We start from the raw sequence: 112,668 nt of genomic DNA, 5'->3' as shown, positions 1-112,668 counted from the left end.
TTGGGGAAGTGCCGGAGGAGGGATTTCCGGTTGGTGGTTCCTGGAGGAGCCGCCTGGTGTTCAGGAGAGTTCCCGGGAGCGTGTGTGGAATGTGCTGGTGGAGTTCAGAAATAAAGTTGGTTCCTGCTTTAGTAGCTCGTGATTTATGCCCAGACAGACTGCGGCATCCCTGGTCCTCCCTATAAATACATACATACATACATACAAGAAGGCATTTCAAAATAATGTCTCTTTGCCCAGCACAGTGGCATATGCCTGTAATCCCAGGGGCTTGGCAGGCTGAGGCAGGAGGATTACAAGTTCAAAGCCAGCTTCAGAAATTTAGTAAGGCTCTAAGCAATTTAGCAAGATCCTATTTCTGAATAAAATATTTTAAAAGGGCTGGGGATATGGCTCAATGGTTAAGTGCCATTGGGTTCAATTCATAGTACCAAAAAAAAAGTCTCTTTATGAGCTCTCTGATATGAGGGCCTAAGGAAGACACAATTTCAACTTTGTATATTCCTGACAGAGAGATAAAATTGAATAGAACCATGAGGAAATATCAGAAAACCTAAATCCAGAAACATTCTATATATAACTGACCTAAACTTTTTTTTTTTCAGTACCAAAAATTGAACCCAAGGGTCCTTAACCATTGAGTCATATCCCTGTCCTTTTTAGTTTACTTTATTTATTTATTTATTTTAAGACAGGGTCTCATTAAGTTGCTTAGAGCCTTGCTAAGTTGTTTAGGATCTTGCTAAGTTGCTGAGGCTGACTTTGAATTTGGGATCCTCCTGCCTCAGCCTCTCAAGTTGCTGGGATTACAGATGTACACCCCTGTGCCTAGCAATGGCCTAAACTCTTAAAACCCATCTGAAACATAAAACAAAGTCTAAGGAACTATTTCAGATTAAACTAGGTTAAAGACACATGGTAATTGAATTCATGTTGGGTTTTCTTTAGTGGCTGTTGAGACATTGGCAAAAATTGAATAAGAAAAATTAGATGATGGTATTGTATCGGTGTTAATTTTTTAAATGTTTTTCATCAATTGTTTTATAATTTTATTTTACTTATTTAATTTTTTATGCGGTGCTAAAGACTGAACCCAGTGCTTCACACATGCTAGGCAAGCAGTCTACCACTGAGCCACAATCCCAGCCACTCGGTGTAATTTTGATTTTAATAGACTTTCCTTGTTTTTAGAAAAAACAAATTGCAGTAATTACAGGCAGTAGTGAAGTGGTAAAGAATGTATGAGATGGGGCTGGGGATGTGGCTCAAGCAGTAGCACGCTTGCCTGGCATGTGTGCGGCCCTGGTTCGATCCTCAGCACCACATACAAACAAAGATGTTGTGTCCGCTGAGAACTGAAAAATAAATATTAAAAAATTCTCTCTCTCTCTCTCTCCTCTCTCTCTCTCTCTTTAAAAAGAAAAAAAGAAAAAGAAAGAATGTATGAGAATCTTGTGTACCATTCTTGCAGTTTTCTATGGGGCCAAAATTATGTCAAAATAAACTATTAAGTAAAAAAAAAAATACAATGAACGTGTTGGAATAAGAATAAAAGAGTTTATTAGGCACTGAAGCTGGGGCTCAGCAGTAGAGCACTAGCCTAGCACGTGAGAGGCACTGGATTCAATCCTCAACACCACATAAAAATAAATAAATAAAATAAAGATATTGTGTCCAAATACAACTAAAAAAATTTAAAAAAAGAATAAAAGAGTTTATTAAAGATATTAATCAAAAGAAAATCATTTGAAGCTAACAGAATCACATGTATCTTATCATTTGGTCAACTAGTAGGAAGTATGTAAGACTGAATTATGAGCTAAAAATTTTTGCATAAAATATAATGGTAATACAATAATGGAACCACTGACATACTTTATTTCTTTTTTCTAGTTTAGGTATGTTTTTTTTTTCGTGATTTTCTCTTCTTTATTAATATTTTAGAGCCATACATAATATTAGAATATAATTTGCTCCATTTCAGTCTCCAGTACTTCCTCTTTCTTTCCCCACCTCCCTCCCACTGTTCCCCTTCCTCTACTCTATTGGTCTTCCTTCTAGTTGTTCAGTTTTTTAAAATTAGTGCTTTATTGATATAAATAAAGATGAGGGCCTGGGGTTGTGGCTCAGCAGTAGAGTACTTGCCTAGCACATGCGAGACGCTGTATTTGATCCTCAGCACCACATAAAAATAAATAAAATACAGGTATTGTGTCCAACTACAACTAAAAGAATAAGATAAAAGTGAACTGCACTGTGGTAGATTCATATATTTACATAGCATTATTTGGTCAATATCATGCCCCTGTTCTTGACATATTTTATTTTTTTAAGTCCCTTTTTAAGAAAGGTAGATAACATTTTATTTCAAATTTATCATTAAATAATTAATTTTTCTACATTTCACATAGTATATGGTTTACTTTATATAATATTTTTATATTCATTATATCTACAAATGATTTGTCATAGTATTTTTTAAAAATATTTTAGGTGTAGATGAACATAATATCTTTATTTTTTTTTTTTTATGTGGTGCTGAGAATTGAACCCAGTGCCTCACAAACGCTAAGCAAGTGCTCTACCAATGAACCACAACCCCAGACCTCTTAAAGTATATTTTTAATATTTATATATTTATAAATGTCACATTTGATGTTTGAATATGACTGTACATTTTCATATTTGAAATGTAAGATATTTAATTCCAACTGGTTTTCATTTGTTTTAGTTTTGGGGATTGAACCCAGAGCCTCATGTGTGCTAGGCAAGTGCTCTACTGCTGATCTACATTCTAACCCTCCACACTGTAATTTTTATTGCTCACATTTTTTAACAGTTTTAATTTAGAAAGTCTTAGTATGATTTTGGCATTTAGCAAAATAATATAAAATTTGTGAAACTGCCATTTTTCTCTGGTACCGTAATCACTGTTCATGTCACTAGCTTATGACTTTAAGTCTGGGCTGATACATCTGCTGGGCCAAGGTCAGACATATGCTGTTGACCTAGATGCAACAGAGGTTGGGTAACAAAGTATCTGAGGTAGCTCTGGTACCATCTTTTAAAAAACTGTGGTAAGAAAACCTTACATGAGATTAACCCTCTTAAATTTTTAAGTGTGCAATACAGATTACTTCTATAATAATACAGTATTATTAACTATAATATATCTATAATACAGTATTATTATTAACTATAGGTCAATGTTATATTGCAGATCTCTAGAACTTATTTTTCATTATTGAAATATTGTACCCATTGAATAGCAGCTTCCCATTTCCCCTGCTGGTAGGCCCTGACAACCACCATTCCATTGTTTGTATGTGTTTTGACTATTTTAGATACCTGATATGTGGAATCACTTAGTTTTTGTCTTTGATTGGCTTATTTCACATGTCATAATGTCTTCAAGGTCCATTCATGTTGTTGCATATGGTGGATTTCCTTCCTTTTTAAGGCTAATATTTCATTGTATATCTGCACTAAATTTTCTTTATTCATTATTCATTGATGGACATTTTTGTTGTCTCTGCATCTTGGCTACTGTGAATAATGCTGCAGTGAATAGGGAAATGCAATTATATTTTTAACATTTTGACTATTTTAGATAAATACTCATAAGTAGGATTGTTGAATCATATTTTATTTCTACTTTGAATATTTAAAAGAACCTTCCTACTGTTATCCATAGTAAGTACATGATTTTACATCCCCACCAACATTAGATAAGGATTCCAATTTTCCCACATCTTCACCAGTACTTTTTATCTATTTTTTTAATATTTATTTTTTAGTTGTAGTTGGACACAATACTTTTATTTTATTTATTTATTTTTATGTGGTGCTGAGGATCAAACCCAGGGCCTCGCATGTGCTAGGCAAGCACTCTACTGCTGAGCCACAACCCCAGCCCTTGTTATCTATTTTTAAAAAATATTTCCATGATTTGGATCTGGAATGTCCTCCAAGGGTTCATGTGTTGACAGTCTGATCTCCAATGCATCCAGGTTCAAAGGAAGGGTTTGAGTAAATGAATTTGAAGGCTCTGACCTTGTCAGTGATTAATCCACTGATGTAGTAATAATTTGATGGCATTATTGGAAGGTGGTGACACTCTAGGCAGTGGGACCCAGTTTGGGGAAGTAGGTCTCTGGAGGTATGCCCTGAAAGTATGTCCTGGAGGTGTGTCCTCTGCCTCTTTCCTTGCATGTTCTCTTTCTCTCTACTTTCTGGTTGCCATGAGCTGAGAGTTTTCCTTTTCCAAATCCCTCCACCATGATAGATTGTCTCACTGCAGGCCCAGAAATAATGGATCTGGCCAATCATTGTCTGAAGCCTCTGAAATCAATCTTGTCTGCCCAGCCCAGCAGCACACACCTGTAATCGCAGCGGCTCTCGAGGCTGAGACAGGAGGATCATGAGTTCAAAGCCAATCTCAGCAACTGTGAGGCACTAAGCAACTCAGTGAGACCCTGTCTCTAAATAAAATACAAAATTCAGCTGGGGATGTGCTCAGGCTGAATGCTCCTGAGTTCAGTCCCTAGTACCTACCTCCCCCCCAAAAAAAATAATAAATTAGTTAATTTGTAAATAAACAAATCTTTCCTCCTGTAAGTTGATTTTTTCAGGTATTTCATCCCAGTGACAAAATCTAACACACCACACTAACATGGGAGAAGTGTTATCTCATTGTGGTTCTTATTTGAATTTCCTAATGATTAATTACATTAAGTATCTTTCATATACTTGTTGACTACTAGTATGTCTTCTTTGGAGAAATGTTATACTGATACCAAGACCCTCAAATAACTCTCAGACCACGAATTGCCATTCCAATTAAGCCTTTATTGCTGGTCAGCAGCAGACATTCTACTCTCTAAAAGCGAGATGGTAAGAGTGGCACACCACCTTCAGTTTGCCCTCATACTTAAGTCAAAAAACACACAAAAGGGACATTAGGGGGTTTAGCCAATGCAAGCAAGCCAAGTCACAGAAGTGGGAGATTGCTGTCAGGCAGCGGTAGGCTCAGCCAATCAGAATAAGCCCAATTACCCCAGTTACAGAAACTGGAGCCCAGTTACCCCAGTTACAGAAACTGGAGCCCAGTTACCCCAGTTACAGAAACTGGAGCCCAGTTACCTCAGTTACAGAAACAGAGCCCAGTTAGATAGTTCCGTGTTCTTGAGGGTTTCCACAACAAAAGGAAAAACCACTTGCCTCAGTCATGACTTTTCTAGATGGCATGGCTGTTTCACAAAATGGAGTCACTAGACAAAATGGAGTCATTATAGTCAAAACTTCTATCTCATCACAGAAATGTCTAGTCAAGTTCTCTGCCCATTTTTAAAAAGTTATTTGTTGTTTTGCCCTTGAGTTGAGTGAGTTCTTTGTATATTTTGGATATTAACCCCTTATCAGAGGTTTAGTTTGCAAAATTTTTTTTCTATCCCAGTGTTGTCATTTTGTTTTCTAATTGTCTTCCTCTGAAGTTCAGTTGGATTTTGACATAGACTTTTATGTACTCTTAAAGATTATTTTTGGGGGCTGGAGTTCTGACTCAGTGGTAGAGCGCTTGCCTAGCACAAGCAAAGCACTGGGTTCAATCCTCAGCATCATATAAAAATAAATAAGATAAAAGGTTTTTTTCCATCTATAACTTGAAAAAAAATTTTTTTAAAGGTTATTTTTGGCCAGGTATGGTGGCACATGCCTAGCAACTATAGAGACTGAGGCAGTAGGATGGTAAGTTCAAGGACAGTCTGGACAACACAGCAAGACCCTGTCTCAGAATAAAATATAGAAAGGGCTGGGGAAGTACTTCAGTGGTAGAGCACTTAGGTTCAAATCCCTAGTACCAAAACAAGAAAAAGGAAAATATATATGTATATGGACTTTTACTTAGATTATATTATTTTTAAAGTTTGTTTTTTAAAATTTATATTTAATATATGCAAATTATAAATTCAAAATCTTCTATCTTTAACTTTCAAAATCAGTTTAAAAATTAAATTACATTTATGTCAGTCACTTCTAAGAAGATTTCATAATTTTTGGTTCTTTTTCAAACTTTAGTACCTTCAAAGACTTAAAAATTTTATAAAATTAATTTTTCTAGTTTCATTTTTCAATACTTCATTTTTTTAATCTGAATCAATAAACAAAGTCTTTCCTGTACCTAAATAACTCCTATGCATTTAACAGACTAAGTAGGGTACCTAAAATATTCTTAATTATTCTAGTACCACACATAAATTGAGCAAGCTGTCACCTTAAACTCTCAAGTCTGAAGCAGTTACTCAATTATGTATCCTGGATTGGAGTTAGAAGTCTGAACAAATTACCTTATAAAATTACATTGAATATTAAATATATACATATTCCTTTTGACACAAAATTATCAGTATGATGGTTCTAATTCTCTTAAATATTTGTATGCTCACTTCAAAATCTTCTGGAATGGAAAAAATGTGTTTCCATTTGGAAAAGATGGTTACTATCTCAGCTTACTGTGGTTGCCAACTTAATGTGGAAAACAATTACTGTTCCAATTAATTAGAGATTTTTGGCCTGGACACTGTTTGAGTTGTCAGCAGCCATACTGGATTAAATGAACCCTATTTTATTAGGTGCTATTTTAAAGTGTTGAGTCATGAAGTTTAAGACTTAGAAATGAGCTGTTATAGTAAGTCATAGATCTCAAATTTATGCACTCAAGTACAAGACACAGTAATTTCTCCATATGCTCAAAGAAGTCTCTAGCTCCTTCTGAGGTTTATCATGTGAATATATTTTATGTTTCTTTGGATGTTGAGAAATATAAATATCTTTTATAAACATACCTTAATAGATAACAGCTCTGTTCCTAAAATCAGACTGTCTGGATAGGCATCCAACTATGACCATGGGCATACTGTATAGTATTTTTTCATCTAGGTTTTCACATGTGTAAATAATAAAGATGATAGCAGTACCTACCTTATAGGACTATTATATGGATAAAATCAGTGAATATTTGTAAAGCACTTAGGACAGCGCCTGTGTGTGTTAGTCAGCTGAACAATTTAGAGAAGGAAAGTTTGTTTTAGTTTTTTGGTTTAAGCTTCAGAGGATTCGGTTCATGGTTGGTTGGCTCCATTGCTCTGGGTCTGAAGTGAGGCAAAACCTCATGGAGGAAGAACATAGCAGAGGAAAACTGCTCAACTCATGGCATCCAGAAAACAGAGAGGAAAGGACCCATGGAGAAAATAAAAATAAACTCTCCCAGGGCGCGCCCTGATGTTTTGTTTCTTCTACCTGTGTTCTACCTTGCAGTAGTCCATTCAGCTTTCTTTAGATTAATCCATTTGAGGATTGAGGTTAGAGTTCTCCTGATCTGATCATTGCCTAAAAGCTCCACCTCTTAACCTTGCTGTACTGGGGACCTGCTTTTAATACATGAGCTTTGGGAGAACATTCTAGATACAACCCATAGCATTGTTACACAATGAATACTAAATAAATACCGCAGGTAGGCAGAAGAGCCTCTGGTGATTTATACTCACTGTTCAAAAGCCATGACACGGCATCTTAGATACTAGAGTGCATGGTCAGTTTTGTTCAGTATTCGTTTCTTTTGGGTTATATGGTAGTACAGAGGAATCACCAAGCAAATAATTGATGAATGATTAAATATTTATACTAGAAATCAAGTTTTCCCCCCATAGTGGTGATGTTTTCAGCTAGAGATGAAAAACATCCCTTTCTCAATTCTCCAAACTAAGCAAATTCTATAGTGTGTGAAGAGAGTCCGTATACTGGCAGAAGAAAGTAAACAGGGTCTGCTTTTTTTGGCTTCCCCATTTACCCTAGAATTCCTTTGGAAATCCCTACAAGCCAGCATGTTAATTTCTGTCTGAATTGCTCAGACCTGCTGTCTGCATCATCATGGCTTAGAATCTGAAAGCTCCTTACCTCTGCGGTTATTATTGTCTGGGTAGTAACAGTTCTTTAATGGTACAATAAATAATAGCCCTTGTTTACAGAAGTGTGAAAAACTAAGACCTGAAATGCTTTTCTTTTTAACAAATGTTCTTCATATGCTGAAATAATAACCAGTGAAAGATTTAATAGCTTCTTTCTCCTAGGGCTCTTGTAATTCAAAAGAAAATAAATCTTGTTCGAGTTAATCGAGATATGCAATCTATTATACTCAGTATCTCTGCATGCTGTGAAATGGTGGTTAAATCAGAAGTTACAATGTCTCCCTTAACAAACACAGGACCTAGGAGCTGGGGGTATTATTCAGTGGTAGAATACTTGCCTAGCACACGTGAGGCCATGGATTCAATCCCCAGTACCACAAAAAACAACAGAAATATAGGCCCCAGTAAAATCACAACGCTCATTTGAGAAATTCACATGAAATGCTAAATTTTCATTATATAATGGCACACATAAACTGGCATCTTTTTTAAATTTGAAAACTTCTAATCCTTAAATTCTGCAGCTTTTTGTAAGAAAAATATATAGGTTAAGTTTATGTTAGCATCATTAATTTATTACAATCAATGAAATAATCAGGATAATTAGGCAATTATAAGAAGCTATGTAGCAAGGTACAATAATAACAGCAGAGGTAGAGAGGGACTTCCAAATTTTTTAGGTAAGTTTCATTGTCCCCATGCAGAAGAGAGTTGACACAGTGGTCCTGACTGCTTATCCTTAAAAATGCCTGCTTACAAGGTTGGCCCTTGGCTCATTTCTGGAAATTTTTATTTCTAAAGGGTACCAAACATTGACAGATATGAGTGGCTCACTGTGCCTAAACTGTTTGCAGAAATGATATAATTTAAGTACACATCTGCTTTCCTTCACAGAGCCTGAAATTTGGGTACATGCCAGGTAGAATGTGCTTATGTGACAGGTCCCCATTAAAAACCCTGGGTTTTGAGTTTCTAACAAACATGGTCAGCATTTTCCACACATTTTGGCACCACTTATTATTTGAGGAATTAAGCACTATGTGTCCTTTGTGACTCCACTAGGAGACAACTAATTAGATCTCTTCTGAATTTCCCCAAGAGCCTTTCCCCTTTGATGGCTAAAATTTGTATCCTCTCACTGTAATAAATCATACTCAAGGCCATGAACAGAGTAAACACTGAGTTCTGTGAGTTCTCCTAATGAGTTAGAAAAACAGGATGGTAATGAAGACCACCAACACAATCACTTGATTAGTTTGCATTCCAACATAAGAAATGGTATATAAAGACATTACTAATAAAATTTAAGTATTTCCTAAGCACTAAAATTCGAGAATCTATAACAATTGGTTATAACTACAATTTAGGATTTTGATTAAAACTTTTTTTAAGTTCTTGCTAAATTGTTAAACGCCTATCTAAATTGTGAAGGTGGTCCTCAAATTTGCATCCTCTTGCCTCTGCCCCCCAAGTTGCTGGAATTACAGAAAAGTACCACTACACCCAGCTTGGTTACAATATTGTCACTAATGTTAGGATCCATTGATAAAAAACTCTCTTTTACCTTGTGTCAGGATATTGTCCTTAATCAGAGTACTCTCTGTATTAGCTAAGGCCATAGCCAAAATTCATTACTCTTTCTTTTAATAAAATGGACTTATCTTGAACTATATCTTTGTTTTTACATTATAGTGACTCCATTGAGTGGTTGGGAGATATATATCTGTATCTTACTTTTTAACTTTAGAAAACCCAAGTTTGCCACCTAATAGGATCCATTCTATAGGACGTACCCTATACATACATCTCTGCACTGAACTCATCTTGGATTTACTATTTTCCTACTAATATTTTTAATGTGTCCTGATGTCTTCACTGTTTTTCTAACTCTTCTTAATGTATGTATTATTTCCAAACACTTCAAAATTTTTCAGATGATCCATATTGGAAGACAAGGAGGAAGAAAAACTGAGTATTGAATCCATAACACGTCTAAAAAAGAGAGCAAGCAGATAATATTAGAAAATGGGAACAACAACAACAAAAAACCCTGAGAATTAGTCAATGTATTACTAAGCACCAGAGGAAAGGTTAGATTGACCGCTTGATAGATGTACTTTGGCCCTGCTGGGTAAAGACATTGTTTTTGGTGCTGATGTCTGCATCAAGCTTGCACAATTTCCAACTCTTTGATTTCATGTTTATTGAGCATCCTTCAGATGTGTGCTCCTAAAGGAGAGTTAACATGTTTTCACTGGTTAGAACATAGCTGGCCATTTCTGCCAAGGATTGCTCCTCTGGTATCCAAATATGGCAGTACTCCTACCACATGTGAAAATAAACATGACCAAAGTGCAGGATCTCCATTTGACACTCAATTGTCTTTATCATATTCAAATGTAGATCCAAGTAGTACAGCAACTAAGGAACTAAAAGTCAATGTATCTTCCCACACTTCTATCCTTGTGTACACTGGAGGAATGGGGACCCAAACATAATTGAGACTCCCATTTGGAAAGAGATAACTGAGAAACTCAGCAGTCATTGGTCCACAGAAATGACAGAAAGCTATAAGCAGATATGGTAAAGACCCACTGCCCAGGACACATTCATAGTTAACTCAATATGTTCAGTCTTCAAAACTTTTCTACTAAACCCCATTGTATAAAAGAAGTTAACAAGCTAATATGCTGGTTTTCATAATTATGAGTTATTATATATTTGTCTTTCTCAATAGATGATAAGCTCAGTGCAAATTGTCACCACCATATCCCAAGTGATTACCAAACTATCTGGTATATAGGAGATGTTCAGTAAGTATTTGGTAAGTGAACAAATAACATAACCATTATAGTCTACTTGGCCATTGTATTTTTCAGTATAAATTAAGACAAATAGGTATTTTTAGTTATATACCAAATTCACTAAGTTTGATCAGGATCAATTAATTATCAATTATTCATCCTGAGGCAAGATCACTAGCTGAACTGAGTTTCTTTCTTTCTCTCTTTCTTTTTCTTTTTTTTTTTTTTTTTTTTTTTTGTACCAGGGTATTGAACCCAGGGGCACTGAGGTGCTTAACCACTAAACCACATCCCAGCCCTTTCTATTTTTTATAGAAAACTAAGTTGCTTCAGGCCTCACTAAGTTGCTGAGGTTAGTTTTGAACTTTCAATCCTCCTGCCTCAGTTCCCAAACCGCTGGGATTACAGGCATGCACCATGGCACACGGCTTAGATTGAGTTTCTAAACTTAAAAAGTTATGCTACAGATATTGGACTAGTAGACTCACTTGAGTCTTCCTAAATCCAGTAATAACTATATATTGTAGGTTTTGTTGCTTGTTTTAACTTCAGAAGCACAAAATTGGATGTGGTAATATTTTTGAGATCATTAGTTTGTGGCATATTTTGAGCATTGGTCTAAACACACTCCTCTTTATTTTATTTTGTGTATTCATATTTATTTAATGATAAATCACCCACACAGAAGATTTGAACATTACCAGCAAGTACTAGCAATTCCAATCTACTTCTGGCTCTTTTCCCATCTTGTGTTTTTTCCCCAGCTTATAAACTGGTAGTGACCACCATCTTCAATATTTGTTTTTGTTCTCCATTTTTTACACAGGTTTTTACATACACACTTATCTATTATATATTGCATTATTAAGATTCACTCATAAATATTATATGTTTTCAGTTCACTGACTCTCTATGATATGATATTCTATTATAAAAACATAAAACTATTTCTCTATGATTTTTCCGGTCAATGTTCATTTGGGCTTTCATGGATTTTTGCTACTATAAGTAGGAAACTATGAACATTCTGAAAGATAAATAGTAAGAGTTCTACCAGTGGAACTACTTCGTCATAAGACATACATAATTAAACTTTATAAGATAATCTAAATCATTTTTGAAAGTGGTTGAACCAATTTCTACTCCCCTCAGCAATATGTAAATTTCCATTGGTATTAAGTAACTTTTTGTTTTTCTCGAAACTGTGTTTTGATTTGCCTGAAAATTCCAATACTCTATGGAAATGTCAAAATTGTTGTATTGAAGTATATGTATCACATAACTTTAAAGCAATCAATAAAAAAATGAAAGAAGGCAATACGAAACAATTAAGTTTGGATTTACAATAATGAATTTTAAATTTATACTTGAATGTGTAAAATATTTTTTGGTAGATTCAAGATATGGATTAGAGAAAGGCTGCAATTTCAGTTGCAATGTGGCTTAGGATTCAAGCAGCAGGATACTTCCTTATAGCAATGTGGGTAAAAAAGGGAATTCATTGAAATTTAATACTGGACAGTCAGAGACTTAGATCCAGATTACACAGGAGCATTAAACAAAGGACAAGGGAGAGTACCTTGGAGCCAAGCTGGTGGTAGAAGTGGCATCAATGCCTGTTAACCAAAGAGGGAAAGGATAACTAACAGAGAAACATAATAGCATGGAAAAACCTGTGGAACAGAAAAGCAGTCTGACCATAGCTGAATCAGAGGGTGCACAGCAAGCTGGTGTTTAAAAAATGCTTCATGTTTCTCAACTGGCAAGTGGAGAACTGAGGAGAGAAACCATCTTGAGGAGGCTATATTATAGATAGATTGCTGCTGTGGAAGCCTGAGAGATCACAATAAATACTGCCACGCTATCCTGACAAGGCCTACAATGTGGCCTAGGGTATATCTTGGTAGCATAAGGTGATTAAAACAGGCACAAAGAAGAATGTACCCAAGGGATTCCAAGTCAGAGACACGGAGGGGAGTGCAACTCACTTTCCCTTTGAGCCTGGCATTTGTGTGATCAATTGTAGAAGGTCAGGGAATTGAACAAGCAGGCATGATTACATTCGGGGACTAAGCCTAGTAAGACTACACTTATGGATGCCAGGGTTGCAAGACCTCTGGTGGGTTGGCTCCTCCACCTTATGAGAAATCTTGGGAGGCCCTTGAGGTGCAGATACCCAGCAGAGATCAGCATTTGCCTGACCCTAGAGGTGTGTTGATTTAATCTCTCCAGAGCGGATACCACCTGAAAAAGTCCAAAAGATCTCATTAAAGCTAAACTCCAGCTGCCAGAACTTCCCATTTATAGCTCTGCAGCAGCCTCAACCTGAGAGTGCAATAAGGTCTGTCCAGACAAAACTCCAGTTGACAATGCTTCCTATTCCATCCTACCTAATACTGGTGAGAAAGGATGCTAAGAGCTATTTTGACCAGCTTCAGCTCTATCCCACTCTAGCTGTCAGCTCAGAAAGCAGCACAAAAAAAGGAAGGGTTACCAAGCCCAACCCTTGCTCTATCTTAGGGATACTTGGCCAAGAATAAACAAAAAGAAGGGTGGTCTGCCACAAGCAGTGACCATCCATCCTTACCAACAGGTTTGATAACCTCAGTGGAGAAAATCCTTTCATTTTTCATTAAAATTAGCCAGGTTAAGTGGTGCATGCCTGTAATTGCAGTGGCTTGTGGGGCTGAGATAGGAAAATCATAAAGTCAAAGCCAGTCTCAGCAATGGCAAGGCGCTAAGCAACTTAGTAAGACCTGTCTCTAAATAAAATACAAAATACGGGTGGGAATGTGGCTCAGTGGTTGAGTGCCCCTGAGTTCAATTCATGGTACAAAAAGAAAAAAAAGAATTATTTTCTTTTCCCCCCATAAGTTCTTACTGTACTGTGTTGATTGGTTCATGGGATATATATGTGTGTATAATGTGTACATATGTACATATGCACATGTGGAGAGCAGAGACAGTGAATGGGAGAGCAGTGTCAGAAATTGGGGTGCCTGATGACTTCATGGCTGTGGAATGCTTGATGCCTGGGAAAGTTTCTGTACAAAGGTGCAGGATGCCTAGTTGCTATGGTAATGTCCTCCATAAGGACACTCCATGCTAGAGTCTTATCAGACTAGACCTTGATCTCAGGCACACAGCTCCTGGGAATAAAGGAACTCTTTTACTAGACAACCACAATGTTTCACCAGCTCTGCTGCTCCTGAACCTGCCTACATAACAGTAACTTTAAACAATGAACTTTTTTGAGAGCTACACAAATCTCCTAACATTGCACATTGCGTCTGTAGTATGTAACTGAGGAATAAGCTACATAATGTTGCTAATTCTGTAACTTTCATGAATACAAAGAATAATGCTTGCATAATCTTTAATCTGATTAATGAGACATACAAAATAAAGATTGCTGGCATAATTCTTTAGACCTGCTTCGCCATCAGAGAGCGGCGCTCCACCAGATCCCAGCTGTTCATCTTCAAGATCTGCGTATGAGTCTTTATTCTTCCAATCTCCCATCACTCCTCTCCATAATCTGCTAGTTTGGCTGTGCAGGTTGCGGCATACACACAAACACATATACATATACACACACATAATTAATTCTCTTGTTCTTTGTTTATTTTGCTTCATCTTTTTATGTTGTTCTCTGCCTACTTTATAGACATCACTGACTCCATCTCTCATGTTTTCTCTCTGTTAACATTTTGAACATTCTAAACTTATATATATATATATATATATATATATATATATATATATATATATATATATATATATATAATTTTTTAGTTGTAGTTGGGCATAACACCTTTATTTCACTTATTTATTTTGATGTGGTGCTGAGGATCGAACCCAGGGTCTCGCACATGGGAGGCGAGCGCTTTACCACTGAGCCACAACCCCAGCCCCTCTAAACTTCCTTTTACCTTTCTACCACATTCTCTTTTCTCCTAATGAACTGTACTTTTACCATCTTTTAGAAATATTTGGTACATATAATTACTGCCCCATCATTCATGTTGCAGTTATCAATACTGTAGATGGTGTAGCTGACAGCTGCTATTTACCTTAATGCCGGGTATTACCTTAATACTCAGTACCAAAAAAAAAAAAAAATGACCATGTATTATTGTTGCTATTATCAATTGCTGCTCCTGCCATTCCTGTTTCCAGGGTAATGTTGTAGTTGTCGTTGTAGGCACTGGATATTTACTTTAATGTTGTATATTGTTCACTGTTGTTGCTGCTGCTGTGGTTTGATTCTTTTTCTGAGAGATTCTGGGATCTACTGGGGCACTATGAGTTCACAGGGTAGAGACTACTGCTGAGCTTTATCCAACACCCAGCCAAGAGACTCTGCCTTGTTCCACATATAAACTACCCATGCTCAAACTTCAGTAACATTTTAATACAAAGAATAGGGGAGACAAAAACCTTAAACCAATGACCAGGACCCAAGTATGAATGGCTAGGTTGGCCCTCAGGTCACACTCATGGCATAACAGAGAAGTAAAAAACACTATGGACTTACAATGGTGTTGGGGGTCTCAATCCAGAATGCTCCCTAACCCTTTAGAATATGCAGAGTTGTTAAATGTAGAAGAGCAATCAAAGAGGTTGTACCCTACATACTCTATTGGATACAACTACCTAATCTACAAAAGATCCACACTAGTGAAACCTACAGGGTAAGAATGATTATCAAGCTCTGAAACAAAACACACTGTATCAAAATATAGTAATCAGGCTGGGAGCAGTTGTGCCTGCCTGTAATCCAAGTGGCTCAGGAGGCTGAGACAGAAGGATCCTGAGTTCAAAGCCAGCCTCAGCAATGGCAAGACACTGAGAAATTCAGTGAGACCCTGTCTCTAAATAAAATACAAAATAGGGCTGGGATGTTGCTGGGAGCCACAGCCAATTAATATGATGCATGGCATTTTTGATTGAAAGGTGATGCCAGCTAGCCATTGAGATGATATGATTATGTTAAAAATTACATTCATATGGATACCGGACTCCTGCTGCGGGACTCCTGGAGAGTTCCCATTGGTTGGGAAAGTGCAGTAGGAGGGAATTCCGGGGAGGCGCTTGCTCTGGAGTGCCGGGAAGGAACCGGCAGAACGCCGCGTGGGTGGATCGGGAAGCTTCCCGGGCACGGACGTGCTATTGGCGGTTCTTTCAAATAAAGTTTGTTCCTGTTTGAGTGGCTCGTGATCTTGTGCCCAGCCAGAGACTGCGGCAACTGGTGGCCCTGTACGGGGAGCGCCTGAAGCTTGGAGGTGAGTAAAATTGCTCGCCCCTGAGGGAAGGCGACAGAATGGGTGACCATTTCAAAAAACAATGTGTTCTTCTTTTGATTTATTTTGTTTTTGTTTCAAGCTGCCTATCCCTAGAATTTTCTCAGGCAAACTGGGAAAAATGGTTGGCTCAAGGCTTGAAGTTGTTTGGCCCGGAGAAAGAGAAAATTGATACAACTATTCTTTGCTCCGTTTTTGTTTCATTCTGTTTCGGCTTTGTTTTATGCTACCTTACTGGGTTGCGTTACCTTTATAGTAGATTAGAAACTAGTAAAAAACAAACCGAAAAACTGTTAAGTAAATTGTTAGAGGTCCAAACTGTGGTAGAAAACATGTCAGGTCAAGCAAAAGAGAAGGTCTCTCCAGCTAGTCAGACAGAGGAAAATTTGAAGAAAGAAAGCTTAGAGGAAAAACGACCATCAGTTGGGGAGTTACAACAGGAGGCTGCTACTAACTCCGTTCTATCACCAGAGGGCGTAACAGCTGAGCGGCCCTCAACTCCCGTAGTTGATGCACAAAATCCTAAGGCAAGATCCCAAAGACTAGCATGCCCTGTACTTGAGCAGGCAGGAGGGCAACGAATTCACCGTGCTCTAGATTTCAAAACAGTGAAGCAATTAAAGGAGGCTGTAACAACCTATGGCCCGCAAGCACCCTTCACCATAAGCATGGTCGAATCTATTACCAACTTAGACATGACACCAGCAGATTGGGCTAACATGTGTCGATCTGTGCTAAATGGAGGACAATATTTGTTATGGAAGGTTGCCAATGAGGAATTCTGCATGGAGACAGCTAGGCGAAATACAGCAGCCGGTTACCCTCAAAGAAATCTGGAGATGTTGTTAGGAAAGGGACCTTATGAGGGTCAACGGCAACAAATTGAATATGATCCTGGTGTATACGCACAAATTGCTGCAGATGCAGTTAGGGCATGGAAAACTTTACAGGGGCATGGAGATTTATAAGGACAGTTATCTAAGGTAATACAAGGAACTAACGAACCTTACGCTGAATTTGTAGATAGGCTTATTCAGACAGCTTCTAGAATATTTGGAGATGTAGAACAAGCAATGCCATTTATAAAACAACTGGCTTATGACCAAGCAAATCGTTGCTGCAGAGAGATCATTAGACCATGGAAACATGAAGATTTAAACACATATATTAAATTATGTAGAGACATTAATGAACAAGGACAAGTCTTAGCAGCAGTACAACAGGCTTTAGATGCCAGGCCAAAAACATGCTACAATTGTGATCAGACAGGACATTTTAAAAGGAATTGCCCCATAGGAGGAGGGTTTAACAAAGCTAGGTATCAAAGGAATAGAATACCAGGTATTTGCCCACGATGCCGTAGAGGGAGACATTGGGCTAATGAATGCCGTTCTCAAACTACCATAGAGGGCACTCCGTTATCAAAAAACGGACAAGGATCAAGTGTTTACCCACGATATCGTGGAGAAAGGCATCAGGCTCCATTGCCAAAAAACGGACTGGAGGGCCCAATGCTCCGGGGCCCAAAACCACAAATATACGGGGCAATGGAGGAACCCAGCAGCACCATCAAGGTAGTGCCCAGGACACATTATCCATTAAATCCCTCATCAGACAAACTAGAGGGAGCGCAGGGCTGGACATCTGCGCCTCCGCAAGAGCAATACTAACTCCAGAGATGGGAATTCAAATCATTCCCACAGGAGTAAAAGGACCTCTTCCCCAAGGAACGGTAGGCTTATTATTGGGACGCAGTTCTTCCACACTAAAAGGACTTATGATAAGTCCCGGGGTAATTGATCCCGATTATGAAGGTGAAATAAAAATTATAGCTAGTTCTCCAAGAGGCATATCAGTTATCTCACCAGGGGATAGAATAGCACAGTTACTAATAATACCCAGCCTACATGATAAATTTTCCAGTCGTACTGTAGAAAGAGGTTCCAGGGGATTGGGCTCCACAGGTGTAGATTGGGCTATGCTGTCTTTAAATTTAGATTCTCGCCCCATGCTAAAACTAAATATTCAAGGACACGACTTTAATGGGCTACTGGACACAGGTGCAGACCTTAGCATCATATCTAGTCAGGAATGGCCAAAACATTGGCCATTACAACAAGCCACTCAAACGCTTCGAGGCCTAGGAGTGGCTACTAATCCCCATAGAAGTGCCATGGTATTAGATTGGAAGGATCCTGAAGGATGTGAGGGAACTATACAGCCATATGTATTGGATCATCTTCCTGTAAATTTATGGGGACGAGATGTCCTAGATCAATTAGGTTTGACGTTAACAAATAACATCAATCCTAATGCGCCCACTACTAGGGCTAGACAAGGTTTTAAAAAAGAAAAAAGATTAGGAAAACAAGGACAAAATATAGCAGCACCAATTCAAATAGATCAAGGAACAGACAGACATGGGTTGGATTTTCAGAAAGGGCCACTGAGACAATAAAAATTACTTGGAAATCAGAAAGACCAGTGTGGGTTCCTCAGTGGCCCCTGACTAAAGAAAAGATACAAGTAGCCCATGATCTGGTTAAACAACAATTAGCGAAAGGACATATACAACCTTCCATATCTCCCCATAATACTCCCATTTTTGTTATTAAAAAGAAATCTGGTAAATGGAGATTATTACAAGATTTAAGAGCCATTAATAATGAGATGGTTATTATGGGACCTGCTCAATCAGGGATTCCCCAATTGTCTGCTTTACCAAAAACCTGGTATGTTTTAGCTATAGATATTAAAGATTGTTTTTTTTCAATTCCAATTCATCCTGAGGATAGTCCACATTTTGCATTTACTATCCCTGCACTAAATCATGAAGGTCCTGATCAGAGATATGAGTGGAAAGTACTCCCTCAGGGGATGGCTAATAGTCCAACTATGTGTCAAATTTATGTTAACAAAGCAATCCAACCACTTAGAAATCAAAATCCTGAACTACAAATATTTCACTATATGGATGATATGTTATTGGCACATAAAGATAAAAACACACTGCTAGAATGTTATGCCACACTTACAAATTTATTAAAAGGTTATAATCTAGAGATAGCAATAGATAAAGTACAATTAAATCTTCCAATTAATTATCTAGGAGTCCTATTATCCTCAACCATGGTCCGTCCACCAAAAATTCAAATACGAGTAGATCAACTCAAATCACTTAATGACTTTCAAAAGTTATTGGGAGACATAAATTGGATAAGGCCTTATCTAGGCATACCAACAGGAGAGCTAGGACCTTTATTTGATATCCTAAAAGGTCCATCAGATCCAAATTCACCCCGCATGTTAACGCCTGAAGCAAGAAAGGCATTAAAAATCATTGAAACATATATGGAAAATATGCACTTGGATAGAATTGATATAAGTTTGCCTTTATTATTTATTGTACTACCAACAAAAAATATTCCTACAGGAGTATTTTGGCAAGAAGGTCCATTATTGTGGATACATTTATCTTATTCTCCTAATACTATTCTTACTAGATATCCTGAGGCTGTAGGACAATTAATACTCAAAGGAATAAAAGCAGCAAAAGGGAGTGATTGGGATTTCTCCCAATAAAATTATTACTCCATATACTATGGATCAAATTGATGAGTTAGCCAATGAGTTAAATACTTGGGCAATAATCATGTGTAAATCTAATGTTTCATTTGATAATCACTTGCCATCTAATCCTTTGTTGTCTTTTTGGTCTAAGCATCCTGTAGTTTTTCCAAAAATGACAAGAAAGACCCCTATCATGAATGCTCCAAATATATTCACTGATGGGTCAAATAATGGTACAGCAGCAGTAGTTGCCCCTGATCAAACTTTTACATTTTTAGTACCCAAACAATCAGCTCAAAAGGTAGAGCTTAATGCAGTATTACAAGCTTTTATGATGTTTAAAGATTCTGTATTTAATTTATTTTCTGATAGTCAATATGTAGTTAATGCTATAGTATCCCTTGAAGATGCAGGTAGGATTTCCCCTTCTTCTACTGTTTTCTCTTTGTTTTCCACTATACAAAGTCTAATCTGGGACAGAAAAGATCCATTCTTTATAGGACATATCAGGGCACATACAGGATTGCCTGGAGCCCTTAGTTTGGGCAATGAATTAGCAGATAAATCTACACATGACATACATATTTTCTCCACAATAGAAGAAGCTATAAATTTTCATAAAAGGTTTCATGTCAATGCTAATACTTTACAAAAACGTTTTAAAATAACTAAAGAACAAGCCAGACATATAATAAAACAATGTCAAAATTGTGTGACATTTTTACCACAAGTTAATCTTGGAGTCAATCCTAGAGGACTGATACCTAACCATATTTGGCAGATGGACGTCACACACTTGCCAGAATTTGGAAAATTAAAATATTTGCATGTTACAGTTGATACTTCTTCTGGATTTTTGATGGGCTCTCTTCATGCCGGAGAAAAAACTAAAGATGTTATAGCTCATTGCTTACAAAATTTTGCCACTGTGGGCGTTCCAAAACAGTTAAAAACAGATAACGGTCCCGGTTATGCTTCTACCTCTTTTAAACAATTCTGCTCATCATTTGGCATTACTCACATAACAGGAATTCCATACAATCCACAGGGACAAGGCATAGTTGAAAGAGCTCATCAAACTATTAAAATGTACTTATTAAAACAAAAGGAGGGAATTGGAAAGGGGTATATATCCCCCAAAGATAAACTTAAAATAACCCTCTTTACTCTAAACTTTTTAAATTTGGATTCATCAGGACTTAGTGCTGTGGAAAGGCATATGTATCCAAAAAATGTGCATAAGCCTAAAGTTCTTTGGAAAGATATTCTAACAGGACAATGGAAAGGTCCTGACCCAGTAATTGTCTGGAGTCGGGGCTCTGTTTGCGTGTTTCCACAGGGAGAACAGCAGCCGATTTGGATTCCAGAAAGACTAACTAAAACGATTTCTACAGATCAAAAAGAAGATGATTTGACTCAAATCCATAACAGCTGATATCCAGAACTCCAGCTTGGCCATTCTTACATCTGCGACTGATTAACCAGGATGCTTTTTTCAATATCTATTTTATTATTGCATTTTTCCATATCATAAGGTTCTATTTTATTTTTGAGCTCATACAGACCTAGGTTGATGTTTTTCTGATCAGTTTTATTTTTTGACTGTGGAGTTTTTAACATTGCAATGGAGATTTCACCTAGGTGAAACTACAAGGCCTTTACTATTGTCTTATGTGTTGTATGTTATATGTGCACACTTCTGTTTTGTGTTATATGTCTATATGTGCGTATGTCCATAGATCATATATGAGGAGTGCTCATAAAAAAATGGATCCAAGTACTTTTTATTATTCACGTAATTTTAATGGTTTAATTTAAATTGGGTAAACAGCTGTTAAAAATTATTTTAATATGTGTACAAATAAGCAGGTTAACAAATCTGTTTGTTTATTTTCATCTTTCCTTTTCATTATATTTAATAATTCTGTTCAAGATAATGTAAATTGTTCTAAAAAAAAAAATGTTTTCTTAGTACCTGTTAAAATGTTACATTTTTTTTCTTTCTCTCTTTAACATCATTGTCAGAATTCCTATTTTTCATCCCAGTGCCAGTGAAGACAAAGATGAAACCAAACTACAACTTCTTCGATAATTATCACAACAAACTGTATAAACTGATACATCAATGATCTTGGGAGGAAATGGACATATTGATAGATTCCTCCACTTTGAACTGCTTACAAAACTTGCCTGGACTATGTATCACTTGTATGCACTGTGATCTATCTGTTGATACAACAAATTATGGTAATGCTGGCGTATCTTTGCTGATGTGTCACCAGTGATGCAATTTTCCCTAGGAGTCGTCAATTGATGTGGTGTTGTGGCATTTCTGTATCCTCCTCCCTTCTACTAGTGATGGTCTAATTTTGGGGGCCAACAGAGGTGAGGCAAAGAACCTCACCCCCCCACTGGCACCAAGGCCAAATCTGGGGGCCAACAGAGGTGAGGCAAAGAACCTCACCCCCCCACTGGTGCATAGGCCTATCCACAAGTATGGCTATATGCTGGACCGGTAGTCAGTGACGGGTATGATCCAATTGCAGTGGTATCAACCTAAGACAGGAGGCTGACGCCTAAAGGTCAGTTTTCCAATGACGGGTAAGAACCATATGTTGAATTGGACAAACCTAACAGGCACAGTCCCTAGCCACATTACTTGTTGCTTAATTAAACAGAAGGGGGGAGATGCTGGGAGCCACAGCCAATTAATATGATGCATGGCATTTTTGATTGAAAGGTGATGCCAGCTAGCCATTGAGATGATATGATTATGTTAAAAATTACATTCATATGGATACCGGACTCCTGCTGCGGGACTCCTGGAGAGTTCCCATTGGTTGGGAAAGTGCAGTAGGAGGGAATTCCGGGGAGGCGCTTGCGCTGGAGTGCCGGGAAGGAACCGGCAGAACGCCGCGTGGGTGGATCGGGAAGCTTCCCGGGCACGGACGTGCTATTGGCGGTTCTTTCAAATAAAGTTTGTTCCTGTTTGAGTGGCTCGTGATCTTGTGCCCAGCCAGAGACTGCGGCAGGATGTGGCTCAGTGGTTGAGGGCCCCTGAGTTCAATCCTCAGTACCAAAAAAAAAAAAAATACATTAATCATCACCAATAAACTAGGATGGAAATTGTTGTAGTCAGTCTTTTTGCTGCTCTGACCAAAAGATCTGACAAGAACAATTTTAAAGGAAGGAAGTTTATTTTGTGCTCATGGTTTCAGAGATCTAAGTCTATAGATGACCAACTCCATTCCTCAAAGCCTGAGGTAAGGCAAAACATTATGGCAGAAGAGTGAGGCACAGGAAAGCAGCTCAGGACATGGTCACCAAGAAGCATTGAGAAAGAGAGAGAGAGATGCTCATCAAGAACAAAATATATACTCCAAAGGCATACCCCCAATAACCCACCTCCTCCAACCACACCCTACCTGCTTATAGTTAGCACCCAGTTAATCCCTCTTAGGGGATTAATGCACTGATTATGTTAAAACTCTCATAACTAAATTATTTGACCTCTCAATTTTCTTGCATGTGTCACAAATGAGCTTTTGGGGGATACCTCAAACCTAAACCATAACAGAAATTATGCTATAAACCACTTGGAAATATATTGAAAATATCACAACAACATGATATCCCAGAACACTTTGGCTAGAGAAGACTGTGACCTAAAATGACCCACATGAAAGAGTTGAAGAAAAATACAGATGCATAAAATTCAACACAGGAATACAAGAAAGATATATATATATATATATATCTTGTTTATGTATGTAAACAAGATAACATGACACTTCCTAAAGGTCATAATTCACCAGCAACTGACTCCAAAGATATTGAAATGAGTGAAATGTCAGTTAAACTATTCAAAGAATGATTACTAAAATGATCAACAAATTCCAAGAGAACACAGAAAAATGAAGCAATTAAAGAATTCAGTACAGGACATGAATGAGAAATTCAAGGAGATAAAGATATTGAAAAAATAATCAAACAGAAATCTAGGAAATGAAAGGCACAATAAGTCAAATAATATGTTCAGTTGAAAGTCTAATAATAGACCAGGCAGAAGACAGAATCCCAGAGCTTGAAGACAAAATGGCTAGCCTTGAACATTAAACAATCATTGGAATTGAAGAGGATTGTGAGATGCAGGATAAAGGTAGAGATAACCTCTTCAAGGAAGTAATAAGACAATTTCCAAACCTTGGAAATTATAAGAGCATCTAGATACAGGATGCCTTTAGAACCTCAAATACACAATATTTAAAAAGAATCTTCCCACAATTACAATTAAAATACTAACCATATGGAACAAGGACAGAATTTTTAAAAGTCTCAAGAGAAAAATGTCAGGTCATATTTAGAGGTAGACCAATCAGAATTACTTCTGATTTCTCAATACAAACTCTAAAATCCAGGAATGATGTTTTCTAAGCCTTGAAAGAAAATAACTGTCAACCCAGATTTCAATACCCAACAAAGCTATCATTCATAATCAAAGAAGAAATAAGAACATTCTAAGACAAATAAAAATAAAAGAATTAACTACTAAGCTGCCACTTGAGAATATACTTAGATATTACAGCAGAAAAAACTAAAAGAAAAACAGATGCAAGAGCTCATAAACGGACAAATTTCATTTGAAGAGTAGCTAAGCAAATGAGAAACAGGACCAAATTAAACATTAGAAATAAATCAAAATTGCACTAATTAATAAACATCTTAGACCTAACTATATGTTGTTTGCAAGAGACTCACATTACAGGCAAAGACAGTCATAGACTGAAAGTAAAAGCATAGACATTGATATGCCATGTAACTGGAGCCCTAAATCAAGCAGGAGTAGCTATTATCATGTCTGAAAAAGCAGACTTCTGCCAAAATTAATCAGAAGAGACAAAGAAAATTTCTCTATAGGAATAAAGGGAATAATCCATCCAGAAGTCATGATAGTAAATATTTATATTCCAAATGTTGGTACACCTAATTACATGAATGAAACACACACTAGTTGACTTAAAGAATCAGATAGATACCAGGTATAGTGGCCCATGCCTGTAATCCCAGCAATTCAGAAGGCTGAAACAGGAGGATCACAAGTTCAAGACCAGCATCAGTATCTTATCAAGGCCCTGAGCAACTTAGCAAGACCCTATCTAAAAATAAAAAATGAAAAGGGCTAGGGATGTGGCTCAGTGGTGAAGTACCTTGATTCAATCCTCAGTAACAACAACAACAACAAATCAGATAGACCCCATGACAAAAATATTGGGATACTTCAACACACTTCTATCACCAACAGACGTCATCCAGGCATAAACTCAACCAAGATCCAACAGATCTAAAAAAAAATTTGAAATCAAGCTGGGTACAGTGATGCATGCCTGTAATCCTAGCAAACTGAAAGGCTAAACAGGAGGATTACAAGTTTAAGATCAGCCTTGGCAACTTAGCAAGACCCTGTCTCAAAATAAAAATTTAAAAACATCAGGAGTGAATGTAGCTCAGTGGTAGAGTGCCCCTAGTCCAATCCTGAGTCAACCCCACACACACACATTCACATGCACATACACACACACACACACACACACACACACACACACACATCAAATGGATTTAGCAAACATCTATATAATATTGCTCCAAAACAGCCAAATTCACTTTCTTCTCAGCTGCTCATGGAACCTTCTCTGAAACAGATCATATTTTAGAACACAAAACAACTCTTACCAAATATAGAAAAATCAAAATATTCCTTGTCTCTTTCTGACCATAATGGAATGAGATTAGAAACATGAAAAAATTAAAAACTACAGAAACTATATAATCATATGAAAACTAAACAATATACTTTTGAATGATGAATAAATGATAAAATAAATCAGGAAAGAAATTGTAAAATTCTTTAACAAGAATAGTGATACAACATAACAGAACCTCTGGGAAATTACAAAGGCAGTTCTAACAGGCAACTTTATAGCTATGAATGCCTACACAAGAATATCAGAAAGATTCCAAATAAACAACTTAATGATGCATATCAAATCCCTAGTAAAACGACAACAAGGGGGCTGGGCTTGTGGCTCAGTGGTAGAGCACTCACTTTGCATGTGTGAAGCACTGGGTTTGATCCTTAGGACCACATAAAAATAAATTAATTAAATAAAGCTATCATGTCCTTCTACAACTAAAATGATATTAAAACAACAACAAATCCCTAAATATGTAGAAAGAATGAACTAATTAAGATCAAAGTTGAAGTCAATGAAATAGAGATTTTAAAAAAAAATATGTAGGATCAATGAAACAATGAGTTGATTCTTCAAAAAGATAAAGATTGATAAGATCTTAGCCAAACTAGCCAAAAAAAAAAACAAAAAAGAAGGGCTGGGATATAGCTCAGTTGTAATGTGCTTGCATTGTATGTTCTCATTCAGTCCACAGCATGCATGCACACACACATACACAAAGGAAAAGAAATATAAGAAAATGACAGAAGACCCATATTAATAAAATTAGAAATGCAAATCACAGAAATCCAAAGGATCATTAAAAACAATTTTGCAAATTTTACTTCAACAAATCGGAAAGTATAAAAGAAATGGATATTTTTACCTGCCAAAATTGAACTGAAAGGATATACAAAATCTAAACAGATCAATAACAAGCAATGAGATAAAAGCATTTAAAAAAAACCCAAAACATCAACAAAGAAAAGTCCAGGGGTTGGGGTTATGGCTCAGTGGTAGAGTGCTCACCTAGCATGTGTGGGGCACTGGGTTTGATCATCAGTACCACATAAAAATAAAATATTGTGTCCAACTACAACTAAAACAAAATACTTTTAAAAAAGAAAGAAAAAGGAAAAGTCCAGCACCAGATGGATTCTCAGCTGAATTCTACTTGATCTTTAAAGAAGAACTAATACCAATGGTCCTCAAATTATTCCATAAAATAGCAATGGGTGGAAGCCAGTATCACCATCAGACTAAATCCAGCTAATGACATACCAAGGAAAGAAAACTACAGATCAATATCCCTGATGATATTAGATGTAAAAATCCTTAAATAAATAGTAGCAAGTCATATTCAACAACATATTAAGAATGTTATTCATTATGACCAAGTTGGTTTCATTTCAGGGATTCAAGGATGGTTTAACCTACTCAAATCAATAAATGTAAATTCATCATATAAATAAAATTAAGGACAAAAATCATACAGTCATCTCAATAGATGCTGAGAAAACATTCAACAAAGCTCAGCACCAATTCATGATTTAAAAAATAAAATTGAAGAAACTAGGAATAGAAGGAACTTACCTCAACATCTTAAGGACTATATATGACAAATCCAAAGCCAACATCACAATGAATGGGAAAAAACTGAAAGCATTTCCCTTAAAATCTAGAACAAGACAGGGATGTCCACTTTTACCATTCCTGTTTAATATAGTATTAGAAATTGTAGCCAAAGCAATTATGCAAGAAAGGGATATAAAGGAAATTTTTTAATGTAGAGAAAGAAGTCTAATTATCACTGTTCACAGATGATATGATTCTATACTTAGAAGATCCAAAACACTCCACCAGAAGACTACTAGGGGTAATAAACAAATGCAACAAAGTAGGTGGATACAAAATCAGCAAGCAAAAATCAATACCTTAACTATGCACCAATAATGAATCTGCTGAAAAAGAAATCAGGAAGAAAATTCCATTTACAAAAGCCTAAAATAACACCTAGGAATAAATCCAACCAAGGAGGTTAAAAAAACTCTAAAATGGCCAGCTGTGGTGCGTGCCTGCCCAGTACCCAAAAGACAGAACAAAACAAAAAACAAACTACAACAACAACAAAAACAAAAACAAACAAACAAACAAAAAAAAAAAAACTCTACACTGAAAACTATAGAACACTGAGGAAAGGAATTGAGGAAGCCATTACAAGATGGAAAGACCTTCCATGTTCCGGGAAAGGGAGATTTAATGCTGTTAAATTAGGCACATTACCAAAAACAATCTACAAGTTCCATGCAATTCTCATTAAAATACTAATGACATGCACAGGACTAAAAAAACAATGAGTCCTAATATGCACTTGGAAGAATAAAAGACCTAGAATACCAAAGCAATTCTAAGCCAAAAAACAATACTGGAGACCTCACAATACCCAACTTCAAATTATATTACAGCATTATAGTAATTAAAAATGGCATGATACTGGCATACAGCAAACACAGAGACTAATGGAAAAGAACAGAAGACACAAACCCACACAGGTACAATCATCTGATCCTTGACAGTTGTGCCAAACACATACACTGAAGAAAAGATAGTATGTTTATCAACTGGTGCTGGAATGACTGGTTATCCCTGTGGAAAAGAATAAGCATCTCAGAAGGCTAAGGCAAGAGGATCACAAGTTCAAAGCCAGCCTCAGCAAAAGCAAGGAACTAAGCAACTCAGTGAAACCCTGTCTCTAAATAAAATACAAAATATGGTTAGGGCTGTGGCTCAGTGGTTGAGTGCTCCTGAGTTCAATTCCCATACAAAAAAAAAAGAAAGAAAAAAAAAGAAAAGATAAGAAAAGAAAAAGAAAGAAAGAATATGAAATGAGAACCTACAGAATGGAATAAAATCTTGGTAGCTACTCTTCTGGCAGAGGATTAAAATTCAGAATATACACAATAGTTCTAAGAAACCAGCCTAGATGCCCTTCAATAGATGAATGGATAAAGAAAATGTGGTACATATACACAATGGAATATTACTCAACCATAAAGAAGAATGAAATTATGGTTTGACAGTAAACGGATGAAACTGGAGGCTATCATGCTAAGTGAAATAAGCCAATCCCCAAAAACCTAAGGCTAGATATTCTCTCTGATATGCAGATTCTGATTCACAATAGGTGGGGAGGAGAGAAGGCGCTTTACCAAATTGGACAGGGTGGACTGGGAGGAAGGAGGGGGAATTAGAATGGAAAAGACAAAAGAATTCATTGGACATTACTTTCCTATGTTCATATATGAGTACATGACCAATGTAACTCCACATATAAAAAAACAACAAGAATTGGAATTTATACTCCATGTATTTATGATATGTCAAAATACAATCTAGTGTTGTGTATAACTAAAAAGAACAAATAAAAATAGTAAAAAAAATCAGAATATATGAAGATCTCAAAAAGCTCAAACTCCCCCCAAGAAGTACAACCAAGTCAATAAGTGGCCAAATGAACTAAAAAAACACTTCTAGTCTGGGGCTGCAGTTCAGTCACAGAGTGCTTGCCTAGTATATGTGAGGCACTGGACTCAATCCTTATCACCACATAAAAATAAACAAATAAAATAAAGCCAAAATAAAGACACTTCTCAAAAGAAGAAATACAAATGGCAAAAAAAAAAATTTTTAAAGTTCCACATAACTAGCAATAAGGGAAATGTAAATCAAAACTACACTGATATTTCATCTCACTTCAGTCAGAATTGCAGCCATTAGGAATACAAACAATAATAAATTCTGGAGAGGATATGGGGGAAAAGAATACTTTTATACTATTGATGGGATTGTAAATTAGTACAACCACCATGAAAATCAGTATGAGGTTTCCTCAAAAGACTAGGCATGGAACCACCTTATGACCCAGCTGTACCAGGCAGTTAGGCATCAAGTCACATACATGTTGCATTTATCCTAACGAATTAATGTCATCATACGATAGTGATGCATGCATGGCCATGCTTATAGCAGCTCAATTCACAATAGCAAAGTTCTGGAACTAACCTAGGTTTTTGCCAACAGACAATGGATATAGAAAATGTGGTGTATACATACAAAATGGCACTTTATTCAAATACAAAAATAATGAAATTATGTCATTTGCAGCAAAATGGGTGATCTGGAGATGATTTTGTTAAGAAAAATAAGCAAAACTCTCCAAGTCAAGGGTCATATGTTTTCTCTTATACGTTGAAGATAGAGAAGAAAAAGAAAGGAAAGAAAGGGGTGGATCTCATGAAAATGCAAGAAAGAACAGTTGAGTAGAATAAAGGGACAAGGGAGAGGGAGCAGAAGAGGGAAAGTGGAAATACTGGAACAATATTGGCCAAATTATATTGCTATATTGAGTGCATGTATGGCTATGTAACAAAGAATCCAACTATTATGCATAATTATAAACACCAATAAAATATGAAAACAAAATATTGTTTAAAATGGTTATCATTGATGTATTTTGAAGTATCTTATTAATACATAATTTTTTCTTTTCCTATTTATTTATTTATTTTTGTTTCTTAGGGTTCTTGAGAGCCTCTAGGAAGCCTTTAGCAACCCCTTGGATCTATTCTACACTCGTGTAATACTTGGACATAACTTGGTTTTAAAACTTTCATCAGAAACTATTTGCTATTTGTCCTTCAATACCTCTTCATTCTGTCTTGCAGTAATGGAGCATTTATTTAGGCACAGAGTTGCTCAGTTAAAGAGTATAACTCCTAGCTTTCCTTGCACGTAATTTTGGCTATATAACTGAGTTAGACCAATGGGGTATAAGCAGAACCGATAAAGGAAACTTCTGGATTAAAATCTAAAGCATCCTTTCTAGTGCAATTTGAAGGTAAGAGTTGGAGCAACCCTCTTGAAATCACTAAGTAGTCTGCACTTTGAGAACAATAGTTAAAAGATAGATAGAAGCCTAGGCCCCTTTCCTCTTCAAGTAGAACTGCCAGTTTAGACATGAGGAATAAATTAGTATTATTTAAACCACTTTGGGATTACTACTATGGCAGCTGAACTGATGTGCTAATATATAATTTGTACCTAAAAGTCAGGTGCTACTATTATAAAACCAATAGCAGGAGGCATTAGCAGGCATCAAGTCATGAACATACTGTAGACTTTAAGACTGGTAACTCTTAAGTTATGAAACAACATTTGGTAAAATTGTCAACATATGGCAGCACATAGAGCCTATACCTCTAAGAGGATGAGTGTTTCTCAAAAGCTGTCCTATTGAAATTTTGGGTAGAACATTTTTTTGTGGTTCAAGAATGCCCTAAGCATTGTATGATGTCTAGTGTCTCTGCCCCCATCCATGAAATGCTAGTAATAAGCTTCAGCTAAGGGCTGCGGATATAGCTTAGTTGGTAAAGTGCTTGCCCCACATGCACAAGGCCCTGGGTTCAATCCCCAGCACCACACACACATACACACACACACACTATATATATATATATATATATATATATATATATATATATACCAAAAACTTCTCCATATTCTCCCCAGCATCCCTTATAGAAAATGAACTGTCCCCTAGATAAAAATCACTGCACTTGAAAAAGTAGCTAGAAAAAGTGTCAGAACATTGGTTTTTTGGCTGTTTCTTGCCACTTTTGATGAAGTCCTTAAGAGAGAGAAAAGCTCAAGCTAAGTTACAAGTACAGATGGAGGGAACAAAGTTTTGGAAGACAAGATTCTGTCCAAATGGATTCAAAAACTTTCCATGCTCTTTGGAAAGAGAGCACATCCTGCAGAAGGAAAGAAGGATGCTTATAGTTTGTGGACAAAGAGTGTGACAAAGGTTGCTAGTTTTCTGTAGAATCTATTTTTCCCCTCTAGCATAAGAATAAAACTTCAAACTGAGTGCAGAGCTTCCAAGCTGTAGGATTTTCAGTCTCTTTGTATTTATGTTGTGACTCATGAATAAGTTATGGTCAATGAAATGAGAACAGAATTTGGTGTGAGACATACAGAGTGTGAGTTTAAATGGACTATTATGTCCTCTCCCTTTCCTTTGTCCCTTGTGATTGCTGGTGTGATGACAGAAACTGGAACCCTCATATTTCCTACAAGATGGAAGCCACATGTTGAGAATGACAGGTCAACTACATAAAAGAGTTGAAATCCTCAATAATTTACAAGGGAGAACCACTACACCAGCTCAGATTTTTAAGTGAAAGAGAAATAAACATCTACTGTGTAAGTCATATCAACATCTATCATTTATCTATACAAAGCACCCATCAAGGAATGCATAAACATTATTGAACTGTATAAGCCATATTAGGTCTCTATTATGAATTAAATCCATATTCTAAATAAAACAGTACCTACCACCCTTAGCTATAATTTTTTACTAGATTTTACATGTTTTGAGGCCTAGGAGACAATCTTTTTTTTTCTCCTTCTAATCTTCAATATATAGGACCAGTATTGAGTATTTAATGAAACATTCTTCAGTGGTAAAAATAAATTAACTATCAATTCATGAAAATACATAGAAAAAACTTAAATATGTATTACTAACTGAAAAAAGCCAATCTCCAAAGGGTTCATACTGTGTGATTCTAACCATATGACAACTTAGGAAAGGAAAACTATTGGGTCAATAAAAAGACAGTGGTTGCCAGAGACTTGTGGAGAGGGAGGGATGAACAGGCAGAGCACAGAGGATTTTGGGGGCAGCAAAACTATTCTGCATTATACTATGCATCATTATGCATTTGTCCAAACTCATAGAATTTACACCACCCAGAATGTATTTTAACATTAATTATGGACATTGGGTGATGATGATGTGTTGATGTAAGTTCATCAATTATAACAAATGTACCACTTTAGTGAGAGATATTGATAATGGAAAAGAATATGTATGTGGTATTGGGATAGTGGAAATATATGGGAACTTTGTATACTTCCCACTTAATTTTGTGGCAAACCTAAAACTGCTCTAAAAAATAAAGTCTATTACAATTTTTTTTTTGTAAATGATCGGCTCAATATTCTGATCTGGACACAAATTATTGATTAAGTGATGCTATGACATTCAATGATGAATAGTTCATATAGACAGATCATAGATATGGATAGATATAGATGCATGGATAGATTTTGATATCTTCAAATTATCAGCATATTTTTAAAGATATTAACTAGCAAACACACTAGCATGAGTTGAAATTGGCCAAGAGTAGACCTACTGCTAGGACTACAATGTTGCATCCTTGAATAGGCCTGATGATGCAAGGAGAAATAAAAGTATGGGTGTGTGTTCAAGTAAGAATATCTTTGCATGATCAGAATAGGGTGACCATATGTCCTTGTTTGCTCAGGGATTTCCCAATTTACTTCTGTATTGTGACATAACTGTTAATTATGTTTCTTTTATTCTGAAAATTGTTCTTGTAAGAGTGTCCTTGAGTACTAACATGTCATGTTCCTGGCGACAAAAACACTCACGTCACTCCAGGGTTACTGGGCTGCGTGAAATAACCACACTAGAGACAGAAATGCCTTTTTCTTTGGAGTTCCTGTGACAGTTCCTTTGACCTTAAGGGTCTGCAGAAAGAGAGAGAGAGAGAGAGAGAGAGAGAGAGAGAGAGAGAGAGAGAGAGAGCACGTGCTGACCCCTTTTATTGAGGAGAAGCCATTCAAATGAGGCAAGGGGTCAGGTTTCAAGGGGCTGAGTCTAGCTTCATGATGTCTCACTGACATCTAGGAAGTCCACACCCAAGGGCAGAGTAAGAAAAGGGGACATACAAAGGGGTTTCCATGGAACATTCTATCCCAAACAGGGCAAGGGGTTAATATCACAAAGGAACAGGTGAGCGTAGCTCTACCCATGGGGCTATAGGAAGGCATGCCTATGCATGAAGACACATTTGGTTGCATTTTTACTACTCTCAAGATTGGGGCTACCGTCTTCAGCAACTTAAAGAGTAGCCAGACCAATGGGGGTGGGGGTATGGCTGACAGTGCCTCAACCGATTAGGAGAGGAAAAATGCTGGTCACTCAGAGCGAAGGCCTCCCACCCTAACATACTCTTCCTCACCTTCCTTCTCATCCATTCCATTCACCCCAAACAGTATAAAAGATAGCAAGTCCCAAATCCTGGGATCCTCTGACTTGGATGATCTCTCCTAATGAGCTACTAAAGCCAACAACCTGGTCCACCTCCCCTTTCTTGCATTCTTGATCTCATACATATTATTTTGACCTGTTTTCTAGGTGGTTACATTGTAAGCTGAAGTGATAATATTTACAAAGTCTGGGGCATCATCCCCACTGATCCTAAAACAAAGGATAGGCTTTGTGGCCTGACATATCTTAAGAGCAGAACTTTTTTCCTTTTGACTACTACATTTTGAATGTTCTCAAAATCTAAAATACAGAGCAGATGTAGTAGCCAGATCTTGCTTTCTAATACCATTATCCGATAAAAAGAGTCAGAGTTCCTAGAAGAAATGGATAATTCTAGGACTGGGGCAAAAAATGCACAAGATGAGCCTAGAGTATGTTGTAGGGTTAGAAAGTAAGGAAATTCTAAAAGAGAAGGGAGTGTAGGAACAGAGGAACCAACTGATAGAATTAATGAACAAAGCTGGAATAATTTGAGCAACAAAAAATATTCAATTATAAAAATAAATATCCATGAGGCCATACTGATACAAGAAAATTATTAGATAAATTAATTGGAGAAGAGACAAACTTCCCTTAGAAAATTCCAAATCAAATACGTGGATGCTTTATCATAAAGTGGGGAAGGAGTCCTAACTCTCCACTCCTTAAATATGAGCTGTAGACAGTGACTTCCTTCTAAAGAGTAAAGTACAGAAAAGAAGGGTTAAAAAATAAACTTGATATGGAGAGACATGACAAACACAACTACTTCAGGCAGGTTATCAAGGTCAGCATAAATTTATAAATCATCTTGCTAGTGTGGACCCTGAGAGAATGTAAAGAAAAGGACACTTTATGTCTGTGATCTTCCTTCCCAAGGCCCAACTGAGGGGTATCCAACAAATATACCTGCCCAGCAGTCATTAGAACTGTCAAGGTCATCAAAACAAGGAAACTCTGAGAAACTACCACAGACATGAGGAACTTAAGGAGGAGACAAGATAATTAATTAAAAGTAATGTGGGTGTCTTGGATAGATAACCTAGGATAGAAAAAGAGTATCAGGTAAAAACTAACAAGCCTAACTTATCAATATTGGTTCATTAATTATAACTAAAATACCACACATGTAAGATGTTAATAATTGGAGAAACTGGGTATATGGCATATGGGAATTATTGTCCTATCTCCACAACTTTTTATTCATCTAAAACTTCTAAAAGATAGTTTATTTTTTAAAATATGAAGTACAAAATATTTTTAAAAATTTGTTTGAGGGTTTGGGGCCGTGGCTCAGTGGTAGCACACTCGCTTGGCATGTGTGAGGCACTGGGTTCAATTCTCAGTACTGCATATAAATAAATAAAATAAAGATTTATGAACAACTTAAAAAATTAGTCTGAAAAGATGATTTTGCAGAAGCACTTTACAAAAGTAAGGTACCAACTTGCATGTTAGTTTCAATCACTTTAAACATGTGACCATTTTGCCTTCTTCCCAAATGTTTATGTCAACCTATGATTGTAGAATATATGTAAAATTTTGATTTTTCTCGATAAGCTCAAGGTCACTTACCCTCATTTGAAAACTAAAAGTTCATTAATACATTTCCCAACTTCAGAACAAGTTGATTTCCCAAAATTTAATCAAGTGTTTGAAAACTGAAACACATTTTTTCCCACAGAAATGTTGTTATTATTGATAATGGTCAACTCCCAGTCCAGCCAGTGAAGCTGATTAAGTTCATAAGAAGCAAAAACAGACATCTACAATCAAAGTAGTGTAAAACTATATTTTGAAAAAGGAAAAAAACCTTATTTTTTTAAAACTCAAAAGATTAAGCATGCAATTTAAATTTATTTCAAGTCTATCACCCACAATGTTTGAGCCAGGGGCTAATTTTGGGCCTTTGCATAAAACCTTAAACTTGGAAATGCTACACTACAGATGCAAAGGGGACTGAGAAAGGTGTTAAACCGGGGTGGGTAAGAGATAGGAGGATCTTAAGTGCAGTTACAGAGAACCATACCATTTTAACTTCTAGGAGTACAAGGAAGCTGGTATCCCATAGGATGGAGGAAGAGAGATGGGGACTTTGATTTCTCCTAATTCTAGAAACCTAAATGTGCTACTACTACCCAGAAGGTGGGATCAAGTGTATGTGTGGCAGCTGCTCATCAAATTGTGGGATCCTGAGTATGCAAGTGGGCAGCAGCAGGGGCTGGTCAGTGCTCCTTATAGTAGTCTCTGTCTAGCTGACAACAACAACAAAATAAAGTGGATTCACCCAGCAGACCAGCAGAAATGCTGACAGGGATGATGAAGACATAAATTTCCAACATGGAGAATCAGAAGAAGAAATAGAGGTAAGATGTTAGTCCCAGCTGGAGTCGTCATTCTTACAGCACAGCTAGGGTTAATGTTTGATGTAGAACAAATTTGTGTACACAGGTTGAAGAAGTATTTCACAAGAAATTTATTAAGCACTTTCCATTTGTTATATTATAAGAAGAAAATTTTATACTGGAAAAAGAACTACAAGAACTTTTCAAAACTTAGAAACAAGTATTTTCTAAAGGGGAATCAGCAGAGAGGAAAGGGACCAAAGGGTGGAAGATGAGGAGGGAGGGGGAATGTACTGGGGAGTGATATTAGCCAAATTATATTGTTATGTTGTATGCATATATGAATATATAGCAACAATCTCATCAATATGTACAACCATGATGCACCAATGAAAATGTGGTCGAAAAAACAAAGTGTTTTAAAAAATTGTGTATTTTCAAACAATTTTTTTTTTTTTTTGGGTGTGGCATTTGGAGATCAAACCCAGGGCTTCATGTATGTTAGGCAAGCACTCTACGTCTGAGCTACATACCCAGCCCTTTACAAATTTTAAAACAGGATCTTACATTGCCCAGGCTGGCCTTGAACTTGGGATTTTCCTGCCTCAGGCTCAAAAATAACTGAAACTAGGAGCCAGGTGCAGTGCGGCAGGCCTGTAATCCCAGCGGCTCTGGAGGCTGAGGCAGGAGGATCACGAGTTCAAAGTCATCCTCAGCAACTCAGTGAGGGACTAAGCAACTCAGTGAGGCACTAAGCAACTCAGTGAGATCCTGTCTCTAAATAAAATACAGTAGGGCTGGGGATGTGGCTAAGTGGTTGAGTCCCCCTGAGTTTAATCCCGTGCCAAAAAACAAAACAAAAAACTGACTAAAATGGGGAGACACTACTTTTTCTGCAACTGGAAATACCACAGTAAAAATCTCCATTTTGTAGGTTATTGTTTATGCTTACTTGCTGTTGTAAACTTCCAAAATCTCTCCAGCTCACCCCAATAGAAGTTTGTTTCTAGTTTACACTGCTGGATGAATGCAAGTCAGGCTAATCTTGTGGGGAATCCACCTCCAGCAGTGATTTAGGGAACCATCTTTTAGTTTGATTTAGAGGGTTTTTGTTGTTTTGATACTATAAGTTGAACCCAGGGGTGCTCTACCACTGAACTACATCCTCGGTCTTTTTTTTTTTTTTTTTTGAAGGTTTTGAAGTTCTTAATTGCAACATTTAAGATTTAAGTATAGGAGAAAACTTGGAAGATGTGAAGGAACAATTTATGACTAAGACTGGAAAAGGCTTAGGATATTTCTATCCAGATCTTACTGGCTTCAACCTCATTATGTGGTTCCAGTCTAATTGCAAGGGAAGCTGGGAAATAGTCTTCCTGTATGCTCAAAGAAATTGGATGAACATTAGGCATTTTTTAAAAAATATTACATTTCAAAGGATATATTCCTATGTACAAGTGTTTTGCAGAAGAACTTTAATATTCCCTATTTCTACCAACAGAGCAAAACTACTCAGCAAAAATTCTTGCTTTTCTGAAGCTCAACTGACCAGATTCCTGTGTCAAATGGTTCTCATTTTCTCCAAATGCTTGTGTGAGATTAGGAAAGACCAGGAAAGCGAGCAGCCTTTATATGCTGCATACACTTGAAAGATGACTGAAGGTAGACATGGCATGTACAGGGGTTTCCAGATGACATCCTGCTTTGTGCTACAAAAACCAGAATATCTGCAGTGGACTTTCTAAAAATACAGAATCAACTCAATGTAGGCTAATATAAAAGAAAAATGGTCAATCTTAAACCAATTACAAATATTAGAGAAAATAAACCATGTTCTTCTGATTGCCTAAGTGAATGCTATAAAATCGTATTTGTAATTTTTTACCTTAATGAACTCCTACTTTTCTGCTTTATACCTATTGATAGGACTCCATATAAGATTTTATTTAGAAAGTGAATTCCATTACCAATGTTTCAAAACAGTGTTCTAATACATAAAATTTGTACCGTCTTCAATTATGGTTTTGACTTTGGCTTGGGAGGCTGAGGCAGGAGGATTGCCAAATTCAAAGCCAGCCTCATCAATTTCGAAAGGCCCTAAGCAACTTAGACCCTGTCTCAAAATAAAAAATAAGGGGCTGGGACTATAGCTCAGTGGTAGAGCTTTTGCCTTGCACACGTAAAACACTGGGTTTGATCCTCAGCACCACAGAATAATAAATATATTGTGTTCATTTATAACTAAAAATTATTTTTAAAATAACAATTATTTATTATTTTTTAAAAATAAAATGGGCTGGGGATGTGGCTTAATGGTTAAGTGCCCTTAGGTTCATCCTTGGTACCATAAAATAAATCATGAAGTGTGCAATTCAATAGCTTCTAGTACACTGACAAACTTATACATCAATTACCACTAATTCCTATTTATCTCACTTTTTATTTAGAAAAATGAAAGTATAATTTTCATTCAATAAATATTTGATCTTTATGTAGTTTTTTTTTTGCAGAAGATGAAATCCATTATTTTAAATGATGATAGCAATTTATTAGCCAAATAACCAGTTTTCACACAGTTTCAATAATGGCAGCAATGTCCTTGAACTGTCTGTAGAAATTCTGGAAAGAAAGGGAAAAATATTAATTTTGTTTTTAGAGAATATTTAAGTAGTTCCTTTAATTACATCTGACTACTAGGGGCTGTCTAACATTGTTTGCATTTTAATGTTACATACTCAACTAATAAAGACTGCTGTGAAACAAACAAGTGCAACTAGTTACTACACACAAAAATATTGTAGAATCAGATTAGTTTACTACTAAACTTTTTTAGAAAGCAGGAGAAAGTTTATGAAGATCACACCAGAAAGATTTATTAAATACCCAATACTATCCTAGACACTTTAAGATAAAAACAAAATTGACAGATTCATTATGGGTCCCTAACCATTTTCAACCATTTCAGGGTCACAGGGGCTATTTTAAGATTGAGTTTAATTTCAATAACAGAGACCTAACACTGACAATATCTTATATGGCAGAAGTTTATTTCTCTATCATTTAAAAAAGTGATTGTGGTTTGGTTGATCTTCTGTAGAATTCTCTTTTAAAAAATCGCAGATAGGATCAAATTCTGTTTTCCTTTTTCTTGTGTACCTGCTGGGAAGCTGGGAGGCAAATGTGAAATATAACTGCAGCATTGGATACCCTCTGATTTACACATTTGCATTTTCATTATTATCTTGGCCTTAATTTTCTATTTTATTACTTGAGTATTTATTTGAACTTATATGAAAATGTCATAAAACATAATAAATTGTGACTATTCTTTAAAAATACATATTGATGGTCAAAATCGCTGCTAACAAAAGCCCAAAGATGGGGCTGGGGATGTAGCTTAATGGTAGAACTATCATATGCCAAGGCTCTGGGTTCAATTCCCAGCACCAACAGGGAATGGGGGGTGGAGGGGAGAAGCTGAAAGACTGTTCCTCAGCTCTGTTATGTATTGGCCTGGTTACCTTTAGACCATATAAAAATGTCTTAAAAACAGCTGTCCCCTCCTGGCAGCATGGGAGGCTGAGGCAGGAGAATCACAAATTCAAAGATAGCCTCCGCAACTTAGTGAGGACCTAAGCAACTTAGTGAGACTCTGTCTCAAAAAAATAAATAACAAGAAGGGATGGGGGATGTGGCTCAATGGTTAACATTCCTGGGTATAATACTCAGTACCAAAATAAATAAATTTGTCCCTTAAATAAAATGTTATATATACCCACAAGCCAGTGGTCCCACAGTATTCATGGGGGATTGGTTCCAGGAAGGATTGCCTATAGACTCCAAAATCTGGATGCTTAAATCCCTTATATAAAATTTACTATTTGAATTATAATGTTTATACCACCAATATATGTATGTACTATGTATCATATTATACACACACACTCAATGGAATATTATTTTGCCATAAAAAAATCCTCCCATTTGTAAAAATTTGCATGAATTGGGAGGACATTATGCTAAGTAATATAAGATAGACACAGAAAGACAAATACTACATAATTTCACTTATATAGAATCTAAAAGAGTTGAAGTCAAATCAGAGTAGAATGGCAGTTGTGAGAGGTTATGGGGAACAAAGAGATGTTGGTCAAAAAGTATATACTTTCAGTTATAAAAGTTCTAGGAATCTAATGTACAATTATGGTGGGTATAGTTAATAACAGTATTTTATCTAGTTGAGGTTGGTAAGAGTAGATTTTAAGTGTCTTCACCAACACACACACACACACACACACACACACACACGAGTTAACTATTTGTGGTAATGGATATGTTCATTAGCTTGACTATAATAATCCTTATACCATGTATATTTTTATTAAATCACTACATTGTTCTTGAAATTTCCTAATTATACTAACAGAGGATACCTGTCAAAAGTAATTAAAGGGCACAACACATAAATTTAGCAATTTTATTGAAAGTAATTTATTAAATTTTCAAAGGACAAAAATCTAGATCTTTAGTATCTGCTAAAACATGTAAAATACATCAATTCCCAAATTGAAAACTTCCCTTAAGAAAGATTTTATACACTTCGTAAGCAATAATTATACTAAAATTCAATGAGTTAAACTACAAACCTGAAACTGTGGAATTGTCATTTCAAAGGACTTGTTCTTTACTTGGCCAGAATGATCTGCCACTTTTAGCATCACTGCAACATAAGGATACTTAAGAGATCTGCAACTGTCGGAGCTCACAGCCATACCCAGTTTCCACTGAAAATCGACAAGCTTTAACAAAACAGTATAAAACAATAAATTAGTAACATCATTGCCTTGAATGCAAATATTATTCAATTTTACTGCTCTCAACTCAACTTTTAGTTTCAATGCAGGTCATAAAATACAGTATCTTCATTTAATATCATTTCAGAAACAATTAAAAGGGACATAAATAGAGTTATAAAACAATATTGTCATATTTACAAAAGAAAAAAGCAAAAAGTGAAAAAAAAAAAAAAAGCTCTACAGAATGGATAATATAAGTAGATGACATTGAAGTATTGGTTTTCCTTAAAAGGTTTAAATTTTGTTCTGGCAAATTAAAACACTTTGAAGCATCTTTTACCTCACTTTCCTGTTCCAGATGCTTCCTCATTCCACAAAAAAAAAAAATCCTCAAATGCAAGATGGGTTATGTGATCTTCATAATTAGTTGAGGCACACGTGAGAATCATTCCAGTTTCTTTCCTCACCATAGTCCTCAAGCTCAAACCATACATTAGCATAAATAAGATGTAGTTTTAAGATTTCATCAGTGTTCATGATGGGCAGGTGATGTGCTCTGTAATTTACATGTATTAAATGCCTCAGTGAGTCAGCATAACATTATGGATTATTTCCATTTTTCAAATGACAAATCCCAATTTCAGAGAGCTAAGGTAATGTGTGCCAGGTCACAGTTCTGGAATCAGAAGAGAAACCAAGTCTGCATGACTCCAAAGACTACATGCTTATAAACTACTAGCTGCTTCAATACTTTATCTAGTTCCTGTCAATGATTGTTCAGTGTTGTTATAGCATAAATCAGGACTGGACAAATGCAGCTCTTGATATTGACTTTAAAACATAAGGCTTTGGGTGGAAGAATCCTGTCTGTCTTATTTTGAAAGATCAGACAGGCGCGTGACACGTAGCAGGCATTCTAAAAACTCACTTCTGCTACCAAACTAACGTTTGCCCTGTGTTCTTATTTCTCTGACAGATCAGAGAATTGTTGATTTTTCAGTAAGCTCAGCTTTTAGTTTCTACTAAAAGTTAATACTGTGTCCTAAAAGGGTAAATTTCTTACATACTGGTCCAGAAACTAGAAGCTCTGATTTCTTTTTATAGATCTATTGCAAGGTACTTTATAATTTATTTCTCGTTTAAAATTATATTTCCAACTTTGTTTCTGAACTTTAAAAAAAAAAAACAGTGGTGGGCTGAGGATGTGGCTCAAGCAGCAGCGTGCTCGCCTGGCATGCACGGGGTGCTGGGTTCAATCCTCAGCACCACATAAAATAAATAAGTAAATAAAGATGTTGTGTCCACCGAAAACTAAAAAATAAATATTAAAAAATACTCTCTCTCTTAAAAAAAAGAATATCTTGATAAACTCATTATAAATCAAATGATGTTTATAAATTATCTTGGCTTTTCCTGCATAGAAAAAAAATCAGACTTAATGGTCATGCAAACATGTTCATGTCCTCATTCCTGAACACTGAGTTACCCTATGTGATAAAACAAATATTAAAGACTTAGCAAAATCAAGGATCTTGAGATGGGAAGGCTTTTCTGGATTATCCAGGGAAGCTCAATGTAATCACAGTGTCTTTGTAAAAAGGGAATAAAGAAGGTCAGAGTCAGAGAAGAAAGCAGGGGTTGAAATGAGGTGTTTTGAAGCTAAAAGTAGAGTCCATAAGCCGAGAAAAGGAGGCAGTTTCTAAGAGCAGGAAAAGACAAGAGATTCCCATATAACCTTGAAAAAAGAGCCATGCCAACATCTTAATTTTAGTTCTAGAAGACTAGTTTTATACTTCTGACCTCCTGAACTCTAAGATGATAGATTTGCTGTTTTAAGCCAAAATAAACAAATAAATTTAAAAGTTCAATTAGGAAATCCTATAATCTAATATAACTCAGTTTCAAGATATCTTTATTCAAGCACGCCACTTAATGTAAGTGAACAAAGTGATTTATGAGAGATTGAATAAAAATGCACTAACCTATGTAACTGAGCAAAGCCAGGTAGAAGACTGATTACTATCTCCCTGAGTTCTCCTCTCTCTCAGGTATCCTCAAAAGCAACCGCAAGGGGCTGGGGATGTGGCTCAAGCGGTAGCGCGCTCACCTGGCATACGCGCGGCCTGGGTTCTATCCTCAGCACCACATACAAACAAAGGTGTTGTGTCCGCCAAAAACTAAAAAAAAAATATTAAATTCTCTTTCTCTCTCTCTCTCTTAAAAAAAAAAAAAAAAGCAACCGCAAGATCAGAGGGAGACAAAAGACAGAGCAGTCAATGGACACCTCTCCTGGCTCCTGTATTTGCATTATTTCTTATCTCAGCCCTTTTTTACATTTTATATGAATCTGGATAACTCTTGACCCCAAACCTTCTAGTTTTAGGACTCTTCTTCAAGGAGCATTATAAGTAATTTGTCCAAAAATAGTTTATTAGCTGCAAACATTTGAAACAGAAACGGAACTAAGATGTTCTTGGAAAAAACTATTGTTTTTCAACATACATCACACACACACACACACACACACACACACTCTGAAAGTTTAAAAAGTTATACTCCATCTTCAAAATAACCTTTCTCAAGTGCAAGAAAAGTCATCGGTGCTACCTTTGTAAATTTTAGTAATTTCTTATGTGCCCATCACATTCTAAAATAGTGTATTCCTACCTTCGAATACAGGTCGCCTAATTAAGGAAGAACAAGACTTTGTACACTTTGCACTAGCGCTGGAGCAGCTTAAATTACAATGGCAGCGGCATCACCTCGCGCGCACGGGGGAAAGAGCAATGCAGGGATGCGGGCTGGAGAACACCGGCTTGAGGACGCAGGTTATGAAATGCAAGAATAGGGCACCGCACACTGCAACGCCGTTCTCCAGCTGCAGGCCGGCCGGGAGCGGCCGCCCCAGCCCTTGACCAGCAGAGGCCGGCTGAGGACAAGGCAGGAGGGCCACTCACTCACCTGGTTGGTGACCTGAAACGGAAGCAGAAAACACAATTTATGAGACGATCTTGCTTGCTCAGGGCTCCTCTGCCCCTTCCCCTTCCGGGCCGAGTCTCACCTGCGATTTAGCATCCAGGATCGGCTCCTGAGACCCAGACGCCTCCATGGCAAAAGCGAAGAGTCGGTCCTGCAGCCCCAGGCGGAGGCTCCCTCGGGCCAACACTTCCGCTTCCTGCCCTTCGCGGACCAGCGCACGCAGCGGACGGTGGGTAGGGAGTGGAAAGAAACTTCTTTGCGGAACTCAACTTTTGTCTCAAGTAAGCATCAGTTTTAAGTAAAGATTTAGTACCAAGGAGGTTGATATGGATAAAAAGGCCGAAGACTTAGGAGACATCTAGCGAGGGGAAGGAATAATTACATTCAGGACGCTCTTCCCCCGATCCTAGGCTGCAGTTATGGGCTCTTCCAGCCGGGGGCGGGGCACAGAGTAGTCTCTGTGCCAGCGCGAACTCGAGACCGCCTGTTCTAGCCTAACCTAACTTGAAATCTCCTGCACAACCACGCCCACTATTTTCGATTTTTGTCCCGCGAAGAAGATGGTTGTGGGAACACAGAGGTGCTTTCAACCCAGGGATTTACTTCACTGGAGGGAGGGACTCGAGGATGCGATTCTTCAGCTTTCCTGTCATTAAACTCCAGTGCACAACATAACTACAGCAGTACCTTCTCATCCGGTCTTGCCTCTTTCTCTTACTGAATTTGAATGAATTCTACACAAAATATACAGAGGGGTTTCTTTCCCCTGCCAATTTATTTTTAAAAACTTGAAACATATTTTTTAAAATGTTTCGAAAATAGTTCTATGAACATCCCTATATCCTTCATCCACATTCACTAACAGTCAAGGATTTATACTTTTGTTTTATCACTGCCTATGCACACAGTAATGAGGCTGCTTCATTCCCCAATACTTGAGTGCATATCTCCTAAAACAAATTTAGCATTGATAAAATAGGATTATCTAATAAATAGGCTAAGTTAAAATTCCCAATCATTTCAACACTATTCTTGAAAGTTATTTCTTCCCCCAACCAGAATCTAATCAAGTGCTGTGGTTGATGTTAGTAATCAGGATTCTTTAGTTTCTAATCTCGAAATGTACTGGTGAGGTGATGGATGAAATTCCTCTTTGGAGGCTAGAGGGGAGAATCTGCTTTCAAATTGTTATTTAAAAAGAAAGAAAGAAAAGAACCAGGTCTGGTGGCACACTCCTGTTAATCTCACTAAGGCAGGAGGATCTCGAGTTTCAGGCATGTTAAGGCAATTTAGTAAGACCCTGTCTTAAAAAAAAAAAAAAAAAAATGCTAGGGAAGTAGCTTAGTAGTAGAGTACCCCTGGGCTCAATCTCTAGTACCAAAAAATAAAACATTAAATTGTTAGAAAAATTCAGTTTTGTTTAGACTGGGATTCTCAGCTTTCTTAACATGTGCTCCCTGCCTCTATCTTCAAAGCCAACAAAACCTCCCCGTGTTTTCTGATCTCTCCCTCTGCAGCATTTCTCCTCTGCCTTCTTTTACCACATCTGATTTCAGCCAGAGAAAGTTCTCTATGTTTAAGGGTTGAAATGTTTAGATCAGAAATACACAAATAATCTAGAATAACCTTCCTAAAGTACATGACTTTAATTACATCTGAAAAAGTTCCTTCAGAGAAGTACCTAAATTAGTGTTCAATGAAAAATTCAGGGGAGGGCTGGGGTCATGGCTCAGTGGTAGGATGCTTGCTTGCCTAGCATGTGTGAGGCACTGGGTTCGATTCTCAGTACCACATATAAATAAAATAAAGGTCCATCAACAACTAAAAAAAAGAAAGACTCAGAGGATGAGAATCATTGAGAGTTGAGCATTTCTGGAATCCTGCCTATTACAAACACCACTTGTTGTGATGTTGGAGAATTATGTTGGCTAATGCATGTAAAACAACTAAAATTATACCTGGAATGTAGCTCTCATTAAACATACTAATTAGCTTGAGAACATAGTCCTCGAAATAATCAAAAGATTTCCTTCCAATGGAATTCAGATGAAAAGATAGAACAATATTGAACATCCAGTTGGTCAGTGAATTTGTTCTATTTGTCAAGAAATCTTTCCCCTTAGCTCTTGGCTGCCATAATATTTATGCTCCACAGGGCATGTGCATACAACACACATATACAAATTTTGACTGTAAAAATGTTCCAAAAAAGATAAAAAGATACATTTAAAAATTAATATTTATTATTTCTCTATTTTTCATTCATTCATTTAAAGCTGTTGATTATTTTATTATTCAGTATGAGTATCCCTTTCCTAAAACCATGGATCTAATTTAGGGAGAATAAAATATCAGTAGTGTTTAAGGAAATCTCTGCCAATTCTTACTCTCCATTTTGTGTTCTGGACATTCCAGCAACATATCTGATAAACTGTTTATTTTAAAGACCTTTGTCTTCCCAGAGATCAGAACTTAAACAATTTCACACTTGGGAAATATGAATTTTATGAATAGTGTTAAGGAAAATGCTAAAATTTAAGGTGCATGAGTATAACTTTTGTCTTATATTTAATGTCATCTCATGACATATAAGTAGGACATATAAATCAGAAAATATGACAGTCTTGCAGTAAACCTAGTACTATTATATGCATAGGAGGAAGTCTACAGAACTATGTCATGAACTTCTGATCAAGAGGTTACAATGTAATAGGGAAAACAAAATTGACACATGTGAAGCAAGAAATACTTCAGTTTAAGCTCTTATCTTGGGGGTTTAAAAAAAATTTTTTTTAGTTGTAAATGGAGACAATACCTTTATTTTATTTATTATTTTATGTGGTGCTGAGGATTGAACCCAGTGCCTCACACATGTGAGGCAAGTGCTCTACTACTGAGCCATAACCCTAGCCCTCTTAGGGCTTTTTTATGCCAAGTAATAGAAATCCAACTCAAGCTAGTATAAGCAAAATAGCAGGAATTATTGTCTCACGGCTTCCATCTCTGAAATATAAGGGTGGAACGTGCTGCAGAGACAACAGAATTGTGAGATTTGAATAGCAAAGGGCCCAGTCTTTGTTTCTCAGCTACCATCTGCTTATCTTGTGGCTGCATTTTCTTAGCTTTTTCCATAAGCTGCTGGGGAAGGGGAACAGTGCATATAGACATATGACCACCAGCATCTTTGGGATTAAATTATGGTTCATGATCCAAGGGATAAGAAGCAGCCACCTACCCTTCAATAACAATTTTCAGAGAAAGACTGATTAACCTGCTTGGGTCACGTGCACAAGCCTTGGACAAATATTTGTTCTAGGGTGATGTATTACTATTTTTGCTCCATGGCCCCTATTGTCTGTATGGGGTTGAACTGTGTCATTGGTAAAGTCACTAGCACCAGTAGGGGTGAAAGATATACCCTATAGGAGATATAGGTAAGGATGATGTAACAAAACTTAGATTAAAAATGCTAAGGAAACAAAAACAAATGTTCACTAAACATATATGCATGTTACTATACTATATGATACTATACTATCAATGAACACAGTAGGCAGAATAATAGCCTTCCAAAAATGTCCACTTCCCAATCCCCAGAATCTATGAATATATTATGTTGCATAGTATTGGGAAATTAAGGTTGCTAATCAGTTGGTCTTAAAAGGAGATGTTCCAGGATTAGTCAGGTGAGTAGATGTAATGACCAGAATCCTTAAATGTGGTAGATGGAGGCAGACTGGTTAAAGACAGCATCAGAATAATACTATGTGAGAAAGATTTAACTGGCTTTTGATGGATTTGAATATAAAAGGATACAAAGAGCCAAAGAATGCAGACAGCCTTTGGAAGTTGGAATAGGAAATAAAACAGAGTCTTCCACATAGATGCCAAAAGAAGCACAGTCCTGCCAACACTTTAAGTATACCCCAGTGATAGCCATTTAAGAGGTCTGAACTTCTGATTGTAGAATGATACTTTTTTTGGGGTATCAGGGATTGAACTCAGGGGCACTTAACCACTGAGCCACATTCCCACTCTTTTTTTTTTATATTTATTTTTTAGTTGTAGTTGGATATGATACCTTTATTTTATTTATTTTTTTAATGTAGTGTTTGAACCCAGGGCCTCACATGTGCTAGGCGAGTGCTCTACCACTGAGCCACAATTCCAGCCCACCCCTTCTTTGTATTTTATTTAGAGGCAGGGTCTCCCTGAGTTGCTTAGTGCCTAGATAATTTGCTGAGGCTGGCTTTGAACCCACAATCCTTCTGCCTCAGACTCCTGAGCTGCTGGGATTATAGGTGTGTGCCACTGTGCACATTTATATTGTTTTAAATAAGTAGAGTTGTGGTAATTTGTCACAGTAGCACCATAAAACTAAGAGAGTGGAGAGAGTATCAAGGAAGTGCTAGGAGCTTTACAGGCCCAAATCTAAGTCCCTCTTTCATCACTTCTCTGTGTGACTACAGTAGCTAGTCTTTTGGAGCGTCAGCTTTTCATCTGTAAAAATAGAGCTATTATTATTTGTCTCAAGAGGTTTTTATATAGCATAAATATGATTATGTATGTAAAGCAAATAGCCAAGTTCCTGAACAAATACTGGCTGCTTTATCATCATCGTGATATTCAATCCTCCAAAGAAGCCCATAAGTTATCTAGATCATGCATTCTAGCTATTTTAAAGATAAGAAAATTGAAGTTCAGGAGTGCTACGTGATATCAGTTAGCTAAAAGCTAACTAGCACGTCAATGGTCTGGTTTAATTTTGTTTGAAATCTTATTTCAGAGAGATCCCAGATTCCCAGTGTACCTACTGAAACCCTTTTCAGCTGCTTTCTTTCCTTTTTTTTTTTAAATATCTTTATTTTACTTATTTATTTTTATGTGGTGCTAAGGATTGAACCCAGGGCCTCACACGTGCTAGGCAAGCGCTCTACCACTGAGCCACAACCACAGCCCTTTCAGTTGCTTTCTGCTGACTGAATGTGTTGTACACCAGGCTATTCAAGAACATGAGTGCTTGATAGGAGCAGTGATACATGCCTGTAATCTCAACTACTCAGAGGCTGAGGCAGGAGGATCACAACTGCGAAGCCAGCCTGGGCAAATTTAGCGAGACCCTGTCTCAAAAAAAAAAAAAAAAAAAAAAGACTGAGGTGCAGCTCAGTAGTAAAACACTCCTAGGTTTGATCCCCAGTATCACACACACACAAAATTTTGAGTGCTTGTGTGTGTTTTGTGATGGCAGTAATAGTGATGGTGGTGGGATGGTAATGGCAATCAATGGACAGTATAAGTAAAGATGTACAACTGGGAATAAACATGATCACTTATATTGCATCCCAAGGGTTTTAGAGCTTAAAGCAAGGCTTAAAATTCTTAGCTTTTGGACAAAGTCTGGCCTACTCACATATTAATAACAACAAAGAAAGCAAAATAGTTATATCAGAACCTCTAATGAAAATGCATTTAGAAAGCTTTCACGTGAAATTCATACTGCATTTCACCAATTTTTAAATGTTCTTGTTTTCACATTAACACCTCAAGAAATTTTACTGCATGTTGCATCAGATGGCTTCTTCACCCAAGCAGCATTTGTGACTCAGTTGTTTTTGCAGGTGTGCCTGAATGTGGTCATAGCTCTTCAACACTTCTACTAAGTCATGATTATTACTGCCTCTATACTTATTATGTGTAATTGCCATTCAAATTATCTTTAAAAAGATTATGCTGTGATTTGGCATAACAAAAATATCCATTGTAGAAATAGGCATGAAAACAGAACAGTGTGTTTTAAATTGTATTGATGAAACAGATATGGATTATTGGAGGAATGATCACAATTCTATGTTTTCTTGCAAAGCAATCAAATAATTTACAATTTTCAAAAGAAGTGGGTAATGGCTGGGGTTTTGCTGGTAGAGTGCTTGTCTAGCATGTGTGAGGCACTGGGTTTGATTCTCAGCATCACATATAAATAAATACAATAAAGGTCCATTGACAACTAAAAAATATTTTTTAAAAAGAAGTGGATAGCTTTGAGTAGTGTTAAACTCAGTTTAAGTTGGGCCTCAATTTGTCTCCATGCTTGGGTGATAAAGTTTGACCTAAAGTGGCCTCTGTAAATAGTGAACTATACCCTAGCTTGACCTGTAGACAAATTGTAACCTAAGAGTGTACCCTTGTAACCAAGCAATCAAGTATTAGCCAACCACAGGTGGCAAAATTATAAAACTATGTCCAAATAAAGCAAATGTCTCATCACCCTATAAGTCAAATGCCAATTGCAGCTAATCAGGTTGTTTTGGTATGTCACTTTGATTTTTCTTACAAAAAAATGTAATGTGCACATATGGTGATGTGGGGCACTCTGAACCAACTGGTCCAGAATGTCTCCTGGTTGTAGAATCTTTTCTTGTTTAAATGAACTTTGTTAAATTTAACTAATCTGAGATTTTTGCTTTAATAATAGATAAAGCAAAATAGTTGCTCATTTCAGTTTAAGAGTGAAGAAATTACCAAATCCTTCAGAAAATAAAAAGTGAATTTATAAGGATGAGATAGCAGTTTCTAAGTTTCAAGTACTCTTGTTAAGGCATCAAACATTAATATGTCAAAACTTCTTTCTGTCTTTGAATGGAAACTACTGAATTCTGAGGTTGTATGTTTTATCAGTTACTGAAAAAAAATGAAACTGTGATAAAATGATGATAAATCCTGATGTTCTTTTTTTTTTTTTTTTTGAGAGAGAGAGAGAGAGAGAATTTTAATATTTATTTTTTAGTTCTCGAGGACACAACCTCTTTGTTTGTATGTGGTGCTGAGGATTGAACCCGGGCCGCACACATGCCAGGGGAGCGCGCTACCGCTTGAGCCACATCCCCAGCCCCAAGGCATCAAACATTAATATGTCAAAACTTCTTTCTGTCTTTGAATGGAAACTAATGAATTCTGAGGTTGTATGTTTTATCAGTTACTGAAAAAAAATGAAACTGTGTGATAAAATGATGATAAATCCTGGTGTTCTTTGGCAACCATTAGAATTATATTGCTATTGTCAGGTGTGGTAGCACACACCTATAATTCCAGCAACTCAGGAGGCTGAAACAGGAGGAGTGCAAGTTTGATCTTGCAATCAAACTTGCCATCCTCAGCAACTTAACAAGGCCCTCAACAACTTACTGAGATCCTGTCTCAAAATAAGGAAGAAAAAGTTTGGGGATGTTACTTAGTGGTAAAGCACCCCTGGCTTAAATTCCCAGTTCCCCCCCTTAAAATTATACTCCTAAGGCAACTCAAAGTGAAAGTGCATGGATTTATATAAATAAATGGCAAGTCTCAATGACAGTATGTATAGGCATGCCACAATATTTATTATAAAATTGTAAAATATTTAATTAAAAAATTCCATTATGATGATATTATGCATACCAACAGAACCATTGCTCCTAAGGAAATAGTTTAGATTCTGGGAGCCTCTGTCCACATTTCATTAGCTGATCAATACATAACCTTATTTTATGGGCATTTCCCTTTAAAGTTACAATATATATTGTTGATTCATTAACACCAAACTATGGCTGGCAGCACCATAACTCAAAGCCTACAATAAGCTTATCTAAACAAATTTATTTTCTCTGCAAGGAACATCATAATTTTCTTATACTTTGAAACAGTAGGCAGTACTTCATTGTTATGCTTGGGAACTACAAGCAGGGACTTTATAAACATTGAAATCACTTACAAAAAGCAGAAAAATGAGGAAAATGTAACACTAAATAGATCAAAAAATGGGCACTAGTTTCCGGTATGAAAACTGCAATAAGAAGGCAGAGTATGGCCTTGCTTAACCTCAATTTTCATTTGCCACTCTGTGCATGTGTGGATGACTGCAGAAGTTCTGGAAATGTTGATTCCTGAGTTTTAGATACATTTTAGCAAGGCAAATTCAAAATGCAGACCCCACTAATAATGAATTTGTCCCCTAGTAGAAAAAATTCCAAAGTTATATGGCAAGAACTATGAACAAAGGGAGGGTTAAAAAATTGGCACCAATAATGGCAAATCTTGGGCCCCATCTCAGACTTATTGAATCAGAAACTTGCATTTCAGGCTCCCCAGGTGTTTGCATGTACATTCAAGTTGAAGAAACATTGCCCTTCATGTCATGGTAGGTACTTCAATGCCAGAAGGTGGAAGTTAAAGCATATTAAGATTAGAGGCCTGCTACATTTGTAAAGTTTTAGGTGTCCAAAGTTCTGGGGCATGCTAGGACAACCTCTCTAACCTATCTCTTTATTAATAGGAAAATGGCAGAGTACTTGGTGGGTCTCTTTGGCTTTTAGAGACCATGTATACCACTTTTGGGAAGATAGTTTCAACACATTCATTGTGTGACTTAGAAGACTGCCAGTTTCAGAAGGTTCCTGAGCAGGACAATCCATACTGAGATGAAAGTTGCCTCGCTATTTGACCCTCTGTCTCACTCCTTTGTCTCAATAGTGTGAGAGATGTCTATAGTGGATAAGGATATTATGTGGAATCTTAGGCAAATCCTGATAAGAGAGTCATATAGTAGAACCTCAGCATTCTGGAGCAAAGCTTTTCTTACGATACCAAGTCATTTGAAAATTTAGCCCCTGATATGTTACTGGGCCCTAACAGAGACCGAGAGCCTGACCATGCAACTCAAATGATCATGAGCTGGACATTGCCAGGTTTACCAAGTCACAGTGTTAAATGGATACAGCAGCAATCTATCAGATAGAAAAGGAGAAAGAGGAGCCGAGGACTGGAAATGCCAGTGAGTGGAAGAATAGTAGTTATAGGAACATGAATGGGAGAGTTGGAAGTTCCTCAAGGAAAGGAAGCTCAGTATAATAAAATTATCTTTATCCTTTTCCTGTGCTCCTTTCTCCCTGAATTCCCTCTTCTGGGTACAGAGTGGTAATATTCATTCAATCCCAGGCCAAATTTCTGGAATCGTCACTGAGGAGTCCTTCTCAACCAAGGGGTAGAACAAGAGCTTTGTAATATGCATCTGCTACTTTAGCTCCATGACTACTGCCTTTATTCTCTCAGCATTAATCTTTTGCAAAATTTCACATTATTGACAAATGCTATTTCTGCATATCTAATTATGCTATTCATCCCTGATATATATATGTGTGTGTGTGTGTGTGTGTGTGTGTGTGTGTGTATATATATAAGCACTGGGTTAAGTCCTTAGGAAATAACATAAAGAACAAAAAAGATTACAGTTTGCCTTCGGAATTTACAGTTCCTTGGAGAAGAGACATTAAAAATGCTTCTTAAAATCCTTTGGTGTTTCTGGGCTGGGGCTGTAGCTCAGAGGCAGAGCGTTCTCCTGGCATGCATGGGGCACTGGGTTTGATTCTCAGCCTTACATAAATTAAAGTTATTGTGTCCACCTATATTAAAAAAATGAATTTAAAAAAAAAAAATCCTTTGGCGTTTCCCTGCTGTTATAAGGATGAAGTCCAGATGTCTTGTTTCAGTTGCCCTTGCTTATTTCTCTAGCATCACCAATATCATTTATTTTAGCAGGCTCTGCAGCCACAGTGCCAATTCTCTTCTTCAGAGTACCCTCTTTGCTGGGTTACTATTATTTTTTAAGGATTCAGTCCAGGAAGTCACTGTATCCAGGACAGTTTTTTGGACACTCCTTTTCCTTTAACTGCACTTCTACCTGTAGGGCTAGCGAACCTTATGCTATCATTGCCTTATATTATCACGCTTTGTTGTGACAATTTTCTTGTCCACCTACTCTACACTGTAGCATACTCAGTTCTGTGTCCCAACACTTAGTATAATGTCTGATTGAGTATGGTATTCCAACATTTTTTGTCAAGCCTAACAGGATACACACACACACACACACACACACACACACCACTCTGCGTAGCAGAAAAGGCCAATGCGTTACTTCTGCACCCTCACAAACAACAGCAACAGCAACCAGGCCACGAATCCAGGGCTCAAGGGCGTCGTCCTCTAGCCTAGCTACCTTCAGATTCCTTGTGACCTGGTCCGGCCCTGGCAGAATAGGACTCTTCGGCGCGCCCCCTAGCGCCTCTGGTTGACCCAGCAAGAATGGGAGGGCACCCGCGAACACGCGGTCCCAGGCCAGCACGTGGCGCATGCGTATAACACGAGCGCTCGGTTGGGATAGGGAGAATCCAAGTTTGAGGGGAGTACTCAGTGGACTCAGATTATGTTTTTCTTAAATAGGGATATAACACCTTTTAAAGAAATTAATTTTATACTGTATACCATTTTAAAATATAATGCTTGGGCTTTTGCTCTTCCGGGAGTGATAAAGTCGCGAGAAGGTTGTCGAGCTTATCTTTGTTCTTCGGCGCTCCCCGGCAGGGTGGTGGATTGGACAGTCCCAGGTCAAGGCGCGCGGGGGCGGAAGCGGCGGCGGTGGTGGCTGTCAGAACTGGAGAGGGGCCGGGCAGAGCGGCCATGGAGGGTCAACGCTGGCTGCCGCTGGAGGCCAATCCTGAGGTGAGCACGGCTGGGGTCCAAGCCGGGGGGCCTCGGGAAGAGAAGAGGGAGGCGGGCTGCTGCAGCTAGTCCGCGCCAGTTTGTCTCTAAGTCGTGTTGTCTGTTTCGTTTCAGGTCACCAACCAGGTGAGTGAGGTGTCTGTCGCCCTGGACCTCGGAGTCCTTTCTGTTTTCTCGGCCAGCTTAGCTGCTAGACTTCACCTCCACGTTCCCCAGGATGCTGGGATTGAATTCCGCGAAGCCCCTCGTACTCGGCTGCGGGCGGGTCCTCCCCTTCAGGCCGTCTCCCTGCCACCTGGCTCCTGGAGATGCTCCTGGCGTCTCAGCCCCTCCGCTAGTCCTTTTCCCGGGCATCTGGTTTCCTGGGGCCTCGGGCTCAGGTTTGAGGGACTCACCTTGTTTTCCAATTGCTCTTCCTCCTCGTTTCACCTCCTGCTAGTGCCGATTCCATAATTGTCCTACTCCGGTACTTTCTGGGTGACTAATTTGCCAACACTTCCTGACTCCAAGCTCTGTAAACTCGCCCACCCAGTCCTTGTAATTTCATCCACCTTCTGCACTATGAAATCATCTTCCAATCATCTTCTCTTGCCCCATCAGGTCACTTCTCTTTCCTGCCACGCCCCCTTTCCCTTCCAAGCTTTTGAAACTGGACATTTAGTTACTTTTCATGCCTTTGGAAGCACAGTTTAATAGTTCCCACACCATTATTTGCCATCTGCCACTCTTGTTGAAGTCTGTTTTGGGTATTGATGAGTGGGGGTTGGGGAGGAAGAGGAAACATCTTCCGGCCACTCAATTAAAAGAATAAGTGCTATAAGGTAAAAAATTTTGATTTACTCAGATGTGTCTTCTCTTCTCCTATTTATTTCATTCTCAACAGCTAGTTTACTTTATATTACCCTCTTAGTTTATCATGTGCTATACTCTTCTTTACCCTTAATTTTTCTTATCACCAAGGAATAAGGATTCATCATGTACTTTAATAATTATTTCTTGTTTTTCAAAGCTTGCAGAAAATTCTTTATATAAGGAAATATAACATTTATATTAACATAATATAAGGCTTTAACATAATATAAGCAGCAACCCTCTTTATCTTCTTATTTAGGTTTATTATACTCCTTTGAAGTGATTATTACCACAACTTTTATCTTGTTAGTAACCTAGAAATATTGAAAACTTAAAATCTAGCAAATATTCTTTTAGTATCTTTTCCTATGGATGTTAATTTTCATTTTTCCCCCCAGCCCCCGTTGAAATTTGTTGATCATTTTTTCACTAATACACTTTGTCCCCTTTGCCAAGAGAAAAATCTTAAGGCTGAAGAAATCTGTATTTGCAATTTCTGGTTTAGTGCCATAGGAAAGAAGCATATTTCTTTCAGATCAAATCCAAAACTCTTTTTACATCTTTGTGAAAAATCAGTTTACCGTATATCTGGACATTTTTCTGTGCCATTTGTATATGTATCTCTTCTTTTACCATTACCACACTGTTTTGATTTATAGCAAGTGTTCAAATCAAATATTATAAATCCAGCTTTGTTCTTTTTCTAAATTGTTCAGGCTTCTAGTTACTTCTCCTTTCCATATAAATCTTAGAATCAGATTGTCAATTTCTATAAGAAGTCCTATAAAAAATTTTGATGGTGATTGTGTCAAATCTATAGATGTATTTTGGGAGAAGTTAATGTCTTAATAATATTGAGTCTTGTAATCCATAAAGGAGGTGCATCTCATCTTTTATTTAGGTCATCTTTGATTTCTATCAGTGTTTTTTAGTTTCAACATGTTAGATTTATACTTATGTAATTAGTAATTTTTGTTGCTGCTGTTAATGGTACTGTTTAGAATTTCTATTTTGAGTTGTCCATTGCTATATGTAGACATTAATTTTTTAAAATATCTTAGTATCCTGCTCCCTTGATAAACACACTTATTAGTTCAACCTTCCCCCCACCCTTCCACTTTTGTAACTGCCTTGAGACTTTTTATATAGATAATCATGTTGTTTATGAAAAGATTTTTTGTTTGGGGTGGTATTAGTGCTTTACCACTGAGCTACACCCCAGCCCATTTTATTTTTTGAGGCAGGGTCTCACTTAGTCAGGCTAGCCTGTAACTTGTGATCCTCCTGCCTCATTCTCCCAAGTTGCTGGAATTATAGCCATGTGCCATCATGCCCAGGTAATAGATTATTTTATTTCTTCCTTTTCTGTATGTCTTTCTTTTTCTCACCCTGTTCCATTGGTTAGGACTGCATGTACAAAGCTGAATACGATGGAGAAAGGCACGTCCCTGATCTTACTTAGAAAACATTTAAGCATTCATTAAATATGCCAGCTGTAAGTATTTAGTAGGTGCTTTTTATTAGATAGTGATGTTCCCAATTTTTCCAATATTGTTGAGATTTTTATTATGAATCAATGAATGTTCATTTTTTCCAAATGATTTTTATGCTTTTCTTGGGATGATCATTTAAAGGAACAAATAATACAAATTCTACATGAACGTGAAAGTGGGGAGACACTTTTCAACCTATTTTATGGCCAGCACTATCCTGACACTAAAATTAGATATTCCATAAGAAAAAAGTATACACCAATATCACTCATGAACATGGGTATAAAAGTTTTCAACAAAATATTCCCAGACTCTCAAAATAATTACCAAGAGCATATCATCAGCAATAAAAAAGGATAATATATTACAACTAAAAGTAGCTTATCCTTATATTTCCAAGCCATTCAAAAGTCAATCAATTAATCGATTAAAAAACTATTAATAGATTAAATGACTGTTTCTAAATAGTGTTGTCAATTGTTTTAATGACATATAAGCTTATATAACTGGAGAGTCATTCTGTGATTTTGGTGCTAATGGGCCTTATTCCTAGATGACCTTCATATAACTATAAAATACATCTAAGAAATGGCTAGTTTTAACCCAAATCTTTGTGATTCTTTATTCTCAATGTGTCCTGTGCAGAACAGAGAATAGAAAGTGAATAGAAATTGAATTAACTGACTTAAGATTTGAAGAATTAATAAACTCCAATAACAATATTCATCCCCATTCTTATTTTCTCAGCCTAATGGGATCAGGAAACTTACTTGATCTTGATCTTACCCTATTACCTCTGGTAGTTGCATGTATTACTAACTCTTAGTTTGAGCAAATACTGTTTTATACTGTATTAATGCCTGGTGTTATATAGGAATGGCCATCACTTGTCAACATGTTAATTGTTAGACATGAGCTAGTAATCATGTATCTCAGTAGATGTGGTAAGCAGTGACTTCTCTTATTGGTTAGTATGCTCACAACCCCTCTTAAGGATATTTTGTCATGCCACATATTGGAACTTACTTAGAATAAAATCAGTAAAATGATAAAAAATTATAAACATTTTAAGTTCTACCTTATTTACATATGTATTTAAAGGGGTAAAAGAAGCTTGATGCTAACAAAAAAATTACAAATGATTAAGCATCAAGAATTGTAACTCTTGGGGCTGGGGTTATGGTTCAGTGGCAGAGTGCTTGTTTTGCACATGTGAGGCACTGGTTTGATCCTTAACACCACATAAAAAATAAATACAAATAAACAAGATAAAGATATTGGGTTCATCTATAACTAAATTTTTTTTTAAATATAAAAAAAAGAATTGTAACTCTTTTTAGAAGTAAAGTCTATTATATGGACTATCATATGTCATATACGGCCATACTAGATTTTCCATGTGATTTTTTGTGTGTGATTTATGTATAGCACAGCAAATTATATATAGTATATGTCACATTTGTGTGTGTGCATATATATGTATATAAAATACTGTGGTTTTAGAAATAATTATTTTTAGTATTGAAATCTCCTAGAATAATTTCTAATTGTGATTTTATTGAGAGGGTAACATTTCCTAGCATAATATCCAAAGGAACATAAATGTATTTTATAGCACAATAATTTTATTTAGGGTAGATTGAGAGGTCATTTGTTGGATTATTACCATAAACATATAGAATTCTCTAGTTTGTGGGTTCAATCTTTGGAAAAAAATTCTTGGTTGTCTTCTAGCTCTTGCTTGGTCTCTGTTTCTCTGCTTTGTAACTTTCAACAAAGAATTGTTCAGGCTGTTGTTATTCCTCATCTCTCTCTCTTTTTTTCCTCTGTATTCACTCTTATCTAGCTTCCTTCTATTCCCATCATTTCATAGTCACTACTGTTATCAGATTTACTAGTGATCACCACTTTGTCAGATCCAGTGGTCACTGTTCTGTCATCTTATTTCTTGGTTTATCAGCAACATTTGGTAGAGTATAGCTCACTCCATTCATCTTGAATTAGCATCCTTTTTTTTTTTTTTTTTGCTTTTCTAATAATTCTGATTTGCCTATTTCTCTTACTGCTTCCTATCTTTTTTTTTAATTATTTTTTTTAGTTGTTGATGGACCTTTATTTCATTCATTTATTTATATGCAGTGCTGAGAATAGAACCCAGGGCCTCACACATGCAACTCTACCACTGAGCCACGATCCCAGCCCTGCTTCCTATCTTCTTTACTAGATCATTTCCCTTCTACCTTTTGAGGAGCTCCTCAGGGCTTCAACCTTGACTACTAATCTTTTATATGTGCACTTTTTCCTTAGTGATGTTTTGTGTTATATAGCTTTAATACCATCAGTTATCACATATTGACTCCATGTTCCTCTAAACCCTGACCTCCCCATTGAATTGGAAACTGTGTATTTAACTACCTCTTTGATATCTCCATCAGGATGCTTTATAGACATCTCAAATTTAATATGGAAAAAAAAATCAGGATTTTAATCTTCCTACCTCCCTCTAAATCCATTTCTTCCTCAATCTTTTAAGTGTACTATCATCTCTTCAGTGTTCCAGTTGATGTCACTGATTCTTCTGTGACTATGCGACTATGCTATTTTGAATAAATCATAGTATATTGATTTGATTTCTTGGATTAAAATCTCTGCCATATACTAGTTCTGAGATGATAGATAGTTATTTCACCTCTTTGTACCTCAGTTTTTAAATTTCTAACAATCTCTCCTAATCTTGTAAGATTGTTATAAGGATTAAACATACTACTAAATATAAAATGTGCAAAACATTGTCTGGGTACAAAACATGCACTCCATGAATGTTAGCTGTTTTTAATTGTTTCCTCTAATTCTTCAGATCCAATTGATGTGTAGGTCTTATAGACTCTTCTTTCAAAATCTATCCCAAATCTGTCCATTCTCTTCATTTCAGCTACCATAATGCAAGCCACCATTATCCTTAGCTTAGACAATTATGGTAGCCTTTTTACTAGTTCTGCTTTTCCTTTTGCCTCTCTGTTCTCTGTACACATTTAAAACACACACATGGATTTAAAACACCCAAAATGGTTATATAAAATGCAAATCACATCTTGTGATTCCTTGCTTAAAATACTTTAATGGTCTTCCCCACTGCTTGTCCTTAGAATACAATGCAAGCTTATTGTGTGACGGGATGAAGTGGTACTCTCCATCTCTGCCAATGCTGTGTCGCTTGACTGAGGAGCTTGTTCCTGTTTCAGAGTCTGCACGTCCTCATCTTTTCTTGAATCATTGTAGTCTAGATTGATTCATGGTTGGTTCTTTTCTGACATCTGTGGCTCAATTTTGTCTCCTCAGTGTTTCTTTTCCTGATAACACATTTAAAGTATCCCCCTCAAATTTGTACTATCATCCAGTCTTTTTTATTTTCTTCAAAATGCTTTCTACTTTGTGAAATTATCTTGTTTGTTTATATGTTTACTTGTTTATCTTGTTTACCACCAGAATACAGGGTCTTTGAGAGCAGGGACATTTCTGAAGTACCAAGAATAGTGCCTGGTTCATAGAGGGTTCTCAACAGGTAGATCTCATAAAGCTGCTTTCCTGCTCTAGAAAATCTTTCCCAGAATTATCTTTAAAAAAATTTTTTTTTGTAATTGTAGATGGACAGAATGCCTTTATTTTATTTGTTTATTTTTATATGGTGTTGAGGACCGAACCCAGTGCCTCATGCATGCTAGGTAAGCACTCTACCACTGAGCTACAGCCCCAGCCTCCCAGAATTATTTTTAATGTATGAATTTTTGGTTGAATATTTTAATGAGCAGCATTCTGTCTCCTAAGGTGGTTTAATCTTTTTATTATAGTAATGAAAATAATATATAATTAGAAGAATTATATATTTTTTTCTTATACTTAAACAAAATCTGCTTTACCATAACTTCCTCTAGTTGATAATCAGTTCTCCCATTGAAACCATACAGAGTTAATCTAATTGCTCTTCTTTGATATTGCTAAAAATATCTGGGGTTATGGATCACAATAATTTAAGTGATGTCTGAACATGCCTATAATTTTCAACTCTGATGTCTTCCAAAACCTTTTTCCTGGTCACCTTTCTTAGGACCGCCTTCTCTTGGTCACTGACCTTTATAAAGTATGCCTCCCAGAACTGATATCATAGTTCATGCTGCATCATCTTTGTTCAGTATAGTAGGCTATTATTACATTTCTTTGAATGAAGCTTCTTTTAAAGCAGAATAGCAATGCATCATTCTTGTTGACAATTTGTAGTTAGTCCATTGTAGCAGTAAAGTAAATCTCTTTTTCTTAATTCCCTCATAAAATATTTACAGTATTTCCTCATTCTGGGCTTAAATAATTTTCTTGTGTGTGTGTGTGTGTGTGTGTGTTTGTTTGTTTTACTCAGTCCATTAAAATTATTTTTGGGGGGGAAAGTGCTGGTGAGTGATAGCAGCCAAATTATATTGTTATATTGTATGCATGTACAAATATGCAGAAAACCCTGTTATATGCACAATGATTACATGCCAGTAACAAAATGTGTGTGTGTGTGTGTGTGGGGAGGTGCTAGTTTCCAAGCTGCAATTCCTTATTTAACTATTAGTTATTCTTCTTGTTCTACACTCAGCAGTTACTACTAGTATATTCTTACTGGTAGAAATATGAAACAGTTATTATATAAGTATAATTTTTGTCATAATTTAAATCATTAATGAATTAGTAGCAAGGAAGAATCTATGAGTAGACTAATACAGACCAAAGAAGAGCAGAGGGTGAGTTCTGTGGTAGAAATGTGCTTAGTATGTGGGAGGCCCTGGGTTCAATCTCTAGCACAAAAAAAAAGAAAAAAAAAAAAAACAACCCCCCCCCCAAAAAAAAGCACACAAATAAAGTGGCTTTTGGATAAATTGGAAAGGAAAGTGAATTTTATTCTTCTACTTTTTAAAATTTTAAAAATCAGAGTTTTTGTTATTTGAATTTCACCCCAAAAATAAGGGGGGGACTAACAATTTTTTGATAGGTTGCATGTAAAAACCTGGAGGAAATTGAAAATTCTTATAGAACTCTTAAGAGTTCATTGTGACTAAAGTTAGAAAATAGGATACTGCTGTGTGTGGTGGCACATGTCTGTAATCCCAGCGGTTCTGGAGGCTGAGGCAGGAGGATCACAAATTCAAAGCCAGCCTCAGCAAAAGCGAGGTACTGAGCAACTCATTGAGACCCTGTCTCTAAATGAAATACAAAATAGGGCTGGGGATGCGGCTCAGTGATCCAGTGCCCCTAATTTTAATCCCCCGTACCAAAAAGAAAGAAAGAAAAGAAAACAGGGTGCTGAAAGATACTCCAGGCACAGGGAGATGTGGTTAGGTCCAAGAGCATCCAGATCCTTGCATGAGCAGTTTAGCAGTGAGATCTTAAAAATATCACTTCACCTCCCAGATTCAGTTTTCTCATTGGTTAATTAAACCTGCCTTGCCATTAGTAGAAAAGGGAAGATGGTAAAACTCCTAGCTTCGGATGTGTAACAGTCTTAGAAAATATTTACTAATAATTTTAATTTTTTTTCTGGTGAAAAATCTGTCATTTGAGCATAGAATAAAATATATAAATTATCAGAATACTGTAAAGCATACCTATAATCTCAGCTACGTGGGTGGCTGAGGCAGGAGGATTGCAAGTTAGAGGCCAAACTAAGTAATTTAGCAAAAGCCTGTCTCAAAAGATACGTTCTGCGGGGTGTGGTGGCACACGCCTGTAATCCCAGTGGTTCCCAGTGTCTCTGGAGGCTGAGGCAGGAGGATCACAAGTTCAAAAACCAGCCTCAGCAAAAGCAAGGCGCAAAGTAACCTAGTGAGACCCTGTCTATAAATAAAATACAAAATAGGGCTGGGGATGTGGCTCAGTGGTCAAGTGCCCCTGAGTTCAATCCCTAGTACCCTTCTCCACAAAATATATAGATGTCCTTCTATTTATTTTTTTGCAAACTGGTATTACTTTGTAAGTTAAAATAGTTGTTAAAAAAATACAGCTGGGGAATGTAGCTCAGTGGTAGAGCACTTGCTTATAATGCACAAGACCCTGCATTTACTCTTTGTACCACAAGGGGAAGAAAAGTGGACTAGAAAAATTCCTCAGTGGGCTGGGGATGTGGCTCAAGTGGTAGCGCGCTGGCCTGGCATGCGTGCGGCCCAGGTTCGATTCTCAGCACCACATACAAACAAAGATGTTGTGTCCGCCGATAACTGAAAAATAAATGTTAAAATTCTCTCTCTCTCTCTCTCTCTCTCTCTCTCGCTCTCTCTTAAAAAAAATTCCTCAGTGACACATGTTGTATTTTATTAATTATGTTTCTCAATTGGCTATAATTGTGGAAACATGAAAATTCAGTGAGCTGATCAGTCGAATTTTCTTGTTATTTTATTACCCAGTATTTCAGACAGAAAATCCAGAAGACTAGTGTCATATATAGATATATAACTTACAAATTAGAAATAAAAATAGCACATTTTAAGAATATTAGAAAATAAAAAGTTGGGTTCACACCATTTTAGAAAATTTCCTTAACTTTCTTAAATTTTCACATGATAATTTTAAACACAGGTTTCCTTTTAAATAACACAGGTTTTCAAGGCTGGGGCTGTAGCTCAGTGGCAGAGCACTTGGCTAGCATGTGTGAGGCACTGGGTTTGATCTTTTGAACCACATAAAAATAAATAAAGACAGGCTGAAAAAAGTATAACATTTTCATGATTGTTTTTTTAAATGAGAAGTAAAAGTTGAATACTCTTCTCTACCTTTTCTTTCCAATTCCAGGGACAGTTAGTCTTGATAGTGCTTTTTTTTTTATTCTCATGATGACTTCCAATGTGTCTAACTTAAGGCATTCTGGAGCCTGAGGATGTAACTAATGTACTTAATCGATATTTATTGAATTGAATTTCTTTGATTGGTGATAGAAATAAAAAGTTTTAAAAAAGGTTAAAATTTATGATGAATATGCTAAGTAATTATTCATTGTGTCCTCAGTTTGATACTAATCAGTCTCACTACAGTTGCTTTCTTTAGATCTTGAATCTTGCATACTTGTTATCTTTGGCTGATATTGAGTAGATTTATAGTGAAGACCCTTTATTGTTCAATAATTGAACCAATTTTTTTCCAGGCTACTTTTTCACTAAAATGTTTGTTGTTTTTAATTTGCACCACAGATGTTAAATTATGCTGTCATGTGAACAATATTGTTTTATAACTTTATAATAGTATGACTTTGTGCATACAAAAAAATTAGCAAATAAATGTAAATTCTCTAATCAGGGTTTGTGATATTTTTCTTTAATGGTACCTTTTAGAGCCACTACTCCTTTGTAGGTAGTATTCAGAGTTGATTAAATGAATGCTAAGTTTTAGATTAAGAGCCAAGTGTGTCTTGTTTACCTCTTTAATTAACATAAAATAAACAAATATATTAAAAATTAGTTATTAACATAAGCCTAACTGACACATGTTCAGAGATGACTAGCTAGGTTATCTATTAAAATAGACATATATACTTTTTAGTTTAGTTCAAGAAATATAGTTTCAGTATCTCTGGTTTGTCCAGGTACATTACTAAGCAATGGGATTAAAAAGAGTTCTTTCCCTTGAGTTTGAAATCAGCTTTTATTCTTTTTGGTTACTAGATAAAATTGACTATTGAAAAAGACTTTAAGTAGGAAATTTGGGGAAGGGAAAGGAAAATAGTTTGGAGTGTGTTAGTGAACTTTATTAAATCTGAAGACATGAATAGGAATCAGGTGTAGAATGAATATAATATAGGTTATCCATTGATTTCCAGGGCCCAGACTATTGTATGTGACTTGATGCAATTATGAACATAATAGATGTTGAGCATATTCTGCCAAGAGAGGTTCTTAAATTTTTTTATTAGAGCATTACAGTTATACATAGTAGTTGGGTTCATTTTGACAAAATCTTATATACATGGAATTTGATTTCAGTTCCTGCTTCCCACCCCTTTCTTTCCTGGCTTCCTCTGCCTAGTCTCCTTTCTCTACTCTACTGATCTTCCCTTTGCTCCTTTATTTATTTTTGATTGGTATTTTATACATATACATGAAGGTGAAATTTCCTGTGATATATTTACAAAAGCATATAATGGGATTTTGTTATTCATTCCATATTTCTTCCCCTTTTCCATTCTTCTCCTCCTTTCTTGATCTCCTTCTACATTGAGCGCTCTACTGCTGAGCCACAATCCTAGCCCTAAATTCTCTTGCTTTTTTATTGGTTGGCTTGTTTGTTTTTTTGGTGGTAAATTTTTTGAGTTATTCATGTATATTGATGATATCCAATCCCCTACCCCTTTCCTCCTTCTTTCCCTTATTTTGTTCTAGCAGTCACATATGAGAGGGAACATTTGACCCTTGATTTTCTGAGTCTGGCTTATTTCACTTAGCATGATGTTCTCCATCTCTGTTTACTGACAGATGCCATAATTTCATTATTCTTTTGAGACTGAGTAGGACTCCATTGTGTTTTTATATCACATTTTCTTGATCCATTCATCTATTGACGTGCATCTGGAGTGATCACATAATCTGGCTGTTGTGAATTATGCTGCTATAAACATTGAAGTGGCTGTATCACTATAATATACTGATTTTGGTTCTTTTGAGTGGGACATTTGAGTCACATGATGTTTCCATACCTAGTTTTTGAGGAATCTCCATACTCTTTTGTAGAGTGGTTATACTCATTTGTAGTCCCACCAGTGATGTATGAGTGCACCTTTCCCCCTACATTCTCATCAGCATTTATTATTATTTGTGTTCTTGATAATTGATATTCTGACTGGAGATGAAATCTTAGTGTAGTTTTGATTTGCATTTCTCTAATTGCTAGAGATGTTGAACATTTTTTTCATATATTTGTTGGCTATGTTTCTTCTTTGGGAAAATATCTGTTAAATTCTCTTGTTTTTTTTTTAAATATTGTTTTTAGTTGTAGTTGGACACATCTTTATTTTTATTTATTTATTTTTTAAATATTCATTTTTTTAGTTGTAATTGAACACAATATCCTTATTGTATTTATTTTATTTTTATATGGTGCTGAGGATCGAACCCAGGGCCTTGCACATGCTAGACGAGTGATCTACCGCTGAGCCACAATCCTAGCCCCCTTTATTTTGTTTTTATGTGGTGCTGAGGATTGAATTCGGGGCCTCGCACATGCTAGGTGAGCACTCTACTGCTGAGCCACAATCCTAGCTCCAGATTCTCTTGCTTTTTTATTGGTTGGGTTGTTTGTTTTTTGGTGGTAAAGTTTTTGAGTTATTCATATATTCTGGATATCAATCTCTTGTCAGAGGAGCAGCTGGCAAAGATTTTCTCCCATTCTGTAAGTTCTTTCATGCCCAGAGAGATTCTTTAATTGACTACATTGCTGGTTAAGCTTATGTAGAGCTTGGTGTGGTGGTACGTGCTTGTAATCCCAGTGATTTGGGAGGCTGAAGTAGGAGGATCACAAATTTAAGGTCAGCGTCGGCAAATTAGCGAGACCCTGTCTCAAAATAGAAAATAACAAGGGCTCGAGATGTATTCAGTGGTAGAGTGCCCCAATATTGGGGGGAAAATAATCAGGGATTGAAAATGATTTTAACATATCAGTCAAGCCAATTTGTATGTATTTGGTTAAGATTTGGCTTATTATATTCAATTTCAAAGTAATAGATTTTGAAAAGAAGTTTGTTTCATATTCTATGACTTTTAAATGTTTGTTATGTGATAAATAAATTGCTGTCTCATCCCACTCTATTCATGGAAAGAATGATTTATTGCTTCCCCCCCCTCACATTTGATATGGTATAATTGATAAGTAGAGACTACATTTATTTATGATGTATACTTGGTATTTTGATATATGCTGCTTTACCACATCCTTATTGGGCATCATTAATATTTGTATTACGTTCCCTTTTATGTATTTGATATGTAGTATGTACTTGTTGATCATTTCACTTCCCCGTTAATGCTATGTTGGTTTTTCTTTTACCAGTTAACATTTTAATGCTTGTTTGTTTTTTTACCCCTTTCTTTTATTAGTTTCTCAAACAATTAGGTCTACATCCTGACTGGCAGTTTGTCGATGTTTACGGAATGGATCCTGAACTCCTTAGCATGGTACCAAGACCAGTCTGTGCAGTGTTACTTCTCTTCCCTATTACAGAAAAGGTAATTGTTAAGTAACATACTAAGTTTCTGATAAATATAAAGATATAAAGGGTTTTTATTAATTGATGAAAGTCTTTAAGTGTTGCCCTTCTTGCATACAGTCAATCAATGTAGGCAGTGAAGGAATCTTTTTTTTCAGTGCTGGAAATCAATTCCAGGGCCTCATAAATGTTAGGAAAACACTGTACTACTGAGCTAAATCCCCAGCCCTTTTTTATTTTTTATTTTTTTGAGACTGGGTCTTGTTAAGTGCCCTGGTTGGCCTCAAATTTATGATCTGTCTCAGCCTCTCAAGTAGCTGGGATTACAGGTGTATGCCACTCTGCCCAGCTCAATTGTGTTTTGATGTATTATTTAATCACATTTTGATGTATGTACTTTAGAAATTTTAAGTGTTAGAGAAATCTTAAATCTGTGTAAAACAGTATGACAGCAGAATTCATTTTGATTTATTGTACACTTTTTTTTAGTTGTCTTCAAGTTTTTGATATATAAAATACATGATTTTTTCAGTATATTTTAAAGAAGAAACCTCCTTTGTTTCTTTTTTCTTTGCTTTTTTTGGCGGGGTGTGAGGAACCAGGGATTGAACTCAGGGGCAATTGACTACTGAGCCACATCCACAGCCCTATTTTGTATTTTATTTAGAGACAGGATCTTACTGAGTTGCTTAGTGCCCCATTTTTTGCTAAGGCTGGCTTTGAACTCACAATCCTCCTGTCTCAGCCTCCTGAGCCGCTGGGATTACAGGATGTGCCTGGCTTCCTTTGTTTCTTTTTTTTTTTCTAAGGTGATAGGGGAAATTGATGACATATTCTTCTTTATTTTCAAAATAAACTTTATTTGGGAGGGCATTGCTAAGGTTAAATAGCTTAATCGGCAGACTTAGGATGTGTTGGGGATTATAAACAGATATTCTTAGATCTTTGTATTGAAATTCAAGTCTCCGTATTGCAATCTTCCTAGAATGACGTCATGTGTCTGTGTAGTGTGTCTATAGTGGAGTTAAAACTTTAAAGTGCAGTTTAAAACAATTTTTGCGTTTGTATTCTTCTGATATTTATTTTTAAACTTAGAAACAATCAGATGAACTTTGTAGTTATAAAAATATGAAGACATAAATATTTGGGAAAATATGGAAGAAATGAAATGTTAATGATTTGGCATGTGCATGCTTAAGGAATCTTTTTCTCAGAAACAAATAGATCCAAATCTCACAGAAATTAAGAATTAAACTTTGCTCAATCCTAGAAATTCCTGAATCATTTTCTTTGTGCCATAAACTAATTAGACTCAGTTTAAGATAAACATTGAATAAATTTTTTTTCTGCATAAACATTTTATAAAACAAATTATTTAATAAAAGAAAGGCTATTTGTTCATATTATTATTTGTAATATCTGTAGGAATTTAGAGTAAAGAGTTTCTTAGTAATTATCTAGTGTTAGATCAAACTCTTGACTTTTTACTTTTAGTCCAATGTGATTTCTTCCTTTTCTGATGACTAAAATAAATCAATAGATAACTATCCCAGGGGCCTAATTGTAAAGAGCAGTAAAAAATTACAAAAAATATCAGATGCTTGAATCTTAGGCTTCCTTAGTTGATGTGATATGAGCTCAAAATGAGTTTTGTCTAATTAGAAATTTCTCAGACCAGTTTTTTTTTTTTTTTTTTGATGTCAATGGACATTTATTTACTTATTTATATATGGTGGTGAGAATTGAACCCAGTGTATCACACATGATAGGTAAGCGCTGTACCACTGAGCCACAACCCCAGCCCCCAGACCGGTGATTTTTATTAGCTACTATTTTGGTAAAAAATAAACAAAAACTGGAGCTGGGGCTGTAGATCAGTGACAGGCGCTTGCCTAGCATGTGTGAGGCACTGGGTTTGATTTTTAGCAACACATAAAAATAAATAAATAAACGAATTTATTTTTTTCTTAAAAGCAAGATTTGATTTCCTTCATTTGGTTGAGTCATCAGTATTAAAAAACTGTATAATCCTTATCAACCCATTTTAATGGGTTATCAAAACTGCAAAAATTAGTGCCTTATTCTAAAATATGTAAGGAAGTGATTTATATGTGAGTGTATTTTGCTGACATATACTGATACAGAGAATATATGTTGCATTTGCCACTTTAAAAAAAATCAGTTTATTTATTTTAACTAGGCATATATTACAGCAGAAAGCATTTTGATTCATTGTACACAATTGCAGCACATTGTATACAATTGTAGCACTGCACCTTACATGCAGTCATACATGTATCTAGGGTAATAATGTCCATTGCATTTCCTTTTCTTTTCTGCCTTTATACTTCCTCCCTTTTCCCACATTCATGAAATTATGTATACACACACACACACACACACACACACACACACATAGTGTGTGTGTGTGTGTGGGGGGGGGTGCTAGGGATTAAACCCAGGTCCTTGTGTATGCAAGGCAAGCACTTTACTAACTAAGCCATATCCCCAGCCCATGAAATTCGTATTTTTAAAGCATACATACATTTGTCTTTAGAACCAGTTTTTATTTTATTTATTTATTTATTTATTTTTAATTTATTTATTTAGGTATAGATGGACACAACACAATGCCTTTATTTTTATGTGGTGCTGAGGATTGAACCCGGGTCCTGCCCGTGCTAGGTGAGCGCTCTACCACTGAGCCACAATCCCAGCCCCGCAAAACCAGTTTTTTTTAAAAAATATTTATTTATTTATTTATTTTAGTTTCGGCGGACACAACATCTTTGTTTGTATGTGGTGCTGAGGATCGAACCCGGGCCACACGCATGCCAGGCGAGCGCGCTACCACTTGAGCGTCCCCAGCCCCAGAACCAGTTTTTAATATTTATTTTTTAGTTGTAGTTGGACACAATACCTTTATTTATTTATTTTTATGTGATGCTGAGGATCGAAACCAGGGCCTTGCATGTGGTAGGCGAGTGCTCTACTGATGAACCCCAACCCCAGCCCAGAACCAGTTTTTAAATTCTTGGTTTTCTATAGATACCATTTGTGTCCTTTATTACAGGAATCATCAAAATTTTTTCTATAAAGAACCAAATAATAATTATTTTGGCTTTGGAAGCTTTAGAATCTGTTCTAGCTATTGAACTTTGCCTTGAAAATAGCTACAGAACAGGCAGTGGCCAGATTTAGCATTTGTTTTATAATTTGCTAACTCCTAACTTATTGAAATCTGAAAATTATAGAAACAATAAATAAAACAATAAAATCATCTTTATATTCTCTGCCTTTTTCTTCTCCTCTCCCATTTTTTCATTCTCTTTTATTATTTTTAAACCCTTTTTTGCAATCAGGAAATTGAGGTTCAGAGACATTAAGTAATTTGCTGAAATCGCATAGCTAAGAATGGCTGAGCCAGGTTATGGGCCCAGGTACCATAAGCTGTAGAGCCCACAGTTTTGATATTTATCATTATGTGAGATTGCTTTTATAACCAGTTATTGTAGATCTCTGAGAATGTTAATTATGCAAAGCATATGATTGTTCATATAGTATGGTTATCAAAAAGGGAATATGGTTTTGCTGGTGGTGAACAATAAAAAAATGTAAAAATTAGAAAGTGAAAAGTCTTTTAGTAATTTTTTTGGCCTAAAGATAACCTCTTAAGTTTTTTATACCTTTCAGACTTTTTTGTTATTGTTGTTACCAAGGATTGAACTCAGGGACACTCGACCACTGAGCATATCCCCTGTCCTATTTTGTATTTTTATTTAGAGACAGAGTCTCACCTTGCTAAGTTGCTGCGGCAGGCATTGAACTCATGATCCTCTTGCCTCATTCTCCTGAGCTACTGGGATTATAGGCGGGTGCTACCACTCCTGGCCCCTTTCAGACTTTTTAATGCACATATAAAGTAAATATTTTAAAAATATAAATGGAAATCACATTAATATATTGACTGATAACATTATAATTATATATAGATTTTTGATCGGAATATGTAGATCTATAATTTATTCATCTTAAATGCTTTATAGTATTCTATTAATATATACTATAATATATTAACCAAAGCTAGAATTAGAATTTTTCTACTTTATGTTCTAAAAACTGTGTAACACACACACAATTATATATGTACATACATATAATTGTACAAAAACATCTTAAAGTAATACCACATATATATTTTTCTTATGTAGAACTGGGGATCCAACCTAGGTCCTTGCACATGCTAGGCAAGCATCAAGTATTGAGCTACATTGCCACCCTTAATTGTACATTTGAAAGATCATGTCTTAAACCAAACTTCTGTAGAAGAAATTGCTTGTTGGAGAATGTGTATACTTAATCCTCAAGCATGGCTGTACAAATGTCTTCTAATAATGGCATATGAGAATGCCTTTTCCCTCATGTTCTATCATTACTGGATATTATCTGCATATTGTTATTCAATCTTTTGTTAGTCTGGTAGATGATACATTAATTATTTTACTTTAAACCTTTTATTTTATTTTACTGTATTTTTTTTTGTTCCAGAGATTGAACCTAGGAATGCTTTACCATGGTTCGGGGTCACATCCCAGCCCTTTCCTCGCCCCGCCCAGCCCCTTTTTTATTTGTTATTTAGAGACAGGATCTCGATAAGTTGCTTAGGGCCTTGTTAAATTGCTAAGACTGGCTTTGAATTTGCAGTCCTGCCTCAACCTCCTAAGTATCTAGGATTACAGGTGTGCACCACTGTGCTGGCCCTTTTCTTCCTTTAAAATAAGTTTCATCATTTCTGTTTTTCCTTTATAGAGTCCTTTTTAATGTGTTCTTTCTTACATGTACACTATTGACCTTTTTTAAAATAGTATGAAGTTTTCAGAACAGAAGAGGAGGAAAAAATAAAATCTCAGGGACAGGATGTTACATCATCAGTATATTTCATGAAGCAAACAATCAGCAATGCTTGTGGAACAATTGGACTGATCCATGCTATTGCGAACAATAAAGACAAGATGCACTTTGGTAAATACTTTTCATTACTGCTGTTTTTCTCCCTTAAGATAGGTTAATTTCATTGAGCAGTAGAGGGTGCTCTAATTCTGTTTTTTCAAACTAGAGAATAAAACATTTCCCTTCTCTCTTTTGTAATGGGAATTTATTATAGTGTTAGAAGAAATATTAGTCCTTGCTCTTCTTTTATTAATCGAGGCTTTTAGCAAATGAACATATGACTTAGGCCCTATCATTTATCCCAAGATTCTTATATTCCTAACTTACCAATGAAAGGATTTTCCCCTGAATGATAGCAAATTTCTATTATCTTTATTTACCAGTGTCTGTGATATCAAACATTTTCAATTTTATCTTTTTTGATATTCTCAGAATCTGGATCAACCTTGAAAAAATTCCTGGAGGAGTCAGTGTCAATGAGCCCTGAAGAACGAGCCAGATACCTCGAGAACTATGACGTCGGTACCTTCTTTCTGTCTTGATCTTATATATGGGCAAAGTTTTGTGGGATTATAGATTCTGTTGGGGGATTTGTCTTGAAACCACAGTGCTGACAAAGTATGAATTTATCATATCAGTTAAAAAAGTCTTGATATATTTCAGGTAACTGAAATATCCATAAATATTGATAAATTGCCACTTCTGTGTCTAAAATTCAATAAACAAATTGAGTTTTCAAATTAATAAAGCATTTTAAGATTGAATATTCCTTACCTTTCCATGATTATCATAAATACATGCTTGGCAATATCCTATGTGTCTTTCACTGAGAATTTGGAAGAAGGCTAAACATGAAAGGAAAAAACAGGTTCCATGTTTTGTTTTAGAATAGCCAGGCCATATAATCTAGTTTAAATAACTGTATCATTTCATAGATAGCATTATAATAGTGTTAGAAGAAATATCAGTTCTTGTCATTCTTTTATTTTATCAATGAAGGCTGTAGTAAATGAACAAGTTGGTTCTAGGAGTCAGTCCCCAGGACCAAAAATAAAAAATAAAATTAAATGAACAACATGAAAGTTATCAGTAATCCCTCCAACGATAGGTACCATTAGTAATTTTTATAGGGAGCATATATGTATATATACAATATTTTTTTAAAAAATTTGAGGGCTGGTTTGGCTCCGTGGTAGAGTGCTCACCTAGCATGCGTGAGGCCCTGGGTTTGATCCTCAGCACCACATAAAAATAAATGAATGAAATAGAGGTATTGTGTCCAACTACAACTAAAAAATAACTATGTAAAAAAAAAATTTGATCACACTGTGATACTGTTTTATAATTTACTTTTTTAACTTATTAAAAATATATTACATACCAGTAAATATGTATTTGGCATTATCATTTAATTGTGCATATCTTTCCATTATATAGCTTTTTTTTAAACCAGTTAAATATTCTTAGAAATTTAATAGTTTTCCCCCTCTTTTTCACTATCTAAAAAAATATTGTAAGGTACATCATTATAACTAAATCTTTGCAAACATCCTTAATTATATATTATAATGTACACTTATGTAAATATATAAATTCCTGCAAGAAAAATTGCTGGAGCATACAGTTTGCATATTTTTAAGGCTTTGATACTTGTTGCCAAATTGCCATTCATAAAGATTGTACTTTCAGTTACAGTTTACTATTGTACCCATTTTCTCTGCATCTTTGCTGAGCATAGGTATTACAAGAGCAGTTTTTATTTTTTAAAGGTCAGGGAACCAGATTCTCTAGCTTCTGATAAATGCATGCTTTTTACTCCACATTTCTAAATTGTCAACTGAAAAATGCACGTTTAAGCATATACAGCCAGAGCTGCATGGAACTTGGAGAAATAGATAAGCTTCTTCAGTTTCTCTCTGAGATGCTCACTTTATTCTCTCAAGTGAATAAAGTGTTAGGTGTTCCAACAAATAAGTTCAATGACCCCTGCTTACACCAAGGAAATTATACATAATCATACATTCTGTTTTCTAAGTCTTCAGAGGTCTGTGGGTAAAAAGTTCAGCAGTTCATTTCTTTGCTCAGTTATCATTCTGAAATATCTAGTAATAAGCTATTCTTAAATTTCCTCCAATTTATTGTTTCTTTAAAAGACTTTCAGTGTTAACCTTTAGATTTGTTATTGTTTTCATTTTAAAAAGTGGATACAGTCATTTGTTTCTATAAATACCTTGTATTCTTATTACAGGCTATTCGAGTTACTCATGAGACCAGTGCCCATGAAGGTCAGACTGAGGTATTTCACATTTTTTAAAAAATTTTCTTGCTCTGTTTAAATTTAATTGTAGTGTTATTGTGCAGTATGTAATTTTAAAATGTTACTTGATTTTTTTTTTCCTTTGAGAGAATCTGCTAATGCAAAATCAGTCATATAGTAGTAACACAAGAAATGTTTTGACAAGCTGTTAACATGATACTTCAATATCTGTCTTCTCAGTTCATACAAGCATTTATACAGAATACAGATTTTGTGCTGTTTACTTTGGCTAAAAGGTAGTCTGCTTCTTCCTTATCAGATTCCTTTGGCATTCATATATTTTGAAAAAATATATGCACAGTTAGACAGGCCATATGATATTCAACAGTCTCTGTCATGGTAGCTTCCATTACAAACCCATTTCCTTCCTTGTCTTTGCTTAGTGAATCTGTTTTGGGGCACCAGGATGTTATTCACCACCTATAGACTGTTAGCTAGCTCTACTGAGTTGCTTCTTTCCTTTTCTTCCTTCCATTTCTTTTTTCTACCTTTTTTCTTTCCTTTCCTTCAACCCTCACTCTATCACTCTTGAGGACAGTTTGTCAAAAAATATTTTAGTCAAAATGAATAGAATTTAGTTGAAGCCCCTTGGTGTGTTTGCAGTGCAATTAAGTTTTAACACCATAGACTTATAGATTTTTCTTCTTATTCTGTGTGTGACTTGAGACCTCACTTTTGTGTGTACAGGATGGCATTGCCTTTATGCTTTAAAAATACTTGAAAAATTGCCTAATTTAAAAATGCTGATTTTTAAATATGCTGTTTTCAAAACAAATATTTTTAGATAGTTTGATAATATAACCACAGTTATTCTTAGATCAACCTGAATAACTGAATGTTCATGCTAAAACTGCTTAGGAAATGAAATATTAATTCTCTATAATTACATCAATACCTTTATTATTTTCAGCTGCTTTCATACATGTGGATTATTATTTTTACTAAGCTTATAAATGCGCACACATAAGTGGGAGGTTGAAAATTAATGAAATGCCTTTTTTTATTGCTTTTTATAATTCTGTGCATGTTTGCGTTGCAGATTTATAGTGTTCAAATTATCAATAAAGAGTAAATGTAAGATTATTGTAAGATATGAAAACAACTACTTGTAATAAGGCAATTAAGTGCTTTAAATGCATGCTCACCTCAAAAATATTTACTTGTAGTACCTTCTTTTGCCTCCTTTTTGGAGTTTCATCTAAATTATGAGTTTACCTCTTTTTGGATGATAGTCTCTTTCTAGACTTCAGCTTCTTCATTCTTTACCATCTTGGATCCCTGTTGGACATCACCTGAGTGACTCACCAATATAACAAGAATGCACTTGTTCTTGTTTGAGCGTAAACTTTTTTATTCCTTTATGTTTTCTGTTTGTTAAAATAGTTCCACCATATCTTTTTCCCAGTGTAACTAATCAAATGTAGATATGTTTAACTTCTTATTTGGAGGGTCAGTTTCTTATGCAGATTCTTGGTATTTATTCTAATTCTCATTTATTTTTATACAATTCTACTGAATTATCTTTCCTAAAATATAACCTGAATCAATTTTTTTATGTATATTATTGCCCTAAAATGTATTAGGTTGAAGAAGAGTGTTTGACAGTGATTCCTCCAACTTGTGTGCCAATTTCAGAACTCTTTAGCCTACCTACATTCAAGGTTCCCCTAATCCTGGTCATTCTGGCTTTTAACAGTGTATCTCTATAAATATTTTTCTGTAGCAATCTCTCATTTTATTACTTCTAATCCTTACTGCTGGCATTTACCTCATTCTGAAAATATTCCTTCCTTCAATCTCTGTCTTTCCATCTTTTTCAAAAGTGGACTTGAATATGCCCTACTACATGAAGTGCTCCCTGGTTATCAGACCTGGATATATTTTATCCTTTCTGTGAGCTCCTGTGTGACTTCTCCAACTCTTTCCATTTTAGCTATTTATTTTCATATTATTTTTCATTTGTTTAAGATGTATATTTTAAGCCACTCATAGTGGCATATGCCTGTAATCCCAACAACACGGAAGGCTGAGGCAGGAGGATAACAAGTTTGAGGACAGCCTCAGCAACTTGGTGAGACCCTGTTTCAAAATAAGAAATATAAAGAGCTGGAGATGTAGGTCAGTTTCAGAGCACCCCTGGCTTCAATCCCAGTATCAATACACACACATATATATTTTCCCCCTCCATATTTTAAGGTTTAATTATATCTTAAAATTGATGTCATAGTCTACTTGGTGTTATTCCATCTTAGTGGTATATAAAATGATGCCTTTAAAATGGATAGTACTTTAATTTTATGAAATATAGTATCATGCTGGGCACAGTGGCACACCCCTATAATTCCAACATCTCAGGGGGCTGAGGTAGGTAGATCGCGAGTTCAAAGCCAGCCTTAGCAATGGTGAGGTGCTGAGCAACTTAGTGAGAACCTGTTTCTCAATAAAATACAAAATAGAGCTGGGATGTGACTTAGTGGTCAAGTGCCCTGAGTTCAATCCCTGGTACTCCCCCACCGCCCCCCCCCAAAAAAAAGAAAGAAATGTGGTATCATATCTCTTCACTCTGACTCTTATGCCTAGGATTAGTGTCTGATTCATTTGCATATGCTCCATATCCAACATCATTTCTTGCACATAGACATTAATACATATGTAATTACCAGGATTAGGTCAGAACCATCTTTGGTTGTATAAGAACCACTAAAAAGGACTGAGGCTGTGGCTCGGCGGTAGAGCACTCAGCTAGCATGTGCGAGATCCTGGGTTCAATCCTCAGCCCCACATAAAAATAAATAAAAGTATTGCACCAACTACAGCTAAAAAATAAAAATGAAGTTAAAAAAAGACCACTAAAAAGGGCCAAATCTTAGTTTTCTGTAGTTTCCTGAATAAATAGCATATGTATTAGCCATTGTTTTTCATTCAGTAGGGCACAGTTAACATTTTATTAACAGTTATTTGTTGTGTGGAACTGTTCATACATTCCATGGTGGACTATAGTGGCCTCTGTAACTGTGTTAATGACTTTCAGTCACTGGGGAAAAAACTAACACCAAATATTTTCAAGTCCATTTATCCATGAGCTCAAACCTTCCTACCAGGAACTATTTTTTATTATTTTATTTCAGGTTCATCTATCATTTGTGGGCTTGAGAGTCTTTGATGTATTATTATCTCCATTGCTCTTTACATTTCAGCATACTGGTTTTTATCAGTTCCTACAAAATACCTAGGTTGGGCTGTGATTGTGGCTCAGAGGAAGAGTGCTTGCCTAGTATGTATGAGGCACTGGGTTTGATCCTTAGCACTCATAAAAATAAATAAATAAAAGTATTGTGTCTATCTACAACTTAAACAAACAAATAAAAAACTTGGGGTTTTCCAGTTTATTCGGTGGCCTAAACAATAGAAATTTGTTTTCCCTCACAATTGTGGTGGCTAGCAGGTGCTAGCAAGATTGTCTTCTACTGAGGCATATTTTCCTGGCTTGTGAACAGATTCCTTCTCACTGCATCTTCATATGGCCTTTTCTTTTTGTGTGTTGGGGGCAGAGAGACAGATAGACATATGGACAGGGGCTCTGGTATCTCTCTGTAAAAACTCCAGTCCTATTGGATTAGGGTCCCATCCATATGATATAATCCAAATACAGTCACATTGGTGATTAGGGCATCAATACATAAATTTTGGGGAAACACAAATTCAGCCAATTATATTGTCTTTATGCTTTTTTACAACCCAATAGCCTTCTGGGTATATTTCTCCTCTTTATAGAATTGGAGCCTTCTGATCTTTTAGGTCTTACCTTATAAATCATTTTTCAAGGAAGTCACCTTTCAACATCATTTTTAGTGGGTCTACCTGTCTTATTTTTTATAATAAAATCTTGTTTATTTTCTTCCTGGCCCTTTTTAATAGTCTATATAAGAAGCATTTTCTTTGTTTTGTTTATTCTGCTCACTTACTAGACTCCAAGTTCCATGTGAATGTGGACTTGTTTGTCATGTTCACTTTCTGTCTCCATGATAATAATGAATGAATGTATGTAGCTTTCAGTAGGAAATTTCATGGCAAGAGCACAGTATGTTATGTTTTAAACTGACTCTACCATTTATTAGCTTAGGCAAGATATTTTCTTCAGTGTGAAATAGAGATAATACTCGCCTTCCATGTGAAATTACTGTGAAGATTGGTGAGTTAATTGTAAAAACTGTGCCTGGATTTAATAGGCGTTCAATAAATATTAGGTGCTAATTTTATTTTATTAGACATTGAGAAAAATTAATCTGAATGACAGGCAAGAATGAAGGCAGACAAGAAAAGCTTGGATTTTATAGGGAATGTAAAGCCACCAAAGATGATAGGTTTAGTTTTCAGCATATTGAGTTTCAGGTTAGTTTATTGCATCATCTGTGTAGGAGTCTAAAACTCAGGGGACATATCTGTAGTCTTTTGTGCTGGGGTAGTAGTTAGATCCTTGAGAACACTATAGAAGAATAGTGGTAAAGCAACTAAATCCTTGGGTCTTACAGGACTAAAGGAATGAGTAAAAGAAGAGGAGGCATTGATAATATAGTGTAATAGTAACAATATAACTTGTTGACATCATTGATGACATCATTGGTACGTTGTCAGAACGTTTTCATGGAAGGGAGGCAGGTGCCTTATTGCTTGCTGCGACTTGTAGTCTAAATGAGAAATCAGTAAGTTGAGCCACAAAAATATAATAATCTTTTCAGAAAATTGATTATGGTATGCTGCCATAGAGTAACTACTTACTATATGTTTTTCCTGGTTACACTATCCCACCATGATTGTCTGGCAGACATTAGTAATCTGGAAATTTGGACAGAAGTCCTACTTCACTTATCTTTCATTATTTTATACTTAAGGAGATATTGCTTTTGGGCTGGGGCTATAGCTCAGTGGCAGAGAACTTGTCCAGCATGTGTGAGGCACTGGGTTCGATCCTCAGCATCATACATAGATAGATAGATAGATAGATAGATAGATAGATAGATAGATAGATATGTTGTGTCCATTTACTACTAAAAATTTTAAAAAGAAATAGGTATTGCTTTTATCTTTCAATAACCTTGGTGGTACACGCCTGTAATCGCCTGTAATCCCAGTGCTCAGGAGGCTAAGGTAGGAGAACCCCGTGTTCAAAGCCAGCCTCAGCCAAAGTGAGGTGCTAAGCCACTGAGTGAGACCCTGTCTCTAAGTAAAATGCAAAATAGGGCTGGGGATGTGGCTCAGTGGCTGAGTGACCCCAAGTTCAATCCTCGGTACCAAAAACAAAACAAAAAAACAATTGGCTATGAAGAAATTAATTTATTGGTGGAGGAGAGACTTTTTTTCCCTTTGATTTTTACTTGCTACAATCACCTTTTGTACTCTTCTAAATAATGAGAATAAAGATTGTTATTGGATTTGCTTTTCTTTAATAATGATATGGAGATGGTTGAGGTTATATGCCATTTAATTCCTATAACAGCTTTATGAGGAATAGGTATTTCTATTATCCTTCTTTTACAGATTAAGCAGTTTAGGCATAGAAAAGTTTAGTGACTTGCCCAAGGAGTATTAGAACCAGAATTTGAGTTCTGGTCCTCCCCCTGTAGACACCAGTTCTAGTCCCTCTTAGCTCGTACCACCTGTGTTCACACAAACTTTCGATAAAAGTTTGACAAGCTGATTCTATAGTGCTTTGTAGTAGTTTGTTGTTGTTGTTGTTGTTTTTGTTTGTTTTTTTGGTATTGGGGATTGAACTCTGGAGCACTTGACCACTAAGCCATATCCCCAGCTCTATTTTCTATTTAATTTAGAGACAGAGTCTCACTGAGTCGCTTAGTGCCTTGCTTTTGCTGAGGCTGGTTTGAACTTGGGATCCTCCTGCTTCAGCCTCCTGAGCCAAGGGATTACAGGCATGCCCTGTGCCCAGCTGTAGTAGTTTTAAATGATCTTTATATCCCTTCTTGGGACAGGAAACAGATTGGTGAGAAACAGTAAATTGATATCTTTTTGTTTACTCTCAAATTTCATCTCTCTTTAGTGGTTTCATTATTTGATTTACAACTGCTTTGTTAGAAAATTGATAATATATAAGCTTTCCATCAATTATGATGTTGATCTACATGTATGTTATGGTACTGTGTGGCCCTGCACTCTATACAGTTGAATGTCTTAATGGAAAGATAATTACTGATTTTAAAATTACTATAATTGTGTACATGCATACTCAGTTAAGCAATCTAAAAGTGAATATCTGTATCCATTCAAACTAAGTCCTTTCAGAATGACATAGAGTAATAGGTTGACAGGAAGTTCCAAGCTGATACGATTTAGCCTTCTAAATTATCTAATAGATTAAAAGATCTTATATTAAGGCTTTTCTATTTAGAGAAGAAGATTCTGATAATAGGAGTGTTTTTAATCTGGCTGTGGGTAGTGTATTTCCATAATCCTAGGGGCTCTGGAGCCTGAGGCAGGAGGATCAAGGGTTCAAAGCCAGGTTGAGCAACTTAGCAATGCTGTAAGCAACTTAGTGAGACCCTGTCTCAAAGTAAAAAATATGGGAGGAATAGACGAACTCTAGATAGGGCAAAGGGGTTAGAGGGGAACGGAGGGGGCATGGGGTTAGAAATGATGGTGGAACGTGATAATCATTATTATCCAAAGTACATGTATGAAGACACGAATTGGTGTGAATATACTTTGTATATAACCAGAGATATGAAAAATGGTGCTCTATATGTGTAATAAGAATTATAATGCATTCCACTATCATATATAAATAAAAAATAAAAATAAATTAATAAAAAAGATTCATATAATGACCAAAAAAAAAGTCTGGGGATGTGGCTCGGTGGTTAAGTGCCCTTGGTTCAGTCCCTGGTACCAAAAAAAAAAGGTGTTTTTTAAGTTGTGAATAAATGTCCATGATACAATAATGGAAAAAAATCAGCAAGTCAAATGTGAAGACAGGGGAAAAAAATCCAAAAATATATTTTATTTGCCTTCAGATTCACTTTGACGTCATTGTTGCTTATCTAAAAAGTAATTATTCTAAGTGCTGGGTGTGGTGGCACATGCCCATAATCCCACTGTTTTGGGAGGATGAGGCAAGACAGTCATGAGTTCAAAGCCAGCAGCAACAACTTAGTGAGACCCTGTCTCAAAATAAAAAATAAAAAGGGCTGGGATGTAGCTCAGTGGTTAAGCACCCCTGGGTTCAATCCGTAGTTCCAGAAAGTAATAATAAAAATTTAAAAAGTAATTATTATAAAGTTTGTGATTTTTCCTTCTTATCTGGGAGTCAACCCAGAGATGAGTAGAAATCTCCTGATCATTTGTTGTCTAACTTTTTATAAAAAGAATAAGATTTTTATCTGTGTAGAACTCTCCTTGTAAATTTATAGTAATAATAATTATTTTAAAAAACCAACAGAAAGGACTATTTGTTTTTAAATGAACATACCAGTATTAGCGAGTATAGCAAAAAAAAAAAAAAAGCATTTAATTGTAGTATTCAATTCCAATCTTTTTAAAGAATATTGTAAACAGTTGAGAGCAAGCAATTTTTCTTAACATTTTATCATGATCTTATTCCTGTTTCATTAAAATCTTTTCATGAATTTTTTTTGTGACCATGAATCACTCTCATGTTAAATAGAACCATAATTTACTTATATTTCCTTAACTTTTGATGTTTAGATTATTTTCAGTTTTTCACATTAAAAATATAACTTCATATATCTTTGTTTATTCAAGTATGCATTCCAGGTTCCATCTTTAAAAATAGGTGAAATTACTGAGTTAAAGTGAGAAGGCTTTTTAATTTTTTGTTATTATAATGTGAAATTGTCTTTCTTTAATTTGATCAATTAAACAACCTATTTGAGCACCTATTGTGTCAGGCACTGTGCTAGGTGCTGTACATTACACAGTTTGTGTCTTCAAAGATCTATTCTAGAGGAGATGACAGCTTCATAAATTGCCATTACCAGTGTTGAAGTTTTATTTTTAAATATTTATTTGTTTGGTATATAGTAATGTTTGTGTGCTTAATGACACTTCAAATATCTTTAGTAAAAATTTATGAATTGAAAGCATGAATAAAATTGTATCTAATTTACAGTGGAATATGCAATTTATTTTAGTGTTGTTAACCTATAAAAGAAGGCTTAGTGGTCACTGTGTAAGCAATGGTTAACTTCTGACTTTAAGAATATAATTATAAAAGTTGGTTCTTTGAAAAAATAAATAAAATTGACAGACCCTTAGCCATGCTAAGGGTAAAAAATACAATAAAATACTTAGGAATCAACAAAAAGAGAAGGAGAGAGAAAACTCAAATCACTAGCATATGCAATGAAAAAGGCATATCACAATGGATACTACAGAAATACAGAAGATAATTAGAAATTATTTTGAAAAACCTGTACTCCAGGGCTGGGGATGTGGCTCAAGTGGTAGTGTGCTCACCTGGCATGCGCGGGGCGCTGGGTTCAATTTTCAGCATCACATAAAAATAAAAAAAATAAAGATGTTGTGTCCACCGAAAACTAAAAAATAAATATTAAAAAAAGAAAGAAAACCTGTACTCCAATAAAATAGAAAATATGGAAGGCATTGACAAATTTCTAGAGTCATATAGTTTGCCCAAATTGAATCAGGATGATATACACAATTTAAACAGATCTATTTCAAGTGACGAAATAGCAAATGCCATCAAAATTCTACCAACCAAGAAAAGCCCAGGACTGTATGGATACACAGCCTAGTTCGACAAGACCTTTAAAGAAGAACTAATCCCAATACTCTCCAGTTTATTTCAGGAAATAAAAAAAGAGGTAGCACTTCCAAACTCATTCTGTGGCCAACATCATTCTGATTCCAAAACCAGGCAAAGACACATCAAAAAAAGAAAACTTCAGACCAATATCTCTAATGAACATAGATGCAAAAATTCTCAATAATGATTCTGGCAAATTGAATACAAAAAATACCAAAAATATCGTGCAACATGAACAAGTGAGATTCATCCCAGGGATGTAAGGTTGGTTCAACATATGGAAATTCAAGAAATATATTTATAACATCAATAGACTTAAAGATAAGAATCAGATGATCATCTCAACAGATGCAGAAAAAGCATTTGATAAAATATAGCACCCCTTTATGTTCAAAACTCTAGAAAAACTAGGGATAACAGGAACATATCTCAACATCATAAAGGCTATCTATGCTAAGCCCCAGACCAACATCATTCTAAATGGAGAAAAATCGAAGGAATTCCCTCTAAAAACTGGAACAAGACAGGGATGTCCTCTTTCACCACTTCTATTTAACATTGTGCTTGAAACACTGGCCAGAGCAATTAGACGAAAGAAATTAAAGGGATATACATAGAAAAAGAAGAATTCAAAATTGGCACTATTTGCCAATGATATGATTCTATACCTAGAAGACCCAAAAAGCTCCACCAGAAAACTTCTAGAACAAGTAAACTAATTCAGCAAAGTAGCAGGATATAAAATCAACATCCATAAATGAAAGGCATTTCTATATATCAGTGATAAATCCTCAGAAAGCGAAATGAGGAAAACTATCCCATTCTCAATAGCCTCAAAAAAATACAATAAAATACTTAGGAATCAACTTAACAAAAGAGGTGAAAGATCTATATAATGAAAAACCCTCAATAAAGAAATCAAAGAAGACCTTAGAAGATGGAAAGATATACCTTGCTTTTGGAGGGGCAGAATTAATATTATCAAGATGATCATACTACCAAAAGCATTATATAGATTTAATGCAATTCTGATCAAAATCTCAATGGCATTCCTCTTAGAAATGGAAAAAGCTGTCATGAAATTCATCTGGATAAATAAGAGACCCAGAATAGCTAAAGCAATCCTTAGCAGGAAGAGTGAAGCAGGTGGCATCACTGTACCAGACCTTAAACTATACTACAGAGCAATAAATAACAAAAACAACATAGTATTGACACCAAAACAGACTGGTAGACCAATGGTACAGAATAGAGTACCCAGAGACTAACCCACAAAACTACAATTATTTTATATTAGACAAAGGTGCCAAGAACATGCATTGGAGAAAAGATAGCCTCTTCAACAAATGGTGCTGAGAAAACTGAAAATTCTTATGCAACAAAATGAAATGAAACCCCTATCTCTCACCATGCACAAAACTCAATTCAAAATGGATCAAGGACCTAGGAATACAACCAGAGACCCTGTGTCTAATAGAAGAAAAAGTAGGCCCTAATTTTCATCATGTGGGATTAGGCCCCAACTTCCTTAATAAGACTCCTGTGGCATAATAATTAAAATCAAGAATCAATAAATGGGATGGACTCAAACTAAAAGGTTTCTTCTCAGCAAAAGAAACAATCTGTGAGTTAGAGAAGATAATGCTGAGTGAAGTTCGCGAATCCCTAAAAAACCAAATGCTGAATGTTTTCTTTGATATAAGGAGGCTAATTCATAGTGGAATAGGGAGAGGAGCATGGGAGGAATAGTCGAACTCTAGATAGGGCAGAGGGGTTGGAGTGGTAGGGAGGGGGCATGGGATAATTAATGATGGTGGAATGTGATGGTCATTATTATCCAAAGTACATGTATGAAGACACAATTTTGTGTGACTATACTGTGTATACAACCAGAGATATGAAAAATTGTGCTCTTTATATGTAATAGAAATTGTAATGAATTCTGCTGTCATATAAATTTTTTAAAAAAGAATATAATCATGTATACTTAAAGATTCCTCATGACAGTTGTCCCTCAGACTCCTTTTAGGGGTGGGGGCTGGTTGAGGGACCTGCATAGATACTAAATCCCTTTATAAAGTTTATTTAACTTTTACTGAGGCACTCATTTTATACAAGTCCTTTGTGTAAAATGGCTTAGTATTTGCATGAAGCTCATTTAACAAGAATAAAAAAGTCCGTATATATTCAGTACAGATTTAGTTTTTTTGAAAAATATTTTTTGATTGTTAGTTGTTTGAATCCTCAGATATGGAATCTATGGAAGCAGGACCAGTGTGTGTGTGTGTGTGTGTGTGTGTGTGTGTGTGTGTGAGAGAGAGAGAGAGAGAGAGAAAGAGAGAGAGAATTTCAGAAAAATCCTTTTAGAGTTGTCGAAAATGGAGTTTCATCTTCATTGGCTGTGTAAGTATAGTTTGTATGGCTTCAGTTTACTCTGAAGGGTAATTTTTAGTTACTTTATTAATAATGTTGGCATTAAAAAAACAGCAGAAATTATTTCAATAAGCCAAAAATGATTTGCACACACATAATTATATCCCTTTTTTAGGGATTTATTTCTACTTTCACTTTGAAAGACCCAGGCAATTAGGAAGAACTTAGTTCTTATAAAATATAAAATTTAAGTTCCTGATTATCTTGGAGAGTCAAATGGAAACAGTAAATGGAACTCTGATGAAATGTATCTTGCTGTTTAAGCTATGTAAGTCTAGTTTTGTCAAGAAGTTTGAAAATAACTTTCTGGTCATTTTTTGTTTTGTTTTGTTTTCCTTTACTCTCTATACCCCATTTTGTTTCATTTTTAAAACAAATTCTCTAGAACTTTTTTACTAGCTCCTTATACTTTGACTTGTATTTCTCGTCTGTCTTTTTTTGTTATTATTTCTTTGCATCTCATTCCCTCAACAGAGGTTTTGCCCTTGTTCTGTTTTCTTCCTCTACTTCTTTCTGTTTCTTTTTTCCCATTCTCAGTTTTAGAAATGGAGATACTAAACTGTTAATTATTTTAAAAGAAAATTCTTAAACTGAATTTACCAGTTTACCAGCCAGATCTGATTAGATGTTATTCTTCTATTTAAAAATGCCTTCAATGATAAAAATAGAATTGAGGTTATGTTTGGGGATGGTGATATTTTTCTGTTTTGTTTTAAACCAGAATTTTCCGTAATAGAAAATAATGTTATTAGAATTTAAGATTTTTGCATTTGTAATAAATGAGAACATGATTTGGGGGTGCTCTCAAATTGTAACGAAAATAATTTTGGGGATTTAATTTAGATAACAATAGTAAGTTTGAATTTGATATAACGTAGATATAAGTCATTATATTAATAGACTTTTAACATGGGGAATTATAAACCAAAGTGAGAATATCTTGAAATCAGTGGGCATATTGATTTATTAGGTAAGCAAAATGAAGAGACTTGCAATTTTTCTAGATTTTCCATGAAATATGTAGTGGTATTTTGTGTACTTTGATATCTAACTCATGTTTGACTGCCAACTGAACATGGAATAGTTTGCATCTTGTGCATGGATTTGGTTTCACTTTTCTGTTTTAAACATAAACTTTGAATTTACTCTAATTTAGTATATTGTACTGAAATTGAATAAAAAACCTACAGAAATCTATTTAGAATTAATTTATAATTTTGATTTTAAATTTTTTTAAGTTTTTATATGTACGTACATATTCTCATGCATGTGCTCGTAAGTGTCCTTACGTATATGTACGTGCATATTTATAATATTTTTGTAGAATTTGGCAGCCCTAGAAACATTGTTTATTGTTTTCCTTTCTGTGGTTTATTTTTCAGACTCAATGATATTTCTGAAGTCTGAAAGGACACCATATTCAGGAAATAACTGTTAAATTGTCATGATCAAGTGCAAATTTTGTCAATAGGTCAATAAAAGTACTTATGATTTTTAATAATTGTGTAATAAGAAAGTAAAATTTGGGCTGGGGTTGTGGCTCAGTAGTAGAGCTCTTGCCTAGCACATGTGAGGCACTGGATTCCATCCTCCGTGCCACATAAAAAATAAATAAATAAAATAAAGTTTTGTGTCCATCTACAACTAACAGTATTTTAAAAAAATAAAAGAAAATAAAAGTAACTAAAATTCTTAAAAAATAAAGGAATTGGATTTTATTCTTTCAGTTATTTTATTCTTGTTTCTACCTTGTGACAGTAGTGCACATTGTTCTTTACCAGAGATCCACAAATACTAGAGATCCACAAATACTGAGGGTACTCAAGTTAGAAGATGACTGGGGTTGCTGGAAAAAATGGGCATCACTTCTGGGTACTACAGTGTCATTGGACTGCTTCAATGCATCATTTATGGGTGAATACAATGGAAATTTCTGGTATACTTAACAGATCCCAAGTATTCTTGTCTTCTTAATCCTTACTGCTTTTGAAAGTATGTGTAGCATTTTATTAATAATGATTTAATGAATGCATGTGATATGCCACACTTTGTATATGCCTTATTTATTTTGTGATGCTGGGAATTGAACCCAAGGCCTTGTGAAGGTGAGGAGCCCTTTCATTCTTATTCTCTTACCTCCCTAAGATAGTTTTTACCCCATGTTCCAAAAGAGAAGACTAAAGTTACTATGTGGCCAAGTTCACATAGGCAGCAAGTACTTTATTTCTTTTAAGGCAACAAAATGTATAGGTAAATCAAAATTTGTAAAACAGAAACTTAAGAAAGCAAAGTTTTAAAACTTAAAATGACCCAGCTAACAATTTAATTCAAATATGTACTGAATTACAAATAACCAGAGTATTACTGAATATGTTATTCTTTGTTGCCCTGATAGCCATTTCTTAGTTAATATAGAAGAATTTTTTCATACATAAAACAGAATATCTTATTTATTAAGCAACCAGTCTTTTGGTAATTATGTATATATTAGAAAAAAGTAATTATTATAACTATCTACCAGCTAGCTGATGATCTTTCATGCTCAGGAAATTCCATGGTGATAACAATATATTTCTTAATAATAGAATATCAATAAATTTTAAAAATTTTAAAAATTCAAAATGTACTTACTTTTATTTTGGCATTTTAGAATAATTTGGATTTAAACACTTACCAAAAACTTGATTCCTTGATAGAGAAATGCGTTTAGGCAGACTCTCTGTCCCCATTTAAAGCTCTGGTTCATTTCTTTTTAACCTTTATAGCATTTCTAATTCTTTGATTTGTAGAGTAATTTCTTCATTTTTTGAAATACAGAGTACATGCACATTAACTGTAAGGGAAACGCAGTTTGGCATTATAGAACCTAGGGGGTTTTATTTTATTTTTTCCTGAGTTACTAAATTTGACATCCAGAAAATAGATTTGAATTGTGTTTGGGGAATAAGACACAAATAAAAATGGGTGTGCCTCTGTGAATCAGTTAAGTTAGCTGATATTTGATAGGGTGAGGTGGCATTTCATGTTACGAAAAATTTTAAAATCGGAGCCATGTCTTATGAGTTTGCTTCTGGCTTTGACAGTCACTGGTTGTGTGGCTTTGGGCAAGTCAGCTGAGTTCTTGTGCTTGTGAACATTTGAAAAAACCCAAACACTGTCATATGTATGGACTGTATCCATGTAGTGCGCTCTTTCTCTCTCTCTCTTCTTTTTAATTCTGAGACGATTCAAGTCAGAATCAGAATGCTTAAACAATTTTTAAATGAGTATCTAAATGTTTCATGCAACAATCATTTATTAAACTATTTAGAATTCCACCTGAAGACAAAAATATTTAATCTGCTTTCTAAAATTTCCAGAGTTTCCAAAAAGCCAGTTCTAGATTTTTTTGGAATTATAATGGAGAGAGATGTTTACAGGCTACCTTGTTTTATTGCTCTTTGCATATATTGTGTTTTTTTACAAATTGAAGGTTTATGGTAACATTGACTCAAACAAGTCTAACAGCACCATTTTTCCAACAATTGAGATGATTATTAGCATTTTTAGCAATAAATTATTATTAATTTTTTTTTTTTTTTACTTTTAAGTAGGCACAATACCTTTTTTTATTTATGTGTGGTGCTGAGTATCAAACCCAGGACCTTACATGTGTTAGATGAGCACTCTATCATTGAGACACATCCTCAACCCGAGCAATAACTTATTTATTTATTTATTTATTTATTTTAAAGAAACTGTGGTGTTTATTTATTAATATTTATTTTTTAGTTTTCGGCGGACACAACATCTTTGTTTGTATGTGGTGCTGAGGATCGAACCCGGGCCGCACGCATGCCAGGCGAGTGTGCTACCGCTTGAGCCACATCCCCAGCCCCTCAATAACTTATTTTTAAAGTAATATTTACATTGTGTTTTTAAGCATAATGCTGTCGTATACCTTAATATACTATAGTATAGTACAAACAAAACTTTTACATGTACTGGAGAAAAATTCATGCTATTTGCTTTATTGCAGTATTCATTTTATTGCAGTAATCGGGAACCAAAACCACAATGTCTTTGAGGTATGCCTGTATATTACATGTAAAGTGATGTATGTAAAATCATATTTTGCTTTTGCAATACCCATACAGTCAGCAGAGGGGGCACAGTTCAGTGTTAAAGTCCTGGAAAATACTGTGTCATTAGTACTTTCAAAGTTTGTTTTGGAGTTGCTGAGGATTGAACCCATTCATAGTTTTTTGTTTGTTTGTTTGTTTTGGTACCAGGAATTGAACTCAACCACTGAACCACATCCTCAGCCTTATTTTGTATTTTTTATTTAGACAGGGTCTCACTGAGTTGCTGAGTGCCTCGCTTTTGCTGAGGTTGGCTTCGAACTACCGATCCTCCTACCTCACTCAGCCTCCCATGCTACTGGGATTACAGGTTGTGCCGCTTCACTCAGCCCATTAGTAGTTTTAATGATATGGTAATTGTTAGTAATTTTGGACCCCTTACTAAAACCAAAAATGTGAAGAAGTGAGTTATAGAAAGTAAGAAAGCTTACAAGAAAAACAGCTTTTTGAAAGACTTAACTGTAGATATTTTATCTTTTCTAGTTAGTATGGAAGACTTCTAGTTAATTTGAAAAATTAGATATTTGGTCCAAGATTAAGGTTATGGCTTCAATTTTCATATTTAAAAGCAAGGTTAATTTAAATTAGGTTAATTGTTTAATTTATATTCCAGCTAAAATTATGAAGATTTAAAAGTTGGTGTGTGTATCTCTAATCTTTCTTATTCTTAAAAGCAAATCTAAGAATATAAAGATTCCATACCAAATAAAAGATATTGCTTGGAAATCTTTTCTGGATTGTCATATAAATTAAGCTTTATTTGGACTTAAAAATATATATGATGTACAGACAATCCATATTATGAATTATCTTTAGCAATTATAGAGTTGCAGACTGTACATATTTCCTTTAGCAGAAGGAGGTAGGAATGAGTATGATTAGATTAAAAATTTAGCCTACAAATCTAATGGTTAATAACATTCATTTAATAAATGCTTAGTATGCTGGCACTGTGGCAATAAGATAGTGATTAAAAGCTTCACAGTTCAAGAGCTATACATAGTACAGGCTTGAGCATCCCTAATCCAAAAAACCCAGAATATGAAATGGATTAAAGATGCTCAACTGGTAAAATCTATGCTGATATTCCCAAGTTCAGTAAACTCTGAAATCTGTCTGAAATGTTCTCAAATGTTTTGGATAAAGAACATTCAACTAGTAGTTACAAAAAAAAAAAAAAACAGGCATGATATAGTAAAAATGTGCCATCCTATTTTTAATGTAGCCAGATAAACACATGCAGACACAGTCCTTGATGTATGAAACTTAGACCTATCATCTGTTCTTATTTCATTCTTTCCTCTGTTACGTAAGCTTATACTAGAAAATATGATGAGCAAAAAGAAGGCTAAAATTACACATAGATAATATGATAAGAGTTTTGTCAAAAAATATATCTTCATCTTTAGAAATTATTGTAATTTTTACTTATAGGATTATTGTGAGGATCTATAGCATCTATATTTTAGAATTTCTGATAGGCAATAGTAAACACTCATTGTTATTGACTGATGAACATATAAAGATACTTGTGTGAATGTTTTCACTGAAGCATTGTTTATAATTGTAGAAATCCAAAAACAATCTAAAGGTGCAAAAATGTCTTTCTGGTGCAATAATGTCTTTATAGTACCTCTATGTAATGTAACATGAAAAATTACCTAGAGCTATACTTATTAAGATAGATGACATGGATACATGGATAATGAAAAAGGCAGCATGAAGAATCTGATCATCTATTGTAAACAACAAAATAGCTAGAAATTTGAACATATTGTGAAAGACCAACTACAGGCTATCATAAGACTTTAAAAATCCCTGTAAGTAGCCCCATGGGTAGAGCTCACACCCATTTTCCACATACCTCACTGGGTACTCATGAGATATGTGGAGTCTGTCATGGAGATAGACTGTGGAAAAGGCAGGAAAGAGACCTATGGTGTAGGCCTGAGAGAGAGGCGCAGCAGCCACTGTGGGAAAGGTACCTAGCCTGGATTTTAATCTCCTGTAGAACAAAGCCTAAGAATCCTGGGACAGAAAGTCCTTCCTGGGAATTTATCTCCTTCCTAGAAATCTCTGTATGAGATATCTTCTACAACTGGAGAGGAACCCTCAGAAAGCTTTGTCCTTGATATTCAGGGACAAAGGAAATGCCTGTGACAGAGGCTGAACCAGAAGAATAAAGAATGCTTCCATATCTCCATCATTAGACTGTAAGCACCATAGACAAGTATCAAAAGTATGGATATTAGTCAAAAACATGAAGAAAGATCTCTTCTGAGGCATTAGCTTTAAAGAATATCCCAAAACTATTGATGAAACGAGAGCATTGAAAAAGAATCTGGCAACCCATATCCCACCATAAATACAAGGTAATGATAGATAAGTTTTAAGCCAGTGCTGTGCTAAGGGTAACCATAGCAGCAGTGAAATTCAACTCCTGAATAGATTGAATTGTCCTCCATACTAAAGTCCTAGCAGAAGATGAGGCATGCCCATTCTTAGGCTTATTAAATAAATTAATATCAATGCTCAACGCCCAATTACCCAACCTTTAACCAGAAAATTATAAGACAAAGAAGAAAACAAAAACATAAGCATACTGTCAAGAGACAAAGCAATCAACAGAACCAAACCTGAATATGATCCAGATGTTGGAACTATCAGACAGAATTTAAAATAAATAACTATGTTGAAGGCTCATGTGGAAAAAGTGGACATTATGTACCAACATATAACATCAGCAGAGTTGGAAACAATAAGAATCAAATGGAAATGGTAGCAATGAAAAACATAATACCAGAGATGAAGAATGCCTTTAAGAAATTCACCAGTAGATGCCACAAAATCGAGAAAACAACCAGTGAATATGATGATAAATCACTAGAAGTTACCAGAATGAGTGACAATAAAAAAGAAGTAGTGAAAAATGAAGGAAAAAAACCCCAGAAAAACAGAATATATAAGAATTGTGGGGCAGTTTCAACTGATCTAATACATTAAAGTGGAATCTCAGAAGGAGAGAGAGGGATGACAGGAAGCGGATAGAGGGGTAACGCCTTGGTATAGAAAAAAAATATTTAGAGAATCAATGGCCAACTATTTTTCCATAAATAATTGAGTACATCAAACCATGTATTCAAGAATCTGACACACTAGGTAGAATAAATACCCCTAACCTCAAACATATACATATGCGTGCACACACACACACACACACACACACACACACACACACACACACCACGACACATTTAGTTTTCACTCTGCTGAAAACTGAAGATAATTTTAAAAAACATTCAAGGCAGCCAGAAGAAAGAGATATATTGGATTCAGAGAAACAAAGATAAGGATTAGAGCAATCTTTTCTTCAAAAATTTGCAAGCTGGGACAGTGGGATAATATTTCTAAAGTGCTGAAATGAAACTTTTTTAAAACAAGCAAAAACTAAGAGAATTTATTACCTGCAATACAAGAAATATAAAGGAATTTCTTCATGCAGAAGCAGAATAATACCAGAAAGAAACTTGTATCTATACAAAGATTTGAAAAGTACTGGAAATGGAACAAGTGAAGGTAAATATAAAATAAATTTTATTCTTGTTTTTAATTGCTCTAAAAGAAAATTGTATACAAAATATGTAACCATGTATTACAGGTTTATAGCACATATAAAAATGTTTAAGCATAAGCCAGGAGTGGTGGTGCATGCTTGTAACCCCAGTGTTTCCAGAGGCTGAGGCAGGAGAATCTTGAGTTCAAAGCCAGTCTTAGCAAAAGTGAGGCCCTAAGCAACTCTGCAAGACCCCGTCTCTAAATAAAATACAAACAAAGGGCTGGGAATGTGGTTTAGTAGTTCAATCTTCAGTAACCTGCCCACCCCCCTACACAAACAAAAAAAGTTTGACAATAGCACAAATGAGAGAGAGATAATATAATAATACTATCATGAGGTTCTTATACTTCATGTAAGGTGATATGGTTCTTATACTTCATGTAAGGTGATATAAGATTAATTGAAGGTATACTGACTTTTAAAAAGGCAAAAAGAAACAGATGGAGAAAATAGCAAACTGACAATGTTGATTTTAATTCAACCATAGAAAACAATACTATGAAAATGATAAAATGTAAGTGATAAAAACGTAGACATGCAAGTTAAAACAGATGGTCAGTTTAGTAACAAAACACTCAAATGTTGTCTACAAGAAAGTCACTTTAGAGAGAGAAGAGGGGAGGGGAGGGGAGGGGAGGGGGGATAGTAGAGGATAGGGAAGGCAGCAGAATACAACAGACACTAGTATGGCAATATGTAAATCAATGGATGTGTAACAGATGTGAGTCTGCAATCTGTATACGGGGTAAAAATGGGAGTTCATAACCCACTTGAATCAAAGTGTGAAATATGATATATCAAGAACTATGTAATGTTTTGAACAACCAACAATAAAAATTAAAAAAAAAAAGAAAGTCACTTTATTTATTTATTTATTTAGCAACACTAGGGATTGAACCCTGAACTTTGCACACACTAGGCAAGTGTTGTACTACTGAGCTGCATCTGTAGCTCTAGAAAGTCACTTTGAATAAAAGGCATAGAAAGATAATAATAGTTAAAAGAATGGGAAACGATGTGTATTACAAACATTAATCAAAAGAGTATTGGAGTGGCCACATTAACATTAGGTGATGTAGACTTCAGAACACGAATATTACCAGTGATAAATAAAGACATAAGGATAAAGATGTTACCTCACCAAGAAGACATGATATTCACATAACATAGTAGCTATATGCAGCTTAAAATCAGAATCTCTACATGTATGAGGCAAATAACTGATAAAAATGAAGGGAGAAATAGTATTTATCCCCATTTATAGTTGAATATTTCAGTACCCATCTCATGAACAATAGACAAAGAAAACTAGTAAGGGCATAGATGTCCTGAACAACATTGTCATGTAGCTTGGCAACTTAACCCTTTGAATGTTTATGGAATACATAAACAGCAACAGCTGAATGTTTTTTTTTTTTTTTTTATGTACATGGGATATTCTCCAGAATGGACCATATTCTGGTATTCTGGTTCAGGAAATAAATCACAAAAAAATTTAAATTGTACAAAGAATTTTTGTTGTTTAATAGTGATGGGATTAAGAAATAGATAAAAAAAGAAATACCCAAAATATATGAAAGTCTCCAAATATATAAAAATTTAAATTCTTCTGAATAACTTGTAGATCAAAAAGAATTTCATAAAGGAAATTGGGAAACATTTTGAATTGAATGATAATTTTTAAAATGTCATAATTTCTAGGATACAGCTAAAGTACAAATTAGAAATCCATAGCAATAAATGCTTATAGTAGAAAAGAAAAAACAGGTTAGAGAGAAGCTATATCACTACATGCTTGGAAAAGAAAAATGACTTCAAGTCAGTGACTTGAAGTTTTACCTTACAGTAGCAAAAAAAGAACAAATTAAACCCAAAGAAAGCAGAAAGAAGGAATAAAGATAAAAGAAATCAATGAAATTCATTGTGGTACTAGAGGTCCTACCCAATACAATAGAACAAGAAATGGAAATAAAGGACATATGGGTTAGAAAGAAAGAAGTAAAACTGTTTCTATTCACAGAGTATGACTTTTTACTCTTCATTTTTACTTTAAAAAATGAAAAAAGGTATTTAAAAGTTCATAAAATACAAAGAAAGCTGTCAGAAATGTTCCGGGCTAAAGGATATAAATGAACATGACAAATAAATTCTCTATCTGCTTATATATTAGACCCTGGGAAAGGGGTGGAGGGTATGATGGAGGAGTACTATAAAGGACATGGCTAGATTAATTGACAAAATTAAAATATGAATGGAAGCTCAGATGAAAGTATTATATCAATATTAAAACTTCACTCCAGTTACTCTAGAGAATTCTTTAGTCATAGGGATTACTGAAGTTTTGTTGGCCCTCCATATACATTTTGCATTTGTAGATTTAATCAATCCTGTATTGAAAATATTCTTTGAAATATTGAACACATTGAATGTGTGAAGATTTTTCTTGTTATTATTCCTTAAAAATATGTATAAAAACTTTATATGTAGATATACATTTTATTAGGTATTATAATAGGTAATCTAGAGGTGTTTTAAAGTATTTGGGAGGATGTGTATAGGTTTTGTGGAAGTACTACATTTTATATAAGGGATTTGAGCATCCACAGATTTTGGTGACCAGGGTTCCTAGAACCAGTCCCCTATGAATACTTACCTACAGATGAGTTTATTTAGGAGTAAAGGACCACAGTGAATGTAACTTACCCTAATTTATGCTTCAGGGGGAAAATTATGTAGAGAGAGGAGAGTATAAGTGTAGGTAATAAAGCAAATGGTGGTAAAAAATCAGATCTGAGTATTTCCTGTACTGTTTTGTTTTTGTAACTCTTTGTATGAAATTATTTTTTTATAAAGTTTTAAATTTTTTCTTAAAAAATGACAGAAGAAGGAGTCCTCACTACTTGAAGTTGGAAATACCACGTTTCACAAGTGTGTTAGTAGTAAACAAATTAAACAATGAGAGACGATGTCTTCGCTTCCAGGACAAATGTGGGTTTGGTTACTACTTACTGTACGACAGTGGGTTTCCCCAGCTCCATGTTCCTCTCCTGTCATGTAGCCTGCTGCATGTGCAGCCATCCATCTGGGCCCTCTTCATTGTCCTCATGTGAATTGACACAGGCATATTTATGATCATGTACCTTGTGCTATGAATTATAAAGTTCTTTTTCTCTGATCCAGCAGTCTCATGTCTTGCTAACACCTATGAAAAAGTAATAGTCAATTTGCTAGCCTGAAAGAGTAAAATGAAATACAGACCCAACAATCTAGTCTTCTGAATATGTTCTGCTATTTCTCTTTTCATTCCTTTTCTCACATTAAATTCTTTGCCAGAGCTACCTTTCCAATTTTACCTGTGCCATTCACATTCTTTCAGTTTATAACTCTATTTTAGTAATGTGTCTTCCTCAGATTCTTAGAAAAACTTTTTTTCTGTTCTTCATCATCAACTTCACCTTCCTGTCTCTCTCTACTCCATTTCTTTTTTCCTTTTATTATCTTCCCTTTCCCTCTTCCTCCTATTTAAATGTAGATTGAATATAACAAATTTCTGATTAGACTATATCTGTGAGAGTAGACATTTTGTTATATGTACCTTTATTCCAACATAGAACCATTATAGGATCATTTATGTGTTTATAATTGATTCTTATGAGAAGCTGTTCACAAACATTTTAAACCCCCCATCAAAATGATAGTTTTATTTTAGGTTAATGTATTGTTTATGTAGATCAAAAGTACCAACTTAAAAAGAGATGCAGAGGGCTGGGGCTGTAGTTCAGTGGTCAAGCACTTGCCTTGCAAATGTGAGGCACTGGGTTCAATCCTCAGCATCATGTAAAAATAAAGATGTGTCCATCTTCAACTAAAAAAAAAGATTAAAAAAAGTTTTAGAATCATTCAGAGCAAACTCAGACTATACCATGGTTAGTGAAATTTATTATCAAAGCCTTATGACTATTCTTTTTTATTCTCATGATTTTACTGATTATAATTTCATCATATTGCTTTAAATCATTTTTAATTTAATATAGTGGTGTTATTGATTCAAGGTGACATTTGTAAGATCATCTGGATTACCACTATTATTTTTTTGTATCCATGTACATTTTGTGGAAAACTATTGGGCCAGATTTGACTTTGGTATAAGTAGTGTTTGAAAAGGTTAATCCCCATACATCTAATTTTATTAGAATCACTCTTCTGCTCAGTAGACTCTAATCTCATAAATTAGCATTAAAAATCCTTCTTTTGATTAGAGTCTGTTCGCCATACTGAGTAAGATCATTGAATCTAGAACCTGATATCCTGGGATTTAGTCCCAGCCCACTACTTGCAGCAGTGTGACCTTGGTTGTGTCACTTAGACTACTTGTGCACTGATTTCTCATTTGGAAAATGGGAATAGTTATAACTATGTCACAGGCCATTGGAGAATAAATTAATTGATGTGTGTAAAGTGCTTAAAATGGTGCCTGGCATGAAATAAGTGATACATATTTTAACTGATACTATTGTTTACTAAAAGATGATTAATAGGCCATGATAATTTCCATGGTAGCTTGTCAGCCTAAATAAGAGGATAGTTCAGGTCATCATATTTAGAGAAGTTCATTTCATTCTTATTTAGGTTTTAAAGTCCCCCTTCACACATACCTTGGTTTCTACCCTCTAAGGAATTTTACCAATGCCTATTGACATATTGTTTTCTTCTGCCCATTATTCTTTTTATGTTTTGTATGTGTTACGTGTTTGTGTATGTGTGTTACAGTTTTAAAAACGATCTAATATAATGATTCCATTTTAGTGGCTTTAAAATAACTCAGTTCCATGAATCTGTGCTGTATAGCAGATGAGGATATGCCAGTATTTAAAATGTACATATAAGAAACTATGGCATATAACCTGATACTTGATTATATATTTCCACTTTACCCATTTTTAAACAATATTCATATGTGATCCTTTACTATATGATTGTTACTAGATCATATGACTACAAGTATGACCATACGTTGCTTTTAAGAAAAAAATGATCACCCAGTAACGTGGTCTAAGTAAAATATTCTCTTTTTTAATTATGTAGTCCTCCTCGCCATCCTCATCACAGCCTCATTCTAGCCACTGCAGAACGAAGTCCTCATCATTGTGTCACCATGCATCCCTGCCCTGGGTCAAACGTAACCATGTAGGCCCTGCAAAGGCTACCAGTCCATCTCTCCGTCTTCGTCGCTGGCGACCCTTCTTACGCCTACCATCTTTGGGTCTCCATTCTGTTGTAAGTGTAGTCAATCTTCCATCTCTTCTTCCAGTGGCAAGGGCAGTCCTTTTATTTTCCCCCCTTAAACGTCTTCAGTCTTCAAAGGGCTTTTCTCTTGGTTCACTCAACCATTAGCTTTTTCTCCCCGAGTAAGATTGCAAGCATAACTCTGTGCTTTGCAGTCTAGCTTGACTTTCACCACTGCCTTGGTGAACATTCATCTTTCCACTCCATACCCTGCAAAAATAAGGGCTCCTGCCTGTTGATGAGTCCTGATCGACATTTGTGATAATGTTTAATTTCCTATTAGTTGTTAAAGTGAATGTGTGTTTTCTTACCCTTCAGCTTTCTAGTTTCATTTAGTTGACTTGGGTCAACAAATGCTGTGTTCCTTCTGAGTTCTTTGCCATCTATTGCTTTATTTATTTATTTTTCATGTTTCTGAGTACAGCATTAGTCTCTTGCCATGCTCTGGGGTCACTTTACTTACTCTATCCTTAATCTAAATCCTTCATGGTGTAGGGTATTTCATCTAAGCTGTTTTATTCCCTGAGGTGGCTCAGGTACTTGGTTTAATCTTGATCTCATCTTCCCTGCCTATTTAATTTCTGAAGATCTTTTCCAAGTAGGAGGTGAAGATTTTTTCTCCTGTGTATCAATGTAGGCCTCCCGCAAATTTTATGATTTCACTTTTATAGGCTAAAAAGATTAGCAAACTATTAAAAAGTACATTTGTTCTTGTAATCTTCCTAATTATCTTAAATATTGAGATTGACAATGGAATTCTAATAATTCTGACAGTGGAAATAAACTGCAGAATTAAGCAAGTACAGTTCTTGTCTTTCTGATGTTCTATACTTTTAAAGGCAATAACTGTGGTTTGGCAGAGTCTATCTAAAAATGAAGTATCTGAAATCTTTGATGTGTGCCATACATTTATAAGAAACTTGACATTTCTATAAATCATCATGACTTTTGAAGCTAGTATAAGCTTATGCATGTATTTTAGCTCTTAAAACAATTAAAATATGACGTCAAAGATTCTTTCTTCCCCCTATTTACCCTTCTAGAGCTGTACTCAAACTGCAAAGTGGAGTCTTGACACTTTTCCTTAAACATTTGCTTCCACCAATTATCAGCAAAATCATCAAATAGCCTTCCATTTGTGATGAGTATCAACAAACGGTGTCTCTATTTCATTACGCTCATTGGGTTACCATACTCATTTGTCATTTTTATTCATTCATCCATTTGATATTTGTTGCTTCGTATTATGCTATATGTTGTTTAACACAGTGAGAATACAAGGTGAACTTGATAAATAGAATAAGATCATAATTTTGTAAATTCCGACTGGGGCACAATTGATTTAATTTTACATAGGAATAATTTCATTTGTACTAAAACCATTCTAAATGTAAATGAGCACGTGATAAAATTTGGTATTTCCAGTTTTATGTAATGTTGATCTTTGCACATATTAATTTTATTTCCTTATAGCTTTATAAGTATTTTCATAGCATAGTGGCTAAGAACGTAGATTTTGAAGTCACATTGCCTGGATTTTATCCTAAATCCCATCATTTACTAGCAGTGTAACCTAGAACATTTACTTAATGCTTCTCTTAGTTTTTTTGAGAGTAAGATGGATAAAATCATATTACCTACCTTATTGAGTTTGTATGATGATTCATTGGTCAATAAAACATAAAAGCACTTAGAACAGTGCTTGGTATATATTAAATACCATTAAATTTAAACTGCGTTTTTATAATGTGAAATTTATACTTAGTGTTTGATTTCTAATTGATTTGTTATATCACTTTTTAACCAAGACAAGTATTATATTCTAAACTAGGAAACTTAAAGTTATATAAGTAGAAACTTAAAGTTATATAAATATAGGCAAATGATCCAATCTGTAGCCTCTGTTTTATGATTTTTATGTAGTTATATGTTGGTCATTTTTTTTGCAACAGAAGACTTGTTGAGATTTTCTTATTGGTTTTAGTGGAATAATTTTTAAGCAGCTGAATAATTGCAAATTTTAGATTAATTGAAGTTGATTAAAGGAAAAGTCTTAAAATGAAGATTTAGGTTTTGTGGAGGCTTAAACATTTTGAGCTTTACTAATCTTTTATAATAGTTTGAAGGCTTTTCATACCCACTGTAGAGTTTTATATTTTTAGTATTTATTTTGGATAAAAGGAACAATGTCACAAAATTTTGAGTCACTACTTTGATAACTACTCATATTTGTGAAAATGTTTGTATTAATATTGTAATATTATATAAGATTTAGAACACATTTAACAGATTACACACTTAACAGTTATATCTTGCTTAAACCTCTAAATGGATAGAAACCCAAGCAAGGCTCCTGGATTTGGGCACGTATTTAGTTCTCTGACTCCAAGTATACTGTCTTTACCACTAGCATGGTTGTATTTACTGGCAAAACATTAAAAACAAAAGCTATGTAATATATAATTCTTAAGATATTAAAATAATTTATGAAAACACAATAGTTCAAAAGATTTTAAACCCTTTATACTGTCATTGTAAAATTATCTTAAAATGAATAAAAGAATAGTTTTTCCTAGTTAAATAAGGAATTCTTTTTAGCATTTTTCTTACAGAAATGAATTTGTAATTTGTAAATTGCCTAGGTTTGGGCTTGAAAAGTTGGATTCTCCTGTATTTATGAATGAAATGAAGGTATTGGATTAAGTGATTACTAATTTTTTTTTATTCCCTAACCAGGAAAGTAAGGGAACTCACTATCACTGACTTTACACATTTGAAAACAATTTATTGTGTTAAAGAAGGATTAGATCTTTTTCCAAGGTGATTGAAAATACCTGGAGACCTTTTGTAGTCTCATTGTAAGAAAACTCTTAATAAAAATGTGTTAACTATAGAATGGGCTATCTCAAAACTTTGTTGCATTTCCCAGGCATTTGAGGAGCAACCACAATAGCCGACCACACTAGAGAGGAGTCTTACATTGGTGCAGTAGTAAAACTAGATAAAAACTTTGATTTCTACTGTATAATTTTTTAGTTCTTGATGAACTTAGGAGGAGCTAGTTTGCCATATTTGCCAATTTCTTCCATTTATAATTTGAGAGAAATAATCTCAGTAGAACACTGAGAGATTAGATGAGACACTGTATTGGCAAATATTTTAGAAGCATTCTATAAATCTTAGAAAATAAAATACAGTAATGAATAAAATAGCAATATTTAATCTCTACCTTTAATTTCTGCATCAGAAAATTCCGCATTATAATTAATAGAAAATATATAATTATTGAGCATGAAAAAAAGTGTATTTTTTGAGTCAAGATACTACTGTTACTTAAAACCTTTTAAGGTGATATAAGATAAAATTTATGCCTTTTGAAAACTTTTATCTCTAAAATTTTTGTTCCACCTGTATTTAACAGTGATTGTATTTCATTTCAAATCACTTAGATTTGATGTATAGCTAACATATATTAGTACTAGTTGTGCATATCATAGAAAGTATCAGTTAATCAGAGTATCAATTTTACATTAGTTATTTGAATGTCTAAGATATGTAAATATTACTTATGCAAATTGAATTTGGTAAATTAAAAAAAAAAAAACCTAGGTATAGTTTAAATTTCAAATTGTTAAGAGTCCAAAAAATGGGGCTGGGGTATAGCCAGTTGGTAGAGTGCTTGTTTCTCAAACATAAGGCCCTGGGTTCAATCACTAGCACCAAAAAAAAAAAAAAAAAAAAAAGAGTCAAAAAAAAGCAAGAGAAAAGTCGTGGCTACAGTTCATTAAATTCATTCTTTAAATTTCATTTCTCTCTTCTTATTTTATAATTCTTTTTTTAATACCTTTATTTGTTAGATTTCTTAATGTGATGCTGAGGGTCAAACCCAGTTCCTCACACATGTGAGGCAAGTGCTCTACCACTGAGCTACAACCCCAGCCCAGTTCATTGCATCTTTTTTTTCTTAATGTATTTTTTAGTTGTATTTGGTGCTGAGGATCGAACGCAGGGCCTCACATTTGCTAGGCAAGCACTTTACCACTGAACCACAACCCCAGCCCCTTATTGTATCTTAATTTGTTCTTATCCTCTTTTCTTCTCCCCTTTTAATCTTCAAGGCTAATTCCCTGCATTTATTCATTTTTAAGCTTTTTAATCTAGAATGAGTACAGATACTTATTTTATGATTATTTACTCCACATTGTTCAAAAAATGATATTATTAAATTCATTAAGTCATTAATGAAACCAGTCATTAAGGAAACCAGCTAGCTTTCTTTTCTTTGTTTTTGTTTCCTAGTCTTTTTATTTTTGTATTAGATGTCTTATTTTATTTTTAACATTTATTTATTTATTCTAATTTGTTAAATATGACAGCCCAACTAGCTTTCTTGATGTCTTAAATTTTAACTTGTGTTGCTTTAATTGTTTATGAATTATTAAAACCTAAGGCTTTTAAATTTTAAAAATTACACAATAAATTCATACATTCATTTTATTCAAACAAGTATGCATTGTGTACATACAATATACCAGGCATTGTGCTGACAGTAGGACTTCTAAGGTAAACAAGACTTAGATCAATTGAGACTAAGAGAAATATGCTTTTAGTTTGTGTTTTCCTTATTGATGGATGAACACATTGTCACAAACATGGTCACTCTGTCCATCATATCAAGGATTAAGCCTTAAGTTATATTGGATAAATGTTCAGTCACTTGGTATTATTTGTGTATGTATATATGTCCTTGAAGTGATTGACTACTAATGTATATAATACATATTTTTCCCTCCTATTCCAGGCACCAAGTATAGATGAAAAAGTAGATCTTCATTTTATTGCATTAGTTCATGTAGACGGGCACCTCTATGAATTAGGTAAGAACTATTTTAATTTATCTTGGGGAGAAAAATGGTAAATGGGAAAGTTTCTATTTATGATAAACAGGACTACTGATATATATTGTGTTTACTTAAATTAATTGATTATTCTATAAAATTGAGTTTACATAATGGCATTTTTTTTAATATTTTTTAAGAAAAAAATAATTGTTTTGATGTTCAAGTATCTTATAATTCAAGAAAGTTTACATACTGTCTTTGCATTTTAGCAAAGCAGAAAAGTAATCATTACAGGAAACTTCTGGAAATCATCCTTATTAAATTATTGAGTTACTTTTTGGAAATATCTGGGTGAACTGCCTTTATTTTTGAAAGATATGTGTGATATTCATCAAGACCAGGTTTTGTATTCAATAACAAATATTACTAGTTTTCAATCCATTATACTGTCCTTATGGTAGGCTATCTGATTTTTGAAAAGATTTTACAGGTCTCTGGTTTCTGTTAATGGTTCCTTTGGATTTATGTCAAAGTACCATAATTAGTTACTTGATGTTTTGGCCTATGTCTGAACTTTTTTTTTTTTCTTTTAATGTTACTGTTATTTGGACTATTTCAGGGCATATGCCAGGAAATACTCATAATTTTAACTGAGTTATTCAGATGGAAAAAACTTCTTATATATGTTTCATGATTGGTGTACATGATCTTATAATTATGAGTCTTATGCTTCTCTATAGGACCTTCTGAGTTAAAAAAAATCCAAATAAAGAAACAAAAAGGGGATGTTCTTTTCAGTAATTCTGCATGCTGTGATCTTTAGTTTTCTTACCTCTCATTTGCTGTGTATGTATTAACTTGCCACTTTTTGTTTTTCTTCTTTTGCCCATATTTTTATTGGTACATATGGGTTGTAAATAATGGTGGGATTTGTTGTTACATATTGGTACATGCACACAATCTTAACAATACAATTTGGCCAATTTCATTTCCTAGTATTTCCCCTTTCCCTGCCTTTTCCTTATTCCTGGTTTCTTTCTTCTACTCTACTGATCTCCCTTCAGTGAGATCCATCCCCACCTTTCTTTTCCTTTTTCCTCTTTAGTTGCCACATATGAGAGAAAACATAACTCTTGGCTTTTTGAGTTTGGCTTATTTTGCTTAGCATAATGTTCTCCAAGTTACATTCATTTTCCTGCAAATAACATAATTTCATTTCATTCTTCTTTATGGCTGAATAAAACTCCATTATGTATAGATACCACATTTTCTTTATTCATTCAACCATTGATGAACACCTAGGTTTGTTCCATAGTTTGGCTATTATGAATTATGCTGCTATAAACATGGATATGCATGTTTTGCTATAGTATGATGACTTTAATTCTCTAAGAATTAAACAGGAGTGAGCAGCAGGGTCATATCCTATTCTTTTTTCTTTTTTTTTTTTTTTTTTTGGTACTGAGGATTGAACCCAGTGGTGCTTAACACAGCCACACCCTTTTTAAATTTTGAGACTGGGTCTTGCTAAATTGCTTAGGCCTCACCAAGTTGCTGAGGCTTTGAACTTGTGTTCCTCCTGCCTCGGCTTCTGAGATTACAGGTGTGCCACCACATCTGACCTATTGCTAATATTTTTAGGAACTTCTATGCCAATTTCCATAGTGGTTGTGGTGATTAATAATCCTATGAGTAGTGTAAAATAGTTCCTTTTCTCCACATCCTCTCGACTATTGTTTGTATTCTTTATGGTGGCCATTTTGATTGGAGTGAGATGAAATCTCAGGGTAGTTTTGATTTCCATTTCCCTAATTACTAATGGTGTATATTTGTTGGTCATTTGTATATATTCTTTTGAAAAGTGTTTGTTTAATGGGGTTATTTGGTTTTTTTGGTATTATATTAATCCTCTGTCAAAATAGTAGCTAGCCAGGATTTTCTCCCATTCTGTAAGCTCTTTCTTTACATTCTTGTTTCCTTCCTAAGGTGATTTTTAAAATACATTTCTCCAGGGGCTGGGGATGTGGCTCAAGTGGTAGCGCGCTTGCCTAGCATGCATGGGGCACTGGGTTCGATTCTCAGCACCACATAAAAATGAAGTAAAGATATTATGTCCACCTAAAAGTAAAAAATAAATATTTAAAAAAAGAAAAAAAATACATTTCTCCAACGACATTTTTTCCCATTCATTCATTCACTCATCTATGTCAGAATGAACTCACACTTTTTTTTTTTAAGAGAGAGAAAGAGAGAGAATTTTTTTAATATTTATTTTTTAGTTTTCGGTGGACACAACATCTTTATTTATTATTTATTTATTTATTTATTTATTTATTTATTTATTTTTATGTGGTGCTGAGGATCAAACCCAGCGCCCCGCGCATGCCAGGCATTACCGCTTGAGCCACATCCCCAGCCCCCGAACTCACACTTTACTTAAAAAATTACAGCCCATTACATCCCATGTATGTGTGTGTGTGTGTGTGTGTATGTGTGTATATATTTATGTGGAAAAGATATTTAATTGTAAAATAGAAAAGTAAGCCAGAGTACAGTTTAAGGGCAATTGCTTCTTTATATAGTATAGGTCATCTAGAGGGTTATTAGGGTTAAACATTTTCATAAGCAATAAAACATTAAAAAATAAAGCAAGAAAAAAGGGCTTGAAGATATTACTTTTCATATTTTGATGCTGAATTCATCCCAGACTTGGCCTTTGAAGAGAAGCTGAGTCTTGCATCTTGTTGATATGTCATTGTTACTCTTTGAGTAGTTTCTTTCATTTGAAACAGAATGCTCCAGGCTCTTCTTTTATTTTCTGTTCTGTTTGTCCTATATTTAGCCTCTTCTCTAAGGAACCTGTGTTCCTTTTAATGTAAAATAGTGTTTAGAACAAAGATTAGCATACTGGATGTGCTCACTGCTACTAAGGTATCAATACTTCTAAGCCCTCCCAGAGAATACAGCTAGAAATATGTTTATGTGCTATATATAAACACATGCATATGTGAATATGGATATGCTTGCACACAATTACATGTGTTTCTAGCCTCTGTGTATTAACAATTATTTATTTATATTAATACTTCTCCTTCTTTGCTGAACTTGTAGCTCAGTAATGGTGGAGTGCTTGCCTAGCATGCATGAGGCCCAGGGTTTGATTCCTCAACATCACAAAATAAACAAAAAACACCAAAACACTTCCAATTCTAATTTAATGCCATAGATTTATTCTTTTGTTCTTCTCCACATTTGTGACTGTTTTCTGAAGCTGAAAAATCTTGTCCCCATGACCCTTGTGTATTTTCTGGTTTATCCATTCATCCTTTATGTAAACAACCTCTTGGCCACACCAGTCGCAAGCTTAGTTCCAATCCCACTGCTTACTACCTTCATCTGCCTCACCAATCCTGGCCTGGCCCAGAGAAATCAAGAGCTCTTCAGAGCTTGCTTTCTGGTCATTTGCAAATTTTAGCTGCCTTAGCCTCCTTGAAATCCATTCTCTTTCTCTTTATCTCATTGAAATAGTTGTGCTGTGCTTGAGTGTCTCTTTTCAGCAGTGGTGTTCAGTAAATGTTCCCTAGAAGAAAGCTAGTATTATTGTAGGATGTACTTATAGTTATGGGCAGCTTGTTCCCCATTGTCTAAAAATAAGTCTAGGCTTATTTTTTGCCTAGGCTTTTAGTTGTTTCCAGTGGGAGCCCTATCTAACACCAGTAGTTCCATAATGGCTGGAGGTAGAAGTTGCCTAATTTTTATTTCTTGAATTCTCCAAATGGAAGATAAGGATTTAGCTTTCTTTTATTGTCCTCTTTAGTTATTTCTCTTTCTCAATCAAAAAAAAAAAAAAAAAGAGCATTACTTTTCTTTTTACTATTCTCCCAGGATACTTAGGGTTGTTGTTTATCTTTACCACAGAAACATTATTCTCAACTGAGCCAAACATACTTTTTTTTTCCTTTTTATTTCTCCAGTTAATAATGGTTTTATTTTGCTCTGTGTGTGTGTGTGTGTGTGTGTGTGTGTGTGTTACTCAACTATTGAACTACATCCCAACCCCTTTTATATTTTATTTTGAGAGATGGTTTCACTAAATTCACCAGGCTGGCCTTAAACTTGGGATCCTCCTGATTTAGCCTTCCAAGTTGCTGGAATTATTGGTGCCACTATGCCTGGCTTTTAAATTTTTATTTATTTATTTTAATGTACTTAATGCTAAGTTTCTCCTAGGCTCTTTTTCATTGGTCTGAGTCTCTCAATACTTAGAATTGGAACATCTGGCATTCTATTAACTTTACCCTCTTGGCGATACCTCTCTCAGTGCTCTCTTTTCTGTTCTATGCCTTGTATACATTATCATCATGGTATTTCTCTTTATTGGATGATATGTCTTGCTTGGGTCTGTTTATATCAATAATTTTGGGCTTCAGGGGATCTTTTCAATCTAGAAACTCTTGTGTTTCATTGTGGGAATTATTTGTTTTTTCCATTGGATTTCTCTTTTCCATTATTCTGTCTTTCTGGAATTCCTTAACTTTTCTTTCTTGTATATCATAGTCTCTTCTTTTGGTCTCTGGAACTTTTCTTCCAATCTGTTACAAATTTCTAAATCCTTTTATCATATTTCTAATTTTAAAGAATTCTTTAGTTTTCTGATTTTTTAAAAAACTTAAATGAATTAATTTATTATCTATTTTTGTGCAGGGCCTCATGCATGCTAGGCATACACTCTACTGCTGGGCTATACTTTCAGCCCACTGTTCTCTGAATTTTTGGTACTGGGGATTGAACCCAGGAGCCTTTTACTACTGAGCTACATCCCCAATCTATTTTAGTTTTTATTTTTAGACAGGAGCTCACTAAATTACTTAGAGTCTTGCAGAGTTTCTGAGGCTTACTAAACTTGTGATCCCCCTGCCTCAGCCTCCAGGGTCCCTGGGATTACAGGCATACACCACCACACCTAGCTGTTCTTTGAACTTTTATGTTTTAAAATATCACATTCCATTTTAACACTTAGGCAGTGTTTTTCAAAGTTTTATTTTTTATATAGTTTTATGAGCTCCATCATTGATGGCTGTCCTTGGATATCTTGGATATCTGAGGATATTTTATACTAGGCTTTCTCATTTGTTTTATGGTGTTTATAAGATCTTTTGTATAGTTCTACTGCCTGTAGCCATCTCTGGGGTCTTGTGATCAGATTATCCAAAAGACAAGATCTGAATGAATTGGTTAGCCACTGCTAATGAACTAGGCTGCTGTCTTCTTTCTTATCCAGCCTATAAGTGGAATTAGACCAAAGTTGCAGGGTCTTGGTTACTGGACCCATGTACAAGATATACAGATTTTCCTGGTCTTAAAAGGCCCTGTATGGTGTGATGGTCTCTAACCTCATTTGTTCTTCTCTAGGATAGGCATTTGCTTAAATTACACCCAAAGTAGTTGGGAAATGGAAGTTTCATGGTCTATGAAAAAAATTTGCCAAAACATTAAAATGTAAAAACTGCCATTGTTTGGTTGGAACAATGGCAGTTTTTACATTTTAATCTTTTGGCAAATTTTTTTCTAAAAGGACTAGGTAACAAATGTTTTAGGTTTTGTTTATTGTTTTATCATTTCTCCTGTTCTTCTTCCTCCTTCTTCTCCTCCTTTACCACCTTCTCCTTCTCCTCTTTCTCCTCCTTCTTTTGTTTTTTTTTCTTATTCAACATGTAAAAACCACTTTTAAGGAAGGTATAAAAATAGGCTAAGGGGCTGGATTTGGACCATTGGTTGTTGTTAGCACAACCTCAAGACTAGAAATATAATAAAAATCATAATTAATCTTTGCTCTAAACTGTTATTATAACAAAGTACTATATGCTTTCATTTTGTTTATATTCTTTTGACATTTCAAGATCAATTATTTAATAATCTTAGTCTGTAATAATGTTTGAAAGTAATTCTACATTAAACAACATCTGCATATGAAAGAAAATCACTCAGTAGGTTCTAATGAATGAAGATATGAGTGATGAGAACCAGAAAAAATAAATAATTAAAATACATACATAAAAAATTTTGTTAAGAAAGGGAAACCAGCTGGCATACTGGCTCACACTTGAAATCCTAGCAACTTGGGAGGCTGAGGCAGGAGAATTGCAAGTAAGGTCTGGGGATGTAGCTCAGTGGTAAAACACCCCTAAGTTCAGTCCTCAGTATCAAAAAGAAAAAAAAGAAAGGAGGGAAAACCTGTAGCCTACAATGTTTATTATACTTTTGCTTTTATGTAAAAATTAAAAGATAAAATAAAGATAATATAAAATGAAGGTAGCACATAAAGAATGTAATAGAGTCTTATAACTTTAGAATAAATGAGCTACTGAGGAATAAGCTTTTGCTAGAAAAGGATATTTTAAGGAGTTGTTCTATGATGTATTATTAAGAAATATATAATGCAATTAATAAAGAGAATATGTTTTGTAGAAATATGGATAACTAAGCATTCATATGTAATATTTACTTAGAGGAAAGTATTTCCTTTTGGTTTTTACAGACTTTAAGGATTACGGGCTGGGGTTGTGGCTCACTGGTAGAGCACTGGTCTAACACATGTGAAGCACTGGTTTCAATCCTCAGCACCACATAAAAGTAAATAAAATAAGCTATTGTGTTCAACTACAATTTTAAAAACTTAAAAAAAAAAAGAAGAAGAATTAAGTCCCAGGCAGTTAATGTAAGGATATTACTTATTTAGCATTTTGAAACTACATGTCTTAGTCCAAAAATATGCAGCATGTATTCTGATGATATGATTAAATTAATGTCACTTTACATGGAAATTTATATCTGTTCATTTTCACATGTTTTTCTTTAATAGTAGTATCTGTTAATCCAAGTCTATCATTGTGCATATTGATTCAGAAATTTTCAAAATACACACATATATTTAGTTGTAAATCATGAATACAATACCTTGTTTTTTTAAAACTCTTTTTTTTAATATTTATTTTTTAGGTGTAGATGGACACAACACATGCCTTTTTATTTATTTATTTTTTTAATGTGGTGCTGAGCTAGGCGAACGCTCTACCACTGAGCCACAATCCCAGCCCCAATACCTTTGTTTTATTTATTTATTTTTATGTGGTGCTGAGGATCGAATCCAGTGCCTCACACATGCTAGGCAAGCTTTCTACCACTAAGCCACAATCCCAGCCCTGATTCAGAAATTTTTATTGTTTAGAAACCATGGTATTATAAGAAAGTACTGTGTTTTGTGGATTGAACTTGATTAAGTACCAATTAAATTAGATATCTAAGATTATACATTTGCATAAAAAGTAGTATCATTTAACTTTTGGGTAACAAAAATTTTTATGATTCTGGACTTTTTATTTTTTTCATAATATTAAAAAAGTACCAGCTTATTCAAGATGATTGTCAATTTGGTTAGTTGTTTTGGTGGTCAGTAAAATAATTGTAGGTTATTTAAATTGTTGCTTTATATTACTGTTTTTGTGGTACATAGTTAGTAATAATACATAAGCTATGACAGTATAACTCCCTTCATTGAAAAAAACTTGACAGTCTTATTTAAGATCTTCTGATTTAGTTTTAAAGCAAAAATACATATCTTTTATATTTCTGAGGATAAAAACTGAGTTCATAACTTCCCAAAAAATTATTAATTTTATATATTTTCAGGAAGTTAAAACCAATATTTATTTATAATAAATTCTATTCATAAAAATAATTTAGGCTTTTAAATGTGGAAACAAGGTGCTAAGAATATTCTTGGTCAGGCATGGTGGCACATACCTATAAACCCAGCCACTCAGTAAGCTAAGGCAGGAGGATTGAAAGTTTGAGGCCACCCCCAACAACTTGGGTGAGACCCTGCCTCAAAATAAAAAACTTTTAAAAAAGACCAGGGATTTAAATCATTAGTAGAATACTTGCATAGCCTGTGTGAGGCTCTGGGTTCCATACCCAGTACTGCAAAATGAATGAATGAGTATTCTGTTAACCTTTAATGTTAAAAAAAATTCATGGTTACACATTTAAAATATTTGTTTTAGGATGTATCTTTTAACTTTTCTTGTCTCAGGAAGAGGAAAGTGTGAGGTAAAGTCCATTATTTTGTAAAAACAGCTAAGCATTCAACTTTTTGTCTATTTTCCACAGATGGACGGAAACCATTTCCAATTAACCATGGGAAAACTAGTGATGAAACTTTATTAGAGGTAATGATAAAACATGTTGGCCTATTTTGAGTATAAATTATATTCCTGTCATCTTTAAGACATCTCTAAAGATTATTTGTATAATATTTTCTCTGAATCTGGATGTTTCTTTGTCCTTGCTCTTTTCAGAAAATCTAAAAAACAAAAATTTGAAATAGTATTTAAAATCTACAACAGATAAGGAGGTTGCTTGTGTTCTTTATGTGAACAATTGTTAAATTTAAAAAAGACAAGAATAGTATTGAAAGAGTCACTCACTATATCCTATATTTGAGTCCCAAGATACCATGAGTTGTATCATGATCCAAATTTTAGAGATTTTAAATCTCTAAGATTTTAAATCCCTTTCTTTCTTGTGAAGGACTTATCTTGTTTGATTACTAGCAATAGTTTTTTTTTATCCTTTTTAGATCCCAGGAGAGATTATGTACTGGGAAACCAGGCATAATTTCCATTTGCATAGTATGAATATATATCATATATATTCACTCTTTTCTCAAGTTGCTTAGAATCAGTGAAATATGTAATTTTCAGGTTAAAAGGTAAAAATTTTAAGAAAGAATACTTGCTATATCTTACACTTTTGTACTAAGCAAGTTGGGCCACCAACTGTTCCGTCTTTTGGTGTTTTGTATTTTTTATTTGGAAAAATAAGTCTGCAGTATAAAATTAGTACCAGAAAAATGTGAAATTCTTATTTATCATTCATAAGTAAGACATATATTTAAAAACTGAAAAGTTATACTTTTTTTCCCCCCATAGGATGCCATAGAAGTTTGCAAGAAGTTTATGGAACGTGACCCTGATGAATTAAGATTTAATGCAATTGCTCTTTCTGCAGCATAGCTTGTTGATGATGGAAATACCAAATACTGTATTATTTGCAACAAAAGTTAAACTTCCGCTGCCATATACTAACTCAGAAATTTTGATATTTTCATTAACTTGACTGATTAAAAATTTATGTGAATTAAAATTTGATTTAACCTGTGTTTTATTTTTGCAACAAGTTAAAACAGTAATTCTTTCCTTCCCTTTCTTTTTTGTGAAGGATTTATCTTGTTTGATTACTAGCAATAGCTTTTTATCCTTTTTAGATCCCATGAGAGATTATGTATTGGAAAACCCGGCACAATTTCCATCTTTATAGTATGAATATATATCATACATGTTCACATATTTATGTGGAAAACATTTGTTGAAGATCTACTTATAATGAGATGGACAGTGTTCTAGATCCAGGAGTTATAGCAGTGAGCACTATTAATAAGTCCTGTAGTCATGGAATTTATGCTTTTTTTTTTTTTTTTTTT

The 112,668-nt window shown here is 35.1% G+C and overlaps 2 protein-coding genes across 5 annotated transcripts; one reads left to right on the top strand and one right to left on the bottom strand.

The window, feature by feature from the left end:
* Positions 1 to 38,317: 38,317 nt before the first annotated feature.
* On the bottom strand, positions 38,318 to 43,871 carry Commd6 (COMM domain containing 6). 3 transcript variants are annotated; one of them, XM_076872526.2, is made up of 4 exons: positions 43,755 to 43,871; positions 43,655 to 43,666; positions 40,544 to 40,696; positions 38,318 to 38,516 (listed from the first exon to the last, which is right to left on the bottom strand). In XM_076872526.2, exons 1-4 carry the CDS (start codon positions 43,800 to 43,802, stop codon positions 38,466 to 38,468), a joined length of 264 nt encoding a protein of 87 aa, XP_076728641.1. In that variant the 5' UTR covers positions 43,803 to 43,871; the 3' UTR covers positions 38,318 to 38,465. The 3 variants fall into 3 exon arrangements, with proteins under 3 accessions (XP_076728641.1, XP_076728642.1, XP_076966808.1); XM_076872527.2 differs by lacking the exons at positions 43,655 to 43,666; positions 43,755 to 43,871 and adding an exon at positions 43,361 to 43,619; XM_077110693.1 differs by lacking the exons at positions 43,655 to 43,666; positions 43,755 to 43,871 and adding an exon at positions 42,801 to 42,849.
* Positions 43,872 to 54,320: 10,449 nt separating this feature from the next.
* Positions 54,321 to 112,336, top strand: Uchl3 (ubiquitin C-terminal hydrolase L3). Of its 2 annotated transcripts, XM_076872486.1 has the most exons (9): positions 54,321 to 54,328; positions 66,657 to 66,785; positions 71,632 to 71,788; positions 72,149 to 72,234; positions 73,965 to 74,012; positions 98,086 to 98,277; positions 103,088 to 103,163; positions 111,297 to 111,355; positions 112,118 to 112,336. In XM_076872486.1, exons 2-9 carry the CDS (start codon positions 66,711 to 66,713, stop codon positions 112,199 to 112,201), a joined length of 777 nt encoding a protein of 258 aa, XP_076728601.1. In that variant the 5' UTR covers positions 54,321 to 54,328; positions 66,657 to 66,710; the 3' UTR covers positions 112,202 to 112,336. The 2 variants fall into 2 exon arrangements, with proteins under 2 accessions (XP_076728601.1, XP_076728600.1); XM_076872485.1 differs by lacking the exon at positions 98,086 to 98,277.
* Positions 112,337 to 112,668: the final 332 nt, after the last annotated feature.

The sequence above is a fragment of the Callospermophilus lateralis genome, chromosome 12 (assembly GCF_048772815.1).
Source record: "Callospermophilus lateralis isolate mCalLat2 chromosome 12, mCalLat2.hap1, whole genome shotgun sequence".
NCBI lineage: Eukaryota > Metazoa > Chordata > Mammalia > Rodentia > Sciuridae > Callospermophilus > Callospermophilus lateralis.
Note: the sequence above shows the minus strand (reverse complement) of the source record. Positions and strands in the feature narration are given on the sequence as shown.

Coding starts and splice junctions, on each gene's coding strand:
- Commd6 (XM_076872526.2), bottom strand. CDS start 43,802: ATGGAGGCGTCTGGGTCTCAGGAGCCGATCCTGGATGCTAAATCGCAG. Junction 38,517..40,543: donor TGACAATTCCACAGTTTCAG/GTTTGTAGTTTA, acceptor CTTTCTTTCCAG/AATTTCTACAGACAGTTCAA.
- Uchl3 (XM_076872486.1), top strand. CDS start 66,711: ATGGATCCTGAACTCCTTAGCATGGTACCAAGACCAGTCTGTGCAGTG. Junction 72,235..73,964: donor GATACCTCGAGAACTATGAC/GTCGGTACCTTC, acceptor TTCTTATTACAG/GCTATTCGAGTTACTCATGA. Junction 98,278..103,087: donor CTTTGGGTCTCCATTCTGTT/GTAAGTGTAGTC, acceptor CTCCTATTCCAG/GCACCAAGTATAGATGAAAA.